We start from the raw sequence: 115,966 nt of genomic DNA, 5'->3' as shown, positions 1-115,966 counted from the left end.
CTCTAACCTCTCTGTTTTGTTTCGGTTAAACTCAAGTACAACCTTGTCTGTGACTTCCCCTACCAAGCCATCAGTTTTCTTAATGGATTTTAAAAAGAAGCAATGGATCATCTTAATCATGGCATTCAGCTAAAGTGAGTGTCCTTTATGTCTGTGGAACCTTTCCTTTTGGGGAGGTTTTTTTGAATTTTTGTGAGTTTATTTGAGCCAAACTTACAACATATGCCAGGGAGCAACATCTCAAACGTTCCTGAGAATAACAGTTTTATAGCTTCTTTTATGCATCTGAAAGTAAAAGGGGGAATATTTTTATATTAATTTATTTTTATGGGCAGATCAGTATTTTGATGCTTTGGCAGAGAGGTTTACTTTCTGATTGGGGTCCAGGCTAAGTAGGGACTGTTCTGTGGGGCAGAAATACAGAAATTGTGGCACCACCTGTGCACCACCTTGAACGAGGCCTTGTAGGTACCTCCTGGGGACCTCACTTCTGGGTAACCGCTCCACACCCTGCATGTGTCCTATGGGACACACATGCACACATACTGCATGTCCATTCCATTTAGACTTTGACTCAGTTCCCTGTAAGGGAACAAGTCCTTTATAACCCTAATAACACTGGTTGGCGCTTGCTGAGTTCGTTTCCCTCATTCCACTGCAGAATCTCATCCAGAATCAGGCTGGCTCGGATCTGCATCTTACCCTTGGTCCAGACCTGCTTGGTCCTGGAGGGGAGAAAGCCAAGTGTATTGGTTTCCTAGGGCTGCTGTAACAAAGTACCACAAGCTGGGTGGTTTAAACAACAGAAATGTACTGGCCCACAGTTCTGGCGTCTAGATGTCTGAAACCAAAGTGTCAGCAGGGTTGGTCCCCCTGAAGGCTGTGAGGGAGGGTCTGTTCCACGGATCTCTCCTTGGCTTGCAGATGGCTGTCCTCTCCGTGTCTCTTTACATCGTCTTCCCTCTATGCATGCCTGCCTCTGTATCCAAATTCCCCCTTTTTATAAGAACACCAGTAATGTTGTATTGGAGCTTACCCTAATGACCTCACTTTACCCTGATTACCTCTATAAAGACCCTATCTCAAATAAAGTCCTGTTCTGAGGTACAGGGGGTGAGGAGTTTGACATATCTATGGCAGGAGAGGGGGTACAGTTTAACCCATAACACCAAGAAAACCCTGATAGTGAAGGTGCAACTCACTGGTGCCTGAAAGACTCTTTGAGGGGTCCCATCAGCACCTCAGCACACAGGCCCTGGCTGCCAGGAGGCGCTGGCTGCGAGGGAGGACGTGCTGTTCCTGCTGGACAGCTGCACCTGGTCAGACAGGCTAGCTGGGGTTCTGGCAGGAGTGGCGCTTTCCTTTCCTCAGGAAAGCAAGCCTTTCGCCTCCCCTCAGGCAGGGGTCCTTCCCTGTCCCCAGGCAGGGCGCCATGTCTTCTCACACCACAGGTGGGAGCAGGACCTTGAGCAGAGCATCCTCCACATTCTGTCCAACGAGGGTGGCACCAAGTTCAATGGTGAGCTGCGAACAAGTCCAGGGAAGAAAAACAAGGGCAGGCATTAGAAGGATTTAAGGTAAAAAAAAATCAATAATGTGTGTAATAAATGTTCATAGTAATTTGGATCTCATAAGACCCTGCCTTGGGACCACAGCCTTGTCAGCAGGAAGCAGTCACTGAAGACACACCGTGCTCAGGGATGGAAATCTCTGAGGGGGAGATGAGACAGGCCAGTAAGCCAGAACAGATGCAACAGGGAAACTGAGACAGACAGTAAAATGGCCATCTACTAAATTGCCAAATCCTATCTTCCCTAATCAAGGACACTTCAGAGTAAAAAGTTTACACTACTCCTCCCCATCCAGAGGGTAAATAGCTTAAATCATCCTACTCCTGGAGATGGAGAGCAGAAATCCAGCTCATACCATTTGTGCAAACCACACCCAAGGACACATAAATTAAGGGAATAAATCTCATTTTTGGAGCATCAGCATAAAGCTAATGAATGTTCTACTGAGGTCCTCCCCTAAACCCCCCACTGTTAAAACCCTCCATACAAAGGACCCAGTTCGTGCTCTCTCTCCCAGGAGCACACCAATGCCTTTCCCCTCCCCCTCTTCCCTCTCAGGCGTGCATCTCCTAAAGTCTAAGGGACCCCATGAGACTTGCAACCAGGGGAGCAGTGGGCAGAGGCAGCTTGTCCCAGGCTGACCCCCTGAACCTGTGTCCAAGGCCTCCTTCTCTCTGACTTCTCAGTGAGCCAAAACAGCCCCACCTAGGCTCTGACCTGTTGTTTATTCTACCCTAAGCCCTTCCTTATTTCACTGTCCCCAGCTTTAACAAATGCACTCTCAAAATAAAACAAAACAAAACAAAACAAAAGTGCCTCCACACAGTCTTCCTTCACTCAGGTGATAACACTCTAATGCAACTCCACGTTCTGTCACACACAGTTGAAACCTGGGGATTCAAAATGATACAGAGATCTGATCAGATCTCTGGGGGGAGTAGGGAAGGGCTGTAGGAAGAGGTGACAGTAAACGGCCAAGGACGGGATTGGCTGAGAAGCTGAAGGCCTCCAGAGCACATGGAATTATGGGCGAGAAGATTTAGATAAAAGAAGCACTCCTGGGCTCTCAGAGGGGCACTGGCTTGGTGGCTCTCAAGGCTCACTCACTGGCTCTCTTCTTCCTCGAGGATGCCTGGATGATCGTGCTGCAGCTGCCCATATTTCTCAACAGACGGTATTGTGGATGGGAAGGAGCTCCAGGGGAAGCCTAGGATCGGGCTGGCCTGGCAGAGGGTGGCAGGGTTCTTCTTCTTTGGGTGCAGTAGAAGGAAGTCCTCTAAGGCAGAAGCCTGCCATTCTTCCAAAATTGTGTAACTTTTGTTATTTTATGTTGCTTTAGTTTGAAAACTAACCCTATAGAAAGATAATTAATGGGGAATGATAGGAGAACTTGGGCGTTAAAGAGGTTAGCCATAACTGATAGGCTTAAGTGATTAAAGCTGTAAACTGAAGAGTTAAAGAGTTTAGCCTTAACTGATAGGCTAAAGTGACTAATGCATGAGGAGAGCTGTTATTCCAAAGTTGTGTTGCTTTTGAATAAAGACTCTTTTCCTTTATCACCAAACCTCTGCCTCCAGAATTTTGCCTGGAGGGTGGCGGCAGGCAGCAGGACCCCACTTGCTGTTTGGTGACAAAAATAATACCTTGCATATTTCTTTGTAAGGGAGCATAGTCACTGAGGAGTTTCAACCTCTGATTTTAGTCACCTTGTCATCCTTAAAAGATATAAACTAATTAGTAACAGGAAATCGTGCAAGCAAGTGAGAAAATCCCAGTTCTTCTGATGGTTCATGAAGAAAAAAGAATCCAGTCAGTCATTCTGTAATTACGAGAGAACTACCACCTTTCCAGCAGTTGCCCAGTCCAGTTTGAAAACAAGCTAACAGCACGTGGTCACTGCCGGTCCCCCTGGGAGATTCTGAGGCTGCAGCAATGCCAACTTGGTGGTCAGGGCCATCATGTCCTGCAGCATTAGCACAGCTTTTTCTGGACTCCCAAGCCTGATTTCAGATGGTCCTTTTTACCAAAGCAAGATCCTTTGCGTCAGTATGTTGGGGATACGATTGTTTAGTCTCCCTAGAATTTGTAGTGTGTTGGAGGGGTGCAAAATCTGGCACGTGAGCGAATGGGATGGAGAACTGACTGCAGGGAGGGAGTCCTCCTGCTGTCACTGCCAGTGCAATGGGGGCTTCGGAGGTAGTAGTCTGGAAAAGGAATTGGATTCGGTTCGTAAAAAATAAAGCTATTTGGTAGGTGAGGAAGCCTTGATCTGGCAGAGAGCCGCAGGAACAGCTGGGGTGTGACACCCTTCTGCACACCTTTAAGGACACTTGAGGCTTCTGGCTGCTAACTAGTACCTGCAAATCATTTTAGTCAACAGCTTCTTGATACATTGTGAGCACATTTATTGGGAACCGTCCTGCTTGGTTTCAGAAGCTGTAACACCCCCGCACCCCAACCATGGCTAAGGCTGAGTGAGAAACTTTGGGGCCATAAGCCACAGAGGAGACAAAGCTTATCTTCCTCACAGGGGTGCTGTCTCTACCCCCTTTGCTTCACCCTGCCTGGCCCCAGGCGAATGACTGGTTAGCCAATGATGGGTAGGATTCCTCAAGGGAGGGACAACCTAAGACAGGGATAGTCTCGAAGGGGCACATAGGGAAGGACTTCAGGGACTATAGAAAAAGGGATGATGGACCCTCACTCCTCAGCTTTGTCATAGCCTGAGTCCTCATTCTGTCTGTTATAAGTCTCCTAATCTCTTGGCTGCCTTACTTCCCACGCCTGACTTAAGCCTGAAACAATGACAGTGCAGCCCTGTGCTGGAAAGGGCAGGTTCCCTGGGGTGATCAGGCCTAAGAAAGAATGCATAAAATCCTGTGAAACCTGCTTAGCTAAGAATGTCCTCAGTTTTCTGATAAGGGTCCAAGCATGAAATGAGTTTGTTTCCCAAAGTTTTATAGCCCTTTAGCTAACTGACCCTGACTCAGAATAAGCCTTCATAGTTCTTTGAATGTTATCTATTGTTTAATCATTACTGCCTGACAATGATTGATGAGCTTTACCTGTATTCCTGTGCAAATTGAACCCAATAAAAGCCCATTGAGGATCAGGCTCCTGGCCCTTCTCCTTTGAGAGATTGGCTACCTTTCCTCCCCAAGCAGATCATGTCTTGGTAGACTTATTCTCATCCATGGTGGACAGAGGTGGGGGGTGGGTGGGGGCTCTGTGAGCAGATCCCCCCACATCATTTTAATCAACAGCTTCTTGATACATTGTGAGCACATTAATAATTTTATCTCAATATTTAAGATAAAAAGAGGTTGCAGTAGAGAATTCTTTAATCGCTTGTGTACATGGGTGCCTTGCCTCCTTGGGGCTGTCTTTCTGGACATACTGTCTTTTGATGTGTATAATGCACACTCTTTTGCACATTATTTTGAGGGAAAATAAGGATGTGCATTATACATGGGTAGTACTAATTCCATATCTATGTAAATGTTTTAAATTCTTTTATTTATGCTTATGTTTTAAAAGCATAACTCTTTTATTCAAAGAGTTATAAAAGTAAAATTCTTTTATTTATGCTTATGTTTTAAAAGAAAGCAATGATGATATCGGGATGCAAAATAACACCCTGAAATATGCGAATCGATTTTGTTTCTATAAATAAATAAATAAATAAATAAATAAATGGATTAAAATTTCGAATAAAAGATTTTTTCCTGAAAATTTGGGCCAAAAACATGGGTGTGTGTTACATGCAGCAAAATATGGAGTGTCTTATGCTTTTGTGAGTCAGCCCTGCTCCAGAAGACCCACTCACCCTCGGAACTTGAGCTTACTTTCTGTCAGTCTCTTCGTTTTCTTCCTCCTCCTCACAGCAGAAACATTCGTGCCTTCCATCATTTAACTGTTCTGTGTCACGATTTACATTTTAGTTTTTCATTTTCCTCTCTCTACCATTGTATATCTAGCTTAGTAAACACTCATTTCATTCTGATACTGTGTCCTTAATATAGGGTTGGCCAAAAAGTTTGTTTGTTTTTTTCCAAAAGCTGGCTCTAGTAACACTTAGTTCTCTTTAACTTCATTCAAAACAATTTTGTTAGATTGTATTATGACAGCTGTCATTTCAGCATGCATTTTAAAAAAGCTAATCAAAATTGGTGAATTTTTGTGTAGACATTTTAATATTGAAGGTAGAGGAAAATATGCAACTTTTTTGGCATACTATGCTTTATTATATCAAGAGAGGTAAAAATGCAACTGAAACACCAAAAAAGATTTGTGCAGTGTATGGAAGAGGTGCTGTGATGGATCAAATGTGTCAGAAGTCGTTTGTGAAGATTTGGTGCTGGAGATTTCTCCCTGGACGATGCTCCACGTTTGGGTAGACCAGTTGAAGTTGATAGCGATCAAATCGAGACACTGAGAACAATCAACATTATACCAGGTGGGAGATAGCCAACATACTCAAAATATCCAAATCAATAAGGTTATTGTTAAAGACAAAAAAATATGTTTTTTATTTTATGGCAAAAACTGAACGGACTTTTTGGCCAATCCAATAGTTTTCCCTACTTGGTTTGCACCGCCTCCCTGCCCTGTCCCCACCCTGTGGCTTCATGTGTGTGTTTGTTTTTTCTCCCTCTCTCAGGGGTAGGGAAACTCTGGTGCAGGTGCCAAAGTTGGCCAACAGGACATCACCAGCAGCTCTGGTGCCATACCTGCCCATCTCATTTGTGGTCTCTCCAGCTCTCCTGAGAGTGGGGTGTGGTAAGGTCCCATCACCTTCAACCTGTTTCCAGGACAGTCCCATTCCCATCACCTTCAACCTGTTTCAGGATGTTTGGGTGGGCAACATAAGTCTTCTTCTTCCCCAAGCGGAATGTGCCTATGGGTGAACTGCTCGTCCACAGCCCCCTCTGCAGGGCCTGTGGAGGTAACAGTGCAGGAGTCCCCAGCAGGGGCGTGAGCAGGGCAGGCAGGTGGATGAGGAAGGTGGAGAGTGACAGAGGAGTACTTGGGTGTGGCTCCTGGGTTACTCTGAATAAGGAAACACTCTGTGCTCTGGAATACCTGGTGGTCAAAGGGCATGTTAGTGAAAGTTTCAAGATTTCTGCAGAAAAGGTTGTAAGTTTGGTGAAGTCAATTCTATGTTGTTGTTGTTTTTTTAAATTGGATAAATGACCTTCTCAAGGGGCACTAAAGTAACGTTTCTGACTACTGTTTGAGAGTCTCCTGCCTTCCCTGGGGAATGTGATATGCCTTTTTTCTCTGGCTTCAGGATTTCCCTTCAAGATTTCCCTTTCATCTTTTATTTTCAGCAGCTTGAAAATGGTACACTTAGGTGTGATGTTTTATTTTTTTTCAGCTTGATGTTTCGGAGCTTCTTGGATTTGTGGTTTGGTGCTTGTCATGAATTTTGGAAAATTCTCAGCCAATAGTTCTTCCAATATATATGCTTTTTGACCTATTCTCTCTCCTTTCTCCTTTTGGTATTCCAATTGCCTATGTATTAGACCATGTGCCATTGTATCACTCTTCATATAAAAACACAGATATATCATGAGTAAAAGTATAAAAATAAATACCCTGCAAACACTAGAGAAAGCTGCAGTAGCTATATCATGCTAATATCTGAAAAAGTAGATTTTAGAATAAGAAATATTATCAGGGGTAAATGGTGATGCTACATAATGATAATGGGATGAGTCCTCCAGGAAGACATAACAATGCTGAATATGCACATACCTAACAACAGTGCAGAGACCGCAGAAGTGACGGGAGAAAGCAGCACATCTGCAGTCACAGAGGGAGACTGCCAGGAGGGGCAGAGTAGCAGTGAACTTGGAACATCCGAGCACTCTCATTAGCCTGCTTGACCTGCTGTAATTTTTTTTATAGAATTCTCTACTCATCAACAGCAGATACATATTCTTTTCAACTGCACACAGAATAATCACCAAGATAGACCATATATTGGCCCATACAGAAAACCTTAAGATGCTTTTTAAGATCAAAACCTCTTCTTGGCTCCGCCCGGAGCAGCAGCCCATGGGAAAGAGGGTGATGCCATGTGGGGAGTTCCAAGGGCCCCCTGCTGGGCCAGGGCAGTAGGCAGGCCAAAGGATTAAAAAAGAGAGAAAGTATCACACAGTATGTTCTTGGAGCATAGTGGAATGACACTAGAAATCAGTAACAAGGTATCTGGAAAATCCCCAAATACTTAGAAATGAAACAACATGCTTATATATAACCCATTGGCTCAAAACGGAAGTCTCGAGGCCAATTTAAAAATACTTTGAATAAACAAAAATGAAAATACATTATTTCTAATTTGTAGTGCTTAGAGGAAAATTTATAGCATTTGAAAGCTTGTAGTAGAAGAGAAGCAACGTCTCCAATGAATAATCTAATCTCCTAAGAAATGAGGAAAAAATCAATTGACACCAAAGCAAGCAGAAGGAAGGAAATAATAAAGAGCCTCAGTCAGTGACACTGAAAAAACATAAACATTCTACCCACCCCCAAGCCCCAGAAGAGTCCTAAGTCCCTGTGTACCTCAGTGGGGGCAAGTGGGGACGTGTGGGGGAGGGGGAGTTCATCAATCACACAGGTCACTGTGTCACGTCGGCTAGCTCTCCCCCTGCCCGGGACCGCTGTGAATGCTGGGTGTTACAAATGCTTTAAAAAATACTATAAAATATTATAGAGCTATGTTGGTCATTTTTAAAGCTGACATGTGTTGAGAGATTATGCCATGCTAGGTACTGTTCTAAGCACTTTTAATGTTAGTTCATGTAATCTTTGTAAGTAACCTGTATCTACCCCCATTTTACAGAATTAAAAACTGAATCGCATAGAAATTTAACAATTTTCTAAAAGCGACTCACCTAATAAGTGACAAAGTGAAAATTTGAATACAGGCAGCCTGGTCACAGAGCTCAGATGGAAAGGACTGTTTTTGCTCTGTGATTGTAGGGTTTGTGATTGTAGGGAAAGGCTGGGTGTCACCTCTGTGCCCAGCACAGTGTCTGCCACATAGCAACTCTGGATGGGTGTCAGCTGGTTGATTTACAACTTGAGACAATTTTGGAAAAAAAATGAAAAGAATCTTGGCCCATTAGAAAAGTGGAAATCTTTTTTGACTTCAAAGTTGCTGAGAGCCCTGGCTGGTGTGCATTGTCCCTTGGACTACAAGGTCATTGGTTCAATTCCCCGCCAGGACACACACTCGGGTTGTGGGTTCAATCACCGGTCAGGGCGTGTACGAGAAGGTGGCAGATTGAGGTTTCTTTCTCACATCAATGTTTCTTTCTCTCTCCTTTCCTGTCTCTCTAAAAACATTGAAAAAAATTGTCCTCAGGTGGGGATTAAAAAAAAATCAAAGTTGCTAAGAGACTAGATCTTAAATGTTCTTACCACACACACACGGAAATGATAATTATGTGATATGACACTGGTGTAAGCTAAGTCTACAGTGGTAATCATTTTGCAACATATAAACATAGCAAATCAACGTGTTGCATGACTTAAATTTACACAATGTTATAACTTACATGATTATATCACACAAAAGGTAATGACTATGTCTCTACATTTCAAACTACTTATGAGTTACCGATGGTGGATGATATAGACAACCCTTCATTTTATATTGTATGTTGTGACACAGTGAGTGACAGGTGGGAGAGGATGTGTTTGGGGACCGAGCAGAGAAGGTGGGGAGGGAGGTTTCTCTGATAACATCACAGAAGTCATAGAAGACAGGGACGAATTCAGTCTCTGGAGTCTTCCACCCAGTCTGTGAGCAGACCCTCATTGCCCTCAGTCTGAGGGGCTGGAGAGGGGTTAGTAACTGTCGGAGGCTGCTCTGCCAATGCGCAGTGGGTGCGGGGCCGCCAGAGCAGGTCCTTCGTGGCACTGCCTGATCTCCCCACCCCCATCCTCCTCTTGCACATCCCCGGGAGGGGCTGAGGTTCCCTGGGCTCCCCACTCAATGTTAAGACTTCAGGTCTTAACATGCCTTTGCCCCTAGGAGACTTTCCCTGCTACTCCAACACCTCATGGCCTCAGATCATATTCCACTGAAACGGGAGGATCACGTGGTATTGTTGGGAGGAGTGTGGCATTTACATTCCAAATGCCCACATATGGAGGGTTTAGCAAGACACACCTACAAGGGAATGGCTAAGCTTAGGCAGGCTCTGAGTGAGCCTGGGGATATGGTGGTCCTGACTCTCTTTTTTTTTTTTTTTTGTAAAAAGAGGAGCTTATGTTATACAATGTGAATTATGTTTGTTCTGTACGAACTGGTTACACTAAAATACTGACTACAGAGGTCATACCCTGTTTGAGGGGCACCCCACCTACCTGGGCGACCAAAGGTTATTGGTGGGAGAGCTACTCCCATTCTTGACCAAAGAAATGGATGATGATGTATATGCGGTGGCCGGGGCAGTGCTTGGGCAGCAGGGGGGCCCAGAAACAGTGAGGGTGCCCCTCTTGTTGGTAAGCCCTGAGCCTGAAAGCCCCTAGGTCTTGTGATGCGGTTGGAGGTTCAGTGTCTGGAAATTGGACCTTACTTAAAGTGGTGCCTAAAGCGTAGTTTGATCAGTTAAGATGTTGCCGAAGTGGCCTCTGGGTGGGTGAGAGACACAGCTCTGAGCATAAGGGGACGGTGCCCCTCTGCCCTGTGGACCCACCCCCAGGTCAGCTCTGAGCCCATCTGTCCACCTTTGGAGTGCTTCCCCTACGAAAGAGGTTCCCAGTGACAGAGCAACAACATTCCCAGCAACGCTTTCCCCAAACAGCGTGGTCTCTTAACAGTATGTATAAACTGGAGTTAAGAAATTTATTCTATGCTTCTAAAATACTTCTTTTTACAAAAATATTTTATTTATTTATTTTTAGAGAGAGAGGAAGGGAGAGAGAAAGAGAGGGAGAGAAACATCAATGTGTGGTTGTCTCTCATGTGGCCCTCACTAGAGACTTGGCCCACAATCTGGGCATGTGCCCTGACTGGGAATCGAACCTGCGACTCTTTGGTTCGCAGCCCGTGCTCAATCCACTGAGCTACACCTGCCAGGTCTCCTAAAATACTTCTTAAAGTACAGGAACAAAATTGCTGCAATCAAAATTACTTAAGATTTTTCACATCAGCAAAATGGACTAGGAAGCTCCAAGCTCCTTATTCCTCCAAGATGTCTAAATGGGGCCCAAACCTGGCTGGAATGAACGTGTCGGAGGGGGAGCCAGCAGGGCCCCGGTCTCACTCCTGTGAGCCCCAGAGGGGCTGGCCTGCCGTGCATCTTCCACCCTGATCCTGTAATTTCCTCTGTTTCCCTTCTTTTAGCCTTTTCCTCCACTATCTTGGAAGTTTCCTTGACAATATCTTCTGATCTTTCTATTAAATTTTCTATTTCTACTCCTATATTTTAAATTCCAAATGCATGCTTTTATCCCTTTAATGTCTTTTTAAAATAATAACCCAGTCTCGAATTATTGATGCCATATATTATATTATGCCTTCCAGAACATTAATCATAATTTTTTAAATTTACTTTTTCTCTCAAAGGCTTGCCTGTTTTGATGAGATTTTTTTTTTTCCCTGTTTCTTGGTTTTGGTGTCTGTCTTCTATGCCAGCAGTTCCAAGGAGGCCCTTGGAACATGAGCACGCACGGGCAGGCTTGTCACCGGTGGGCTTCACTGAAGGGGGCCGGGATTTTGCTGGGCCGACCCGTGCGGCCCTCACCTGTCAGTGTGTGCAGATCCTTTCTCCAGGCTGGTCAGTGTCCCGGAAGGGACCCTCTGATGCTGCCTGGGGTGTTGACTCTGCAGACAAGTGTGGGTGGTGCTGTGGGTCTCACTGTTCAGGAGAATTTTCTGGGAATGCTGCTTTCGATGTGGGACCTCCGCCCTCGGCTGTGGCGGTGCCCTCGGCTGTGGCGGTGCCCTCGAGAACAGAGCAAGGCTTCGTTAGGTCAAGGCTGAGAGGCCGTCACTCCCAGCATGGGGGCGGTCTTCTTGCTCTTCGCTCCGCCCTCACTTCCACTTTCGGAGACTCCAGGGGCTTCCAGTTTCAGCGTCTTTTATGGCATAAACCTTGTGCCTGTTTGGAACCCCACTTCAGACTGAACGGTCAGATTTCTTGGGTATCCCAGGTCAGTTTCCTCTTGCGTCCATCTGCTTTGCAGCCTCTACACTTTCAGGAAAGTTGCTTTATCAGCCCTTTTCCTTCTGCTTCTCATCATGTGCAGGGTGGGGCACAGTGGGTTTACAGTTGTGAGTATGCAAAACACAGACTTTATTCTTGTATCTTTATTTATTAACTGTGGTGTTATTTTCCATAGGGACAGCTGTAAGCCTACTTTTGCCCCACCCTGTATTTATGCCATTTAGGTTTCCTCTTCCCAATTATAGCCCCTAATGTATGTATATGTATGTATGTATTTACCAGGCGCTGTTCTAACAGCTTAACATTTTATCTGTTCCAACTCATTAAATCCTCACAGTGGTATTTCGATCTCCATTTACATGAAGATAAAGAAACTACTGCACAGAGGGCAAGTCAGAATCCCTGCTCTGAGCCTCTGAGGCCCACATAAAACTTGCACATCCCTTGTGAAATTTTCTTTTCATTTTAGTTTTTGCTGTTCCCATCACCTTCAGTATTTCTATGAATATAACTCATCTCCTTCCCACAAACCAAAAGAAGTCAGGCATTCCTCTTTGGAGAATCCTCCCAACTCTCTGGGTTTTGTACCTAGCCCAAAGAGGTCATTCCCGGTTCAGGTCACTGGAAGGTCAGTACAGGACCCATTCCCAGAGCGCGCTGCCAGAGAGCACGCAGTCCCTGAGTCCCTCCCCACAGTGTTCCCTGGGCCCCAAACCAGTTCTTTCAGTCCCCACCTGGCTGTCTCCCTAAGACCTGTCTGCAGCCCTCACAGGGTTCGAGAGGACAGAACTGACGCTCCACCAAACCCCCTGGTGCAGGGCCCGGCTTTAACTGCCCCACCCCCACCCCCCGACGGGACACACGCAGCTGAGGACAAGCTGCACGGCCTGATTTTAATCCCAGGGCTCCACAACACTTCTCTCAAAGTGTAAATTATTTAGTCTTAAATAACTCATCTGGAGAGTACCAGTTCTAGCTGTCTTCCTCTCCAGAGGATCTCTCTCCTTTATTAAAAGATGCAGTGCAGCTAAACAGAAACCCAGCTTAAATGGCTTCAGCCCCTTTGTCAGCTGGCTGCCTTCCTGCCCTTGAAATTCCTGGTTTCCACATCCCAGGGAAATCCTCCGGTGCGGCTACCTGTGTCCCCAGGCCCAGCAGTCTCTGAGTCCCTTTGGTCTTGGCCCCTGGCTTCTCATGCGCTATCTTGGTTTCACCTGCACCAACCCAGGATGCAAAACTCAGCCTCTTCACCAGCTTCTACGAGAAATTCAACCACATCAAGCACTGCATGCTTTCTGTGGTCTTTCCTGAAGTTCGTGTCTGAGAGCGCAGCAGAGGTGGGGTCATGGGCACCCAGCTCACGTCCTCCTTCCACCTCCTCACTCCCCTGCAATCTGCTCTTCTCCCAGATCTCACTGCCCTGGCTTCTACTAGTCAGTCACTTCTTCATCGTTTCAGTCCTTTAGCACTCATTCCTCTTCCTTTTTGCCAAGAGTAATGACATTATTCAGGTATCCGCTCCTTCTCAGGCAGCTCCTGTGCTGGGTGGGTGGGTGGAGGGGGAAGCAGAACTTCCCCTCCCCGACCCCTTCAAAGGTGGATCATGTCAATTAGCATATCCTGGCGACAGTAACTGGTACAGGAATGAGTGTGGCCTAATTTTGGCCAATAATTAGGCCACACTCATTCCTGGATGTTGGCGGGTGGCTCTAGGAAAGAAGTTTCTTAGCTCCTACATGCCAGATACCTGGAGTGGCTCTCCATGTGGTGGATGCAAATGGGGAAGTATGCTGCCCAGAAGCAACTGGCAGCCTTGTTGCGATTATGAGGGAAGCCAGGCGTAGGACGCTTCAGGTCAGGTCTTCTGTGACATCACTGAGCGATGGGGTGAGCCTCACCTAAAGCTCACTAGACTTCTTGCCAATGAATGCTCTTTATTTTTAAGCCGATTTGAATCGTTTTTGCAGTTACTTGAAACTATACTTCCTTCTTTTTTTATGTTGGCCGCGGACCCAGTTTTCTGGGTTAAGTTTCTACCCCAAGTGGGCTTATCAAAGGCAAGGCAAGGTCCACACTTAAATTGTTTATCCTTAAAGGGAACTCATCATTCAGCTTCAGATGCAAGTTTTGGTTCAAAGACAAAGGTTGTATTCTAACCTTTTGGTAACTAAGGGGCCCATGTTCAAGAGCTTCGTTCAGCTGAAGGGAATGGACCCCCGGCGACTGATGACTTTTTCTAGAAACTGAAACCACAGGTGCCCCCCAACAGCTATTTTCTACATGAAGGTTTTGAAAATGTAGAATTTCTCTCAGTTGGGCCCCCTGTTATGGTGCTGTATTCTTCCTACTACTGCTATACACACACACACACACACACACACACACACACACACACCCCCCTTTCTATAGAAAAATTGGGCCCAGAAGCAGTAACTGTTATCAGCTGAATTTGCGTATACTCTTTACTTCCACTGATGTCTCTTTCTCTGCCCCTCTGAGTGTACACACAGGTCTGGCTGAGGTCCACTCTCTCTAGTTCCAGGAGTTCCTCAGCGCTCTAAGGCTGAGCTCTGGTATTTAACTTCGGGAGAATGTTTTGGGAGGAAAAGGGAAACCTAGCAAACAGCCAAAACTGCTTGGAGATCACCTGCTTGAATTGTGAATAAAAGTTTATTAGTTTCGTACAAACATGGCACAAAGCAGAGGCGATCCTAAGGAGATAGCATTTAAAAGAATGTAACAGAGGAGGGAAATAGGAAACAGAAGTCATCCTTTCAATTTTTACAAATTATTATATGAAATATTTAAGGGATTTATTTAATAAATAGAAGAAGATCAAGAACTATGAACAGTAAAATGATAACAAACTCACAACTATCAACAACTGAACCTAAAAAACAGAAACAAAAACTAAGTAAACAACTAGACCAGGAATAGAATCACAGGAATGGAGATCACATGGAGGGTTATCAGCAGGGAGGGGGAAGGGGAAGAATGGGGGAAAAGGCACAGAGAATTAGAAGCATAAGTGGAAGGTACAAAATAGACAGGGGGAGGTTAAGAATAGTATAGGAAATAGAGAAGCCAAAGAACTTACATGTACAACCCAAGGACGTGAACTAAGTAGGGGGGAATGCTGGTGGAAGGGGGAGGTGCAAGGAGGAAAGGGAAGGGAGATAAAGGGGAGAAAAAAATTGGGGTAACTGTAATATAAAAAAATTAAGATTTTTTTCCCTGATGACAAACATCCGAAGACTACCCTTTGGTGGGGGGGGGCAGGGGGCGGGAAGGAATCAACTCTAAAAAGCCTATACTATATTGATTAGGTCACCTTCTTTAACCTCTAGGATTAAAGATTTCATTCATTCAGCAATAATTATGTGTTGATTTCCTTCCACAGAGCAGACACTGAGTTACATGCTGGGGATACAGTGGAGACCAAGGCTGGTTTCATGCCATCTTGGAGTTTACAGCCAACTGACCAAAGAAAAAGTCCCTCCTGTGGTCCACCTTGGCTGTCGGGGCTTTCAGCACAGGCCCTCACCGTATCAGCCCTGTCACCAGGTGCTGCCCGTGGGACGAGGGTCTCTGGGCTTTCTGCCACCCGAACTGCTGGGCCTTGAGACAAATATTTCCACTAAACCAATCCCTGAATATCCACCGGGGCCACAGGCCCAGAGGCACAGAGACAGGAGGCCCCAACTGAGAGGAGCCACGGTTAAGGCCCCCCCCACAAAAACGTGGATGAGTCATCCTTTCCTTGGATGGGAGTGGTTTTCACTTCATTCACTCACCTCCCCCCTCCCCAGGAGCCTGTCTTTAGCCCATGTCTTTACTAAAACGACTCCGAGAATTACCAGCTCTGAGAGCTCCCGGCAGACTGTGGGAGTCGGTGGTGGGGAAGGCCAGGGAGTCTGCCCTGATTCCGCATTGGCTCCGCTGAGCACCCTGTGTGGGCTCAGAGGCCTCAGGTGAGGGAAGAGCCCAGGTGGGGGGACGGCAGGATGGCTTGAGTGAGTTGAGTGAGCTGGGGACAGTCTTCAAGCTTGAAGCATTGGCGAAAGCCATGGTCGAATGGAGCCTATGACCACAAGGCAAAGGTTTTGTTTTTATTTCATTGATGCCAAATAAATTTAAGACTTAAGATTTATGAGAATTATAAGCCAATATGTTTGCAGATGTTATAAGGAAAAGTTCTGTTACTAACCAATCAATTCATATAATTTTAAATTATCATAAAAATATAAATCTTCCTTTGTAAAAAACATAGAAAAGAAACATTAAGAAAATAAAAATTACTCACAATCCTATCACCAGTGGGTCATATGTCTAGTATTTTGCAGCTCATTATATTCTTTCAAACTAAGATTGTAACCTGCAATTTTTGGCAAGTATACATTGAGAACATGTTTTCCTGTCATTCCATAGCCCTCTATGACATTCTCTTTGGTAGATACATTGCATATTCTGTGGTGTGGATACACGACACACTTAGTAACCTCTTTTTATTAGATGTTGAGGTTGTTTCCTGTTAATCTTTACTACAAAGAACAGTCTTGGTTTTGATTTAGAAACATCTCTCCTGGTGTAGTCTAACTCGGCCCTGGCCCCACAGCAGGCAAGGCTGTGAGTTGAAGAAATGGCAGGTTGGGGGAGCCCAGGGGTCTGTTCTGCCCTCTTGTCTGCCTGATGAGGTTCTCCTTTGGCAAAATAGTGATCATAAATGTCACACTTCCCACAGCCCTGAAATTTCTCAAACTTTCAGGAACACTTAAGGAAAAGTCTGCAGATATGGAACATCCCCACTGAATGATGTGGAAGCAAAGTCGGGGGCCAGGTACGTGAATGTGGGAGACTGTCTCCTTTGCTACGTTAGGAATGCGATCCTGGCCTTTGAAACTTCCCTGTTCTTTCCCCATGCTCTCTTCCCCAGTTTCCACCCCAACTTGACTGTCCAAAGGGCTGGTTTGCCAGCTCTTATTCTATCAGTAGAGAGGGTGCCTTTTGCCTGTAAGCAACTGCTCACAGTCATGGCCATAGCCACAACCACAGCTGGGTCCTCCTCCAACATGAAGCACTGGCCTGTTCCAGCCCAGCAGGTAAAGCAATTCATCGAACTGTACAATGCCAGAACCATAAGGGACTACAAAGATGATCTAGTCCCCTATGCCCCTCTCCCATGTTATGAAAGAGCAGTGATGTCACCAATGCCATTGGGTTCCTGGCAGAGGTGGAACAGGAAAAGTGCCAGGAGGCCATGTGGCCACATGATTAATTACTGTGTATCTGGGGACAGGCTGGCTGGGTCAGTCCTGTACCCAACACTTCTGAGCTGTGTGACCTTGGGCAACTTATTAATATCCCTGAGTCTGTTTCTGTATCTGTAAAGGGGAATGGTACATATCATACTTACATCATAGGGTTGTTGTGAGATGTGTACGCGGCATGTTCCTGTAAGAAGTAGCTAGGGTTACAGTAACAAGGGCTGTTTTTGCAATGGCACCGACTCCCCTGTTCAGGACACAGCCCTCTCCACCAGATGCTTGGGTTAGAACCGCAGCTCATTTCCAGCAGCTGACAGAAGGATGCCTCTTCCAACAGAGACTCCTCTGAGTCGGTTTGCGGTTAGGATGCCCCCACATTAACCTGCTTGCTCCCACTGGCCACCTCCTTTTGCTAACCGCCAACCCGGCAGGCATTTGTGTGGAAAGAGTAGAGCATGCTGCCTGTGGTCTGTGACAGAAGTGTAACCACAGGGCCAGAGAAACGTAAAAACCTCGTCATAGCCCAGGGATGTACGTGGAGATGAACACATTAGCTCTGAAGGGCTCCTTTTCTTCCTAACAGACCCGTTAGGTTGTATACAGCCATCCCACCACATTTCTTCTCTCTGTTTAACTGAAAATTTTTCTTGAAATTAAAAATATTTAGGATTTGTTAAAAACAGATTTTGTTTCTTAAGGCCTATGGTTCTGGTGGCATAAAGAAATCCCAGTAAGAATGTCTATCTATGAATCTCTGTATCTGTTTACCTATCGTGTATCTGTTTTTTTAAGCAAACCAGTCTTAGTTAATGTCTGTCTGTTTAAGCCTCATTTTGCGGGTGACTCGTGATGCTGAGGCCTGCGTCGCTCCACACCTGGGACAGGGCATCCAGGAGGGAGAGGGGGTGCAGACGCTGAGGATTAGAATCACAAATTCTCAAAAAGCTGGGAAGAAAAACTAAAACCTCCTTTCTTTCTGACAGATTCTGTCAAGCCTTCTTTTACAGGATTTGGGAAATATTTTGATTACTTAAGGAAGCCTTTTTTAATCCGAGGAAACATTTTCAAGCGCAGACTGGCTGGGCATCTCAGGCCACTCCAGGTGCTCCGCACAGTGCTGTGGAGGCCTGTGCTCAAAGCCCCGGGTGCACCGCGGCCACGGGGGCCCAGACAGAGGTGCGGCCAGATGGAATCCCTCCGCTGGGTCCTGTTTCCGTTTACTCTCCTCTTCCTCCCCCTTCTTTCCCTCTGACTGCTTTAATGGAATTAACTTAACATTCCACAACCAAAATGAAAAACGACTAAACTGGCCTTTCCCCACACAAAACAAAACCATAAAATTAGATGATTAAATAAATAGCTAATTTACTTTTTGCTCAATAAATACAATGCTTTGACTTAAATTTTTTAAAATTTTTCCCCTTTGGTCATAATTTAAGCAGAGAGATTTTTTATTCTTTCTAATACGATCCTGCCTATATATTCAGAAAACCCTCAAGTTGTAATTTAATTTTTTTCACTCCTGGTAACCGTTCAAGCTGTGGCTGAAGCCTTAATCAGCCCTAGTTGGTGTTTACTCCTGGCCAAATGTGCTTGCAGCTTAGCCCCAGGAGTAAGTCTGCAGGTGGCCATGGTGTTTGTTGAATGAATATTTCTTCTTGTCAGAAATACGTGGGAATAATACCCCAGAATGGGGTGAATGAAACAGGCAGTGGGGACCTTGCTCCACTTGACAAAAAAAAAAAGAGAAGAAATGCCCCTTTTCTAGGGTGAGTCGGTTTGCCACAGAGAACACCAGAGAGCGTGGAGGGGGAAGAGTAGCCCTCTCCTGGTGAAGGACCATGCCACCCCACCGGCCCGGCCACCTTCCTGGGCGTAGAAGCTCTTCTGCCCTCACACCCAGATCTGGAGCCCAAGTCAAAACACGAACTGACCACATTTGTTGTGAGCAGCTGTGGAGTTACTGTGTGTGACCGCAGTGTGTCCACCTGTGCGGGCACACTCCTCTGGCAAGCACACAGTCTCTCCTGGGCAACGATGACATTAGAATATCCCTTTTTTGTCTTATTTGTCCAAAGTCAAACATTTACTCCTTCAGCTCACCAGTTATCTCGTAAGCCTGGTGCTGGCCCACACTGCTGCAGGGCTGGGACAAAGAGATGATGTTACAGTCTGGTTTCTATGGCAACAGAGGAGGGGTAATGAAAACTGAAATGTGGGAAACACCCCTGTCTGACAATTGTGACACAATTCAGTTTATTACAAGAACGTAACTACCAAAGAAGCAGAAGTGTTATTACCTGGCAGCTCATGTCGGCGAAAAGCTACACTGCACATTTCTCTTAGTCGGGCTGCTAAGAGGAAGGAAACATGAAACACACACACGCCTCGTTTTCTGCATGTAAAATGTGTGTGTTCTTTAAAAGCCAGTGGTTGGCTGGTTTTCCGGACATGATGTGGTTGAAGCTGTCACCGTAATGGAAATTCATTGCTGTAGCTATGGTAAATCGAGTTTTCTGCCTGTGCTGAATGCATTAGTCTAATGAGATGTTTGCAGCCGGGGAGCAGGGCTGCTGGAGACTAACTGTGAGCTACTAACACACGGGTGGAAGATTAGCTTTTGCAGTACTCGGTGTGCAGGTACTGAAAGTCTTCTGTCTTCTGAGTCAACATTCCCGGCCTGGGAAAGAACCTGATCAGGGCTCTGGTGAACAAGCCGTAGGTAAGGGAAAGACACAATCGGAGGGTGTGCCGTGGACACGGGATCCTTCTTTCTACTGTCAGCATGACAGGTTACCTGGTTCAGTTCTTCTGGGTTGCATGCCTGCCTCCGTGCCACTGCATGAATGGGCTGCACTGAAACCACTGAGGGCGGCGGGGAAACTTTAGTTCCTTCTACTCGAAAGACAACATTCGATTTCTGCATCAGCTCTCAGAGGGGGAAGATGTAGTATGGCATTATACAGTTTATAAATTTTGGATATATACATGCTCACTACTCTTTAACTCTGCATTTAAATATGTAGAAAGTTGCTCCCCACCCCCCAAATGTGAACTCAAATAACTGCTTAGCTTTTTCTTTTTACGGTGATGCTTCTGCTTTGCTTTGTTTTTTTAATTAAAAAATTTTTAATGTATCGTAGGTTAAAAATATTTACCTAAAATTTAATTTTTAAGATCAGTGTGTGGTGAACATTCAAGTGTGGTTTTTTGAATTGAACTTTATTTTTTGTATACCAGATAGAATATTTTACGTGTCTTTGTGCTGATGTTTCTGAACTGACCAGGATGGATAAGAATATTTACTGCTGGTTGCTGGTGCTGGTTAGTTTTGGGGAAAAGCAAAAATAAACAGGTGAATATGGAGTCTCAGGAGCAGTCTTCCCGAATTCAAATGCACAGAGTCACCACCTTCCCAGGTGGGGTGTTGTGTGACTTGAACCCATTTGCACGTGTCCCTCCTGGTGGCACAAGGCTCCCTCCCCAGGTTGTTAGCTGAGCAGGAAAGGACCGTGGATGAGGGTGAGGTGCCGGCTTCATGTAAGTCATTTCACTGATAGTTGAGGTACAGAGTCACAATCTTTCCCTCTACCTGTCACAGCAAGGGACAGGTGGCTCATGGTGGTGTCTCCATGCTCCATGATGGTCCTCAGCAGGGCTAGCCCATCAGCAGCCTTATGAGGAAATGGCTTTTTGGTTGGTCTCTGACACTGTGGCTTGGGAAAGAGATCCAGGAGCTTCAGAATTGAGATGTTGGTTGCGTCCTCTGTATTTCTTCCTTTTCAACCAGAGGATCCATTTTTAAAGAGTGAGAGAGACAGCTGCTTCCCCACTACCCACGCCCCCCACCCCAAGACTTTTTTCTTTTTAAGTAAAACAATATTTGGAGTGAAAGCATAAAAATAACTGTGACAGAATTTACAGTGTGGGTAGTTTACAGGGGTATCATGCCCGCATGGAGTATTTTTGTTGTTGTTGTCACTTGGTAGAGCTAGTCTGAAAAAATAAGGTGGGTCTTTGAGCAAAACCACCAGGCAAAGATTATCTAGAAAAGCAATAGTGATCATGTAAACTCAGATAAAATGTTAATATAGCACTGTCAGTTTTAGGAGAAGTCATTTGGTTGCCTCAAAATCTTAACCATTTAAACATATTTGTTACAGATAGTTTTAAAAATCTGAAAATGTTCTCTTTGGCTCTTTAAATTGTATATGTGGAAGGACTCTAATATTTTGGTAAATTTATCTGTCTGCTTGATTTGTGGAATTGTAAGAAAAGGGCAAATCCCACAAAAACCCAGTCCCCATGTGTTTACATTTCTTCCCTATGGCACAAAAATTACTTTTATTTTGCTGCAAAAAGTCGGGGGGAATAAGTGAATGATAATGGATAGAAAATAAAACAATGAGGAAAACCACAATAAATTGCTTTCCGTCATTTATTTGCTTTTGGTGGTGCATTTTCAGGCAAGTGAAACCAGCAGAAACAGTTTCACTTTCTGGTTCTTGACTCCTCAGGGCTGGGGTCCCAGGTGTCCCCCCACCAGCTCCAGCTGCAGGGGAGACAGGAAGACCAATGGCTGGAAATCCAGTCAACTCAAGACTGTCACCCTACTTTTAAGAACTTTTTTAATTGAAAATTTGAAAAAGTAATGACTTTTAAAAATGTTAAATAATATGTTTTATAATAAAAAGTCAGGCGATGCCTCAACGTACAAGGATAGAAATTTTTAAACTTTAAGTGATGTAAAAATCAGATTGTATTCAAGCTCTCAGAAAGTAGTGGCTTTTTTTAATCTCAGTTTTAGATCTCAAATACTTCAAGTTCAAGGAACACATGACTAAAGTTCCCTTAAATCAAAACAAGATACGCTCAGAGAGAAACAAGCTTTCTGAACATTTGGGGAGTTAGATTTTAGAACATTTTGCTTGTCTGTTTCCAGTTTGCATGTGGACACATCACACACCCATACTCTTGCCTGGTAAGACAGGGTAGAACCAGCTTTGGTTCCTGGCAGAGGAGGGAGTCGCAACTGGGAACTCACTCCCTGGGCTCAGGGCAGAACCCTGTGGGTCGCAGGTCCTCCCCAGCTCTTGCTCTTGGAAGCCTCAGCAATGCACTGGCTCCAGGGGGCCCTGGCGTGCTTGCCTCACTCCACCATCATGAAGAAAGCAGGAGGTGACTTGCTCCCTTGTGGGGCTGGGGGCTTCAGATTCCACTGCCTTCAATTTTTCTCTCTTGCTGCTTCTCTTTCCCCACCCCTCTGTTTTTACTCGGGGATGCTGTGGGAAAGAAGGGGGGAAAGGAGGAAAAACCCTCTTGCCATCTAACTATCAAAGAGCATAACATTTGGTCTCAGATTTTGGAGATGAAGTTTGTGAGACCTTCCCATTTGCTGTGATTACCTGGGTTTCTTCATTTTGGTGGGTAAACTTGACATTTCCAGGAATGAGTTTTGATTAAGTGCCTCCTTGGACATGTTCCTAATCCTGCAATTTCCCAAAAGGCTAGTTTGTGCTTTAAACGGTTTTAATGTTTTTGTTGCCTTGAAGGGCAGACAGGTGAGGAGAGACCAGGGGACTGAAAACAGCCCCTGGGAGAAAACTCAAATGGTTGAGTACAGATATAGTGTGACAGAAGCCACTACTGTGTCTAGTCAATTACTCTAAATTTTAATTAATGAGTCACAAAAGCCACACCATGAGCTTTAAAAAATTACCCCTTTATCAATAAGGTGATAATTAACTTGCTCTGGAATTAACAATTCTCTCAGCCCCGGGCAGTATGTTAGTAAGTCATCTGGAATGCTGCCAATTTTAAACAATTGGTCTTTTGGCAAACTTACTGGATTTTAATTCAAACATCTATTGTGACATTTTCCAACACAGTTCAAAGACCATTAGGATCATGCAAATCCTAGTGGAATTTCTGAGGTTGAAAGAGTGGCTCAAATGTTTAGGTTGCATTTAAATCTGTTGCTTCTCTTTCTTTATTTTCCTTTTCTAACCCCCACCCCAAACCCCTGCATTTTCAAGAGTGCACACTCCGGTCTCCGCTATAAATCTCTGCTGTAAGTTGCTGCGGCGAATCCTGCATGTATTTGTTGTTACGTGTATAACCAAGTTCTGGTGCTCTGACTGCAAGTCCACAAGGTCCTAAATGTCTTTGATTGTTGCTGCCTTCATCTCGGTTTTAGTTCTGGCAAAGGTTCATTCCTTAATATTTCTGCAAACTCTCATCACGGTTTGTCAGATGCTGAGATTTAGATTGAGACTTGAATCAGAGAACCTGCGGCAGAAGGGCCATTTTGGTCACGTTTAGGACTGTTTGAATTTTGGCTTATTATGACCAGCACATACTAAAGTCTGGAGAGGCATAGGAGCATTGGGCATTTCAGAGCAGCCTGCTCCGCAGTGGACCCCCTCAGACTCTCTCTTCCTCTCTCTCTCCCTCTCTCATTCTCTCTCTGGCCGTCACTGGTGGGCGGCACTCAGGGGCAGCCCTGTGAGGGATGCTGCCATTGGGCCCCAGTGCACAGTGTCTGGAAGGCAAGTGGTGACGGGTGCAAATCACCACTGACTTCAGAAGTCAGACCTCTCTCCCCTCTCTCTGGATTTTCAGTGTTAGCATTGGTGGGCTCCTGCTTCTCTCGGCCAAGAGATTGGCTTGGGGATGCTGGTGACAAAGCTTCCTGCTGGGGGAAGCTGGCAGTTCTGACAATCAGGAACATCCCTGCCTTTAGAAGGGTGGGACGGAGATGAGCAGCGAGCAGGAGTTGTGCATTCTGGAATAGATACAAATTTTTAAGTCAGAAGAGGCACTTTGCCGCCATTGAGGAGATAAAATACCTCTTGCTTCTTGCAATGATTACTTTGTGGACTACTATTTTCAGACGAAAAGGAATTTATTACCCTGTGGCTGTTCTCACTTTGTATCAAGCTAAAAAGTCATTCTATTGAGCCTATGCGACACCCTGGAGTGATGGGAATGTATTTTGAGACGCACATTGCAAGCTTCCCAGGGGTTGCTGTTGTTACTGTTTGGCCATTTGTGTCTTACAGAGAATCTGGTGGCACAAAACCTTATGAACTCCTCTTTACCTTCCCACCAACTCAGACATATTCTACCCAAAGTTTTGTTTGTGGGAAGTCAGATGTGCATTTCCTTTTTGGTAGATGCATTTCTTGATCAGATAAATGGATCCTGGTCCCAGTGTTGCCGATTTTCAGAAAGATGGCACTCTCTGGTGGCCAGGCTGTGCCAGCCCTTCCCTCACACGGCATCTGACACGGAGGCACAGGAGTGGGGCTGGCTGTTGGGGGAAAACTGCTGTGCCAGGAAAAGGCTGTCAGCACTGTGCTTTGAAAGCTGGGGATGGCAGGGCAGCTTTCAAAGCTGCTGGTGATGGCAACTCAACTTCTGAGAGCTGGATATTTGGTAATAAAATTTTACTTTCCCAGGCTGATCATTACAGAGCAAAAGCCCTCATCCTTTCAAAACAAAACAAAACAGAACAAAATATGACTTGAAAGTAACCCTAAAGAAATATGGAGATTTTTATGAAAGTGGAGACTACATTTGGAAACAAATGCTGAGCTGGGCAGAGCCAAGAATTCCCCGGGTTGGGTCCCAGTCCAACCAAGGGGAAATGGCACTGAACACAGAGGTGCTGGGCTAACACTCAGAAGAGAGAGAGAGTTCCATTCCCCCTTCCAGATGAGAACTTGACCATGACTCTCCTCCCTGTATTTTGGAGCAATTCAGGAGGGATACTGTGAGAGCCAACAGTCTCTTTTGGATCAAAGGAAGGATTTTCTTTTTCTCCTTTCCCACTTGTCCACCAGTCATCCTGGGACATCATTGTTCTGATGAGGACACCAGGGTTGGACACCAAGGCGTGTCTTTTTCCCTGGTGTCTGGGAGCTGGCCCTCTCATGAGGCGGACGTGAACACTCAGCAGCCGTGTCTGAGGGTCTGCATCAGATGCAGCCCTCCAGCCACTCGGGGGCTGGCCTCAGGGTTTTAATGCTGTTCTGACAGGCAACTGTGGCCTCGGTGAGTGAGGGAAGGAAGAACTGAAGAGGGAAACACAGGCGAACGCCAATGCTGGGGCTCCAGAGTTTTTGTTTCAGAGACAGGATCTGGAGGTTGTGTAACTTACACACTTCCGTTGGGTCCAACCATTTCTAAACAATAAAGGTTCAACAGGAATTATTCTCCTTCTTTATGGCCTTCCAAACAAAGAGGCTGGCCTTTCCCCTTCACAGTCCTTTAGGATTAAGTACCCGCACCATCGGGAAACCATGGTGATATCAAAGCTCAACCAAACAATTAGAGATTAAGATATGCTGTTCATCCCTAAGAGCATAACTCAAAAATGTCATTGATCAGTAAGGAACTCCGCTGTGGGAACAGAGTTCTGGTGCAGGCTGCCGCCATTGGTGCCTGTGCTGGGGAGCTTGCCGTCAGATTTGGGGGTCAAGCCAATCATCTGTGTGGTTCCCCTTACATTAGGAACTCTCCCTTTCAGATGCCAAAAGATGGTCAAGTGTATTTAATTATGCCACTTTAACAGCTCATTTGCAAAAACACTTCAAGTGGAACGGTGTAGATAGCTTTGCATGTTGGTGCCCAAATTACAAACCGAGCGTAAAAAAACACACAAAAAAACCAACTTGTTCTAATGTCTGAAGTCACCACCCATGGCATGAAAATAGAGCTCTTCTTTTGAGCGTCTGTAACGTAATTAATATTAAGTACTAAACATAAATAGTGAGGGCCAGCTGTCTGGTGGGGTTATTGGGGTGCCCATGTGGAAATGGTTAATTGGTCCCACTGTGAGAGACTGTATAACCGTGTGTTGCCTTAATGAGACCAGGCAAGTATAAACTCTCCCCAGGGAGCTGAGTTAGAAACTCAGGCTGGCGTGTGACATATGTGGCCATGTGTGGGGGCTAGCGCTCTGTGCTGGGATAGAGGACTGGTCCTTTCTGTTGGCGTCCCTTTTAGTTGGAATTTGTTTAGTGAGAGCTCAGTAAAAAAAAAAAAATGACAGAACTAAAAGTTCTTTGATAGCAGATTAAGGGAAAAACACATGCAGAAAAGTTCATCTTGCACATGTTTTCTTGGAATCAGCCCCAATCCCTATTAAGGTCAAGGGCTGAGAAATTCATTTCTTATTAGTTGTCTTGAGACCAGCGTAATGTAGAATAAACTGGAAGTATAATCATTTAAAAAGATATATGTTTCTGGGCACAGGTTAAGTCACTGTTTTTATGACTATATTTGATATTTTCATGCCTGAAGAAAAAAAGTTTCCATGCAACTGAAGACCAAGCTCATCCTTGTAGATTTCAGACAGTGGATAGTGTGGGTCACATGACTTCCTGGATAAAGTTAAGCAAACCCAGGGCACACTTTGACCATGATTTTCTATATTCTGCTTGTGTACTTGGCACAGATAGATTGACTGCCAGTGCCCAGGGGTTTGCACCTCCTCATTGAGCATGTGGATTCAGGAAGGGTTACACCTGAACCACGGGCCCATTTCCCAGCAGACCACCCCTCTGTGGAAGCTGGAAGGTTAAAATTCTAGCCAAAATAATGAGCTTGAAGCAAAAATGTTTGGCATTTGAAGGGAAGAGTTAAAAGCAAAATCCTATACTCTGAGAAATGTCTCTATGTGAGTCCCAGGTTCTTGGATTGAATGGGTTTGGAAGGCCCTCTTTGAGAGCAAGCTGCCTCCTCCTCCCCAGGGTCTTCAGGGATGCAGACGGGACAGCCTTTATCCTCAAGAGGCTTCCCTTTCCACTGTTGAGTCTTTCCATCCAGATCATCCCCCAGCTTCCTCCTCCAGGAATGTCTTCCTCCCCTGAGGATGCACTTTTGTCCTTGGAGCTGCACAGAAGAAATGGAATAGCCTGGATTTCAAGTGGCAGAAGCCAGTTTAAAGGCTACCAGTGTGCCTGGGCAAGTGTGGTAGCCACCCTGGGCCTCACCTCCCTGGAGATGGTTTTCCTGTCAGTCCCCACTGTTGAGGCCCAGTGCCACGAGTGTAGCAAGTGCTCAGTAAATACTTGTTGAATGAATAAATGAATGAATGAATGAATGAATGGATGAGTGAGTACGGGGTAATGCCAGCATGGGTGGAAGCAGCATGGTGTTGTGGAAAGAGCATGTACACTCTTTGTTGTTATCCCTACTTTATTAGATTTTGGGATATAATGTTTCAGAAGTTGTTGGGAAGGTTCCTTGGATGATGCATATAAAGCTCAAAGAAAACAGTGTATGGGGAAGGGCTTTGTAAACTGTAAAGTGCTGTGTGATGATAAGAAACACGTGCTCTCCTTTGTGGAGCCTAATATGCTCTGGGAGGCTGAGGGAAGTGCTAAATAGTCTTTATCTTATTTATCTGATTTAATCCACATAAGAAGTCAATATGGGAGGGGCTTTTTTTATCTTCATTACTCAGTGAAGGAAACCGAGGCTCCCTTGAGCAATCGTCAAGGGTCACATGGCCGTGTGAAGTTTGCTGAGTCTTTCCTTCAGTTTCACAAAGCGCATGGGGCTTCCGTGCCTTCCACCTGTAAGCGCTGCAGAGAAAGAGCTCTTTCATGCCTCCGCGCCAGCTGGCCCTGCTCAGCGGGCCGGGCTGCTCCCAGGCCCAGCAGGTTCCAGAAAGGAAATGATTCCCTGGTGTTTCCACTGGGAAAGGCAGTTTTGATCCACAGCAAACTTCTTTTAAAGCAGGAGGCTTACAGTCCTGTCAGACTCCTGTTCGTGAGAAACGTTTTTTAACTCCCTGCCTACAACCCTGAAGTGAAATTCCCAGATAATGCAACCCAGTCACACCCATAGTGTAAGAAAAATCAGTGTAATGTCATAACTGAACCATAAAGATCACATGAGGTCCACCCACGTTAGGGAAGGAACTCTGCTTTACTCAGTCCACTGATTCAAACGGTAGTATTATCTAAAAACACCCTCGCAGACACACTCAGAATAATGTTTGACGAATAGCTGGGCTCTCCATGCCACGGTCCAGTCAAGTTGGCCCATGAAATCAACCCTCACAGGCGGTGTCCAAACAAATATTACAAAGCCTGTACCCGAGGACCTGAAGTCTGGGAAGCACTCCTTTGACCCCATCTCTGTTCTGAGGCTTCGGAGCTGAACTAAGCTGGGTGGTATTGCTTAGTTCATGGGGACTGTGATCCTCTGAGCCCTTCCCATCACTTCTCTTGAGAAAGTTACCCTTCAGCTTTCAGAGCAGCTTTTAGAGAATATCACTGTTGAGGACACTAATTCTGGGGAGGTTCGAGCCCACCTTCTGGTGGGCTGCCCACAGCTCCGCAGCCATGGCTCAGGCTCCCTGTTGCCCCCACACGGGACCCCGTGTCACAGCCAGCTTGGTCCTCTGGGAGAAGACGTCTACCCTGGAAGTCGGGGTCCTCAGACAGCCTGTCTCGCTCACGTTAAGTCTGGCTCAGTGGTGACAAGGAGCTCAGCTGTGATGTATACGGTATGACATCACAGGAGCTAGGATAGGGCCATGCCTCATGGCCGTGAAGGCAGCCGGACATTTTCATGACCCCTCTGGGCCCTGCTTGTTTAGAGGAGGTTGCGTGGTGCCATCAATTTCACTTACCCACTGTCCACTCAGTGAATTTGTGTCCAAACTGCCCTCAGAAGCAGGATAAAAATCTTTGAACAACAGTTTTATCTGTTTGGCCTCTTAGACCTGAAGTGTCATTGCAGAAGAGAAAAATCAGTGACGGGAGCCTCAGTGGGATTGAAGAAGACACGTCTTTTTCTTGGGTGGATGGCTTCTGAGTGGGACGGTTCATACAGAGCACTGCAAGTCAGCGCCGCTGGTTATGCCCTGACCGCCCCACCCCCACCCCGCTGTCTGAGAGGGTGGGAGCCTCCACCCTGGGACAGGGAGACTCTCGCAGGACCACGGAGGAGTGGTGTGGGTTGATTCAGAAGTAATACCAGGCACAAAAAGAAGCACAGAATGCAAAAAAAGAAAAGCAAGTTCCTGAAACAAGCCATACTTATTCCGATCACACACTGACAGGATGAAAGCAGCAGGATCTGTCTCCCGTGCTGGAGGAGAGGATGGGCCACAGTGCCTGCTCGTCTGCTGGGGCGGCCGTAGTCCAACACCAAAGGCTGGCGGCTCGCACAACAGACACTGACTTTCGGACAGTTCTGGAGGCTGGGAAGGCCAAGCTCTCTGGTTTTTCCTGAGGCCTCTCCCCTTGGCTCTGCAGTAAGTGGTCACTGTGCTGTGTCCTCACAGGGCCTGTCCTCTGAGTGCCCGCACCCCTGGTCTCTCCCTCTTCTTATAAGGACACCTATTGGGTCAGAACCCCACCCCTACGACCTCATTTAACCTTTGTTGCCTCCATAAAGGCCCTGTCTCTGAATGCAGTCACATTGGGGGTTAAGCATTCAATATACAAATTTGGGGATACATAATTCAGTGCCTAATGGTACTTGTCTTCAGTTTTTGTTGGCAGCTTTCACTTATTTCCCTATAAACTATCAGTAGTAAATGTGCCTCATAATGGTCTCTTATGACTTAGTAAACACCCACATCTCTTTGAATTTTAGGCTAGCCACACTTCTGCTGTACCCACTCCAGGGATATGCTTTGCAAAGGTTCCAACTCTGCCCTCGGGGCGGAGGAGGTCTGATGTCTCCAAATCGCTCCCACCTTGCCCATTTTTAAAAAGATTTTATTTAGTTATTTATTTTTAGAGAAAGGGGAAGGGAAGAGGAAAGAGAGGGAGAGAAACATCGCTGTGTGAGAGAAACATCAATCTGTTGCTACTCACATACCCCAGTGGGGGACCGGGCCTGCAGCCCAGGCATGTGCTTTGACTGGGAATTGAACTAGTGACCTTTCAGTTTGCAACCCGGGGCTCAGTCCCCTGAGCCTCACCCGCCAGGGCTCCAAATCCCTTTTAAGTGGCAACTGAAGTCTCCCTCTCTGTCCTCATCCCCCAGCAGTGCAAGTTCACCAAGTCCGTTGAATGATGAAAACAAGGAGGATTGTCCTGGTCGAGTTAGTCTGACCCCAGAGCTCACGCCTGCTGACAGTGCTCCCTCTGTGCATTCTCCCCCAGCTCCCAGTGGTCAGGGCTGCCCGAAAATGCTTTGTGCACCAGTTGGGTGGGGGAGTCTTGAGGATACAGATTCTACCAGAGTGAAATTTGTTAAATCTTCTTTTCATCCTTTAGCTAGATTTTCTCAAACTTTTCAATCTGGAATTTTCCTGTAATTCTTGAGAGATTAACCTCTTGAAAATACATAACAATTATTGTGGCCTGAAATTTAAAACTGATGTTCAGATGCATTGTATTGCTTCTGCATGAGGTGGCTAACACACCTCATTGCAAGGAGACTGCGGCACTGTAAGTTAAATGCCTTGCTTTGGGATCAGGAGCAGGGCCAGGACAAAAACCCTGCTTTCTTGAACCTTAGGCCAAAGCCACTCTCAGCTGGCCTGTAAAGCTTTCCTGGAATCCCCAGTCTGAGGATGGGCAGTATGTGATGCTTGAGCATGGAGAAGTTGGAAAACACGTTGCTTTTAACATATGACTCAAACTGTCCCCTTACTTGTATTTGATGGTGTGAATGGGGTTGGCTCTGGCCTGTCACAGTTTTGGTTGACGTCCCAGACACTGAGGGAAAGCACCAGTGTTTTTTGAAGGGGGCTTTGTTGGGGGCTTTCTTTATTCACATATCATCCAATGCCCTCTGGCTGAAGATTTCCTGTGGATTCTTGGTCCCAAGGTGGCAGGTAGTATAGAGATGGCTCTGGTGAGAGGTGTGAGAGTGGGCGCCCTTGGCTTTGGGTTCCTCACTGAGAGCGATGGCATCAGGATTGTTGAGTGAGCCTCCACTGTGAGCCTGAGTGTCCAGCACTAGGGCTCCCCCTCATCAGTCCAGGAGCAGCTTCTGCTTGTTAACTGCCCCGCCCCCACCATGTGAGCCTGGGGCCTGCCGGGCGGAGGAGCTCTGCAGGTTTTCTGGATGGATTAAGTATGTATGGATGGAAAAAGGAATGGGTGATTGTAAGAGTGGGTTATGTACCCAAAGACTGACTCAGCTAGCTCCCCAAGTTCCAGGTTGCAATTTCAACTGTTTTAATGGATAGCTCCACTCACATGTTCCACAGGCACCCCAAACTCATCATTTTCAAAATCAGACTCTTCGTTTGCACCCTTCGCCACATCATCTTCTCCTTTAACTTGACTTCATGAAAACGGCTTTCTCTCTACCCAGAACAGCAGTTTCAGAATCCCAAACTCCCCTCACACCCTGCCTTGGAACTGAAAACCGAGTCCTAACTGATGCTACTTCAAAAAGAGTTGCCTGCTCCTCAATTCTTTCTCCCTCCCCCACTCTGTTGCTCTGTCCAGGCCTTCCTTAGCGCCCTGCACCTGGACCTTGGCCACGGCCCTCAGCCCCACCTCTCTGTCTGCAGTTCCCCCTGCATTCGCCCGCCTCGTGCATTGCACCGAGGTGACTTTGTGAGACATGGATCCCCTGCACTCACTCAACAGCTCGCGTATCTCAGAAAGGTTCCGTTGCTTACATTGATGATTGCCAAATGTTTGGACGGTGTTCTTCGTAATAAATAATTCCTTAAGGGCACACATCCAATATACATATATTCATAATTATATATACACAACTATATTAATGCATCATACATATGATAGAACATATGCAAAAATCAAAATGAGAAAGGCCACGTGAACCTTTGGCCATTCCCCAGACATCCTTAAAGCCTCTGTACTCTTTCGCTCCCTATTTTCATGTCCTGGAGTTCTCTTCCCTCATTTCTCCAGGTGATGAAACTCTGTGTCTTTCAAAACATTGCTTATTCATCACTCCCCTGACCCTGACTCTTCACACAGATTTCCTCTGTGTGCCCCCTTTACGTGGTATTTAGATCCTTAACCTTCTCTTGTTGAGCAACTTGAGAATATTCTTGGGCAAGAGGGAGAAAGGAGGTATCAGGACATAGGTCCATGTGGTTGCCAAGAACAAAATTGTAACACCAACATATCTGTCCTTCCCTGTCAAACATTTCAAAAAGGTGGGGTTTTTTCCTCCCCTCATTGAACTTTCCTGTTGCTCTGGGTAAAACATTTCCCCTGCAGGTGCTCGTGGGAGCAGGCACCAGACAGACACGAAGCAGGAGGGGAGTCACGAGGGAGGCTGCAGAAGGAAGCACTTCTGATATCGAGTGATTAGGCTAATGTGATTTACACCAACAGTCATGGGTGAAGTTGGTATTTGTTTTCTCCCAGACCTGTAATTAGTTCATGGAAATGCTGTAGGTTAACTTTTTTTGTTGTTAGTAAACTGAGATAATAGACCTGTTTTTTGAAATGAAAGTGGTAGCAACAACTTAGTCATTTCGCAGTAGCGTGAATGGAAGATAATTGCAGTTTGAGAGAATGTCTCCATCCAGGGTGAGAATGAGCACTGATGGCTTGTCTTGTCTTGGGACCAGGTGGGGGCCATTGTGAGCACAAATTGCAACGTTTCTGTGTACCGCAGGGAGAAGGCCAGTACCCACTGCCCCACCCCTGGCCAAGGAGAGGGCTTAACTCACTTTGTAGATATTCCGGCCAGTGTCCTACAGGGAATTGTGCAAATAAATACGACAGTAACATTGTGATGGGACAAGAAAGGCTGACACAGCGCTTTATTAATTTGTGTTCAGCATTAGCAGGGAATTTCGCAACCCCTGGGCAACGGCACAGGAGCCTATTGGTCGACTGCAGGCATTTTAATGACAGGTCCTGGGAATATCTCCATGCTGCGGCCACTGAGTGAGACCTGGACCCACAAAGTTTACCCAAGCCGTGCTGTCCTCCTTGTCCTTGGCAGCCATTAGAAGGCCTTACTGGAGGCCAGGGGCTGGGGGAGGGGAGGAAAATGTTTCATAGAAGAGGAGGACTCCTGGTGGGCTGGTGTCCAACACCCATTAGCTGCTCGGCTGTCAGCACCCAGAGCCCGGTTTTAACAAAGTGGGGGCAAAGAGGGACAGAAATGGCTTGACCCCATAATGGATCTCAAAGCATTTTTTAAAGGCTCTTTTTACTTTTGTTACCTTTTCATAATTTGGCTTAAATACAGTGCAAATATAAAGACATCATAAATCAAAAGCTGTTAGCACACATGGCCCCTGAAATTTATGGGCATTAAGCAGAAAATGCTTAGAAACATTTCACCAAATAATTTTCTAGTCCCCTAAGACTCATTTAAATGTCTCTGCCCTCCGTCCCGTGGCTTATGAATATTCACGAGCTGCCAGCTACTTATTGCACAAGAGCACCTGAGCCCCAGGGTGGGGGCACCAACTCTTTCTTTGCCACTGGACAGGCTGGTTGATCCTTACGGGGTGAAGCCCTGCCTGCCTACCAAAACCACATGGATGAAGAGCCAGGAACCAAGGGAAGGACATGACCACTGCCCTCAGATCAGTGAGGAGTCCGTCAGCACTGAGCTCCCGTCCCCATTTCCTCCACCTGTAGCCTGGGGGTGGAGCGTGGGAAGCTTCAGTGGGAGATGGTGGGATTAACTGGAGGTAGAGGACTCATTGCTGGGCCAGGATGGGGGCTTACTGCTCAAAGCCAACCGCTTCCATGATGCTTCAGGGAGGCCAGTGCTGGCCTTGGAGGCTCAGGGCCAAGCAAGTCCTGGAGCACGAGGTGCAGATCGGTGCGTCCTCTAGGAGCCAGTGTCGTGGGGCAGAACTTCCCGTTTTATGCCCTGGATGGTGGCTATCGGGTCTCACTTTGCTAGTGAAGAAGTAGAAACTGATTGGGGGTGTTCCTTACCTTTGCTGGAGAACCTGACAGATAATTACTGAGCACCCTGATAGGTGAGGCGTGTGGAATAACCTACTCCGGCCGTGCAGACAGACAGAGTCAGGTGGGAATGTGACCAGGGTCTGAGGTGGCTCACCTCCAGGAAACCTCCCTACCCTCCTCCTGCCATGTGCTTCCTCTCAGGGGCCACTCAGGGCCGCACCTCAACGCTCTGCTCCCTTAGATTGGGGTGAACTGTTTTGCATGTGTGTGTGTGTGTGTGTGATTCTGTCTTCTCCTCACTTAGGGCCAACTCTGTGGTGCAGAGTCTGGGCAGCCCAGGGTTTGGATTCCAGCCCCATCACTGCCGAGGTGGCAAAGTCACCTCTTTTCATCTCTCTGAGCCTCAGCTCTCGCACTCGAAATGCAGACAGAGGCACCTGTGTCACGGGTTGCTGTGAGGAGCGGATGAACTAACATGTGTCTGTTGCCTGGCCCATGGGGACTGTGCGGTACAGGGAAGCTGTTGAGGTCATCTCTTTTAGCACAGGGATCGTCACCCGAGCCCCTGCTCATTGTCCATGGGAACAAAATCTCTCCAGGACCATCCCTGAGTTGAGAAGGGGCCCTCTGTGTTGAAAGCTGCCTGGGAAAACATGCAAAGGCGACAGGCACAGGGCTCTCTGCGGTGTCACCTGGCTGTTGGATGAATCTCATTTTATGCAGCAGGGAAAGAAAAGAAAAGAGGGGACATGTCTTTAGATAGTCTTCGGAGGCTGGTGGGGATACAGATCCAGAGCCCCTGGCTGTGGCCTTCCCCACGGGAAGCCCGGGCTCGCCTGCCCCGACCCCATACTGGTCCCGGCTCTCTCAGGAGACAGTGCCTGTCATTTGTGTGCCCTTGTTCTTGTTATGACCGGGAGTGTTGTGTTTCAGAACCAGGCTCACTTCTCATGAGGTCTCTGCCAATACTACAGCTGCCATGCACTGCCAGATCCAAGGGCCCATAAACTAACTCATCACCCGTGTGAAAGTTTACATCACTCTTCGCTGAGCTGAGTTGGGAAATTTATACTTTAGAAGGGCACAGTCAAGTTGACAGTGTGGCACTGGCTAGGTCCGGGCATCCGGGGGTTTCAGGTGCAGTGTGGCAGCTTTCTTTCACCTGACGGAGGCATCAGGGCCTGTAAAATCAGTCCAGGGTCAGAGGTTAAAGGTGTTGTGTTAAATATTCCTGCAGTGGCTTCCTCCCCTCCCCTTTTGAAAACGAGGGCATAAAACTAGTAAGGCGTGCTGCTGGATTAGGCCACAGTCTCAGCTGTCCTCTCAGTTGGTACAGCATGCTGTGGTGGAGGATGGCAGCTGATGTTTCTCATTCATTCTCATTGTCCTACTATCTATTGATATCCCTGTATTTTAGGCACAGTCCTGAAATAAAAAAATTTTTTAAATTCAGATGTGGTCCTAGCCTTCACAGAACTGATGGTATGTTAGAGGGGCTGGCAAACATTTTCCGTAAAGGGCCAGCTAAGAAAATTTTAGGTTTTGGTGGCACATGGGTTGGATGGCAGCGGCCTCAACAAGGGTTCCATGTCTTCTGCACAGCCCCCAACCCTCCAGTCCTCACCCCTCCCTCTAGCCTACCCACCTCCCTTCTCTCCCCATGCCCATTCTCTCCTGGGTATTACTAGAGAGGGCTAGTAATTCCCACGGCACAGGCTCACTGTGAGCGTAAACTCTGCCGACACGCGCAAAGCCCTCTCTCAGGCTCCAGCTGCCACTTAAAAGTATTAGTCCGCCTCCCTCCTTTCCTTCCAGACGAGTCTAGAAAGTAGCCCCTCCTCTTCCAGGATAACCCACCCGCCTGGGCTCCCACTCCCCCCAAACATCTCCCAGACCTTTATCCGCTCAGCACTTCCTCGCCAACTCTCAGCCTTCCCTTCTCCTCACTGCTCTTTGCCTACCCAGTGCTCAGGTCTCCTTTACAAGAGGGACTTAAAGAAGAACAGGACAAGGGAGGGAGAGGGGGAGGAACATCAGTCTGATCTTACACCCTCCTCCAGCTCCCACTTTTTTCCTCTTCCATCCAGTTGGTCTCTACTGCCTTCAGCTTCCCATTGTCTCTCTTTGTTAATTTATATATTTTTAAAAAGATTTTACTATTTTTAGAGGGATGGGAAGGGAGGGAGAAAGAAAGGGAGAGAAACATTGATTGGCTGCCTCTCGCACACCCCCGACTGGGGCCCTGGCCCAGAGCCCAGGCTTGTGCCCTGACGAGGAATCAAACCAGTGACTTTTCGGTTTGTGGGACGATGCTCAACCCACTGAGCCACAGCAGCCAGGGCTGTGAGTTTCTTTCTTCTTTATGTGTTTTCCTTCTTGGAGGCATTCTGTGCTATGGAACAGGAGGGTTTAGGGTCAAGCACACATCTCCGCTGTCTCCCTTACACAGCACCAGTGTTCGCATCTATAGAATGGGAGCAAAGAGGCTGCCCTCCTGAGGGGTTAGGAGAATTCAACCAGGTGGACAACCAAAGCCACTGTGACAGGGCTTGACATGTGGCAAGTGCCACTCACTATATCTCTGTTCTTTTTCTCCTTCACAAGCTGCTTAAGGAAGGTCAGGTGCCTCTGTCCTCAGGGAGGGGAGGGAGAGGGAAGATAGGGGCTGTTTATTGTTCCAAAAGCACCTAACACAGTCCTCTGAGGTGGGAACATACACCCAGACCATTTTCCCATCTTTGCTAAAACTTGGGAAAAAGGAATGTGAGATTCTAGTCATGAAAACCTGAATAGGTGCCCAGTTGCTTTCATCAACTAATTAATTGATCTACTCAACATATACTTATTCAGCATCAGCTATAAGTTCACCCCTATGAAAGGCCTGGGGGATATCAAGGTAGTTTCTGCTTAAGAGAAGCTCTCAGTCTGGCTGAGCTTCCCCGGATTCCTGTTCACTGAGAATGAGCTGTAGGAGCACCACCCACCACGTGCTGGTGAATGCAGAACGGGAGTAGCCCTCTGCTGGACGAGGTGGGGAGGGCAGCTTGTCGAGGAAAAGCCCTCTAAGCCACCTGGTGGGATGACTGTGAGTGTGCCAGGCCAGAGGGACGGGGGAGGGGTTCCGTGCAGGAGGTTGCTGTTATGCATCAGTGGAGCACGCCCAGGGCTCTGACTGCAGAGACATAAGGTGAGAAAGGCAGGCTGAAGGTGTGGGTCTCACCTAATCCTCCTCTAGACACGTCTAGGCGTATCCTTCCATGTGGAGGGGAAAATGGACTGTCCCATGTAAGTCCAGAGGAGAGAGGTAAGGCCGGAAGAGAGACGTTTCTGGGAGGCAGAGCTCAGCTCAAGATTAGGAAGGAGTCACAGCTGGTCAAGCCCAGCCGTGGAGCAGGCCTCGACCGCCCGTGTGCACCAGCAGAAACCAGGGCACGGGGCTCCTCTGCCGAATACAGAAAGAATTCTATGTTTGTGGGGGGAGAGATGCACTTGATTCCCAGCCCACTCCCACCTCCAGGCCACCTGCCCCTACTCAGCCGGCCTGTGCTGGCGCTCACCCCTCAGCTGGACAGGGAGCGGGGCTTACATGCAGACAAGGCCTGGTGTCCAGGCCAGCTCTGGGAGCCCCAGAGAACCTCAGTTGTGCTACATTTTTGTCTTTCCTTTCGAGGAATAGAAAAAAACAGGACAACTGGATAATATCCTCTGCTAGGAGAAGTTTAGATGTGTGTGTGTGTACATACATATACACATATATAGGGATAAAACATTGTGTTTTGATTCCAAATATTAGGTCCGCTTAGAATGCTCGAACAGCACACTGCAGTTTGAATCTGGCCCACGCCCTCTCCTGTCCCCTCGGGACTCCCCTTCGGACAACCTGCGTCTGAAAGGCTGAAACTGAAGCTTTGAAGCTGAGCCCTGGGCCTCCTTCGCTCCCCACGGGGCCTGGCCTCCCACAAATGGGCATTCTGCCAGGACTTAATTTTGTAGCAAGCTGTTGAGGGTTATTTATTTATTTTAATTATTTTTTGAGTTATACAAGTTGTACATACACATAGACACGTTTAGCATGAAAATTAGTCCATTAGTACAGAACCCACGCAGCTGAGCCCTCAGACGAGCCGCTGGCGCAAGCCTTCAGAACATGAGGCGCGTTGCTCCTCTGCTCAGCCCGCAACGTCCGGCGGCTCCGCGGCTCATGGGGAAAGGGCTGGTGCTCCTCAGTGACCTGTGGGCACTATATGCTCCGCCCCCGCTTTCTCTCTCACCTCCTCTCCCCTCCCACCCCTGCCACGCCCAACATCCTGGTCTCCTTACCACCCTCGAGCTCATCAAGTGCACCCCCACCACAGGGCTCTGGCACTTGCTGTTTTCTCCGCCTGGAACCCTCCTCACTCACAGAGCCCCATGTCTCCCTCTCCAAGTTCCTTGAGGTCTCTGCTTAAGTATCCTTTAGAGAGAGGCCTTCCCAGAACACCAATGGAAAATAACACCTTCACTGCCGTCAGTGATCTCCCTCTCCTGGCGTGTCGCGTATGTGTTTGTTCGTTGTCTGTCTCTCCCCACTGGAACGTAAGTTCACGAGACCAGTCACCTGTTGTTTTTGTTCACAGCACATTCTTTGTGTCCGAACACTACCATGTGGTAGGTACTTGAGCACCTAATATTTGTTGAATAAAGGAATGAATCAGTGAAGATTATAATAAAATGTAAGAGTTTCTTTTTCCATTCTTTAATGCACTACTCACTCCCATTCCATGTTTCTCAGTTCTTAGCACTGTAACAGCACATCCTTCTAAAATTTCCCTTTGCCTCTGCAGGAATACCTGGAGGCTTCTGCTTCCAGGCAGGATATAGGAGTGTGTGAAAGACTTTTGGTCATGGGAAGCAATAAGAATGACCTGGAAAAATGAAACCATTCTTCTCAGTGAGACTGGTGAAAAGGGATGGGTACAAAGAAATCTTTGTGAACTATATTGCAGAGAAAAACGAGCCCTTCCTAGGTGTAGCAGAGAACTGGAGCTTTCACACCTGGGGAGCGGGCAGGTGGAGGAAGGTGCAGGGGCCCTCTGGAGGCTGACTCTGAGTGCCCTGGGCCAGGGAGGGAGGAGGAGCGGGACTGCAGGAGTGGGGAACAGCGTGAGCCACGCCAGTGCTGTCTGGGGACAGTGAGAATGAGACCAGGTTTGGGACAGAGGAGAGGACCTGCTTATGACAGGGGATTTACAGGAAATCAATCTGGCCTTCTCTGTCGGTGCAGGCTGCTGGAGGGGACTGGAATCTGAAACTCCCCTGGGTTCAGTCAGAAGACCATCCCAGGAATTCGAACAGGGAAGATTTCACACAAAGAATTGTTAACTGCACGAAAGGTGGCTAACTGCTGAAAGAGGAAAGGAGGCCTCTGAAGCAGTCACTGCAGAGAGCAGCGACTGTCCCCAAAGCTAACGGGGGAGGAAGTCGTGAGGAAACTTGGGAATTCAGAGGAGGGGCCCCTGCAAAGCTGAGACCCAGACCTCTGCAGTGTAGACAAGGTCTGAGCACCTGCTGCCAGGCCAGAGACCCACTGTCCTCTCAAGGAAACAGCACCTGGACCCCTGCATGCTGACCCACTCGCTGCCACCGAGTAGCAAAACAAAGCACTGGAAGAGGGAAAAGTCCCCTCTTTCCCTTCCAGTTTGCAGTGTCCTCCAATGCCCTCTGTTGGCAGGGCCTAGCGTGCAGCCAACTGGCCTGGGGAAGTGCAGTCTGTAGAACCCAGGCCCAGGACCACAGAGCAGAGCAAGGGAAGGTGGTCTGAGGCTGACAAGTAATAAATAAATAAGTGGCACTATATATATATATATATATATATATTAAAGGCCCAATAAATTCATCTCTCCCTTTCTGAATCTTACTGAGATGACATCGGTGTGGGGAGGGCCAGCTAAGCACAGAAAAATCATGTAGTTTCAGGCATTCTAGTTTCTTGATTCTGGGGCCTTGTAACAGTTGAATTCAAAAATAAACAAAAAACAGAGGAACTGGAAACTAGTTGGCCCCCAGTTGGCTCCCAGCTCCAGTTGGGCGCTGGGCAAAGTGCGGGCAAACTCAGTCTGAGTAGCGCCGCAGCTCCAGTAAAGCCCAGGTAAAACCGAACAGCCACCTGACAGAGGAAGGGGCCTGCAACCCTGGGAAAGAAACAACACTAAGAAAAAACCATGTTTCACTCTCCACTATTTTTCTACACATAGTTCCTGGAGCACGATATTTAAAGATAGATATGTAAAGAAGCAGGAAAATGTTACTAATGAGAGAGAAAATACAGACAATAGGAACATATCCACAGGTGGCCCAGATATTGGAATTATCAGATAAATACTTTAAAATAACTATTAAAAATTTTTAAGTAACATAAAGAAAAACATGGATATTTTAGGAGACAAATGGAAACTCTAAAAATAAATAAAAGGAAATGAAAATTTTCGAACTAAAAATAAAATATAAGACAAAACACTTCTGAGGAAGACTAAAGAAGGCATAAACAAATGGAGAACTATATTCTGCGCATGGATTATAAGACTCAATATTGGCCACATTTCAATTCTCCCTAAATTGATTTATAGATTCAACCCATTCCCTATCAAAATGCCAGCAGGTTTATTACACTTACATGAAAATTTAAATGTCAATTATGAAATAACCTTTGAAAAGGAGAATAAAGTTGGAGAACTCACACTACCTGATTTTAAGGCGTAGTGTAGAGTAAATCAAAGAGTTTGGTATTGGCATGAGTATAAATAAGTATGTCAGTGAAATTAAATAAATGGTCCAGAGACATTCAAATTCTTATGGCCAATTGATTTTGACAAAGGTGCCAAAGCAATTCAGTGGAAAAAAAATAGTCTTTTCTAGAAATTGTTTTGAGATGACTGGATATCCATATGGGGGAAGAATGAATCTTGAACCTTATCTCACATCACACCCAATAATTAATTTGAGATGACTCATACACCTTAAACTATACGAAGTTAAACCACAGAGCTTTTTTTTTCTTTTTAAAAAGATTTTATTTATTTATTTTCAGAGAGGGAAGGGAGGGAGATAGAGAGAGAGAGAAACATCAAAGTGCGGTTGCTGGGGGTCATGGCCTGCAACCCAGGCATATGCCCTGACTGGGAATCGAATCTGTGACACTTTTGCAGCCCGAGCTCAAGCCACTGAGCTATGCCAGCCAGGGCAAAGCTTTTTAAATTAGAAGAAAACAGAAGAATGTCTTCACAACCTTGGGGTAGGAAATAATTCTAAGAGAGGACACAAAAACTACTAACCATAAAACAAGAGGTTGCTCTTTTGGACTTCATCAACATTTTCTATAATTTGCTTATTAAAAGACACTATTTAAAGAGTAAACAGGCAAACCTCTGCCTGGGACAGAAGTTTTGCAGTTACCATATGTTAGACAAAGGACTCACATCCAAAAGATGTAATGAACTTCTGCAGCTCAATAATAAAAAGGCAAACAACCCAATAATTATTTGGGTGAAAAGATGAACATGCTGTTAAAACAGAGGACACACAAAGTGCTACCGCACGTCCAGAAAGGTGCTCGTCACTGTGTCTGTTTATCTAGGCAATGCAAATTCGCTCCCACCCCCTAGACCAACGGCACTGCTATCAGTTGAAGACAGGGAACCCGTGGCCAGTAGGGTGAGACGGTGCAGCCCCTAGAGAACTGTTCAGCAGTCCTTATAAAGTTAAACACACACCTGCCCCGTGACACAACAGTATGAAAACGTATGTCCACAGGAAAAAAAAAGACTGTACATGAATGTTTCTAGCTGATTTACTAAAAAAATCTTAAAAATGGAAACAATCCAAATGTCCATCAACAGGTGAATGGATTAACAGGTGGTGGTGTGCTCCGCCTGTGGGGTTGCTGGCCGCCAGCCACCAGAAGCTAGAAAAAGGTGGGACACAGATTCGCAGATTCTCCCTCAGGGCCCCCAGAAGGAACCAACGCTGCAGAACCCCTTGATTTCAGACTCCTGGCCCCTGCACTGTGAGACAACATGTTTCTCTAATTCTAAGTCACCAAGTTTGTGGCAATTAATCAGAACAGCACTAGGAAACTAATACACTCCTCAACCAGGTTATCAAAGAATGAGGTTTTAAGTACTCACCCATCTGTTTGGCATGCTCATGTAGATTTTAATCAACAAACTAAACAGAATGTACTTAAAAATGCATGCCTTTTCTTATATACATTTGGGCAACACACAAAAGGGGGAAGCGTATACACTCTTTGGCTACTTGTCATCGCTGTTTTCTAATGGAACAATAAATCCTGGAGACAGTTCTCCATGAGCACATGGAGAAGCCAGGCTGTGTCCCGCTGGGCTGCTCTGGGAGCAGGAATTAGTCTTTCTAAAGACTGCGCCATATTCCAGGATACAGATTTACCATGATTTATTTTGCCAGTCCAGTTCAATTAGATGAAGGTTTATTAAATGCCTCATCCTGAGCACTTCAATTTAAATCTGTTCAATCCAATCCAGTGCAAACCAATTCAGTAAGCATCCACCAAGTGCCTTCTTTGTGCCAGTCACTCTGCTGCAATCACATTGGTTTCATCTTAATTGGCTACCTCTGCCCCTCAGAGGTCTCATAGCAAAGATACTTCTTGAAAATCTATTATGCAATATGACAAGAGACTGATAATAAGACCGTAGTAAAAGAGATTGATATTGGGATGGCTCTGATGTCCTTACTAAATTGGGCTGCTCAGAATTTGGGATTCTCCCCAGGTAGACAGGAGTGATTGGAAGAAGTGACAGAACAGACGAGAGCAGAGAGAACAGGATCCCATCTGGTTTGCAGTGAGAAAGACAGCTGCCTGGAAACAGGCAGGGGGAACCCGAAGGGCGTGGCCTGCAGTGGTTCGGCTTGTGCTGAGTATTTGTTCGTTGTCTCTTATGTTTCCCAATTATTGGTTCTGTGTATCATACACACGCAGGGGCTTTCCGTCCTGTAGAATAAATAGCCACTGGCTATAATGCACGGTATCTCATTCATTTCTTCTTGCTGCCGAGGTAAGGAAGCACATTGAACTATTGCTCTCCTGCTTTTGAGTTAGACTGAATCTTAGATAATGGGGATTCTGAGTAATCATCTTTGGAATTAACTTGATGCAGTGTGAGAGTGGACTACGCAGGAGATGGGAGTCCATGGGAAGCACCTTGGAAGCTGCCAGCTCTACCCTGGCTCTGCCTTGCGGTGCCACATAGGATAATCTGTCCCTTCTGCAGGCTAAATTCCCTCAGTTGTTTCAGCTGTTCCACAAAGGAGAGTTCCCATATGCCTTTCTCCCACTTTTTGATTCAATATTGACTTTCATTCTTGTCCCCAGAAACAAGCGTAAAACTCCAGATGTTCCGCGAACAATGGCACTATACAACCTACATTCCCCTGAGCTTTCAGGTGATATGGCCCACGTCATAGCCTCAGGGAGACTTGTCATTAGCTACAGTTCCTAGATCTTTTCACCTAGGAAGCCCTTCCTGTAAGTCTCTCCTGCACATCTGGAAAAGACATTTCAGCTATTCTGCCTTTTTAAACTTTCATTTGATTGGGTCCATCTGGCTAAAATGTTTTGAATTTTACTTCTGTCATTCTGTCAGCTGCCCCTCCCAGACTTGTATCATCTGCATGTTTGATAGGCCTGCCTTCTAAATCTTCATACGTGTCCTCAGGGAGAATACAACGAAAACTAGAGACGAGGGGCATGCCACTGGACACAGCCTGCAGATCGCTGCTGTCATTTGAGTCATGCAACTTGGAACCTGGGTGGTGTCTCTGTAGTCATGATTCTACCCCAAAGTAATATCCTCCGCTCACATGTGCTGTCTGATCCACAAAATTACCTTGGGAAATTTTGTCACATACTTTGCAGTAATCAAGATAGTTCGTAGTTATAGCAGTGGTCTGATTGCCAGCCAAACTCCCGCTGCCCTGCCCCTGCCCAGAAACTCTGGCCAGGCTAAGCCTTCCACTGCAGGGACTAGCTTGGGGGGGCCGGTGTTCCAACCTCAGTGGCTGCCACGTTGTTTTACAAGAGCTTGCCGACTTGACAATCAGTTCTGTGACTGGTTATTCACAATCAGAATCCGACCTGCTTTGAAAATTGGGATTAAAATATACCCTTCTGTTTTTCTGGCTCTTCTCTCTTTTGTGCGATGTCTCAGAGATTTCTGACCACAGCTCTGAGACCCTCTCCGCAAGCCCCTGCCCTGGCAGCGGGGTGTGCTGCTGTTGAGCGGTTTAAGCTCACTGAAGCAAGCAGCAGCTGTCGGAACCTCGGCTGCCACCTGGGACTGCCGTTCTGGCATCTCACTGCCACCTGTGCGTGCCCTCATCTACTTTAAGCAGTGGACGAATGCTGTCCTTGTCCTTGATCTGAAAAATAAAACCCAACCCAGTGACACACCCCTGTCGTTTAGTGTTCTTTGGCTCCTGCAGCTCCTCTGCACTTTGATCACTGTGGAGACTTTTCTTGCTGGCTCCTGCTTGCCGTGAGGACGCAGGGTTTGTCCTAGACCAGGCCCGCCGGCCACTACACGTGCTTTTCTGCTGGTGCTTGTCCTGACTCCCTTTTGTTTCTCTGGGCCTTGTGCAAACGCCTCGCACCTAGCGAAGTGTTCAATAAATATTCACACAGCTATAGATTTTTTAAAGGTAAACTTTGAAAACTAATTAAAAATTGATTTAACTGCTGTTGCACAGCCTCAGGAGAACTTTCAGAAGGGAGAAGATCTGGAGAATCATCCAGGAAGCCCGTGCTGACTGAATGCTAACCCACTGGAGAGGGAGCAAGTCAAGAGTCATTATTTTTTCTATTTTGACCTTTCCTTTAGCAACCAAAATGTGGAAAGCCACAATTGTATCGTTGTATCATTCTCCTCCCTCCCTTTCTCTGTGTGAGTCAATCAAACCGTGCTTGCTGAGGACTCCCCGTCTGCAAGGCGCTGGGGAGGCGCGGATGTTCTCACGCAGCCCGGATCTGGCGGCGGTGACGACATCGCGGCCTCGTCTCAGGACATGTGTGTGAGGCTTCTAGGCTTTTAGGTCTTCAGGAGTCCACCTTAAAAATGTGACCTCTCCCAGCCAGAAACAAAAGCCCTGGGAGATGCCACCCCTTGAATCTCACAGCTAACATCGTGTTAACAAGGTGCTGGTGGAGGGAGGCTGGGCCAGGCATGGGCCGTGCCCCCTCTGGCAAGACAGAGCGCTTCTGAGCTGGGGGTACGTGATCTGCGTGCCTCAGGAGCTCATCATGAGAGTTAACGAAGGCACGTATGTGTGTCTGTGCGCTTCATTCGTTTGTTTAGCATTCACCCCTGTTTGCTGCCTCCTCCGCCCTGCGAGCTGGGCCCCGTGTGTACCTGTCGACTGGGGGCTGTGCCGGAAGCAGGAGGACACAAGTGTGAAGGGAGCCGCTGACCAGGGCTGGAGGGATTGGGGATCCTGCCTCACAGACGGTTCAGGGAGGACCCCGGACAAATGGGGCTGCTCTGTTGTGGGCTAGTGGGCCTGGCCCACAGAGGCTCTGCGTCTGTGGTTACTGGTCAGCCCTCCCTGTTAGACTGGGCTTGACTGCTTCTCCTTCTCTGGTGACTTGCCAGGGTCACCTATCTCAGAGTTACCTGGGAGACTGAGACTGAGAAGCTGTGTTGACAGCACGGACATGTACAACATGCCTGTGTGTGTGTGTGTGTGTGTGTGTGTGTGTGTGTGTCTGGTGGGGGATACCCGAGCAGATGCAATGACCCGTAGATGGTCTGCTGCTCTTCTCCTCCCGAGAGTGTCTGGGCTCATCTTCATGTCCCCGGTGAGCCCTGCACAGGGAATGGCACACAGCAGGTACCCAGAAAATATTCGCTGAATGACAGAAGGGATGAGTAAGGGGAGAAAATCCGTTGCTGGCCAGCACTTCTCTTTCGAGGCTCAGAAGTCGCTTTTTGGCCCTGGTCTTGTGGTGTTGTGAAGGCTCTGGGGCCACCACGCGGTGTGGCCATCAGGATCGCTGGTCAGAGAAACAGTGACCTGCCTCTCGCCACCCCGCCCATGTCCCTGGTGGACTGATGCTGTGATGACAGTTAACAGGACAATGAGAAGCCTTTGTGATCCTTGGTGATCAGAAGCAAGTCAGGACTGCATTTGGTCTGCCTTCCTTTCAGTTAGGAAAGAACAGCAGGGGAGAGTTTTCCTGTGCTCCTTGTTCCAACCCCCTCCCTTCACTCATTCTCTCCCCTGACCCAGGAATAGTTTGCCGTCCTCCTATTCGAAGACCTGGGGGTTTTTCTTCATAAAAGTGGGAGAATGGCCCAGTGTGCAGCAACCACACATATGGATGATGGATGGGGACAGTGCCAGGCACCAAGCACCCCACCTTTCTTCCCAGCCTCCCAGGTTCCTCGAGCTGCTGAAGCCTCCCCACGCCAGGGTGGCAGTAGGGCCCCCACCCCCTCCATGAGGTGGGTGTAGTCTGGCTGGGAGACAGGCTTATGGTGATGCTCTGCAGGAAGGGTGTGGTGGTGTGGCGCGTGGTTTTCTCTGGATGCGTGTGTGTGTGTGTGTGTGTGTGTGTGTGTCTTTAGCTTGGGAAATAAAAAACACATGATTTTGTATTGTGTTGTCTTTGGGGGCCCTGCAAACAAGTTGGTTGGGAAATAGGGTTCTTATCAACTCTGTTTTTTGCAGAGGGAGCAAAAGATAAGAATCACTTGTTTGGGAACAGCAGCAATTTATATCAGACAGGGCTAGACAGATTACATTGGGCTCTCATGATCATTTTCTCACTGGGTCTTCAAGGCAGACTGGGGACATGACCCTGGCAAGTACTGGTGTCTCGTCTGATAGGTCAGGATACCAGTGCCCAAGGGTCACGTTGCTACTCCTCACTGCTACTCAAAGCCGGCTCTCCTGATCCTTGCTTGCTGGCTCCTGACCGCTTTCTCCTCCCACTGGCCCCTTGACCACAGAAACATGGTTCTATTGGGGAGGCAAAGATTTCAGCTACTAAGCATGGAGAGACAAAATCAGTTTCAAGATAACCGTGCACTTGCTCTTGACTTTCACCTCTAAAATGCACCTCTCCTCAACTTGCCCATGAAGGGAGGGCATTGATTCCTGGGTGGTTCGCATCTGTTTTCTGCTGACCGCTGCGTCGTGTGTACATGGGTCCCAGGTGGCGCACCTTTCTTAGGCAGTGAGACCGTGAGTTCTTCGAGGACAAACACTGAGTTGCTAGTCCCTTTACATAGTGCTAGTGAGTGCCTTAGATACTTCAGGGGTTTGCGAAGAGTATCATAATGAAGATATCATAGTTACACATTTCTCTACTTCCGCCTGAATAGAGTTGTGTGAAAAGGTTTGTGTTGGAAGAAACATTGCTGCCTAAAGAAGCCCCGCATGCAGTCCTTAAGGAATCCACACACCCCCAAGGCTGGCGAATGGGGCTGTGCTGTGTGAGGCACTGACTTAGAGGGCTGTGACCGGTGTTATTAGAATCTTGTGGTTTTAATGTGAAAGCTTTAAGAAGTTTTCTTGGCAAAGTATTTTAAAGGAATCTAAGTGTACAATTGGTTTATGTTATAAAAAAATCATCTTGAAAAGGGGTTTTCTTTGTAGATAAAGATTGAGTCAGAAACAACCAAAACACCAAACCACCAGTGCTTTCTCAAAACTAAATGTGAAGTATAAATAGAGAACAAAACAGGAAGTAGTGGTTTGCAAAAAAAAAAAAAGAAATACTCATAGCTGCTCAAAAAGGTGTCTTTTCTTACAGAGTTCAGAGACTGTATGTGAGTTCAGAGACTGGTGACGAGAGTCACCAGCTCCACCTCCCTGCAGGGACTCGCACCTGCCAACAAACGTTGCTTCACTGCTACCTGCAAAACTTTTCATTAATCTTCTAAAATTATATGGACCAGTCAGTGTGCTGGAGGCACTGACTAAAGACGTGTGTTCTACCTATGCAGGCACTGTGTGCTCCGCAAATTGATTGGGTGGCCTCGAACCACTGAAGCTTTCACACTGTCAGGATCTTCTCTTTATATCCTACGGGGACTTGGGAGACGTGACTTGAAGGGTTAGGTTTCCCTCTTGTCCCTTCTAACCAGCTCCGTTGCCAGCTCCCGCCATGCGCCCCAGGGCTGACCCTGGGAGGCAGCTGCGGGATTTGTGCCAAGGGCCCTGTGGTGGAATCTGAGACCTGCCTGCTAATGAGTGACCTCACGAAAGCTCTCCGGGCCCCGGCTGCTCCACTGTAAACCCAAGGACAACAATGCTCATCTCACAGCATCGTGAAAATTAATAGAGACAAAGTAGGTGAAGGCCCATCTTGGAGTGTGTGGCCCCCTGTGTCTTGTTTGGGGAGGCCTTCCATTTGGAAAGTGACTGGCATGGAACAGAGTTCTGGGCCTGATGGTGACCAGTGCCTTGGACTGGATCTTGCTGCCTCAGTGCTGGGGATGGGGGGATCCTGGAGGAGGGCATGGGTTGCTGATCACTCATGCATTCATTCTCTCATTCATTGTGCATCATTTGTTTGATAAGCATTTGGTAAGTCCCTAAGATGTGCCAGATGCTGAATTAGGTGGGCTACATTGACCAAGACATAATTCATGCCTCCTTCAAGAAGCTCATGTATATTAGGAGAAGCAGGAAAGGATACAAGTAAATAGAATGGCTGGAGATACTCTGACCAAAACTGTTCCATTGCAGCTGCAGGGAAGGATGTTGAATATAAACATTCCATCCAGTCAGAGCTGTGATGGAGGGGTCTCTGGCAAGCCATCTCCTTGAGGAATATGTCTTTGGTGGTGACTCCTTTTCATTGAACTGAAGGGAAGGCCTCACGTTTCAGGCAGAGGCTGCTGCCTTTTGGGGAGTGGATTGAGCTTTCTCTTAAAGAGCTGAGCAGATCCAGTAATGCCAGCTGTCTGCCTCCACCTTAGAGGAAACCACGAGTAGGGCACATACCTTGCATTCAGATTGGAGGCAGGTGAGTTCCATGGTTATGGCCACCCCCATGAGAACCTCCTGGAATGAGAGAAGAGTAGGTGATGGAGGGAACCCCAGGGTCTACATACAGGGGCCCCTTCAGCATGGCTGTCCTCTGGGGTCCGTAGTAAAGGAGGAGGGTGCAAAGACTCCCTCAAGGAGCGCCAGGTGGCAGGGGCCTGGTGAGGGAGAGGGGCAGAGGAGCTGGCAGGCTCCGAGCTCTGACTTCCCTTTCATTGTCCTGTGGCCCCTGAGAATCTCAGCCCCACAGAACTGCTTTTCTCTGAGTGTCCTGGGCTCTTAGGTCCTCATCCTTGAGGTGCTGGTTGCCTCAGACCTGTTCTCCCACCACATCCTCTCTCTCCCCCTCTTCAGAGGCAGGAGGAAGGGCAGGGGCCGGGCTCTGCTGTGGCCCCCGGCTGCCTTGCTGGCGCCCAGCCACCCTGCAGGCTCCCCACAGGCTGCACGGACAAGGCTGGCCCGCAGCTCGTCTGTCTTCGCAGAATCCCTGTGACCCTCCTGGAACAGGAGAGCATGGGAGGCCTGGGAAGAGCTGCTGCCAGGCCATTTGCCACTTGCCCCTGTCAGTCCCGGAGGCTGATCTAGGACAGTTTTTCATTTCTTCCTGGTGCCGATGAGCCCTGGGGCCTTGCCTAGCTCTCCCTCAGGGGGCAGCTGTGGGCTATGAAATTGCTTTGTGGCAGCATGATAGCTCCTCAGCCACAGGGTGCCCCACCTATTGGATAGCTGTCACCTGGCCCCTTTCGTTTCTGGGTCATCCTGTGGGAGAAGAGTAGGTTTCTTCTTGCTTTTGCTCTCTATGCGAATAAGAAACTGTCTAAATGTAAGAAGGGCTTCTTGCCACTTTATCTACAAATCTTAGGGCTTTGCTCGTCAGGGGCTTGAGAGATCCCCACCTGGGGAGACCACAGGGCTGAGGCCCAGGGACATTAAGTGGCTGGTCTTCATCTCTCAGCTGACTAGGAGTGGAGCCAGGATGGGGTCATTTTCACGAGCACCTAATACTGTGCCTCAGGTGCCACGAACACCCACTACAATGGTCTCTGGTCCTCTCAGTCAAGTCTTTGGGGTTCTTAGGCGTCCCGGTCAGGGCCAGTGCACCCAGCCACACGCGCATGAGGAGTGCAGCCCCCACGGACTGGCTTGTGATGTGCAGTCCTCTCAGGGTGCGGGGCACCTGGCCCTCCTGCCTCCCACAGGCCAGTGCAGCTGGCAGAGCCCTCCACCCACTAACAGGCAGCAGATTGGGTTTATTGATTTGTTTGTCTATTTATTTTTAATACACACAAAATACAAAAGGTAGGAGATAGCATGCAGAGGAAAGTCCTTCCCCTTCCACCCCTAGAACCCCAGTCCCCACTGCCTTTCTCCAAGATGACTGCCACTGTTTGTAAACACTTCCAGAGATACCATATGCATGCATATGTGTGTGTGTGTATCTGCAGCATGTATCTTTCTCACCTATCCTATGGCAGCAAGCCATAGATGCCACAACGTGAACTTAAACCTTGATCTTGAAGATCATTCACTCTCGTTTTTTTTTTATCTCTGATTCTGCTGACCGCAGCAATAGCAGGTTCCTCCACACAGCCCGTGGGTTGGCATGTAGGCTTGTCCCCAGGTGTGGTCATAGACAGGCAGGTTCCATCTTTTGAGACAGCAGGAAAGACAGGAAATTTCCAAAGGAGGCTTTTTTACAAGCTTCCCATTCTGCTGGGTCATTAACTGACCTGCCTAAAGGGCAGGCAGATACCAACCTTTTCCATGTCCATCTGTCTGTCTGTCTGTCCAGCCCTAACTAGGAAATCTCTTTAGCTTTTAAGACACTAGGTTTTTAATGCTGGAAATGGCTGCATGGTGATGGAAGAGCACAAGTAGGAGACTGGAAACTAGCCACACTCCCTGCAGTTGCAACTGCCCCTCAGCTAGAGGGGCAGAGGGAGGAGGTGGGGGATCAGAGGGCAGGGCCAGGTCACCCAACAGGGTGTGGACCACATGGCTCTCCAGTGAGAGCTAGCAAAGCAAAGAGAGAGGGCGATTGCTTCCCTTGCTTTACCCCTGTCAACCCCACCCTTCAAACTCAGATGAACACCTCCCTTTCGGCAGACCCTAATAGTCAGCTGTCGCAGAAACCTTGGAAAACAGCTCGAGGGGGTGGGGGGCAGCTCCTTTCACACAGAGAATTGCAGGGACAGGGTGAGGGATGGAGCTGAGAGAGAAAGGCCCAGGGCCAGCGCACGGGAGTCTCTCGAGGGCTGTCTTCTGCAAGAACGTCACCTCCCAGAGAAGGTCTGTCAGTATGGGGGACATGATCTAAGATGGGGTGGATGCTCGAAACAGGAAGGTGGCCAAGGGTAGAATGGGTTTGCCAGGCTTTTAATGTCTCCTTCACAGCAGATGGCCCATTAGAGGGAAGCAGGACACCCCTGCACCCTATTGAACAACAGAGGTCGGAGTTCTTCCTGTGACGTAGGAGGCACCTGTGTCTGGACATCTTTGTGTACTTACCGGGCACATCGGGAACCTCATCTCCTAGGGGTTGAGACAACAAGTGTGCACATTGCAGCTGCTCTAAGACATGTGAAAGAGCTATCACCCTCGAATATTCTATCGATACCACTTTTTACCTGGTTATTATTTGGGACACCTGGGGCTTTTCGATCCTATCAGTTCTTATTTTTCCATGACAAGTTGGCTTATTTACAGTTTCTTTGTGCTCACCCATGTCAATGCAGACAGGTAGAGACAAGAGCATATCAGTACTTAATAGAACAAAATAATTACAGATAAGCTCTCCCTACTTACTCAAATCAGCACGAATAAGTGACATTTTATTCTATTTACCCTTCTTTTATATTAAAATGTTTACAACTACAGTCTGGTGCACCTTATGTCTCAAAGAACTCAGAACCTTCCACAAACAATTGTTTCAACTCATTATATTACCATCGTTGTTGTTTTTGTTGTTAATGATTCAGAAATTGTTACAATTTGCTTTTTTGTCCTCTTAGAACTACCCACGATGTCCTTAAATCATTCTTGATCTGGCAAGGATAAGACATTGCAGACTAATCCTGACATTTCTCTCTCCCCAAGATGTGGAATCAATCATCTCTTTGGAGTCCTGATGCCGTTTGGGGTGGAGAACAGTATCAGAGGGCAAAATGTGAGCACCAGGCAGGCGTGAGTACAGGGAGGTGTTGGCTTTGGCTTCTGTTGCCCCAATTTTAGTGTCAGAATTGGGGAGAAATGTGTATAAGGGGGCTGCATTTTCTCCATTTAACAGAATATATTGCTGTCCCTCTTCTTATGGTATGAAGGTTTCATTGACCATCAAACTGTTCTTTTATGTTGATATATTTATATCCAAAATTTAAGAATCCGAAGGTGCGCCTCTGACCTCAGCTGTGGGCTGTTTCCTAGATGAGTCAGGCAGAGTCCCTGGTGAACGGCGTTGCCACAGGTGCCAGGTGCACTCTGCGGGCACAGTTTTGCACCAGGTGCTCTGAAAAGCAGAGTGACATATGAAATATGGCCCCTGGCTTCCAGGAATGTGCAGAAATCACTTATGTGTGTGAAACAATGAGAAAGTGATGCAGACCATTCATTTAATCAGCACTTGCTGAACCTGGTGGTGCAGGCAATAGATGGGGAAGGAGTTGAGAGAAGTGAGAGATCCGTGTGTGGAGAAGCAGGAGGGCGTGGGCCACCTTGAAGAATGGTTGAATTTTAGCTACATGCCAAGTTGCATTCTTATCACTAGAAACTACCTCACCTACAGACCTAAGCATCCCATGGAGCATGGGTATCAGGGTGCATACAAGGCTGCAGACAAAATAATCACACCAGAGGCACTGGCTGACGGTGAATTCAACATGGTGCCCAAGAATGAGCGAAAATAGGGTTCCCTCTTACTTAGGAAATGGCAGTGAGAAAGAGCATTACAGCAAGGTCAGGAGCCCATACCATGCAGTTCACAGAAGGAAATAATTTAGAGTACATTAAAGACTCTAGAGATCCTTGTAACTATCACTTCTCAGTGCTTTTAGGAACAACAGAAAATCATTGATCCTTCTTCCAGTTGAGCTGACCCACCCCTTCTCCCTGCACCACCAAACCTCCCAGCATGTACGTGTCCTGCTGCCAGCTCTTGTGCATTTACCTTGCTCTGCTCTGCCAGGGAAATCCCTGCCTCTGATGTCACTTTCTTGTGCTTTCCTGTCCCCACTCCTCCCAACTCTGCTAAGAGAAATAATTTCTTCCCTCCATGGTATTCTCATAACATTTCATATGAAACCTCTGTTACAGCATCTATTTCCCATATTATTATTGCCTCTATATTTGTCTGCTTCTCCAAAGTTGGTGACTGTGTTATGTGTGTCTTGTTTGTTCTCATCTGTAATCCCAGTGTCTAACCATACTATTTGATACTGAATGCATGATACAAACATCTGTTGGATAAATTAATAAGAGAATGAGTGAATGAATGAGTGGATATGTAAATACATAAATACATGCCTTAGGATAATTCCTAGGTGACTCAAGGCTTTGGTGTATGCTTTTGGATTTGGTAATTCCTTGTTCTTTGCTTTGATAGAGCACCATTAATTTATATGCATTAAATTTGCAAGACCAACAGCTGAAATGTTATCCCTAAATTCATAGACTAGGTCATAGGTTCTCTTGGTTTTAGTTGTAATATTTGCCTTGTTTTGATAAGAAAAGGGAGACTTAGGAAACCAGCCACAAATCACTTGATTTAATGTCAGGCCAGCATTTGATGACAACATAGAAGTGAAACTTGGAGACCCAGAGACTTGATGACTAGGCTGTTCTAGGGACAGAATCTTCTAGTGTTTACTAAAGTTCTTTGCTCTAAGTTGGCTTCCAAACCTGACCTGAACTGAGGCAGCCCACAGAAGTGCATAACTGAAAGCAGAGAAATTCAGAGGTATCACGTACATCTCCAGGGCTTTGACAGTTCTGAAACGATTTACGTATTTGGTTGTATCACATTGTGTATCCATGGCTAGGATGTCTTTGGACAGCTTGTGAGGTCTTTGGAGATGATGGGGGAAGGATAATAACCCAGCTGCCACCTGGTCCTACCTGGAGGGAGGTGGAATCAAGGAGGGTGAGGGTTGGGAGCGGGTTCTCTCGGGGGTCCAGGGAGGCACTCCTGTTCGTCTTCTGTTTATAGACATTGTTTTTAGCTCTGAAGCCATCTTCTCTGATATTTTTGATGATAAATTCTTTTTTGCCTTTTTGTTGAAACTAATTTGGGATATTAAAGCAGGGGCCAGTGAAGTTCTGTGGATGAGGAGCTAAAACCATTAGAAAACAAGGGGAAAAAGGTCATGCAAGAAGCACACATTTCCAATAGAAGCTCCAAGAGAATAAGAATTATTTACTCATTGTTAATTTTCTTTTTATACTATTTTTCTACCTATGGTTTAAAAAATTTAAACAGTAAAAAATGGTGCAAAGAAGAAAGCAAAAACATATTTTTAATATTTTACTGCCCAGAGAGAACCACCATCGGCCTTTTGATGATTAGCTTTCCCAGACCTCTTTCTATGCCTGAACATGTGCAGACTTATGTATAACTACATATGAAAACATGTGACTACAATCATACTAGATATATTATTTGCAATCTTCATATATGCATGCATGTATGTACACACACACATATATACTTAAAATGACAAAGTATTCCGTTTTATGAATGTGAAATAACTTACTAACTTGAGGCTGTTTTGAGAAATATTTTGATTGCTTCCAGTATTTCACTATTATAATTAATATGCGAAGAATACCCTTGGCCATATATCTTTGTGCTTTTCTCAGATTATCGTCTTAGGAGAAGTCCTTAGGAATAATGAGCTGGTTCAGGAAGCGTGCATGTGTAAAGTTTTATGTGATTTTCAAACTGCCCTCTAGAAGGGTTAGCTGACTTCTAGCCCTAGCAACGGTGAGTAGGAGCGCCCGCTCTCCCCGCTCAGCAGCAGACTGCTCTCAGGGTCATTCGCTCTCATGCTCTTCAGTCTGAGAGCCACCAATGGCATCTCGACTACTCATCTGGGAGGTTACCAGCAAAGATTAGAACCCTTTCTTGTGATAATTGACCATTCGTTTCAGTTTCTTCTTTCTTAGTTTTGTAAATTATGTAATTTTGTAAATTTTGTAATTTTTTCCTAAGTGCCAGTTGTCCACAAGTCATTTGTTCACCTTTCCTGTACTGATATAAAACGATCCTAAAATTCAAACAAATGGAAACTTAGTGTCTGTTTAATTTCTGGACTAACTTTTTTATTGGTCATATTACTTATTCCTGTACCATACACTTGCCATTGTTATAGTTTCATAATAATATATGTTAGGAACAAAGAGGGTGAGTCTCCCCGCTGGCTTTTGTTTTGTCCTTTTCTTTAAGTGACTTTGGCTTTTTTATGTGATTGCATTTAATTTAGAGAATAATTTAGGTAAAAATTACATTCTAAAATACATCTGTCCAATAATAGAATAATTTTTTATTTATTCAAGTCTTCTTTTAGTACAAGTAGAATTTTTAAAAAATATTATTTTTCATTATTTAAAAATATGATTTTTTCTTTCTACTTACTAAATCTATATGAGGAGCTGTGAAGGGTCTGAGGTTTTAGCCTCTGCAAGCTAACAAGTTAACCTGCCACACTGTCATGGTACTGGCAGAAGACGATCAATTTCTAGGTCAGGGGCACATCAGGTGCCATAACCTTCATGTCCCCATCTGCGTCCTTTGTCCGGGTTCCACGGTGGATGCTGCACATGCAGCGGTTTGAGTCACAGCTGGGGAGCTCTAAGCCTCGGAAACAGTAATGAGAGGTCAGGCCGAGCTTCCCCGAGCTAACTGTTGAAGAGTGAGGGGAGTGAACGAGAGGGGAAGACAAAGCATTCCGGGCAAAGGGAACCACACACGCGAAGGCCCTATGCTGAGAGTCTACAAATATCTGGGAAAAAAACCCGACATCATGGTGACCCCATTATCTTCTGGCTAATGATGCTGAAGAGAATTAGCCTATTTATTTTTCCCATTGTAAATGATCTATTTGTTCTGCACAAATTCTTATAGATTTTATGTTGTTGCTTTGAAGTATGTTATTTTATTAGGATTTATTGCTATTCATAGTTGAGGAAATTTTCTTAAGACACAGAGAGCCTCTTCATTCTGGAACATGGCTCCTTAATATGTCTTTGAGTATTTCCCTTTTCTATTGTTTTGATCTTTTCTTTAAACATTTGATAATTTTTTCATAATTTTCATAATTATGTTCTCCCTAAACATGTTTCACCTGCTTTGTTTCCACTGCATCCCAAGATTCCAAGAGTAAGGACGCTTCCTGATTTTCAGTGTTGGTCTTTGCTGCTTTTGCTGTTTGTTGCTCATGTCGTCCCTTTGGAAAGGGAGGTTTAGGGGGACCCTGAACTTGGCCACCATCTTTCCCAAAGTCTGTCATTGAAACACCGCTTTGTAAGTGCTTTTCCCCAACTTTTTAAAAGAATTCCAAATAAGAAATTTAAAGAATTCCCATAGTTAAAATAACCTCTTCAATTTTTAAGTCTTCTATTTTGTTACTTAAAGTGTATTTATTTGTGACAAGGAACTGGGACATAGTGTCTCCCTGATTAACGGTGGAACCATGTGATCATCCAGGTGTGGTGAATGGGAGAGACTATAGGAAGACTTCCTATCTCCAAGTATTTCCCAATTGCTGAGGTACCTCATATGCTACCAATAATGGTTCATTGTTTCTCTATTAGTATAAAATTTGTTGATCAGACTTAATTATCTGGAAAGGCAGGTCCTTTGTACTCCTAAGGTGGATGTCTTCTATGGAAGCAAATAAAAAGTAGCCCAAGTCCTGGTTTTTCCACCCAGTAGGGAGAGAAAAGTAGGACAACAAAAAAACCCAGTTTAAAAGATGACGTTTTTCCCAAGGAAATATTTTTCTGACATATTGAGAAATTTGGGGACAGGTAAGTGTCTTTTTGAGTGATAAAAACTTATAGGATAGTAAGTGAATTAATTTGTTACCCTTCCTTTACTTTTCAAAACCTATGCAACAGGAAGAGTTTCGTGAGGGATTAGTCTCAGTTAGGACAGAATCCCAGCTCACCAGTGGGAGAAGGCAGCAAGGACCTTTCACGAGGACCCGAGAGCCAGTGCTATCTCTGATCACGGGTTTGTTGGCTTTTGATCTCGATGTTAGTTGCTACATCGCTGGCCTCCTTACGAGAGGCAAAGTAGAATGATAGAGAAACATGTCCCAGGCTAGGAAAAATTCCTGTTTCCAAAGTCCACAAACAATGATGAAGGAGAAACTGGATCATGATTCAAAGTGGGACTCAGACCAAATTTCATGTAGCAAAAATCTTACGGGGGAAATTTTGGTGGTTCCTCAATGTTCTTGGATGCATCCTTTTTGGAAAATGAGTATTTTGGGTATTTGTTGGTATTGTGGAGTACAGACGTGAAATCTAGAAATGTAATAATGTTGACGGATGTATCTTTATCAACATAATCCCTTGACTCTAAAACGTCTTTTAAAGGCTTTTAACTAGTTGATTGTTTTATTCTGTAGATAAATCAACTATTCCCCTCTTGCTTGTTATCTGGGCTATACCCATTTTAAGTTTGCAGTTCTAAATCATGTTCAGATAAACATTCCTATATGTAAACCTCTCCCCACAATGTGACCGAGGGGCACAGTTGACTCTAATACAGTTGATTTATACTGTTAAATTTCTGCCATGGAAAAAAGTTCATAACAATTTGTAACCAAACCAAGGGAATAGAAGTGAGTATGAGAGAATGGTTGTGTTTATTTAATACTATTATTATATTGGTTCAAAGTTGAACTAACTGGGGAAACTGAGACACAGACTGATAAAGTTGGCATGTTGCAGGTGACACTATTGATTGTGTTTGGAGCTGGGGATTTATTGTCCTCTCCACCAGCCAGTATCTTTCCTACTTCACTGAAGTCCTGTGGAAATTCGCTGTCCTTGAAATTACACCAGGAGTGCAGCTCAGCAGCACCATAAAAGCTCCTGCTGGTGCCTGGCCCTCTCCTATCTGGTCTTCCCCCGCGCGAAGGGGTAGTATGACAAGAATCACCAGACCAGATCCATATTTGCTTTGCACACCAAACAAACACTTTTGTTTTTGTTTTGCTTTGTGTCTGGACTAATTCTTAGCACCTCTTCTGCCGGTGAACGATTTGTCACTTCCTTCTGTAAGACTGGCACCAGCAGAAATGCAGTCTCAGAGGATCCCTGGGAGAAAGCGAGGCCGACCCCCACTTCACTCAACACCTGTGAAGATGGCAGTTCATAACCTTTATTCTGCTTCAGCTGGTTCTTTACCAGAGGTGAAGATCCCAAAGAAAAGAGGGCGGAAACCCGGGTACAAGGTACGGCTCCATGGTCTCCTTTCTCCGCAGCGTTATTGGGCTGGGGCGTGGGTGCTTGGGCAGAACTCCAACCGCAGAATGTGAGGAGAGGTTGGGAGCTGGGACCTGCAAGCTTCTGTCACTGGAGCTTGTGCCGGACATGGCCTCATTGTTACAACGGGGCACACGATGCATGCTGTTGCCATCGCGTGCATTGTTGCAAGTGGAGAAAGCAAATTATACCAGATGGGGATAGTTGTAAGGCGAGCAGATTTTAGGGTCAGAGCCACACACACATTACTCAGCCTTGCATCTAAATTAATGTTTCAGACACTGAGCTTCCCCCTGACTGTGCCTTTCGGGGCGGCTCTCAAAACCGCTTTCCAGAACTCATTCGTCATTCATTTTAGTAGAAGCAGATGATGTTCCCGAGACATTTAAATTAATAATGCGAGCAGGCTAGTGTCAAAGGACCCAGGAGAGTTTTCCCAGATAGAGCCCCAACAAGGGGACTCATCCTGAAAACACTGGGCGTTAATTCATAGTTTCCTGCTTATAAAACATGCTGACGTCAAGCTTGACTCCAAGCAGGCATATGAGGCAAAATTAAAATCCCGTGACCCTTTTAAGAATGAATGAGTCAGAGAGGCTGGGGCGTGGAGAATAGATTCTCCAGTGTAACTGCAGTCACATGAAGCAGCCCAGCCCTGAGGACTAGATTTTCCTCCGAGATGTGTTTGAAGAGCCTCCCGGAGAGGAAACACTGAGCTTTTCTCCACAAGCCTTTCGGGCATTAGAAAATGAGCCACAGAAGTTTTCCTTCATTTACTTGTCTTGAAATAAAAGAGCTTATGTTTCCATTTTGAGATCTGAATACTCTGACCAAAATGCAAATTGGCAATTAACTCCCATAGATTTAGGAAAACGTATGGAAATTATTTCTGGTCAGCAGAAAGATGAGGCTTATGAATTCAGCCTTTATCCCTCTGGTTCTCTGCAGTTCTTCCAACTGCTGGAAAAGAAAAACGGTAGGTGGCGGAAAGTGACTCAAAGTTATTTGGGGGTCATTGGTTTTAGTGAAAGGTTTTGGGTGAAGGCTTTTGTCACTGGTTATTCTTCTAACAAAGAGGGCCTCATTTTCCTCATGGGCACAGCTACTTCGGAACTGTGTCTCTGAAGATGGCACAGGGTGGGCCTCCCCGCTCAGCTACCTGCGCAGTTGCCGGGGTCTGGGAATTGCATCTGGAAGGCTGGATCCGGGCAGCCCTTCTGTTTGTAGAGCCAGGGAGCAAATCCAGGAGCTAAAGAAACACACTGCAAACTTTTTTCTTCTGTTTGGCCTTTCTCCTACTCCCCCGGGAGCCATGACCCAAGAATGAAAATTACTGACAGACACAGCATTTCTGGGGCCAAGAAAAATGAAAATTCACTCAATGGAAAGAACTCGACTTTGCAGTTTTCCTGCCTCCTACAAAGGGCAGTTTTCAGTGCTCCTGACACTCAGAGACACCGCAGGGCAGGAAGGAAGCTTTTGGGATGCTTAGCAGACATGCAGGCCCTGCACTAAGCAGGTGGGGAGGGCCACAGCTCTTCTTTGAGTCCATTGTCTGTGAATTTGGGGACACACGTGGGAATTATTTCAGGCCAGCAGCTCCCAGACAGCTCCCCGAGTGTTCGAGAAGAATGGTTCCAAACCAGGTGCCAGTCTGCATGAAGTTCTGACCCACTCGTGACACGAGGAAAATGCCAACCACTTAACTGTCTTCATGAAGCTAAAATGATTTCACTGAAAGGATTATCCTGTATTCTGAAATATCTAGCTCCCTCTATTTTGGTGTTAAAGTTCATTATATCTTATAAAGTGTCGTATATTGTCAGGATTTGCTAATTTTAAAAAAAGTCCTATTTGGCAAAATAAAGCTGGCAAACTATTAAGTCTCTCCAGTTTTATTTTGACAAAGTCTTAGACCCTGAGGCCCCACTTACCATTAACAAAAGGGTTTTAATTGTGGAGAAGCCAGCTAGGAGACTGCGCGGTTTCCTTCCATTTACTAAGTGACCACTCATTTGGCAATTTCAACAATCTGGGACACAGCTGGAGAGCCAGATGTTGTTAAAAATTCTGAGCAAGCAAAATAAGGTATCACTTGGTCTACTCTTAAAGGTCTCATATTTTAAGAAAATGCTGTTGAGCCCTCCCTCAAAGTTTGGTTGCCTGTACTATAGACACATTTCTTACAAACTCAATTATAGCTGTTTATTAACAGCCGTAGGTTTGAAGGGGAGACACTTGGTGAAGAAGACTATACATACACCTGGCCACCAAAGGGATAATAACAATTATTGTCATAATTCTATGATAATATGTTAATAATATAGAATAATAAAATATATTAATATTATAAAGTAATAAATGACCATTTTTTCATATCAACGATAACATTATGATATATTCATACTAACAATATTATCATAATAAAATAAGTGTTTGAGTCTTTGGTAGCCTTGTCCCCAGGAGAGTCCGAGAACGTCTGGTTGTGCCGACCTTGACACGGGTCTAAGCTGGTCGATGCCTGTCACTCCTTGCCTGGTGCTGCCCCAGCTGCTCTGTCAGTCGCTGTGCTCCTGCACGTGTGGAGACTCTCTCTGGTCCAAGCAGGGAACAAGCTTCTCCTTTAAGACTGCTAACCCAGGTGGTGACATTTAACCTTTCTCTGGGTCTTGAGGGTAACACGAATGAATTACAGGCAGAAAAGGGAAAGTTCAACTGGCAGCCAGATGTCAGTGCTCCAGAGTTCATAGGTCATGCCTCCTCCCAAGGCCCATCTGGCATCTCTCTCTTGGCCCCAGCCCACAGCCACATTGCTGGCACATGCTCACTGCTACGGGAGCGTCATCTGATGGCCTTGCTGCCCTTTCTCCTGCAAGTCAAAGGAAGCAAACACCTCTTATCATTGCATTTTTTCTGCAGAGCTGTACTCTGACTGCCATGGAAGGAGTCTTCTTCACTATCAAACAGAATCTTTACATCTTGTTTGCTGCATCTGCTACTGATTTCATTCAGAGACTCCCTGAGGTCAACAGGTAGATTCCATGACAGAAAATAAGACCATGGAAGTCTTTTTTATTTTTTAAAAAGATTTTATCTATTTTTAGAGAGAGGAAAAGGGAGGGAGAAAGAAAGGGAGAGAAACATCGATTGGATCAGTTGCCTCCCTTACACCCCCAGCTGAGGAACGGGCCCCAGAATCAAACAGGAGATCTTTTCGTTTGCAGGCCAGTGCTTAGCCCACTGAGCCACACCATCCAGGACTACTGAAGTCTTTTAAAGAGGTAAAGAGAGAGGATCCACACCAAGGAGAAACTAGCTTCCAATCTGCAGACACAGATGACTCAGTGTCTCCATGTTGTGGGATTTCCAGTTCCTGTGTCTTTATAATTAGAACTCCGATTTAAGCAAAACATAAAAGTACTGGATTTTTGAAATGGCCATTTGTCCCCAATACATAATAATAATTAATACTAATAGCAACAGTATGTAACATTTATTGAACACCTCTATGTTTGAGGCTCTGGGCGAATGTGACCCCTGATAGTCTGGTTGTGAGGGGAGTCAGAAAACTGCAGGAATTAGGTGTGAACCCACCAAGCCCAGTGGCCCGAGGCCACGTACTGTCGGGCCAGCAGCCCTCCATGCTTCCTCATCTCTTTGTATTACGTTCAGAATAGCAACTATGCTTCCTGATTCAAAAAAGAGTACTAATTATATTCTGTCTGTTTAATGAGTTAAGAAAAGTGTAACATGTTCTAGAAAGAATTTCACTTCTGAAGTATTAAAATCAAATGGTTAAAATGTTCTAAAATGTTGGTAATGTTGGTATTATTCAGGATAGAAATTCAGCTGCTATAATGGTGGCTTAAAGAAGATAGAAGCTAATAATATCTCTCTCATATTAAAGTCTGAGAAGGCCATCTGGTGCTGATTCGATAGCCTGATGGTGACGGGGACCCAGCCTCTTTCTACATTGTTGCTCTGCTATTTAACACAAAGTCTCTAGCTCATGCTCTAAAACGGTTTCTCTAGTTTTCACTACCACGCTGCTCCAGCCAGCAGAACAGGGCCACAGCTGGTGGAGGCAGGTCTTTCCCTTTTAAAGGCCCAGCCCTCGAAGTTGCACACACCCCTACACTTGCATCCCACTGTCCAGAACTTGGTCACTGGACCACTCCTACCTCCAAGGGAGATGGGAGAATGTAGTGCTGGTGACCAGGTGATGAGCTAAAATTCAGGGATTCTATTATTAAAGCTATGAGCGTCATGGGTATTTTGGAATAACCAGCAGCCTTGGCTAAGTACTTAAAGGACAGTTTTCTGTTTACTGGAAATTTTAATTTCAGAGAAAGTAATTGTATAATGAACATGGGCAAACACAACATTTCATTTTGTTCCCCTTTCCTTATTGTCATCTCCCCTCCCCCCACCCAAAGTATGTGCTCTTGGCACTGTGTAGTAAGAAGTCAGGTTCACAAAAATCTCAATTAAGAGAATGTTCAAACTTAAGATGAAAGGGTTTTGTTTGTCTCAACACTTATTTAAAGCTTCTTTTTAAAATGTGTTTTCATTACAAACGTTGAATTGGCTTCAATGCTTCTTTGATTATCCAGATCTTATATTGCCTTAGAATCACATATATGAACACTAAATGTCGCTTCCTAGTAGGCCAGGGAGGAATGGATATCTAATAACTTCCTGTGTCTGTTTTCAAGGGCCCCCTCTTCCCGAGGGTCAGTGCGCAGTGCCGCCTGTGGTCCACGGTGGAAATGACCACACAGGCACAAGGCAGGAGTCACGCCCTCTGGCTGATCCGTGTGCCGCTCTGAGGGCAGGAACTGTCTCTCCTTTGGACTTCTGTTGCCCCGCACCCCCAGCCCCCACCCCAGGGCTGCAGCAGGGTCAGGGCCGAGGCTCAGCAGTAGGTTGGGGCAGTGGTGTGCCGGTAACTGTCTCCAGCATTCTGGGTTGAGCTCCCAGGTGAATGCTAGTTGGTGTTTTGACTGATGTTAAGGAATAAGACAAATGTAAACAGTGAAGTTGTATGTTGGAACTTCTTTCATCTGTCAAGGATGTGACATCTTTGCTGAATTGGATAATAGTTTTGAACAAAAAAAATTTTTATTTTTTGTACTATTTCCAGCATAACGGCTACAGACAAGACATACTTTTAATCTGCATTTTAAACATTTTCTTAAATCTATAAATTAATAAAATAATAAATCCAGTCCTTATTTGTAGCATTTGCCAATTTCCAAAGTCTAAATATTCCCAATATGGCCAATTTCAAGTCACCAATGTGACGTTTCTGGACGTGATTTTGGGAAAACATGTGCAGCAACACACCATTTGCGTCTGTATTCCCATGATTCCACACAGACACAATGGTGGAGTAATTAGAAAATGATGCATTTTCAATATATATTACCTTTGTTTTTAATATACTTTAATACTTTAAGTATACATACATTTGTTCTTAGTAATGGTTGTGTTTAACAATTAACTCGAGGTATTCCTGAAAGCCTAACAGTCGTCTCAGTGAACTCAAGCAAGCTGGTCCATCTCCCTCTGCTCTGAGTTCTGCAGCTCACAGGTGCCTGTGACTGGAGTCCCATGTCCCCTCTTCCTCTGCGGGGCTGCCTGCTCTGACCCTGCGCCTGCTGAAACGTAGAACATGGCCCCTTAAACGGTGTCTGTAAGAAACCCAGTCACACGCAACATTCCTTGAAATGTGTGGTCTTTACCAAAGATTGCTGTGGTCACCAGATACAGAGGACAAGACTCCATTAAGTAATCCTCACAGATAGATCTGGTTTTTTGAATTCCACTTTATCTAGTGATAGAGTTTTTGTTTTGTTTTTTTTTGCCCTGTTTCTGAATACCCATGGAATATTCACTGCCTCCTCTTTTGTCTTCCTCTCTGTCAGGAGGAAATCAGACCATTGTTTCATCTCTCCCCCAAACACAGGGGGGGAAAGTACGATGAGACCCAGAAACAGGCTGACTCTTAGCAATGGAATTAATTAGCTCAATGACTACAAACTTGTTGTTGGAGCTGATTTGTATTTCCAACAGGCAGGGTTTTAGACCAAACCCTGAGGTTAAACACTGTGGGGTGCTCAGATTTCCCCAACTCTGCTCCCCTCAGAACCCTGAGGGGGTTCGGCATGAAGAGAGAGGGAATCTGAAGGAGGAACGTGCCCCCAAGGGAAGCTACAGGCAGGGACATGGATAAAGCTGCCCTTACCACACACATGTGGGGAGAAGAAGGGAGGGAGGAGGAACGAGCTAAAAAAAATCTGGCTTATTAGTTTCCTAGGGCTGTCTTAATAAGAAAAGAACAAATTGGGTGGCTTGGACAATAGAAATTTATTGTTTCACAGTTCTGGAGGCTAGACATCCAAGATCAAGTTTGTTGGCGGGGTTCATTCCTGTTGAGGGCTGGGAGAGAGGATCTGTCCCAGCCTTTCTCCCAGCTTCTGGCAGCCTCGGGCACTCCTTGGCTCCATAGTTGGTGTTCTCCCTGCGTCTTCCCATTGTCTTTCCTCTGCCTGTGTCTGTCTCTGTGTCTAAATTTCCCCTTTGTCTAAGAACCACAGTCATATGGGACTAGGGACCACTTTAACGACCTCAGCTTCACTTGCTCATCTGCAAACACCCTGTTTCCAAAGATCACACTCACAGGCGCTGGCATTAGGCCTTCAGCATCTTTTGGGGGACACATTTCAACCCACAGCGTCCAGTATACTAACAGTCTTTGTCTTTTAATTAGGCATTTAGTCCATCAATGTTTAAAGAAAGCACTGGCAGGTTTGGGCTTAAATCTGCCTCTTGTCTTGTGTATTTTATTTGCCTCGCTCATTCTATGTTCCTTTTACCTGTTTTTCTGACTTCTTTCATGTCTTTTAACTTAATGTTTCCCTCCTCTTTGAAAGCTAAGCACTCTGTTTTCTATTGTATTATTGATTGCTCTAGAAAGTACAGCACACATACTTACTAAAGTTTTATAAATTAACCTTGCTGTTACTTCTTCCTAGATAATACAGAGATCTTAGGACATTCTAATTCTCTTTTGCTTTTTTAATTCCTTAAGACATAATTCTTTTTAGTAGTCATTTTCACTTAGATTCACTTGTGTATTTACCACTTAATTTTTTTAATTCTGTTTTGCCTACCAGACCTTCCACCTGGGATCAATTTCCATTCTTCTGAGGTACATCTTTTACAAGTCCCTTTATTATAGTTCTTCCAGTGATGAATTCTCCAGCTTTTGTCCTCTGTAGTATCTTCGTTTTGTTTTTACTTTTGGAAAAAATAAGTTGTCTGGGTGTAGAATCATAGTTTGTCAGTTATTTCGTTGCAGCACATGGAAGACACTCCATTTGTTAGAACTTTTCTTGTTTTTACCATGTCTTTTCACCTCTCCTCCATAGCTGGTGTGTGTTTGTCTCTGTGCTACTTTCTGGATAATTTCCCCGACATATCTTCCAGCTCCCCAGTTCTTCCCTTAGCTATGTTTCATGCACATTAAATCTGTCCACTTAGTTTTAAATTTCAGCTATTGTATTTTTCATCTATACAAGTTAAATTTGGTTCTTTTAAAATTTTGCAATGCTGTTTTTTATAGTTTTCTGATCTCCAGACATATTTTCAAGTTTGTTCTTTTCAGCTTTACACATAATATCACAGTTGTTTCTATCATCTAAGTCTGATAATTAAAATTTTTAAAGTCTTTGTAGAGGGTTTTTTTTCCCTGTGTTTTTTTATTGCTCATTCTTGCTTTGGTTCCTTGCTTTCTTATGTGTTTGGGTATTTTGAACTCTGTTATTCATTGGCTTTAAAATATTTTTTAGGGACTTTTTTGAGACCTTTTTTGGGAGATGATTTGTGTTTACTTTTCCAGGTACCTGGGAACACTGACAGATTGGGTAATTTTTTAACTAAATTCACTGTCTGAGGTTTTCTTGATTTCCCAAACTCTGTGAATTTGGGCCGCAAATCTGTGTGAGATCCGGCTGTGGTAATATCGCCTCAGGAATTTTGCACACCCCTCTGCCAGTTTCAGGACGTTTCTCACAGTTAGGTATGGGCAGGGGTAGGCCGGACAAGTTCGCCGCTGACTCACCCTTACTCTGAGGTTGTAGCCCTTTGGGTGAACCCTGGGCTCTGCAGAAATTCCCACGGCCTAGATTTCACCAACATTTTGGCCTGATTATTCTTCATATGCTGCCAGCTCCTCTGTATTTTTATTAATCTGACATTTCACTCATTATTGACAGCATGTTTTCAAATGATCTATATAGCCTAGTTTTCTACATTCCCAGAAACAGAACTCCAAAGAAATTCAGGATGCCACATCTCTCCTGTTCAAAATATGGCACTGCCCCCGATTTTGTCTCAAATTCTTTAAGGTTTTCAAAAGTAGTCCAAGGCAAGGGACATATATAACATTATTAGTTGAGAAAGAACTTATAAACCAACAACTCTGCTCCATTTGATGGCTTTGGAAGACGAAGCCCAGAGGCGCTGAGTGAGCAGCTCAGAGTCCTGTGTGAGCTGGAAACAGGACCAGGGTTAGCGCCCCAGTCCTGTCTCCGAGCCCTGTGTTCCCGCCACTCCCTGCGCTGGGACAGGCAGCGTGAGCGGGTGACTGTTCTCCGTGCCCATTTCCCAGGTGAGGAAATGGGGACTCTCTCCTCCTCTTCATGTCCTCGCCTGGAAGTTCTGCAGAGAAGTCCTGTCCCATTCTCAAGTTTACTGCTTGAGTATCGAAACTTAGAATATGCCAGGATTATTGCTCTCCTAAGGTTAACTAAATCAGCAACTAGTAAAATACCAATATTTTAAAACTAATATAATAAAAATATACTATCAAAACAAAGTTAATGTGAATAAATCTAGAAAATACCCTTGATTTTGTGCTTTCTCTCATCTATCACCTTAATCCCACCTCCAAAGTACATTCTGAATCCAAGTAATTCTTTCTGCCACCGCTGCTTCTGCCCTGGGTCAGTCACCTGGACCGTGCAACAACCTTCTAACTAGTGTTCCTTCTCCACTTGCCTGCCCCCACCTGTTCTCTCATCCTGATAAAACAAACCTGGATTGTATCTTTCCCCACTTAGAACTCTCGAATTGTTTCTATAACTCTTACACTAAAATGCAAACTCCTTCATCTGACTGTTTACTAGTGTAATGAAGCACCACAGACCAGGAAGCTTAAAACAATAGGTCTTGAGGCTAAAAGCTTGAAATCAGGTTGCTGGCAGGGCCATGCCCCCTCTGAAGGCCATAGGGGAGGGCTCTTCCTCGTCTTCCCCAGGTTCTAGTGGGTGCTGACAGTCCTCGGTGCTCCTCGGCTGCAGGCGCGTACCCCCATCTCTGCCTTCATGGTTACGTGGCCTTCTCCCTTTCGTGTCTGATTTTTGGGTCCAAATTTTCCTCCTCTGATAAGGACACCAGCCATTGACATTAGGGCCCACCCTAATTCTGTGTGACCTCATCTTAACCTGATTACTCCTGCCAAGACTCTATTTCCAAATTGAGTCACATTCCCAGGTACCAAGGTTTAGGACTTGATCATATCATTTTGGGGGGGACACAATTCAATCTACAATGCTGACTTAGAAACCTCTCATGATCGAGCCTGACCACCTATAAACCTCATTTTGCATCATTCTGCCTCTTGTCTATAATTCCATCCCACCCAACCTTTTTGTTTCCTTGAAGAAGCCAAGCTTTAGGAAGTTTACATGGGTCATTCTGTCTTTCTGGAAAGTTCTTTCCCTGGTCCCCACAGGCTCTCTCTTGCCATTCATATCCTGATGTAAATGTCATTTCCTTATAGGCCCACCCTGATCATGTGGTCCCTTTTCATCACACCACCATATTTTACCATTCAGAGTAGTACTTACTACAACTTGATGTTTTAGTGTGTGTTGTTTTTATTTGTCTCCTCTTACTACAATATTAGCTCATTGAGAAAGGGACTTGATCTTCTCATTCACAGCAGCATCCTCAACACCTAGACCAGTTCCCAGCACATAGTAGATGCTCGATATTTATTTGTTGAATGAGCAAATGCCTCATGGAATGAAAATTTTTTTCTCCTTTTTAGATTTCACTTAACTGATGAGACTTGGAAAGGACAGCTGCTGCTTAAGCAACAATTAGGAACCATTGCAATATGTATTGGGAGCATGTTTCTCAGAGGGGATCATCTGCAAAGAGTGAGGGGGGTGGGTTTGCAAAGAGCTGTGAAGATGTGAACCCAAGTGACAAGTGTGGAAAAAGCAGATAGGTCCTGGGAAAGATGAGCAATTTTCCCCTCCTGCCATGGCTGCATGAACAAGAAACTTGGAACTCATTTGCATTTCTGGAATTTCTAATAATAGCAATAATACTAGTGACAATAATGATAACCAACACTTACTGGGTTCTCACTTTGTTTCATTATCCCTGTGCTTCCTGTTCACATTTAATTCTTGCCACCTCCTTGTGAGGGGCTGTTATCATCCGTCCCTCACAGAGGAGAAAAAGGCTGGCTCTGGAAGCCGAAGTAACAAGAGTGAGGAGGGTCAGCGAGTGCAGAGCTGGACTTCGACCCAGATCCCAAAGCTATTGTTCCACTGTGTATGTCCACTGTCACCCCAAACTTCTTTTTAAATTTTGTTTTGTTGGTTCATCTTCTGCTGCTGAGCAGGCAGCTTCTAATGTCTTCATGCTCCCCCCACCACAACCTCATCCTCTGATTACCAGCTTCTTGTCAACCTCTCAAATACTGCTGGCGGTACTTCCATTTCTGCCACAGTATTTCTAGATAAATACTTGAACTTTACATCAACTGACTCTTTCTCCTTTATGGTCCTCTGGCCACACATCTTAGTTGGCAACCAGATCCCCTCCCAAGTCTTTCCAGTGATTCTCTAGAAAATGTCTTAGAGAAGGCCTTCCCCTGAAAGACAGCTGGAGCAAGAAACTCTCTAGGCCCTTATTTTGGATCTGCGAACAGAAAAGCAAGATGAGTGGATCCCAGACTCCCAGCCCCATTGACGGAGGCTCCTGCTGGCAGGGGCCAATGCCACTCCTCTGTTCTTCCCACCACAACACTTCAACCAGGCGAAGCTCAGCCCTCCAGCCACTGGTAACCACGTCGTGGGTGAGGAGTCACAGACTCATTTGATTGAGGTTTTGAATTGCAGGTAAAGGTGCCATCGTTGCCAGCTTCTGTACAGGGTTGCTGGCTTTGCAGGCCAAGGCTTAGCCCCTATATGTAAGAGCAAGGTGTCCTGGGCAGCAGACCTCCTGCCAATCTTGTGCTGCCAAGAAAGAGGCCTCTGCTGCCTCCTTCCTCTCCATTTTACCCAGTTTGTTCTGCCAGATCTCATTGTTTAATATTTTCAAAACAAACTATATTTTAGAACCATTTTACTTTTGCAGAAGAGTTACAAAGATAGAGGATTCTCACATACCCACCCCTAGTATCTCCCATTGTTAACATCGCACTTTACCGTGGTACCTTTGTCACAACTACTCAACCATCAATAATACATTATTATTAAATAACATCCATATTTTGTTCAGAGTCATTAGTTTTTTCCTATTGCTTTCCAGGATCCATCCAGGATACCACATTACATTTAGTCATTGTGTCTTCTTGGGCTCCTCTGGGCTGGGAAAGTTTCTTAGACTTTCCTTGGTTTTGATGATGTCGATAGTTTTGAGGAGTACTGGTCAAGTATTTTGTAAAATGTTCTGAAATTTAGGTTGGATGATGTTTTTCTCATTAGACTGGAGTTATGAGTTTTGGGGAAGACTGTTTCCATCATGTCACATCAAGGGTATGTACTGTTGATATAGTTTATCACCGTGGACAGTGACCTTGACCCCGGCTGAGGTGATGTCTGACAGGTTTCCCTACTGTAAAGTTACTTGCCTACCCCATTTCCATACTGTCCTTTTTGGAAGGAAGTTACTATGTGCAGTCCACACTTTAGGAGTAAGGTGTTATGCTCTAAAATTAAATTATTTGGATTTTTATGCATAGGAGATTGGAGTAGTGGATATTTGTTGCACCCTGTGAATTATAATCTATTACTACATTCTTTAACTGTTGCTCATATTGCTGCAGACTTGGTCATTGGAAGTTCTGTGTCCCTATGACCTCCCCCATCACTGTTGTGTGTATTTAGTATTTTCTTAGTTTCTGGCACAACAAGGTACTCCAGACTCATCTTAGGTACTCCCTGCCCCAGCCTGGAATCAGCTGTTTCTTCAAAAAGCCCTGGTTCCCTTTATTAAAGAATAGCATTACTAACCAAGATAGGAACAGTTTGTTTTATTTTGTTCATTTAAAAGAAAAACAAAGCAAATGAACAATTTTTAAAAATATTTTTTTTATTTATTTTTAGACATAGAGGAAGGGAGGGAGGAAAAAAGGGAGAGAAACATCAATGTGTGGTTGCCTCTTGTGTGCCCCCTACTGGGGACCTGGCCTGCAACCCAGGCATGTGCCCTGACTGGGAATTGAACTGGTGACCCTTTGGTTCACAGGCCATTGCTCAATACATTGAGCCATATCAGCCAGGGCAAATAAACGAGTTTTGTTTTTCAAACCCAATCAATGACAAAGACACATGCCTTGACAGAGCATAGCGTGGATGGGTTGGGGCTCACAGGAGCTCCATTCCATGCATGTGAGAGGCACCGGCATTGGTGTCCACACTCCACCAAAGGACGCTTCTAGCAGTGGGCTCATATCTGTTTTAGGACCTTTCTAAAGTTGTGGGTGACTCTCTTTTCTAAGCTAGGTTATTTCTGATTCTTTGCATTATGCAATGAGGTAGAAATTTTAGAATGCTAAGTCAAAGGGTATTCCTACTTATGATTTATTCTATTCCTAAAAGGATATTTTTAAAAAGTCACATACCATCTATACTTGCATGGGATTTTTTTCTTTGGTCAAAAGCCCCAGAAGTGGTTTTAGAGGTTGGATGAATAGAGATGGTTTTCCTTGTAACCAGTTGAATTAATCCAATCCCTTTAATTGTTTCACTTGGGCAGAAATGGCGGGCAGAGGTAACAGAGGTGTAATTGTAATTATAATTGGCTGTCACCTCATTGGAGGTGAGGAACCTCATTGGAGGTGAGTTCAATGGGCAGATCTCTCTCTAATAAGTATTAAAATAGTGAGGAAGAATTATGTTAGGGTTGATATGAAGTTTACATGAATGGTAAATGGCATTTGGCTCTAAGTTTTCCCTACCATCATCATCATCACCATTGTCATTGTCATTATCATGAATCTTTCTAGGGAAGATGGATCACAAGGATATTAGTGTGATCTACTTAAAGGCCTCAGCAGGGAAGATGACAACTTGCCAGTCCTGTTTTTTTTTCCCTACCAGCATTGTTGTCTGTGTGTTGGGGGCTCCGAGGGCTATAAGCCTATGTAGGAGGGCTTAGCCAAGGCTCCTCCAGAGGCCGTTGCCCGCAGTCTCCAGGGACACTCACCACTAGCCTCCCCATCACAAGTAGTGTAGAGCAGGACATCAGTCCCACGAAGACTATCAGGGGAGCCTTGGTGCACGACCTGGGGCAACATCAGGGTGGCCTCAGCCCTTGGAACACTCAGCAGGTGAGGAAATCACACCAAAGTCACGGTGATGGAGTCACAGCAGGTTTTGGATCCACTCCTTTTACTTCTGAGGTTTCTTTTCCATTTTTTTATAATATTTAGGCATGTGTTGCTACCTGACAGGTCCCCTAACATTTCAAATTCTAACCTCAGAATAATATGAAATCTCTGTTGTTAATTGTAGCTTCCCATTTCTAGAGTCTCTTGGGAGAGCCGCAGACAGCCTGTGCAGCCAGGGCGCTCATTGTTGACGGATCTCCATTTAAATTCATTTTAATTTCCACCCTCCCACTGTGCCCTCGATGCTGCTTAGCAACCACTCTCCATCCCCCACCCCCTAGCTCATTAACATGCCCTCCCCTGTCCTCACACCCAGCTTTCAGCAGCACTAGACATTAGAAGCCATTGGAAGGGGCCTTCTGTAAGCTCCCACCACCACATCTACCCAGCCCGGATCCAGACCTTTATATTCCACCTTCCTTCATACTGCAGTGAAATGCAGGGTCCCTGGTGACCTCTAAAGCCATAGTCCACCCCCCTGTTCACTAAATCTCATCCCCTCTCGCCTACTCACAGTGCTGATGGCAGCAGGTCTGCATGCTCTCCCCTGTACCATGAATTTCTCCTCTCTACTGGATTATTTCCATTAGCATTTAAACATGTTTCCCATCCTCAAAGCAAAACAACAAAAGAAAAACTTCAAAAATTTTAAAATAGTGGGAAAAAACACATGGCATAAAATTTGCCATCATAACCATTTCTCGTGCAGTTCAGTAGAGGCAAGCACCCTCACATTGGTAGTGGTGAAGAGGTGAAGTGATCGACTTATTTTGGGATGGAAAGCTTAAGACTAGAAATTTGTCTGTTGAACCTTGGCATGGAGAGCAACTTTTTGGTATTGACATCATTAGCCAGTCATCTCCTCCTTAATCCATAACAGCATATTTCAGCTCCTCATCTGTGATTCAAGTGAGACCTTCAAGGTGGCTGCTTCTCACTAGCAGAGGATGCTTTCCCTTCCACACCCAGGCTGCCATCGATAGTCTCTGCTGGGGAAAAGAAACCCAGGACAGTATTTGCCCCTTGGAGAAATAGCTAATGCTCTCTTTTGCAGAAGGATCCAGTAATCTCTGTTAGCAGGAAGCTCTGCAGAGTGAGATGAGCTGCAGTGTCAGACTCTGGGTGGCTGTCGGGAAAGCACTGTCTACAGGACTCCAGCGAGCCCAGGGGCTCAGGCTGGAAACTGTCCCCGATCCCGCATCCTGCACTCAGAGGGGTTACAGGCTACAGCCACTCATTCTGTTATGTGCTCTCACCAGCTGACACAGTCATTTCTTGGGTGGTTCCACTGTAAGGGTGGGATATGAAGCTAACCTATGAGTGTGACCTTGAACATAAATCTTGAATGTGGACTTGAATCTGAAGTTCAGCCCCCAAAGCTGCACAGTAGAAAGGTGTGGAAGCATGCTAGAGTAGCCATGGTTAACTGCCATCCAGGAAATAGTCTGCCAGGGTGCAGAGAGCATTCTCAGATTTTTATTGACCAAATGGGCTCTCTCTTGCAGCTCAAGTCTCGGGTACTCATGACCCCTTTGGCCCTCTCACCTCCTCGGAGTACGCCGGAGCCCGACCTCAGCTCCATCCCTCAGGACGCAGCCACCATCCCCAGCCTGGCAGTCCCACAGGCTCTCACAGGTAGGTCAGGTGAATGAGCGCCAAGGCTGTGACGGCCTGCCCGTCATCTAACAGTTACTTTGTGAATTAGAGAGCTGCCACCCAGGCAGCTCAATTACAGGAGGGAGAGTGTCATCCAGATGGCAGCTAAGACAACCAGATTCTCTGAGAACACAAGTTCAGGTGTCTCACAGCTTGGATTATTTAAAATTTGGTTTTCAGTGCATCCTGAGTTCAGCTGGTTGCCTTCCGGTAGGACTAGAAAGAGTAGTTGGTGGCCCAGTTTTTTCTTTCCAGACTCAGGTTTTCTTTGTACCAATAGTGAGCCTGCCCACCTTGAAGAGTTTCCATCCCTGTGTTTGTACTTCCAGGTCTCTGAAGGGTCCTAATCTCCCTTAATCCCAGCCAGCACCCTGCAGTCCAGTCAGGGGAGCACGCAGCCCAGTGTCTCTCATGGGACATCCTCCAACCAACAGTTCCACTCTAAGAATAACAGCAATCAGACTTTCTCACACACGCACACGGTCCCCACTCATCACAGCCCCACTGCCCTCTCCCACCACACCCGAATTCCTTCATTCTCCCCCCATTGGTTTTAGGTAAAGACCGAGCTTATTAAAGTGGCCAACACGGCCCCAGAAGCTCCCTCCTTCTGAGACGCAGCCCACTGCTCTCCGTGGTCCCCAGGGTCTGCCACAGCATCTCAGCATAGTCTCAACCTCCATCTGGAGTGGTCTTTTCTCTGGTCACCCAATTTCCCCCTTGACTCTCAGCTCAGGCATACGTGCCTCCTTCAGCAGCTTCTTGCCAGGGTCCTCAGAGAGTCTCTCTGAAGAGGACAGCCGCCATTCTCAGGCCCGGGGACAGTGGTTGTGGCCAGGGTCTGTCCTCCATCTGCCAGGACCCAGGGCCCTGCCTGAGCCCGTGTGCCGAGGGCCTCTCCCGGGGCTCTCCCAGCACCAGTCAGTGTGTCCCCGGCCGCAGTCCCACATCAGTCCCTGGGACTGGCTGAGCAGGTCTGCCTCCCCCGCTGGGCCCTAAGATACGTGAAGCCAGGGATCTTGTCAGTTTGGTTCACCGTTTTCTCCATGAGGCCTAACACAGTGTCTGATGTGAAGGTCTCTTATTACTCATATCTCCTTAATCATCTTTGACGAGTAGAAGAGAAGGCAGCCTGCTAGACTGAGAAGAGCGTGGGCCTTGACATGAGAAAGGCTTGCGTCCAATCCCCTGCTGTACCTACAATTACAGGCTTCATGAGCAACTTCTGACCACCTGAAGCCTCAGTTTCTTCTTTAGTAAAGAAGGAATAATGTCTAATTCCCAGGCTTGTCTTCAGGATGAAACAAGATAAATTATATAAAGTGCCTGGAATATAATAGATGGTCAATGAAAACAAATTTTCTTCACCATTGTTATTACTGTTTTATACCCCATTGGTCTCCTCTGAAAGCCCCTCCTCAGCACTCCTTGGCCCCGGCGGCCTCCAGGGCGAGAGGGGGAGGGGGGCAGACAGAAGAGGAGAGTCAGTGTATAGAAGAAAATATGATACCTACTATTAATATATATTTTTACATCATCCTTTAAAAATTTCTTTTTCTTTCTCCGGCTGGTGTGGCTCAGTTGGTTGGGCATCATCCTGCAAACTGAAAGGTCGCGAGTTCAATACCCGATCAGGGAACATGCCTAGGCTGTGGGTTTGGTCCAGTCAGGGTGTATGCACAAGGCAACCAATTGATGTTTCTCTCTCACATGGATTTTTTCCCTCTCTCTCTCTCCCTCCCTTCCCCTCTCTCTAAAATCAACAAGCATGTCCTTGGGTGAGGATTTAAACATTTTTTCTTTTTCTTGGTTACATTTTAAAATGCACATGATACATCAATACAGACAAGAATGTATATAACCTATGAATAAATAAACACATTTTGGGGGATGTTCTTTTTTACTGATGGGATACATCACTTTGCAAGTGTGGAAAACCATTGATTGGGCTCATCTGAGTAGGCGGCTGAGTGTTTACTTCCTCTGAAATTGTAAATAGCACTCTCTTTAGAAGCAGAATACATGGTGTTTGAAGCAATCAACAATATCTTCACGTTTTTATTCATCCCAAGTTAACAGAAAAGCGCCAGACAGTATGTGTAGCGTGACAGCTCCCTGGGAGAGCAGGGAAGATTCTGCATGTGTACGTGCCCAGCGTGGAAACGTGTTACCCACGCGGCCCCGGGCCTCCACAGCTGTTTGCATTCAGCTTTCAGTGCTCCACAGGGGCCCACCTGTCCTGTCCCCACCTGGGAGACCGTCTTGAGAATAAGCCCCGGCAGTTGGGGTGATCGGCCTCTTTGCCTCTTATCTTACTAAGTAGGAAGAGTCGGTCCCACTTTTGCCTTTTTTTTTCCAGCTTTCCAAGGTCAGGGCCAAGGGGGCACTGACACTGGGCTCTGTGGGTCTCTGTTTCCACAGTCTGCCTCTACATCAACAAGCAAGCCAACGCAGGGCCCTACTTGGAGAGGAGGAAGGTGCAGCAGCTGCCCGAGCACTTCGGGCCCGAGAGGCCGTCGGCGGTCCTGCAGCAGGCGGTGCAGGCGTGCATCGACTGTGCCCACCAGCAGAAGCTGGTCTTCTCCCTGGTCAAGCAGGGCTACGGTGGCGAGATGGTCTCTGGTAAGGCCCTGGGGCAGGTGTCTGAGGAGGGCCACGGCGTCTCTGAAGAGGAAAGCAGTCATTCTCAGGCTAGGGGGACAGTGGTTATGACCAGGGTCCGGTCTCTATCTGCTGGGCTCCGGGGCTCTCCCTGAGCCTGTGTGCAGAGGGCCTCCCTCGGGGATCAAGGAGAAGGTGCTTGCACACCTGGGCCAGCAGACTGGACATCTGGAACCTCACTCTCGACTCCCCTCTTTCTCCCACCCTCCACTCCTCACCCATCAGTAAATCCTATTGCTCTAACTTTAAAAATATCCAGAATCCAGCCACCTTTCACCACCCACGGTGGCCACTCTGGTTCTTTAAAAAATAAGCCAGATCATACCCGCCCTCTGCCCTAAACACTCAATGACTCCCATGTCACTCTGAAAAAAAGTCCCTCACAAGGGACTACGGGCCCTGGGTGACCCGGCCCTGGCTACCTCTTTGATCTCCTGGTCACATCTCTCCTGTCCCCTACCTGCTCAGGCCACAGCTTCCTCCTTGCTGTTTTTCCTGTGTCCTCCAGGCAGGCTGGTGCCCCAGGGTCTTTGCCCCTGCCATTTTCTCTTTCTGAAAGGTTCTTCCCCAGCTGTCCATGTGACTTGCTCCTGGACTCCCTTCAGATGTTTACTCAAATGCCTCCTTATTAGAGAGCCCTTTCCTGACCTCCTTGTCTAGAATATCAGCCCTTGTCACTCTCTGTTCCCCTTTGCTCTGCTTCACTCCTTTCCCATGGCACTAATCACCGTGCAGGGAAGTGGGGAAGTTCATGGTCTCAACTCCACCTCACAGGGCAGGCTTTTTTTTTTAAAACAAGAGCCTTCAAAGTCAAACCCTTCTCTCATTGCCACTGCCCATATCCAGTTTCAGCCCCAACCCAACAGCTTCCAGAGAGAGTGGAAGTTGCCACCACAGTGATAGGCCAAGTCGGGAGCTCTCCACAGTGGTTATCACCACCTGCCCTCAAACCCTGGAGATGTCTTGACTCCAAAGGGACAGCTTAGTGTCTTCTCGGGTTCAGCATCATGGACACAGCCTCCATATCATCAAGGAAACGGGAGAAGCTTCCCCAGAAATGGGGCTGTGCAGGTGACCCTGCTGGCTGGCTAAGAATGGGGAGACAGGTCTCTAATGGGGCTGTGTCCTAAAGAACCAAAGCAGAGCATTTGATTTAACCCCAGATCCCCGGGGGCTGGGGGCTGGGGGCTGGGGGCTGGAGCCTGGAGGGGTGTCCGACGCAGCTTCTGCAGCTCTGATTGATTTGGCCCACCTTCTGGAGCTTCCTCAGAGCAGGAAGTCGGGTCTGACTTGCTGGTAACTGATGAAAATAGAACTTGGCTAGGTCTGGGTGCATGTGTCTGATCCAGGCACTTTAAAGAGATTTTAGCAGATGTGAGCAGAGATAGAAGTACCGCACCAAGAGAGGCCAGGAGGAGAGACCTGTTGTCAGGCCTTCCAAGACCCCCTTGGCCGCTCTTCTCCTGGCTTCTGTCTGACAGCCAGGTTCTCAGCCCTGGGCTATAACCTGAGATCAAACCTTGTCCTTTTCCTTGCTAAATAACAGGGCTCAAGACACAGACCTGGCACTAAGAGAAAGCCCCTTCTATACTGTGTGCCCACCCTCATAAGTGAATCCCACCTGGCTGATTCTTTATGGGCCCTGCCTCACAAAGCTGGGAAAGCTGACCCCATTTCCCCCGCTTCCCTGCTTAGCCCTTCTGTGGCCTCAGGGGCCCTGGCGCTGGGGAGGAGCTTCTGCAGGGCCTGGCACCGTGAGTGTGGGCCGAGCCTCGCCAAGTTTCCCTTGGCTGAAGGATTCCCAGGAAGGCCCGCACTGAGCGCTTGGTCTTAGAGTGTCTTAGAGAATTCAGTAGCCCTGAGAGGCTCGGAGGTGGTTTAGGGAAGGACTCAAGGAGACATAGCCAGACTCTCCCATTTTCCACCCAGAACCTGATCCTTGGGGCACTGCTTTCCAAATATTCCTATGGCAGAATACATAAGGAACGGTGACCCTGGTGCTGCCACAATGGGCTAAAGGAACCGAGCTGCCATGGCTGGGTCCTGGGCCACCCCTAGGGCTTCAGGGAGCAGCCCTGCAGTGCCCCACACCCATTCCTGGCACACTGTAGCCACCCTCTCCCCCAGGGGTAGACTTTCTGGTCTCACAAGTCCCATGCCCTCCTCCAGGAGGTAGACCGTTCCCACGTATGTGATCTCTCAGGCAACTCCAGGAATGTATGAGCACTGATGTATGGGACAGACCTGGTGGCCCAGACCATCCTGCTGTGGGTTCAGTTTCTAACACACCCACTTTTTTAAGGTATTGGAGGCCAGTAGCAGTACCCACACTAAGAAGGAATTTCTAGAGCATCCGAATGGCCAGGATGGCACTCTTGGTGAGCATCATGGAAGCTCATTGGCTGTCTCTCCTGTCAGGGTCACTTGGAGTGCTAACATGACAGGCAAGCCCACTAGAGTCCACATGAGCTGGGAAGACCAGGCCCTCCCTGCAGTTTCCTCATCTGTGACACGGGGCAACGTCGTGTCCCACTCTCCTCACAGGGCAGTAGGAAGCCTAAGTGACACGATGGATATAAAAGCTCTCACCAAACTCTAAAGAGTTACACAAAAGAAATGAATTATTTTGATTTCTAATTAAAATGAGTATTTTCCCCATTTGTTTTCATTTTGAAATCAAAACTAGTTCTGATCACCTCTGCCCCATCCCCCTCACCGCCTGCCAGCCTTTGGGAGATAAAACGGGAAAAACCAGGCTGCGTTCCAGGTGCTGGCGCTGAGAGGCAGAGGCCCAGGTGGGAGCAGAACACCCTGTTTGGGAGCTCCTGTGTGCCTCGCACTGGGGCTGGCATGCAGCTTCTGGGGGTGAGAGAGGCCTGTGAAGGGAATTACAGAACAGAACATGCTGTGTGCTAGAAGGAACCAGTGTTCCTTCTAAATTCTGGTAACTCCATAGAAATCAAGTTTAATCTAGCACTCCTGTGGAGAGATTACTGTTCTTTTATAAAAATTATTCCCCAGAGTGCTACAATGAACCCTGAACTCTATGAGGCTAAATAAGAGACTTCAGTACAAACTCAGGTTTTTTGAATATATCTCTATATCTAGATCTATCTATCTGATCTATTTATTATTTATATATCTATCTATCCTTAGCTATGTCTAGAAGAGAACTAATTATAATGGAATAGTATATGCCATACATTTCTTAGCTCTCTTTAGAAAGGCCCTAGAACTATTGACACCCCAGTAGCAATGAGCTCCTCCTGTGCCTAAATCTTGGTTTTTAAGTATCGCTCTTCAATAAATGGAACCAGGACTGCTGCAGAAATGGCTGATTTTAGGGTTTGGATAGGGAAAATACAAGATGAACCTGGAACATATTGGAGTGTCAGTAACCAAAGGGTTGCTTAAAAAAATGGGGTGGTCATAGGGACACAGGAGCCAACCTGAAAACTCTCAGAGACAAAAGCTTCAACAATTTGAGCAAGAAAATAAATAACATTATTGGATAACCACAGTACAGAGTAAATATACTGAGTCTGTACTGATATTAATCAATGACTGAATAAATAGAGAAGAAGAGATGGTTCTTCCTTTTGGAAGAATTTAAAATGATACAGAGACTCTCCGCTCTCCAGAAGGTAGAGCTTAGTCCTTCTACCCTTGAGTGTGGGCAGGACCTCGTGACTTATTTGCAAGGCAATGAGAAAATGGAGAGTATAGTGCAAAGTGTTGCAAACACCACCTTAGCCAGGTCACGGTAACACCCCAGTGATGTCATGTAGGTGTCGTGTGCACCTGATCTGATGCAGTGAGGAAGGCACTTCCCCTCTGTGGTCTTCCTCCCCAAAAACTTATCATCCCAGTCAAATTATGAGAAAAACATCAGACAAACCCAAACTGAGGGACATTTTACAAAATGCTTGATTAGTCTTCTTAAAAACTGCCAAGGCCATGGTAAACAAGGAAAAGCTGAGGCACGGTCCCAAACCAGAGGAGACTAAGGAGACAGGACTATGTCGCCCACTGTGGTCTCCTGGATGAGATCCTGGACCAGAAATGGGGCATTCGTGAAAAAACAGGTGAAATCCTATTAAAGCCTAGTTAAAAAACAAAACAAACTGAACACACGAAAACCTCTTCCCCAGGGCTGACGGACTCGCGCTCCGCTCTGAGTTGCTGTCTCTGTGGTTTTCCAGTGTCGGCATCCTTTGATGGGAGACAGCACCTGCGGAGTCTGCCGGTGGTGAACAGCATCGGGTACGTCCTCCGCTTCCTCACCAAGCTGTGCCGAAGCCTCCTGTGTGATGACCTCTTCAGCCACCAGCCCTTCCCCAGGGGCTCCAGTGCCTCGGAGGAAGCCCAGGAGAACCAGGAAGGCAGGATGGAGTCAGGTAGGCTTTGTCCATCTGTCTTCCCTTTGCCTGCAGGTGGTCCCTGGCGTACCTGCCCTCCCAGGGCAGGTGAGGTGGCTGCTGAGCGAGCCGCTACTTCTCAGAGTTCTCCTGCTAGAGGCCCATGTGCTGCCTCCCTGGGAGCCCTGGGAGTTGTGAGGGCTAGGTAGGACCAAGGTTACCTAGATGGGCCCCATCCAGTCTGCAGTGGGAAGGGGTCACTCCATTACAGCTTTTAGGCTTCTGTTATTAGAATTTAGAGGAGACCATATTGCACATGAGTGATTTTCTTCACACTCCTCTAATTAAGACTCTAATTAAGGCATTTACTCACCATTATTGAGTAGTTGAAAGACTAAGAAACTAAGAAACTAAGGAATCCTGAAAAAACTAGAGCTAAGAATGGATTACATTGGTCCTGCCTATGGACCTCAGATGCCTACCCATGTCGGTAAAAGGTGTACCAGTGTCTGTTACTGCAGGAATTACCCAGGCTGTAAATCACATATGTCTGCCAGTGAGAGTCAGTGTTTCTTTCCCGTCACAGGATGGAAAGGGACCCAGGGACAGAGTGCCTCCGATACCACCAGCCCCAGCACAGCTCAGCATGGGAGAGTGGCCAGTGGGAAGGGCACCAAGGCCACGTGTGAACACACTTACCATGATGTGTCTGCCCAAGGGGCTAGATGCTGACAGGAAGTACCCCTTCTCCACCTTGCAACCCTGAGTTACCAATCTGCAAAGAATTAGATATGACTCCAGTTTCCCAAGGATAGACAGAAATGTTGCCTTTTTTTCTTTGTTCAGAAGCAGTGATGTTGATAAATAAAGAACACATAGGCAGTGAAACTGGAATCTAGTCATTAGGTCATTCTGCAAACATTGGCTGAACCCTCTTCTGTTCCAAGCCCTGGGAGACCTTCTCTTGGGAAGAGACAAACACATGAGCTTAGGAAAGTTTCTGTGGTATTGAGTGACCATTACGAATAATGGAAAATGGATGCATCTGTAGGCATGTGCTCACAGATAGCCTGAGAACATTCAACAGAATGATCATAAGAGCTGTATCTTAAGCCTAGGAAGATAGCAGAAAAGAATAAATTTAGGGAAGAATAACTATTTTTTTAATTTAATTTTCAATTTTAGTTGACATTCAATATTACATTGGTTTCAGATGTACAACATAGTGGTTAGACATGTATATACCTGATGAAATGGTCAACCTGCTAAGTCTAGTACCCACGTGACTCCATGCAGAGTGGTTACAATGCTACTGACTATTTCCTGTGCTGTACTCTACATCCCAGTGACTATTCTTATAACTGGCAATTTGTACTTTTCAATCCCTTTCACCTGTTTTTACTCATCGCCCAAACTTCCGCTCATCTGATGGCCATCAATTTATTCTCTGTATCTATGAGTTTGTTTCTGTTTTGTTCATTTATTTTGGTTTTTAGATTTCACATATAAATCATATGGCATCTGTCTTTTTCTATCTGATGTATTTCACTTAGTATAATACCTCCTGGGTGTCACAAATGGCAAAATTTCATTTTTTTATGGCTGAGTAATATTCCATTGTATATATGTATGACATCTTTATTCATCTACTGATGGACACTTAGGTTGCTTCCATATCTTGGCTACTATAAATAATGCTGCAATGAACATAGGGGTGCATATATATTTTTGAATCAGTGTTCTGGATATCTTCAGATACATATCCAGAAGTGGAAATGCTGGGTCATATAGTAGTTCTACTTTTAATTTTTGAAGAACTGCTATGCTGTTTTTCCATAGTGGCTGCATGAGTCTACAGTCCCACCAACACTTCACAAGTGTTCCCATTTCTCCACAACCACACCAGCATTTGCTGATTTATTGAAAATAGCCGTGCTGACAGGTGCGAGGCAGTATCTCATTGAAGTTTTAATTTGCATTTCCCTGATGCTTAGTGGTGTTGAGCATATTTTCGTATGTTCATTGGCCATCTGTGTGTTCTGTTTAGAGAAATGTCTGTTCAGGTCCTCTGCCCATTTTTTAATTGGATTGTGGTTTTTTTGAGGGGGGTGGTTAAGTCATATGAGCTCCTTATGGAATTTGGGTATTTACCCCTTATTGGATTTATTATTGGCAAATGTTTTCTCCTATTCCGTAGGTTGTCCTTGTGTTCCGTTAGTGGTTTCCTTTGATGTGCAAAAACTTTTAATTTGATGTAGCCTCATTTGTTTATTTTTTCTTTTGTTTCCCTTGTCTCAGACCTATCCAAAAAAAAAAAAAACATTGCTAAGAGCGATGTCAAAGAGTTTACTGTCTGTGTTTTCTTTTAGTAGTTACATGGTTTCAGGTCTTACATTTAAGTCTTTAGTCTACTTTGAGTTTATTTTTGTACATGGTACATGAAAGTGGTCTAGTTTCAATTTTTTTCATGTATCTGTCCAGTTTTCCCAATGCCACTTATTGAAGAGACTATCTTTACCCCATTGTATATTCTTGCCTTCTATGTCATAGATTAATTGACCATAAAGGTGTGGGTTTGTTCTGGGCTCTCTATTCTTTTCCATTGATCTATATCTCTGTTTTAATGCCAGTACAATGCTGTTTTGATTACTGTCACCTTGTAGTATAGTTTGGTATCAGGTTGTTTATGATACCTCCAAATTTATTCTTTTTTTACAGATAATTGTTTTTTTATTTTTAAATATATTTTATTGATTATACTATTACAGTTGTCCCATTTTTTTCTCTCCTTTATTACCCTCCCACCACCATTCCCCCACCTTGTTTGTGTCCATTGGTCATACATATAAGTTCTTTGGCTTCTCCATTTCCCATATTATTCTTAACCTCCCCCTGTCTAGTTTGTTCCTACCATTTATGCTTCTTATTCCCTGTACCTTTTCCGTCATTCTCCACCACCCCCTCTCTGCAGATCTCTATATATGTGAATCTGTTCCTCTTCTAGTTGTTTGCTTAGTTCATTTTTGTTTTTGTTTTCTTAGGTTCAGTTGTTGATAGTTGTGAGTTTGTTGTCATTTTACTCCTCCTAGTTTTGATCTTCTTCTTTTTCTTAGGTAAGTCCCTTTAACATTTCATATAATAAGGGTTTGGTGATGATAAATGCCTTTAACTTGATCTTATCTGGGAAGCACTTTATCTGCCCTTCCATTCTAAATGAAAGCTTTGCTGGATAGAGCAATCTTGGATGTAGGTCCTTGCCTTTCATGACTTGGAATACTTCTTTCCAGCCCTTTCTTGCCTATAAGGTCTCTTTTGAGAAGTTAGTTGACAGTCTTATGGGAACTCCTTCGTAGGTAACTCTTTTTCTCTTGCTGATTTTAAGATTTTGTCCTTATCTTTCATCTTGGGTAATGTAATTATGATGTGTCTTGGTGTGTGTTTCCTTGGGTCCAACTTCTTTGGGAACTTCTGGACTTGCTGGAAGCCTATTTCCTTTGCCAGATTAGGGAAGTTCTCCTTCATTATTTTTTCAAATCAGTTTTCAATGTCTTGCTCTTCCTCTTCTCCTTCTGGAACAATTATGGTTTGGATGTTGGAATGTTTAAAGTTGTCCTACAGGTTCCTAAGCCTCTCCTCATTTTTTTTGAATTCTTGTTTCTTCATTGTGTTCTGGTTAAATGTTTCTTCATTCTGTTCCGGATCGTTGATTTAAGTCCCAGTTTCCTTCCTGTCACTGTTGGTTCCCTGTACATTTTCCTTTATATCACTTATGGTCTTCACTTTTTCCTCTACTTTGTGACCATACTCAACCATTTCTTTGAGCATCCTGATTACCAGTGTTTTGAACTCTGTACCTGATAAGTTGGCTATCTCTTCATCACTTAGTTGTATTTTTTTCTGAAGCTTTGATCTGTTCTTTCATTTGGGTCATATTTCTTTGTCTTGGCACACCTGTTACATTGCAAGGGGTGGAGCATTAGGTATTCACTAGGGTGGGGCAACCCACTTTGCTGTGTTGTGGCCCTGTATGTGGGAGAGGGGTCCAAGAGGGAACACTGCTGCTTGCTCAGCTCTCAGCTGGCTTTCAGTCACTTTCTCCACTACCCACAAGCAAACTGGGCCATTCTGATGCTGATTCTCAGGTGAGTGGTTTTGTGTATGCCCTAGGACCATGTGGGTCTCTCCAACAAACTCTCCTGTGAGGCTGGGAGTTTCTCCTGCCACCTCAAGCCCCCAAGAGTGTTTTCAGTCAGAGGTTTTGAAGCTTTATTTCCCTGTACGGGAACCCTGGGTTGTGTGGTCTGTCTCACTCCCTAGTTGTTTCTCCTAGTTTATCCGCATGCAACCGTAGAACCACCTAGTCCTCTAGCCACTGCCTTGCCACCAGTCCTCTCTGCCTCTCCTACCAGTCTGGATGAATGTTTCTTCTTTAATTCCTCAGTTGTTGGACTGCCGCACAATTTGATTTTTCTGGCAGTTCTCGTTATTTTTTGTTTTTAAATTTGTTGTTTTCCTTCTTTTGATTGTGTGAGGAGGCAAAGTGCATCTACCTATGCCTCCATCTTGGCTGGAAGTCTGTTCTTCTTTGTTAATATTGCTTTGGGGTCAGCTTAGATTCGTAGCATATATTTTATCAGACACTGTCAATAACCTTTTCTACACTTTTACTTTAATCTCTCTGATACCTGGGAAACAGGAAGAAATTCAGCCTTGACAAAGAAGGGTACTGAACCAAATATGGCCTTTGTCAGCAGGTGCTGTATACTCCATTTGTCTTGATGACTCTATATGTACAATATGAGTTAGGAAAAGCCTTCTAATCTCTCAGCTTCCTAAACGAAGAGTTGGAGTTCCTCATGTCTAATGTTCCTTCTGGTTCTGACAGGATGAATCTGGCCTCTCCTATAAAATTTAGTTGATGCAGACATATTCTAAAGCAAATGTATCTTCTAGTGCATCTTGCAATGAGAGTAGCAGAATTGTCTGATTTCACCTCTCAAACTCTTGAATCATTGTTTCATTAAACAACCAATGACTCATGGGACATAATCATAAAGCCACATAATCCATGTCTTCCATTCTCCTTTCAATGTGTCTTGTGGGACCACTTCTTCCCTGTCCACGAATAAATTTTAGACAAATCTTGCGACTTTTCTGGCTCCCTTCAGGTAACAAAACATTTTCTAGTCAATCAATAATTAATATGTCCAGGTCAATGTGATAATCAAACCTTAAACTTCACTCAAAGCTATGACTGTTCCCCATCTCCAGCTCATTCCTGTCTTGGCCAATTGTGTGCAGCAGTAAAGGAGGGTATGATTGGCTTCTCTCCACCCCCTGCCCATTCTTGTTTTTGCCCCCTCTCATACCTAGCTAGTAATGATTTCAAATCCTTCATAATCTGAGCAGGGTAAGGAGGAAAGGCAAGAGGTAGGGGAGTTTTTACCTTACTAATCCTTCTGTGCATTGACATCATGCTCCCCAGTTCTGGCAGGTGTTTAAAGCTGACTCTTCATCCTGTGAGCTCTTACGTGCATCTTTTGATGATTCTACCATTTCTCATTTGCACTTTCCTTGACAAGGACAAATGCAACTCCCCTCTGGCTGCTCACTTACAATTTCTTCCATAGCCTGAGGTGCCTGGGAACCTTTCTGCTGGGTTCCCCTTGTGCCTCCAGACCATCCTGTGGAAAGGATGTAAGATCTCACTTCAGATCTCTCTTCCAATGGTCTGCACCTGGGCCTCAGAAACACTCACACAGTCTTTACCTAAACAAACCAGGGGCATGCAGGCCAGTCCTGCAGGCACTTCTCCTTTGCTCTGCCACCAGAGCAGCCAGGCTTTTAGATTTCTCTTGGGAATCAATAATCCATTGTGTCTTCCAAGCTCCAGGGACAGACAGCAAGATGTTCACATGGCCACATTGAAGCCCTTGGGAACCTACTGGACAGCTCTCTCCATAATTTGTCTTCTATTCAACCTGTTTCTCAACCTCCACAATTTCTTTTGTAGGCTAGATATAGGTGGTCATCATTAGGTATAGAACTGGCTTTTTCCATCATCTCTTTCTGTAAGAATTGCACACTTCACTCTGGTATGGGGTGTCTCTTGCAACCTCAGCCAAAACAGAAACTAAGATAGTTTCATTTTAACATCCTGTCCCAGAAGCCCCTGGTCAGTTACCTTTAAATAATCATTGAGAAAATTCTTGTCTTGGCTTCCACCTTATTCTTTCCCCTTCCAAACTCTCCATGTCTTCCCCAAATCATCCATTTTTCAAAAACAAACATTAGTTTCTTTGATAGTTCCTTATGCACCATGTCTTTGCATTTTCTTGTTGTCTGATTAGCTGTCTACTGGTAGTGCCCTGATGAGTGCTGACGAACCCTCTCCCATGTGCCAGCAGACCTGGACTACTGCAGTTTTGACTGAACCACCTCAGGGCTGAGCGAGACCTGAATAAAGTTCTAGTCTTTTCGCTGGAGTAGCGTAGCTGCCTCACTATTTCCCTTTCCACCTGAGTGCTGGTTTCACTTGTAGCTGGCTTGGCTTTGGAAGGAATACTTCCAGTTGTTTTCATGAGACCTTCTCTAGCCCATGGCTGCCTTGAAAAACTTAATTCTCCAAACCAACCAACTTCATGGAAATTTCTCCTCATGCCCTGGGTGTTGCAGAACAGAGTGCTTTGTGTCCTGGAGCCTCAGGGAGAGTGGAGGAAGCCGCTGTGGCACAGTAAGTAGTCTCTGAGTGGCCTTCTTGTCACACGTCTTTCCCATCAGTCTGCTATGGGGCCTAAAATGACACCATTTAGGAGTTTGCCTTTGGATTATGACATTGCCTGTTTAGGCTTGCCTTAAAGGCTAACATATCAAATTATTACTTTATGCCCTGGTCAAGTATCTCAGTTGGTTAGAGCATCATCCCAATATGCTAAGGTGGCGGGGTCAATCCACAGTCAGGGCACATATCAATACAAGAGTCAACCAACAAATGCATAAATAAGCAGAACAACCAACTGATATTTCCCTCTCTCCCTCTAGTTTCAAGGGGAAGGATTGGAGGTCTTTGTTGATTTTAGGCTTCATATCCGTCCATAGGACCACGTTGTTCCTCAACAAGATTGTACAGCCTTGAGCTCATTTGAAACAGGTCCTGCTCTGCCCTGAGGTGGTTCAGTCAAAACTAGAGTGGTCCAGGATTGCTGACACACCGTTAGAGGGTTTGTTGGCACTTGTTCAAGTACTTCCAGAAGAGTTAATCAGACAATAAGAAAATGCAAAGCCATAACATATGAGAAACTATGATGTTTGTGGTCAAAAAATGGGTGATTGGAGGAAGACATGGTTTTCTGTTCCAGTTAAAAAAACAGCAGGTCACGTGGATTTGTTCTTTGTGGTCCCGAAGCTAGGTTTAATGTAGTCTTGCCACCTACACTCATGTCGGGAGCCTTGTCACCACCTGAGAAAGGCAAAAGCTCAGTCCCCGCCCTCCCCCCCCACCCCCCACCGACACACACACTCTTCAACCACAGATCCCAGGTATTTTGAGGACACAGTAAAGTTTTAGAAGCATGGGCTTAAGAAATACTCTTTTACATAGAAAACTTGGCAGGTGAACAACGAGGTGGAACTCTCAGAAGATACCTCCCTCAGCAGTCCAGTGGAATTGACATTGTAAAGACCTTTTTGAAGTCAAAGCCATCCAGAAGTAGAAGGAGCTACTCGGGTGGTAGTGATCTCCCCACTACTGGTGATAAGTGCAGTTGTCTACTTGTTATAACCGAAGGGAAACTCTGGCAACCCAGAGAAGTAGGAGCAAGATGTTCTTTCTGGTCCCTTCCAGGCTGAGAGTCACATCTGCAGTGGCACAGGACAGGACAGCAGGAGGTCAGGGTGCCCAGAAGCCCCAGTGAGTAGACCCTCCAAAGGTGAAGGTGAGGACATGAAGACAGAGGGACTCACATTTCAGCACAGAAAGGGCTTCTTCCAAATTTCTTCCTCAGACCTTTGAAATAACTCTCTCACCAAATGATCTTTCTTCTGTGTCCAAGGAAAACCAGGCTTCTAACCAACTCAGCTGCCTGGATTCAGCCTGGAAGGTAGGGCTCTTGGCTTGAGACCAGGAACTTCAGTCATTTTCCTCCAGTTCCATTAACCAACAGCCATATGTGGTTTGTGTGTTAGGAAATAGAACAGTTCTCTGAGTGCTTTAGGAGAATGGAGGCAGAAGCTGGGATTTGATAACACTTGTGGTTCTGGTAGAAGTCATGAGGAGCTTCTGGGGAAAGTTTTACCTTACCTTTGAATGTTGAAAAGAGATCTCAATTATAAATCAGCTTTTGCCAGTGCTTCTGAAACTGTAATGTGCTTGGGAAACACCTGGACATCTTGTTAAAAAGCAGAATCTGGCTCAGCAGAGCTGGAGTGAGGCCCGAGAGTCTGCATTCCCAGCAGGCACCCAGGTGATGTGGCGCTGCTGCTGGCTGGGGACCACACCTGGAGCAGTAAGTGTGGGCTGACTGAGTCCTGCTCACGTAGGAAAATGTAGTTCAGGTTTTCAGTAAAATAAGTTCACCTCTGCTAGCCTGATGCCCCCTGTACAAGTGTGGCCACCAAAGATAACCCAGTGTCCGGTTGGAGGTGACCGTGGGCTGGAGAAAAGAGGGTTGTGAGGGGGCAGAGTGGTGTCTGTGGGGAGGAAGGTGGAATATATGCAAATCCAGGTGAGAAAGAGGAGGTGAGTAGGGCAGGAAGGAGGGTGAAAGAAAGGAAAGAATGACAACAGTCAAATTTCTCAGTGTGGTCTGGCCACCTGCAGCAGGGTCTCTGTTCCCCAAACCCTTGCTGACACACCCACAAGGGCACTCAGTGCTGCCCGTGTTGCTGGAGTCTGGGCCCAGATCTCATCTCCCCACTAGACAGGCCTGGGGAGAGGGCCAAGTAGTCCCCAGCAGAGCCTGAGACATAACGAAGCACAGTAAATATTTACTGACTTCAGTTCTGTGCAACACAACAGAACACATCGTCTGTCTGCTCACCAAGAGTAGGGAGATCTGGAAACCACAGATGTGAGAGCTGAACTCTTCTGCAAGATCTAGTATAGACATTGGTTTCCTGCCTTTTGAAGGTTTAACATGATGGGAACAAATTGTTTACTTTTTGTTGAGCAGCTCTTTTGATACACAGATGGTAGGGGTGGGAGCTGAGGAAGGACATTTGTTATTGAGTCTTGATGTTTTTGTCCCTTGGCTGGTGGTCATTGAGCCAGGCACCAGAAAATGACTGGAGTAGCAGACACTCCCCATGTGTTCCATTATGGGGGGCCCATACACCCAGCAGTTAGAAATCAAACTGCTTCCGTGTGCAACTACAAATTTGTCTACTCTCATAGGTCTACAGAGAATGACTGTGCAGAAAAGATATGTTTCCAAAAGATTGTTTATTCCAAGGAGGAAAGAGAGTTTACCCAGTGGCATGAGTTCCTTGATATAGAAACATCCACCTAGTCAGTTGGCAAATGTGTATTGGGCTCCGCCTGTTTGTGGTGCACTGAGGCCCACAGAGCTGCGGCCGCGGAAGGGAGCAGCAGGGAGGACAGTGAACCCACATCTTCTCCTCTTCAGCCCTCTGCTCTTCCTCCCAAGCCCGTCCGTCTGTAGGGCCCTAACCACCTGCCAGGTGTGGTATGTTTTGTTTCCCAGCTCAGAAGCCTGATGGCACAAAATGGATGTTCACAAGTGGCTTGTGGTACACCTGTGTCACTTCTTCTAGCAAAGATGTGAAAGAACAAAACAACCCCCAACTCCCATGCAGCAAAATCTAGGTGGAAAATGCACTCCAAGCAGGTCGATTCTCTGTTCTCCTTCTGGCCTTCCTACCTTGGCCCCAAGGAGTGTTTTGTCCTTGTCCTTGGGCCTCAGCTCTATCCTGGCTGCGTGACATCCACGAGCAGGCAGAGCCCACCGTGCCAGACACCAGGAGGACTTTCTCTCTCTACCCAGCCCACACCAGGCAGCCTACTCCAGATTCCCCCACAGTGGCTGGCTTCGGGGTGCTGGCTGACAGGAGTGCTGCAGAGCTGTGCTTGTGCTGCTGTAGCCTTCGGCCACGTAAACACAGTGAGCATCTGGTTCTCAGGCTGACATTTGGGGAGGGGGTCCCTGGGCAGGAGAGCAAAGTGGCAGTGTCAAGTTCAGGCCTTAAGAATCCTCGCAGAAGGTTTGATGGAAGGGTTTAAAACAGATGTGTCCACAAGTTCCACAGCAGATACTAAGGCCTCATATATCTTCAGGCAGACAGTCCAGAGCAGCCCGGCCATGCTCCCAGCACGGTCGAGGGAGCGTTGGCCAGCCCCGGGTTGCTGATTGGAGCGCTGCCGGTGTGCCAGTAGGGTTCGCTTAGGAAAAGCTATTATATTTTCCATGATATTATTCATTCAATTGGAATATTGGTACATATTTAAAGACTCTGAGCTAAAGGGAAAAAGATAGTCTAGAGAAAAGCCTGGCTTTTGTAGAATTTAAAATAGACTTTTACAATGTTCACTAATTTATTGTATCCCTTCGTATTGTAAGGCTTAGGTTCTCTTTTGAGTCCTGTAGATACTGAGGAAGCACAAGACAGTATTCAATAATTACTGGTTAAACCAATGAATGTTCCAATTAAGTTGTTGGAGCCTCCCAAGGTACTTTAAACGTGGGACAAAGAGCATGATATTTAATTATATTGACCAATTTGATAATATTGTCATAGAAAGTATCTATTAAAATGCAACAAAAAGAAATTAAGATAGATAGCACTTCTCTTTTCCAAGATCACCAGTAAAATCATTTTGTGGATTAAAGATGCCAACACCCAAGACGTGAGGCACAGAACGATGGTGATGGGCAGTGCCCACTAGGCTCTTGACTGCGTGGGAGAGCTCCTTTTGCGGGGGACTGTGGGGGAAAGAAGAGCCCGTAGAAAGAGGCCATATGGACTCTTCCTTCCTTCAGGGCTGGTCTCAACCGGTCTCAGGAATTCTCTGAGAGACACCCTGCCCCTGCCCCAGGCACTCTCTTCAAATAAAAAAAACCTATTGGAAATCTACTCCTTTGTTGGCGAGGCTGACTGTGCCTTCTGTGACACCCCCACCCATCAGTCTCCCATCGGTCTCCAACTGGCCAGATAATGCTGGGGACTCCCGACCTGGCTGCAGGAGGCCTCTGTATCTCTGGCCAAAGGGTTCGCTGCCTGTGATGGAAGAGGTTATGTAGGGGATGGGCCAGGCCTCTAAGGAGATCCAAGGAGATGGTGACCAAGTTGTCTGATTTATGTGTCAGACACAGAAAGCACAAGGACTGACGGGAACAAAGGACCGAGTCTATGAGGTGTAGGCATCCCCAAAGCTCTGGGGCCCGCAGTAGCTGTAATTGCAGACTCTCCACCCCTCTGGGCTGTTCCCCTGGATTGATGATACCCTGAGCCCCGTGGTGAACCCTAAAGTGGTATCTACCACTTATCTACACCAGTATCTGCTGGCCACGCATCAGAATGAGGGTGAAATGGCAAATCACGCCAAGAGGAACTGAAGCCACCTAGGAACCCAATAGACCTCTTAAGATAAACTCCATGTACTCTCTCCTATTAGTGGGCAACTTCTAGCTTTCATACCTAAGCTGTGAACCCTTTGCAGAAAACAATCCCATCATATCCTGGCAGAGAATTGGACAGCTATTGAGCAGATACATCCTAGCTGCTACTGAATTAAGAATTACAGCTTCCATTCTGGGTATGCAGAGTCAAGAGGAATAAAACAAACGCCCTTTCCCCATCTGTACTAGTTTTATCTATTGCTTCATTACAAGTTACTCTAAAACTTGGTGGCTTAAAATAGCATTTATTATCTCGTAGCTCCTGTGAGTTAGGAGCTGAGGTGTAGCTTAACTGAGTCCCGCTGGCCCTGGGTATCCCACAAAATTTCAGAGACCTCAAAGCTCAACTGGGGAAGAATCCACTTCCTAGCTCATTCAGGTGATTGTTGGCAGAATTCCGTTCCCCACACAAGCTGTTGGTTCTTTGCAGTGCAGACCTCTCCACAGAGCACCTCAGAACACAGCAGCTTGCTCCAGGAGTGCGAGGATTACTGGGAAGTACTGTGAGCCTTCCCAAAAGTCAGGGTGTCTGGTTAGAACCGAAACGTACAAGGCATCCTCTATTCCAGGGAGTCCAACATTTCCATGATTAAGAACCACTTTTAATTTCCCCAGAGTTCTATGAAAGACCCCAAAATGTGGGGGCTATTAAGAAAGCAGAACATGACCGTGGAAGCCCTCCCTTCCCCCTCCCCCACCTCTTGGGAGTTCCCATGAGCCTTAGGGTAGAGGTTTGGCAAAGCTGCCAGTAGAGGGTGATTATGAAACCTGCTCTCCTCTTGAGAATGAAGGGCCATTCGTTATTTCAAATGGCTGACTTTGGGCAAAATTGCCTCTGGGCAACATTTCCACCGAAGAAATCAACCCTTAGGCTGAGGAAAGTCTTAGGCAAACCAGGAATATTGGGCAGGTAAACCAGAAAGGTCAAGGAGGACTAAAGAAGTTCAGGTGTCAGGCATTTAAATTATAGTTCGTTTCTGTGCATCTCATTAGGTGATAAAGGATATAAATGTACTGAAATGGACCAGAGAGGTCATAAGGTTGATCCTGAGGGCTGAGGGAGCTGAACTTAGTGACAAGCCAAAAGAGAAAATCTATACTGGCCAGAGACCAAGTTAAGGGAAAATTTAATTGAAGTGGGTGAAATGCTAAGCCTCGCAGGTGGTGTGACCTGGTGCCCTTTGAACCGGGAGGGCCCTCAGGGAAAGCACCACTGGGCTTATCTGAGCGAGAACAAGGGGCGGGACTGCCTGAGAAAAGGAAATCTGCAAACCTCTCCAGAGCCTCAGTGAGAGGGCAGAGAGGAAACCTGCTGGTTTCTGCCACCAAGAAGTCCTTCAGAGATCTCTCTGCCTCCCACGGCACTGAAGCACTGAAGCAGGTCAGGGGCCCGGCTGGTGCGGGAGAGGAGCAAGTGTGAGGCTGCTGGTGGCGGAGACGCAGCCACTCAAGGTAGGAAACAATGCCCCGTGTGTCCCTGGCTCTGAGAGTGGAGACACAGCTCTGCGGGGACCGGCTGTTTGTTGTTTCCTGGGGCTGCCCCCTCCTGCCCCCTTCCTCTTTCTGCTTCTCTCCTAGAAGGTCTCTTTCTCTGCTTCCATTCTTTCTCTCCATTCCAGAGCTTACTGGTTGTGCTCCTTGGTGGTGGCACCAGGTGAAGCCCAGGTAATAGTCACTCCACAGCTATTCGAGAGGCAGTGCTGTCAGGCTGATAACCTTCCTTCTTTTCTAATCTGGGTTTCTGGGCTAGAGGCTTATGGTGCTGCTGTCTCTTTAAGCAGCCCAGCCTAGCTGGTCACACATGGAGCCCTGTGGATACTGACCCAGGGGGTTGACCTTCTTGTCAGCCTGGGGAGGGTTGTGTGGCCTGTGGGCTGAGCAGACCTGCTGGCAACTGATCACAGAAAGGCACAGGCTTCCAGCCTGGGGGAAGGTGGCAGTGATGGTGGTAGAAAGGTTTCACTCTGTGCTGTTGCTCCTGCAATTAGGAGGTTATGACCACACGAGGAGATACGGTGGGGAGTGGAGGGTGAGAGTGTGTGCGCATGCACGTGTGTTTGTGTGTGAGGGAGAGACAGAGAGAGAATGGGGAAAGAACAGTGTCTGAAGCTCTGGAATTCGGGGGTGCCTAGTGCATGAATAGGTATTATTTGAGAATAAGTTTGCTGATGGAGTTTTTGTTGCTTTTCAGAGCTTCATTTGATTAGACATTCCAAGTAAAGTGCCAGTTTAATTTTTTAAATAAAATATATAGTCCAAGTTCACTTAACTGTGAGAAGTTAGGTCTTGTGCCCTAAATGACACGGGGTCAACGCCAGCTGTGGTTTTATGCACGTGGGCCCCTTTCCCCTCTCTGCGACCCTCCTGCCGCTTTGAGACTTTCTCTTTCTCTCTCAGGCTCCTGGCTTTTTTCTTCTCGTCCACCTGCCTCTTCCTGCTTTTCTTTGGAGGTCCTCCAGGTGCTCATGCCTGCCTCTCCAGACCTACAGCCCGAATGGGTTGCAGCAGGCGCCCTGGAAGCATCCACAGAGGCCTCTGCAGGGGGGAGGGAGGAGGGGAGTCCACACACTCCAGACCCTGGAGCTTGTTCCCCAGACAGAGAGGCTTAGACACGGTTCAGGTTCAGAAGTAAGCGGGTCTCCCTTGAGGCTGGAATGGGTCTGAACCCTTCTAGAGTGTTCTGTGGCCTCACGAATGGGCAGGCTGGGGGAAATCATCGCCCACAGATCAGCAATGGTGAAAAAGGAACCTCAGGCTCTCCTGGATGTTTCCACGACACTGAGCCCTGAAAAGGTGGCAGGCTTCCTGGAATGTGCCATTTCATACTTGCCTTTCTATCTGTGTAAGCATGCTCATGTGACCATGGAAAAGCAGATTATTCCTTTTTCTGGAGGAGAAGTTTAATGATTTTTAAGTGGCTTTCTTAGTCTCTAGGATAGAGGCGGGGGTTATAGAAGGGAAGTGCATAAAACACCTATTGTTTACCCTGCTTTGCTGAGCTGGTGGACTCCACGGTGGTTAAATGGCCTTAAACAGAGGCTGGGTTGGATGCTCTGGTTCAGTGAGAGGTGCCGGGGTGATGAGACAGCTCATTTCAGAGGAGAAGGGATTTTCTAAGAACCCAGGAGAAAAAGGACCATAACGGGATTTGCACGTGTGTGTGTGTGTGTGTGTGTGTGTGTGCGCAGAGGTCAGATCCGAGCTGGGCCCTCGCGCAGGGAGATCCCAGGGCTGCTGGCCCCACCTGGTGTTCGCTCACCAGGCAGTCACAGGACTGCTTGAAGAGCATGGTTCTCTCTCCAAGCACAGGTCTGGTCCTTCCTTTTTCCAACTCTGAATCGCAGTTTTCAGTAACAAACACCCTGCACACTTGCAGTTCATCTACCTGCATGCTGCACGCCTTAACAGTTTTGAATAGGTGAAGGGTGGGTATCCGGTAATCATCGTTCTGGCTGATGCAAGAGTAATTGGCCTTAGATGTCACAAGGAACTGTCAGGCAGTGAGCTTTGCGGCACAGTGACCAAAACTGTGAGGGAGGTTATCAAATGTCTTTGGCTCCGTTATTTACCTTGTCTTCCTTTCTAGATACCACCTGCTCGAAAAGAGGGGTGAGGGATAGCTCGATGCCTTCCAGGGTTACCACACCACCTTTGCAATTTTTATGTTTGAATAACAGTTATAAAAGTGTTTACTCAAGATACTCCTTTAAATGAGTTCATTTCTTTCAACTTCAGACTTCAGTCATCTTAAGCGATGATCCCACATCAGGGTCATCATAGTTTGAGGGCTGATTCTATTTTATTGATGCATACTAAATTATATGAATGATGATAAAAAATAATGTTCACCTATTGTTGTGTCTTCCAAAAAGATGTATGTTCAAGCCCTAACTCCCATACCTATGAATAAGACCTTCTTTGGTAACAGAGTTTTTGCAGATGTAGTTAAATTAAGATGAGATTATGTTGGATTATGAGCCCTAATCCAAGGACTAGTGTCCTTAGATGAAGCGGGAAATTTGGACACGTCACAGACACCCAGGGAGAGCACCAGGTGACAGTGGAGGCAGAGATTGGAGGGATGTGTTGCTGGCAACCCCCAGGAGCTGGAAGAGGAGAGGAAGGGTCCTCCCCTGAGGCATTTGGAGGGAGTGCAGCCCTGCCCCGACACCTTGATTTCAGACTTCCAGACACCTGAACTGTGAGAGAACACATTTCTGTCACTTTAACCCACCAAGTCAGTAGTAATTTCTGCAGCCTTGGGAAACTAATACGCCAGAGTACCACCTAAAATCATCCCCTGTCCCACCGGAGGGACCCATACAGCCCTGAGGGACATACAGGGCTGGGTGTTCGTGATGGCCCTGTTCAGCCCTGTGGTGATCAGAAGATGATGGCCTTCGTTGTATCAGTCAGGTGTGGTGTAAGGCATCAGCACCCCTATTTGTAAAGGTGAGGAAAGGCTGTTTTCATCTGGTTTGAGCAGATGCACTTCATCAGTTCCGAACAGCATCCTGGTGTGTGCACCTGCCCCTGGTGTTCACTCCCAGGCTTCCAGGGAGCTACAGGCCGTGCATGGACACGGCTGGGGCTTGGTGACATCTCCGTGGTTGTCTTCCTGGCTGGCACATCCTTTGCTGGGTAGAGGGCTAATGCTTGATGCTGTCTTAAGGAGGTTTTATTTTCTAATGAATTCATTTGGATCATAGCCCAGAAGCTGGCTTTTATTACCTTCCATCTTATCTGTGGTCATCTTTTAAACCAACCACAGCCACGGCCCCTTGTTCCCATTTCCACACATCGTCAGAGGAGAGCACTGTTCCATCTGCATCTGTATTTTCCAGCTACAGTGCACGCTGGTGAACCATCTGCATTCTCTGCCTTAGCCTACAATAAACATATTTAATTTGGATTTAAAATATTTAACAAACAGAATAAATGTTTTAGTTCAATATCTTTTCATTGTTTATCATGCATCTAACATGAAGAATTTATATTTAATCCTTTATAATGTGAATTTTTTAAAAGATTTTATTTATTTTTTGAGAGAGGAGAAGGAAGGGAGAGAGAGGGGGAGACAAACAACAATGTGAGAGAGAAACATTGAATGGTTGCCTCTCCTACGCACCCTGACAGGGGACCAAACCTGCAACCCAGGCATGTGCCCTGACCGGGAATTGAACCGGCAGCCTTTCACCTTGCGGAGCAACGCTCAACCAACTGAGCCACACCATTCAGGGCTATAATCTGAATTTTGATGCATATTCTGCCTCACTGCTATATTGGTCCAAATGTGTACTCAATAAATATGTATTGAGTGCCTTTTGTATACCATACACTGTGAGGTGCTTCCTCACGTATCCCAAAGCATCTGCCACTGGGGATATGAAATGGATTGGTGTCCCAGACTATGAGAACTTTCCAATAAAGGGAATGTAATAACAGTCTTACCACTTACTGGCTTAGAATGATGCTGGCCCATCGTAGGTGCTCAATAAATGTTATTTTTCCTCTTCCTCACTGTATTCAAGAAGAAGCCAAGTACATATCTCTGCAGCTTGCTCCATCAGTGAGGTCCTCTGACCAGAGGGAAGAGACACAGTAAAGCCCATCAAGGTGAACATGCAGAGTTCCAAGTTTTTGAAGACACCTTGCAGCCCTTCATTAGCCACAAAGCATGAGGCTGCTCAGTTTGCTCATGTCCTAGTGGCCAAAGCAGTGTCTGTCAGACTTGACTATATGATGCTCTCAAGAATGTGCTCACACCTAACACTAGGCTTCTGTGATGGCTTTTTTAAAAGTATATTTTATTGATTATGCTATTACAGTTGTCCCATTTTTTCTCTCCTTTATTCCCCTCTGCCCTGTACCTCCCCTCCCACCAGTATTCCCCTTTTTAGTTCATGTCCATGGGTCGTATATATAAGTTCTTTGGCTTCTCCATTTCCTATACTATTTTTAACTTTCCCTTGACTATTTTGTGCCTACTATTTATGCTTCTTATTCCCTGTACCTTTTCCTCCACCCTTCTCTCTCCCCCTCCCTACTGATAACCCTCCATTCCTGTGATTCTGTTCCTGTCTAGTTGTTTGCTTAGTTTGTTTTTGTTTTTTAGGTTCATTTGTTGATAGTTGTGAGTTTGTTGTCATTTTACTATTCCTAGTTCTGATCTTCTTTTTCTTAGATAAGTCCCTTTAACATTTCATATAATAAGGACTTGGTGATGATGAACTCCTTTAACTTGACCTCATCTGGGAAGCACTTTATCTGCCCTTCCATTCTAAATGAAAGTTTTGCTGGAGAGAGTAATCTTGAATGTAGGTCCTTGCCTTTCGTGACTTAGAATACTTCTTTCCAACCCCTTCTTGCCTGTAAGGTTTCTTTTGAGAAATCAGCTGATAGTCTTGTGGGTACTCCATTGTATGTAACTGTCTCCTTTTCCCTTGCTGCTTTAAGACTCTCTCATTATCTTTCATCTTGGGTAATGTAATTATGATGTGCCTTAGTGTGTATTTCCTTGGGTCCAACTTCTTTGGGACTCTCTGGGCTTCTTGGACTTCCAGGAACCTATTTCCTTTCACAGATTGGGGAAGTTCTCCATCATTAGTTTTTCAAACAAGTTTTCCATTTCTTGCTCTTCCTCTTCTCCTTCTGGTGCCCCTATGATTTGGATATTGGAATGTTTAAAGTTGTCTTATAGATTCCTAAGCCTCTCCTCATTTTTTTTGAATTCTTGTTTCTTCATTGTTGTTCCAGTTGAATGTTTATTTCTTCCTTCTGCTCTAGATCATTGATTTGAGTCCCAGTTTCTTTCCCTTCACTGTTGGTTCTCTGTATATATTTCTTTATTTCACTTTGCATAGCATTTACTTTTTCCTCTATTTCATGACCATACTCAACCATTTCTTTGAGGACACTAATTACCAGTGTTTTTGAACTCTGCATCTGATAAGTGGGCTATCTCTTCAGTGCTTAGTTCTATTTTTGGAGCTTTGATCTGTTCTTTCATTTGGGCCATATTTCTCTGTCTTGGTACAGCTGTTATGTTCCAAGGGGTGGAGCCTTAGGTATTCACTAGGGTGGGGCAACCCACATTGCTGTGTTGTGTCACTGTATGTGGGGGAGGAGTCTGAGAAGAAACAGTACTGCTTGCTCAGCTATCAGCTTAATTTCAGTCACTTTCTCCACTACCCACAAGCAAACTGGGTCCTTCCTTCTGGTGCTGATTCCCAGAGGGTGGCTTTGTGTATGCCCTAGGACCCTGTGGGTCTCTCCAACAAACTCTCCTGGGAGGCTGGGAATTTCTTCCACCACCACAACTCCCATAGGTTTTTATAGCCAGATGTTTTGAGGCTTTCTTTTCCCATGCTGGAACCCTGAGTTGCTCAGTCTGTCTCTCTCCCCAGTTGTTCCTCCCGGTTTATCCCCATGCAAATCTGGGACAGCCAGCTGCTACCTCGCCCTCCTGGTCCTCTAGCCGCCACCTTGTTGCTTATCCTTTCTGCCCTGGCTGCCCTTCTCCACCCTTCCTACCAGTCTGGATGAATGTTTCTTCTTTAACTCCTTGGTTGTCAGACGTCCATGTAGTTTGATTTTCTGGCAGTTTTGGTTAATTTTTGTTTTTAAATTTGTCATTGTCCTTCTTTTTGTTGTACGAAGAGGCACAGCGTATCTATCTATGCCTTCATCTTGGCCAGAAGTCTCCTGTGATGACTTTTTAAAACAGCTTTATTGAGATAAAATTCACACATTTAAAGTGTACAATTTGATGGCTTTTAGTACAGTCACAAATGCGTGCAACTATCACCCATTGTAGGACATTTTTTAACACCCTTTAGCTAACACCCTCTATCCCCTCAACCCCCATGCCCTAGACAACCACTAATCTACTTTTTGTCCCTATAAATCTGTCCTGGACATTTGATATAAGTAGAACCACTTAGTATATGGTCTTCTAAGCTTGGCATTTTTCACTTAGCATAATGTTTCAAGGCTCAGCCACTGTAGCAATATCAGTGTTCATTTCTTTTTATGCCTGAATAATACTCCACTGTATGGATATACCACATTTTGTTTAACCATTCCTCAGTGGATAACCATTTGGATTGTTTTGGCTATTATAAATAGTTTTTCTATAAACATCCATGCACAAATTTATATGTGAACATGTGTTTTCATTTCTCTTGGGTATTTACTTAGGAATAGAATTCCTGAGTCATATGACAGCTCTATTTTTAACCATGTGAGAAAGAATGAGACTGCTTTCCAAAGAGGTTGCACCATTTTACATTCCCACCAGTTGTACGTGAGTGTTCCAGTTTCTCTGCAGTGTTGCCAGGTGAGGGAGACAGTGATGGTAGGTAAGAGAAGAGAGTGCAGGGGGATTCAGACAAACAGTGAGAGGCAAGAGGGGCAGAGACATGGAGGGGAAAGACCTTTGTTCAAATGTTATTTCCAAGTCATCAATCACCAAGATAATGACCTTCCCTCTGCACACGGAAGGGCACATCTCCCAGTCCCTATGAGAATATGCTTTGTGGTGAGGCAGGGGTCTCCATCTGCTGAGAGGGGAGCTGTCCGGGATTAGGCCTTGGGGTCCACTCTTCCTCATCTCCTGTCCTCATAGAGAGCAGAGCATCTGCTGCTGGGGAAGGTTTGCCAAGACTGAGTGTCAGGTGGCCCCTTGAACTGCTCTCTGATCTCTGCTTCCCCTCTGCTTTCTTGCTTAGCAAAAACAGTCACCACTGAAGAGTGCCTGGTGAAAACGGCAGGCATGAACCGCTACAGCGTGGACCCCTCAGCCTCCGCCTCCGCCTTTAGCCACAGGGGCTCCTTGCCCACCTCCTCCTCGCTATACTTCAAGAGGCAGAGTTCCGGAGATAGCCATCTTGTGGGAGGCCCAGCCACCACCACTAGTGGTCCTCGCACCAGCCCCATGTCCTCTGGAGGCCCCTCGACACCTGGGCTGAGGCCCCCAGGCTCCAGCCCCAAGAGAAATGGGACCTCTCTGGAAGGAAACAGATGTGGTAATGTAATGCATGCATTGGCTTCCTCCCTGTGACGTAACCTCCTCTGCCCATGCCCTGGGGCAAATGCATGGAGGGAAGGAGGGGACTGAGGCTCTTGGAACGTGGGAGCACTAGGAAATCAGAAGTTTCCACAAGCCTCCTCATGAATTGTTGTTCTTGAAGACAGCTGACATCGGCCTTTGACGATAAGCAAAGAAAATGGTGTATTAGTGTAAGCTAGGCTGTAGGGGTAAGTAGACTTCAAAAATGTACAGTGACTCAAGTACAACAGAAGTTTATTTTTGTTCAAGAGACCAAGGTGGGCCCTGGCCAGGTGGCTCAGTAGGTTGGAGTGTTGTCCCGTGCACCAAAAGGTTGTGGGTTTAATCTCCAGTCAGGGCGTGTACAGGAGGCAACTGATGGATGTCTCTCTCTCACACTGATGCTTCTCTCTGTCTCTCTTCCTCTCTTTCTAAAGTCATTAAACATATCCTCAGGTGAGGATTTAAAAGAGAATAAAAAAGAGAGACAAAAGTGCTGTTCCTAGTTGGTGGGTGCATTCCAGTTCAGGAACCCAGACTCTGTTCCTTTTGCGGTTCTGCTCACCCCCCGGACTTCCACACCCCCAGCATCTAGTGGGTGGGAAGGGAAAGAGTGAGTGGGGAAGGCACGCATAAGAACTTCCCTAGAGCCCAGAAGTGGTCGCACCACTTCCACCCATGTCTTGGCAAGAGATGGCCATTTTGCCACACTTCACTCTAAGGGGGTCTGAGAGGCATAGACCAGCTCTGTGCCAGGAACAAAAAAAAGTAGTTGTTAGGAGAGAGTTTTTTCCTGCATAGTGGGCAACATGGCAGGATACAAACCCGTGGGCAGAAGCAGAGTCGAGCAAAATTCCCACAGCACTGGCTGTGGTGCCACTTCTGTCTCAGCCATTACAGAGTGCTTGTTGGGGCACAGTGTGTGAAAGTGGTGCCATTGCAGGGATAGCTCAGCATCCTTTCTGACTTTTTAAAAATTATCTTTAGGCTTCAGTATTTTATTAATGAATAGAGGCTATAGAGCATAGAGATAATCACATGGGCTGTGGAGCCAGATAACCTGGGCTGGAGTCCTGGGTCTGCCACTCTCTGTTCGACCTTCTGCAAGTCTGAGCTTCTCTGCCTGTTTCCTCGCTGGTAAAACTGGAATGATAATAGCAGCACCCACCCTGTAGGTTTGTTGGGATGATTAAATAAGTCCTTATGTGTATTTAGTACAAAGTCTAGGACAAAGTAAGAGCTCAATAAATGTTAGTAGTCACAGATCTTGTGAACACACCCCTGAGCAGAGCACAGCTCATGAACTCAGCCGCTGGGAACTGCTGCAGAAAGAGGGCCAGGCCAGGGAGGTAGAGAGTCTTCATCTGGCCCCCCTCCCCGGAGCCTCCCAGTGGGCCAACTGTCTTCTTGGGCCAGCCACGTTTCTGCACTGAGCCTATAATCTCTCCAGGAGCAGCCCTGAGAAGCCATAGCATTTAGCTACTTTGTATGATCCAAGGTCCTCCACACACTCCCCTCAAAGAGCCTCACCCATCCTGGACGAGCCTCTGCTGGCCGAGGATGAGAGGGAAGCAGGGGCCCCTTGAAGGGGAGGCAGTGCTGAGGGGCACAGCATAGACTCCCTCACTGGGGGCTCTTGCCAAATGTAGGGCACCCTGTAGACTGCTCCCCAACATTGTCACGCAGGGCCATCAGCCAAGGAAGGAGATATGAGTAGACAGAGTGCATTTTTCAAAAGGGAGAGCCACTGTTAATCTGACCTCTAAGAGCAGGAGAAGGGAACAAGATCTGGCACAAACCCAAGTCTTAAAGTAGATGAGGATGCAGCATTTATTTCCCAGGGTTATCTCCAGAGTTAGAGTGGCATCTGGTATGCAGTAGGTGTTCAATAGACATTCATTGTCTCTGTGCCTGCCCCCTGCCCTCAGCCATCATGGTGCCCTGTACCATCCTGCTGACATCCTACTGTCCCTCTTCCCCTTACAAGTCTCTTTCTTTCAACCCCTTCTCTGCAACCCGGTTCCCATCTGCTCAGGGGGGTAACCACAGGACACCGCCCTGAATGAGTTGACTTATCATCCTAACAGTGTTGCTTCTTTTTAAAAAGGAGATATTTACTCTCTCCACCATTCAAACCCTGAGATTGGTAAAATCTCAGGCCCTATATCTCAAGTATAGGATTTCAAGCAATAGGAGGAAGACACGATTTGGATGGAGAGAACCATCACTTGCTATAGAATTGTCTGACCCAACCCAGTCATCTGGTCTCCCTGAATGAGGGGACTCCAGGACCCACCAAAGGGGTCTCAAGGGAGCTCCGCTCCCCGAGTCCCTTGCTGCCTCCTTCAGTGGAGCCCTGGGATGTCCTCCCACCCCAGTTTCAACCACCCTCCTGTCCTTTCTTTTTATCTCTGCCCCAGCCCTTCATTCTCCTGGAATTAGACCCTGATCAGCTGTCTGAGTCATCTGCAGAGGGGAGGCCCAGACCCTCCCTTGCGGCCAGCTCCGAGAAGGCCCTCTGTTGGAGCGCTGGCTGCGCCCCCAGGAGGGCCCACTAGCCCAGGAGGGCCCTGTGTATCTCAGGATCTTGGGTGAGATCAGAGGAACAGAGCCCTCCAGAACCTGCCGCCTTCCACTCCGAGCAAACCAGTTACTATATACTGAATGCTGATGGTCTCTTTTACAACTTAGAAATATTAGTGAGAACTTGGCCTGATACCCCGAAACTTAGAATTGTTCATAGTCAGCAGGACCCTGTAGGGCTGGAGGATGTTCAGAGTCACACAGCCACCCAGCCTCCGTGGAGTAAAGCTATTGCAGGATGCAACAGTTGAAATTCATTGTTGAGCCTTTGTGATGCACTGAAGAAAAGTGAAGTTATTTACCCTTTGTAGGTGCATTAACTCTTTAATGCTCCAAAGATCCCTCTTAATCAGTGCCATCTTCATGGTGCCATATGAAACCACAGATCCTGGAAAGACCCAGCCAGCCACGTACATTCTCAGCATGGAGATGAAGGAAGGGGGTGGGGAGAATAAGTGGACAGAGGGCAGTGCTGGCATCTCTGAAAGAGGTTTCCCTACTCTGCTTCCACCTCATTGGCTGGAATTTAGTCATGTGGCCATGAGCTGAGAGGGAAGGTGGGAAATTCTTAGTTACTTAATTCTTAGTAACCATGGTCCCAACTGGAAATCTGGGATTCTGTTACAGAAGAAGAATCGGAAGAAAGATGCTGGGTGGGCAACTGGCCATCTCGGCCACACCTCACAATCAGGCGTGTTCATTCTCTCCGGCTTCCTCCCCTGACACTTTGTCTCCTCATCTCCAGCACTTCCTCTCTGCAGCCCCATGGCAGGAGCAAGACTCAGTTTTGTGGGGTTTCTTGCTCACATTTGTATCCTCCCCAGCCCCAGAAAAGGGGCCTGCTTGTTCAAAACATATGCACATACTAAATAGCTATTTACCAAGGGCCTGACCCTGGGAGGTCTCGGGGAGAGAGAAGAAGGGATGGGAGCAGACAGGACTCTGACACCTGCCCTCATTGCCCGGGCAGGCCCTCTTTGCATCTGCAGAGTGGCGGTCTATGTGTGCTTTGCTTGAACGAAACTTGCACAGCTAAACACATGTGGAAACTGTGGAAATAAACCAGGCTGAGTGGAGTGACAGTGTGTTAACGTAGGGGAGAAAACCATTGGCCCCATACTCATTTGTCACCTAGCTGCCTGCTGCGGGCCCTCTGGGGGGCTATTACATTTTCCCTCTGCCCAAGGAATTAACTGCTCAGTATTGCTCTGAAATTGCATCCCAAGTGAAAGCAGTTGGTACTAAGGAACCAAACCTTCGTAAGAGGGTTTGACCCACATCATAAAGCCTGGGAGGAACCTAGAAATGGATTTTCCCCCATGGTGTTAATCAAAATGGATTAAAACCACAGAAGCCAGAAAATAGCATGAGGCTGCAGGCAGGAGAGCAGATACCAATAACACGACAAACTTGAATACTTGCCCTGGCCACTGGCTATCTTGATATATCACACCTATCACCTTTGCCAGTGGCCTCGGAAGGACTGTATTCACAGCTCATGTTTCCCTGTTTTGTGTTGCTGATACTCAGGTGAAAATTCAAGACTTCTCTCCTGACTCTCATCCAAGACATAATCACTAAGAGCTATAAAGAGGTTTCAGATAACAAAAGCATCCTGACTCTTGCTTGTAACAGGACATGCTATAGAATTCCCAAACACAACTAGGTCCAAGCTTCAGAATCAAGAAACAAAGTAAATCTGCCACTGTTATTACCACCTAGATGCTGGGCTGGAGTTTGCTTCCATGGGGTGCAGCATCGGGTGATGGATAGAGACGATTCAGCCAGAAGAAGAAGGGGACAGCGCTCTGTGTGACGTGGGTGGGATGTCTGAAGGTCTGGAGAGGCCTCTTCGTTCAGCAGAAGAAGGATTGTTACGGGAACTGTGACTCTGGTCAGTGCTGGCCAGCAGCTACTTACTGAGCTCGGTGTGCCAGGGGATCTTCCCAGGTCTGGGGATGGAGCTGTGTGCAAGACAGATGTGCAACCTGCTCCAGAGAGACAAACATTAACAATTGCACACATTTCATTACAACCGGGACTAGTGCCCCCGAGGAAAAGGATGGTTGCTGTGCCAGAATCGGACAGGGAGGGGTGCTGAGCCTGCTGTGGGGAGTCAGGAAAGGCTTCCCAGAGCAGGGACAGAGCAGGACGGTGGAGCCAGCTGCACCAGGTGGAGCAGGAGCTGGCCCCGGGAGGGGCAGTGGGGAAGAGGGGTGGCTGGAGGCTTTCTGGCAGAGATAGAATTGCTTGCCCAGAGGTCACAGTGTCTGTGGTGGCACAGAAGGAATCCGGCCTAGCACGGTCTCACTTTAAGCCCGTGGTTTCTCCTTGTCCCTAGAAGCGTCCTCTCTTCGCATACAGGCAAGTCAGCTGGACTTGAAGAAACAAAAGAAAAACCTGATTAAAGTCTTTTAAAGTTAAAATTATTATAATAGAAATAATGAAAAACAACACTGTTTCAAACTGCCTGATGTTGCCCAGATTGTGGGCTCACCTGGGTGCCTTCCGCACGCTGTGTGGCCTTGTTTCTAGGAAGGGTGCGTTCTGTGGGGACCAGACAGTCAGGAGGAGCTGAGAACAGGTCCGCCCTCCCCGTTGCCTTCAACCCTGTCTCCTCCCACACCAGCTCCAGCTGCCCAGAGAGTCTGAGGCGGCTGAGGAGATTCACAGGCAGCCCGAGGAGGGACATCCAGGGGTCCCTTTCGGGGGGACACTGACGGGCTCTTCTTCAGATGCCTCTCGTCAGTCTTCGGCCTGAAGCTATTGTACACATTCACTTGATTCTTATCATACTCTTGAGGAACCCGTTGAAGAAATGAGGCCCCTAGAGAATGATCAAGGCCAGGACAGGGACCAGAGGCCTGGCCGGTGACTCTCCGTTCCGTGGCTTTGCACACGGACACAGACGGAGCCCTCAGAGGAGTGAGAAGCACAAAGGCACTCACCTGGCTGGTGGGTGGCAGGGGTTTCTGACTCCCGGCTCATTGCCCACTCCATTCTTCTCGCGACTCTGTTGTCAGCTAAAAAGTTTTCTCGGAATTTTGAATGCACAAAAGGAAATTGTGCATGTGCTTTTGGGGACATGTGAGATGGAGAGAGAGACCCAGAGACAGCAGCCCAAGTGCCCGTGCGGTGAAAATGTCAGGATTGCTTTAAACCCTGATTCATAGCCATTCTGTTCCTGGGGAATGCGAGTTGAGCTTTAGAAATGACATCAACCATCTTCAATTTCACATCCATTCACAACTGGATTTCACTTTTCACATATCTTGGGCAGCCCCCAGTAAATGGACATGACCACACACAAAGTTCTCTGCACCAGAGAATGCCGCCTTCCCAAAGTCACTGGGTGAGCGCGTGCATGCTCTGTTCTTTTAGGAGCAAGATTTCTTCACATCTGTCACATCTTACCCACGTCCAATCGCATCTGCCTGGCCTGGCCGTGCCAGGCCACACCCATCTGTCTTCCTGACACTTTCACGGCAGCTGGACCAGTGGGGGGGCACTGGTACATTTATTGTCTCTGTGAGCAGAGACCACGGCAGAGGCTGTACAAACCCTCCCCTGGGCAGTTCCATTCCTCCTCCTTCCAGAGCCAGTGCATGTGCCTTGGAACTGGAGCAGCCCCCGAGGTGTGGCGGGCTTCCTGCTGCTCTCTGTCTTGTATGACTGCAAGGCCCTCCAGGAAGGTGCCCATCTGGGCCTGCCTGCTGCCCGTCCAGCCTGGACAAGTGAAGAATGCCCACCGCAAGCACCAGGCCCCAGGAAGAGAGCCACTTTCGTTCCACGGCCGTCACCCGAGCACCTCCTCCGTGAAGACCACACACTACCCTTGCTCGAGCCCTGCGCCCTGACCTTGCCCAGGGGAACTTGGGCTCCCGTGGATGAGGCTGTGAATCAGTTTGGTATCTTTTCTTTCGATCAAGTACAGGAATTTAGATTTGGCCTCTGCTCTGATCCTGCTAAAATCATTCTTGGCACTGTGGACTTCCAGCCTTTGCAATCAGAGCATCTATTATCATCCTGATTAATGCCAAGGCTCTGATGGGGTGGGATCCAGAGGCAAACACCATTTCAAGATGCCTCGTCCCCATGTTGACTGCAGGTGTCTTTAAAGGCAGTGGAGTCATCGCTAACACGCACACATCAGCACTCAGATGGCTCCAGGGGGCACTGACAGTTTCCCGGCAAAACACCCGGTGCCAGGCCACCTTAGGGGCCCCCTTCCAGGTCCAACAGGGAAAGGCAGGGGAAATCTCAAAGTAAATCCAATTCTTAACCAAACCATGTGTATTGAGGACAGACTCGGAAATGTGATGCTGTGCTTTTCTCAGCATGGATGGAGAACTGTGCTCTTCTCAACCACCTTTACGGAGAGGAAGGAAAAAGGGACAGTGGGAAACCACTGCACCCTGAGACTGAGGAGGGACACAGATGTGAGACCTCTCCCTTCCACTTTAAGATTATTCTGCAGGAAAGTGACTTCATTGTTCAGTACCTACACTTTTTTTTCTGGCCTGAAAATAGGATTAAGGATTACCCACGCAGGCTCTTGTATAAGTTATTTATACTGTTTCTGCACAGTACACTGATTCATTTTACATGGAATAACCCAGTTTTTACAACTCTGTATGCTTACAGCCACGGAGGAGCCAAAGACTGTAGATCCTGCAGTGAGGGGATAGCGTCTCTGCCACTCTGCCCAGGGTGGTGCAGAAGGGATGCTCAGCTGGTGTTTGTGGAGTGGATGGGGGGAGATGAGGGAGATCATCCTCGAGAGGTTAAAATCTAACTGGGTGTTACAGACAAGTATACACGTAATGGTGATGCAGGGCAGACTGGAGAGCATCCTAAGAACAAACAAAGATTTGGGGTTAAAGGTGAAGGAAGGCAACATTCAGATGGCCAGACACAGGACTGCTGCCCGGGAAGGGGTCTCCCTGGGCTCTGGGGGCAGGTGGAACTTCTGCGGGAAGCGAGGAGGATGAGTGCCTCACAGACAGAAGCACAGGCACCAGCTAAAGGTGGAGAAGGGAAGCCAGAGGAACACTGGGTCACAACTAGTGTGCAGACACGCACAGCTTTGCTCCCTTAAAGGAGGTCACTCAGGCCGCCGCCTTGGACTCCAGGGCCAGGTGGGAGCAGCCAGCACAGGTAGGAGTGAGGCCCTGGTCCTGGTGTCTAATGGTCTCGCTCTCCCTGCTCACCCACCCAGCCTCAAGCCCTTCTCCAGACGGGCAGGACGCCAGGCGGCCACGGAGCAGGAACCCGTCCACCTGGACCGTGGAGGATGTGGTCTGGTTTGTGAAAGACGCTGACCCGCAGGCCCTGGGGCCTCACGTGGAGCTCTTCAGAAAGCACGTATGTGTGCGGTGGGCCTGGCCTGGGAGGGGCTGGGGTGGGGGCAGGCACGGGAGGAGGGCAGGGTTCAGGAGCTTAGGACTAGGGGAGGGGGCGGTGGCTGAACTAAGCCCTGGGGGACACTCAGGGAGGCCAGCTGGAACCACAGGCTTCTCAGCGCACAGCAAGCACTTCGTTTGTGTTAAAGGGCTATTTATCCCATCTGTTCCATCGTTCCGGCCTTTAACAGGAGAGCTTGTTTTCCTGCCCATCCATCCACCCGTCCGCGCATCCACCAAATATTTATAGCCCATCTATGACATGACAGGCGAACCGTACTGGGGTCTAGTCCTAAGCTGTTTGTGGATTAAATAAAATGCACATGCAGAGTGTTAAGTGTGGTGCCTGACTCGGAGAGAGCCTCCAGTAAGCAGGCATTCTCATCATTGTCTAGGAGATTCTGAAATACATAAAGACGGGAAATGAAAAAAGATGTAAGAATTAATACTTTACCTGCCAAGCTTACCATGTCAGTTTTCCACTTCTGCTATAATGAGTTACCACAAATGTAGTAGCTTAAAACAACACATTAAAACATTTTACATTAAATTCATTGGGGTGGCATTGGTTAATGAGATTATATGGGTTCAAGTGTACAATTCTATAATGCATCATCTGTATATTGCATTGTGTGTTCACCTCCCGAAGTCAAGGCTCCTTTTGTTACCATATATTTGACCCCCTTTACCCCCGTCTACCTCCCCCTGACCCCAAACAACACAACTTGTTCATTTACAGCTCACTGGGTCAGAAGTCTGACCTGGCCGGCCTCATGGGCTGAGGGTGCCGGCAGGGCTGACGTTCTTTCCAGATACTTTTGGGAGAGCTCCTTTCCTTGTCTTTTCCAGCATCTAGACCCACCCTCATTTCTTGGCTTGGACCCCCTCATCCTCATCCTCACCCTCATCCTCACCCTCAGAGCCACAGCACTAAACAGGGTCCTTCTTCGGCCGCTGACTTGGGCCCTTCCTCCCACGTTTACGGACCCTGCAATTGCATAGCCTCCTCCAGCCCCAGTCATCTCCCAGACGCTCTCCCTGTTATAAAGGCAGTGATTGGCAGCCTTAATTCCACCTGCAAACATAGTCTCCTTTGCCAGGTAACCTAACAGATCCACAGGTTTCAGGGATTAGGATATAGACATCTTGGGGAAAAAAGGAGAGGGAACATTCTTCTGCCTACTGCAGTTACCATTAATTTTTTCCTGCTTGTCTCTCATTTTATTTGGTGATTCTATCACAGAAATCATACTCTCAGAACTGGGGAGGATCCTATCTAACCCAACACTCACATTTTATTAGGGATGTATTTGACCTCACCTAGCAGTGCGGTCGGTCGTGAGAGCAAGGACCCAGGGTGGGTTATGTTTAATCAGAGCCGGGTGGGAGGAGCCTGGCTGTCTGTCTTCCAGAGTGACAGACATGGTGAACGTCTAGGGGGTGGGGTAAAGACAGACATCAGACAATGAGGCCTCTGGGAGGGTTCACAGATGAGATCCGTGCTCTCTAACACTTTGCTAAGGACACAGAGAGTGTGACACAGAGTCAGCGCTTCATCGATAACTGGAGGGCTGGCGAGAGGAATGAGAGGGAACCGCAACCCAAAATGTCTGTCTCCAGTGACCTGAAAATAACACTAGGTTAATGAGGAAGCCCAGCCCTACCAGGTCCACGAGTTCGACAGGACAATTGGGAGCAATGCCGGGCCCTCACGGGACTGGCATTCCTTTAGTAGTTCTCTGTGCTAAACCCCGGGGTTTAGCATGGGAGTCATCTAATTGTCTGCCACCCAGCATTCCTGACAGGGCCAAAGACACCTGACCTCCCTCACAGAGTGGAATTAGCAATCTAGTAATCAGCTAAAGGCAGGTGGGCTTAGAAACAAGAGATTAGGGTGATGGATGGAAGCCAGGCCCTTACATCAGCTCCTGGAATGGAAAGGGAACCACTAGTTTCCGAGTCTGATGGATGACTCTCCGCCTAAGTTCAGGCCTCTGTAACCATGTACCATAGACCAGCTGGTGTCTGAACAATACCAACTCACTTCTCAGTTCTGGAGGCTGGAAGCCCACCATCAGCCTGGTCTGCTTCTGGTGAGAGCCCTCTTCCGGGCTGCAGATCACCACCTTCTTCTTGTTGTTCAAGGACACTACTCCCAGTCACAAGGGCTGCACCATCATGGCCTTATTACCTCCCAAAGGCACTGCCTATTGGAGGTTAGGACTTCAACACAGGAATGGGGGAGGGGCATACATTCCATCCATCACACACGTCTTGCTCATTTAGCCCTAGTTTCGATGAGGAGATGAACATCATACATGGAACATAGGGACCATGTGGAAGTATGCTTGATTCCTTCAATCAGGATAAAGTGGGAATATGAAAGGGCCAGTGTGTTAAAGTACCCCAGGGAGATGACAGGAAGAGGAGCATGTAGTATTTTTGCTTCATCTTCTAAAGAAGGTCTGGTCTCACGGCTAAGAGATGTGCACCTAAGGAGATCCGTATTCTCTCCCCTAATCCCCTGGCCACCCCTGAGCTGCAGCCACAGTTTAATTCCTCTGACCGTCTCCTGCTTTTCCTTTGTTCTGACCCTGTCCCACCAGGAGATTGATGGCAATGCCCTCTTGCTGCTGAAGAGTGACATGGTTATGAAATACTTGGGCCTGAAGCTGGGACCTGCGCTGAAGCTCTGCTACCACATCGACAGACTGAAGCAGGCCAAGTTCTGAAGGGTTTTAAAAGACAGAATCCAAATCCAGACAGCGCATCTCAAGATCATCTTCTGCCTTACCAACATCTGGCCTCCATCACAAAATTGATTCTCTTCTTAAAGACAACAGCCCCAGAGATGTAGTCTTTGTACAAAACTCATGCATCTCCGCCTTTTCAAATATTCAGCCTGGTCCTTTTGAAAGGCTCCTTGGTGTTAATGGTTTGCCAAAAAAATGACAAAAATGCCTATTATTTGTAACATTCCTGATAGGTTGGTTGCCGTTAGAGTGGGTCCTGTTTTTACAAAGGAAGATGGGGAACCGAATGCTCCACCCAAGGAGAAGAACCCTGGGGGGTTCCATGGATGAGAGCAGAACCCGTGTCTCTGCAGGCCTTGCGGGGACGCCCACCACAGCGCCCCCTGTCTTTGACTCGGACCCGCAGACCTCTCATTGTGATCCTTGCCTGATTCAGCTCTTAAAGCTGTCTTCTAAGGATAAATGCCTCACCTTGCACTATCTGGAAAACTTGAATTCTTTTGCTCTCTGAAAGAGAAGGAAAAAAAAAATCTTTTCTATTCCTGGTTATCTGAAATACTGTGTTATCCCACTAGAGGGCAGACTGCTAATGAAATTCCAGGACTCTCACTGCTGTAGCCTGAGGATTCCGGACTCAATAGATGGGTTAGGGTGTCCGTGAATAAGATCTAGCCCACACACACGTAGGGAATTTATTTCAAGGTCAGCACCACAGATTGTAACTGGGGAAGACCCAATTACCTCCCAAAGGTAATTGGAAAGAAATTGTCTCCTACAAGGTTCTAGTTCATATCCAATCATTACTACTGACTGAGATGTACAAGCAGCAAAGGCAAGAATTTGGAAGTACATTCTCCCCAGATGGGGCTTTGGAGTTTCTTCCTTTCCAGAATCCTCACTGAGGTGTCAGTGTGTTGGCACGCGGAAGAGTCTTAGTGACATTTAGCCATGGGTGTTTCTTTAAAAAAGAAGAAAAATGTCTCAACTAAGCTTTGAAATGGGAAAGTGTTGGTTTCTAGTTACCTTGCTGGATTACGTAGTTGTATGTGTGGCTAATTTTTCTAGTCCTCAACAAATACACAGACATGCTATTATTGGGTTTAATTCACTTTACAGGTAGGTTTTCCTTCCTCACCATGGACCAAGAGGAAAAAAAAAAAGATTTTCCACCCCTTTGCAGCTGTGTCCAAGGAAGGACAATATGTCCACAATTTAGTAGCAGACAAACAACTTCGCCTTCATTCTTCCTTTTACCCCTCTCCTTCCTCTCTCTTTTTTCCCTTCCTCTGTCACTGAACAGAAAACACACCTTCCAAATGAATTCACCTTTGTCACGGGCCTATCCTCTTCCTTAACAAACATCCGCAGTGTTGGCAGTGAGGCAATAAAGACCAGACTGCCATCTGGAGAGAGAGAGCATCAGAAAGAAGCTCAGCGCTTCCCTTGGCCCAAACACACATTAGAAAAGGCACAGCTATGTCCGGGATGCAGCCTGCACCGGAGTCTCAGCTGGAGAGGGTTCCAGGGTGGGGTTGCAGCCCCCTCACTCCCACCACCAGGTGCAGGGTGTGGCCTCTACAAACTTGAGGGCAGCCCTGGGTGGATCTGCAAGTTGGTCCTATACAGCAGTTAGGACTTAGATGATGACCATAAGAGATACTCCACGCCATGCTGTGTGAGGTCTGGAAACCCTGCAACAACCCCTGTTTCCCATCCCCCCTTTCTGATCGCCCCTCTGAAACTCGTGGTGCCTCTTTCATCAACATATACCTCATTTAGAGACTTTCAGAGTTTCCTGCCCACCCTCATGGGCACCTCCCTCACTACACAAACACGAACACTGTGCCCCCAAAATCAAATCATACCCAAACAATGTCAAAGAGACACTCTGAGTAGGTTTCAGGGGAGATGTTCCCATCTCACATCTTGGAGAAAACTGGACCTTGTTCATGTGTGGCTACTCTCACGGAGGTGCTGTCTCACTTTGCATTAAACTTTAGGCAGGACAGATTGCCGAAGCCACGATATTTAAGGTTTGACTTTTTAAAAATCTCGTGACTCTTAAAATGAATGCTGCCGTATCAGAGAATAGCCCAGGGAGGAAATTCTTCCTTGCTTGTTTTGCACTGGAATGCAATTAGCCAACCAAATTATTGTAGCAATACTGCAATTATAATTAATTTTCACCCCTTTCAAAAATCTTGTCAAACCAGGCAGCTAAAAAGCTTAGCAAATGCAAAACTTGCTAGGCCATTTCCTCCAAACAGCCCTCTGAGAGTCAGGCCATGTGTGTCGCTCCTGTCTACGTGTGAGCTTATTTGGGGCCACATGTGTGTACAGTTAGGGTAGTCATCATTCCACCGCAGTAGCTTTGCTTTGCATTGTGACAGATAATGCTATTAGTTTTGCATAATTCCAAAATAGAGATAGAGTATGTGTGTGTGTGTGTGTGTTCACGTTCCAAACATTTTCAATTATACTTTTCTGTTAAACACTTAAACAAAAAATCTAGAAACAATTCTATTGCCTAATGTGTTTTAAATATTTTCTGAAGCACATTATTCCTTTGGTGAAGACTTCAGGTAAAAGATGTGGGGGTGTGCGTGTGTGTGCATGCGTGTGTGTGTGTGTTTCCTGACACTGTAGTTGAAAAGCCTTAGGAAGTGGCTGGGAGTGTATCAGCTATTATATTTGCTTGTTTCTTTAAGTATGCCTCCCCTGCTTTGTAACACACAGACGGAACCTGCTCTAGGCTGTTCCTACTAGGTATACCCTCTCACGCCAGCAGGGTGCGCCCTGGAGGCAGCTCGGGGCTTCTGGGCCGACCCAACTCAGGCAAAGACAGGCCGCTGTGACTGATGGGGAGGCCCAACCTGGGAGAGCTGTGGGCAGGGAGCCCCTGTCTTCATACCAGTTCACTGCCCATTCGTGCGTGCACTGGGTTCCTATCATTTCCCCTCGGCAGGGCTGCTGAGCTTGTTTCCTTTCAGTAGGAAAAAGGAGTGAAGAGCTCCTCAGGAGAACCAACTAGGACACTGAAATCCGATGCAAAGGAATTCCGAGCACGGGTTGGTTTGCTTGGGAAGGGAATCAGTGAGGGGGGGAAGACAAAACTATACATTTCTTAGGAAAGCAGGAAAAGAGCACCTCTTCTAATGGTCCCAACCCTTTAAGGTGCAATAACCTATTTTTGTATTTACATTCTGTATGACAGATTTCTTACTTTTTAAAATTTAACATTATTTTAAAAGTGGCTTTTGAAATTGCTTTAGGGGAATTTGGTCATATCTCTGAAGACAATTGGAAATGCCCAGAGGTGGCTATGGACTTGAATGTAGGCATCACCAGAAGGTCTTGAGCAATGAAACTATCACGCTTTCCTTCTGAAGAACACCACCAGGCCTTCCTGCGTGGGGGCTGAAGATGGGCTCTGAGGGCGCTTTTCCGACTCTTCTGCAATGGCGTTAGACGAGGAGGAGATTTGACTCTTTTTTTTTTAATCTCAGATAACACGGCATGGGATTGTGCAGGAGTAGAACATTTTTTAAAACTGCAACATTTTGTTAAGGAGAAGGGTGAAAACCTGCCCCTGGGCTTTATTTTTTGTCATAAACACACTGCAAGACCTGAGTGGGGTTGCCTGTGGTGTGAGTGTTCCCTGCGGCAGGAGGAGACCATGCTGAGAGGCCCGGAGGTGAATCCAGTGGGTGGTCAGACAGGTAGAGGCAGTGATGTCAGTCCGGCAGCAACACCCTGCTACTGCACT

The 115,966-nt window shown here is 46.5% G+C and overlaps 1 protein-coding gene across 5 annotated transcripts; it reads left to right on the top strand.

Annotated features, from left to right (window-relative positions):
* The first annotated feature begins 19,554 nt into the window (after nt 1–19,554).
* On the top strand, nt 19,555–113,189 carry SCML4 (Scm polycomb group protein like 4). Of its 5 annotated transcripts, none has more exons than XM_045843486.1 (9): nt 19,555–19,741; nt 52,020–52,089; nt 58,164–58,378; nt 73,611–73,740; nt 76,183–76,383; nt 80,625–80,819; nt 101,143–101,439; nt 109,264–109,409; nt 112,054–113,189. In XM_045843486.1, the coding sequence occupies exons 2-9, from the start codon at nt 52,020–52,022 to the stop codon at nt 112,177–112,179; spliced, it is 1,380 nt and encodes a 459-aa protein (XP_045699442.1). In that variant the 5' UTR covers nt 19,555–19,741; the 3' UTR covers nt 112,180–113,189. The 5 variants fall into 5 exon arrangements, with proteins under 5 accessions (XP_045699442.1, XP_045699444.1, XP_045699443.1 ...); XM_045843488.1 differs by having other exon boundaries at nt 52,020–52,106; XM_045843487.1 differs by lacking the exon at nt 52,020–52,089.
* The last annotated feature ends 2,777 nt before the right edge of the window (nt 113,190–115,966 follow it).

The sequence above is a fragment of the Phyllostomus hastatus genome, unplaced genomic scaffold (assembly GCF_019186645.2).
Source record: "Phyllostomus hastatus isolate PE091 unplaced genomic scaffold, TTU_PhHast_1.1 phas_contig_40, whole genome shotgun sequence".
NCBI lineage: Eukaryota > Metazoa > Chordata > Mammalia > Chiroptera > Phyllostomidae > Phyllostomus > Phyllostomus hastatus.
Note: the sequence above shows the minus strand (reverse complement) of the source record. Positions and strands in the feature narration are given on the sequence as shown.

Coding starts and splice junctions, on each gene's coding strand:
- SCML4 (XM_045843486.1), top strand. CDS start 52,020: ATGTGGAATCAATCATCTCTTTGGAGTCCTGATGCCGTTTGGGGTGGA. Junction 52,090..58,163: donor ACAGTATCAGAGGGCAAAAT/GTGAGCACCAGG, acceptor ACTAATTCTTAG/CACCTCTTCTGCCGGTGAAC. Junction 73,741..76,182: donor AGTCCCACAGGCTCTCACAG/GTAGGTCAGGTG, acceptor CTGTTTCCACAG/TCTGCCTCTACATCAACAAG.